Genomic DNA, 122,885 nt, shown 5'->3' on the forward strand with positions numbered 1-122,885 from the left:
CCCATTCTGTCGGTTGTCTTTTGGTTTTGTGGACTGTTTCTTTTGCTGTGCAAAAGCTTTTTATCTTGATGAAATCCCAATAGTTCATTTTGTCCTTGCTTCCCTTGCCTTTGCTGATGTTTCTAGGAAGAGGTTGCTGTGGCTGAGGTCGAAGAGGTTGCTGCCTGTGTTCTCCGTTAGGATTTGGATGGACTCCTGTCTCACATTTAGGTCTTTCAACAATTTGGAGTCTATTTTTCTGTGTGGTGTAAGGAAATGGTCCAGTTTCATTCTTCTGCATGTGGCTGTCCAATTTTCCCAACACCATTTGTTGAAGAGACTGTCTTTTTTTCCATTGGACATTCTTTCCTGCTTTGTCAAAGATGAGTTGACCATAGAGTTGAGGGTCCATTTCTGGGCTCTCGATTCTGTTCCATTGATCTATGTGTCTGTTTTTGTGCCAGTACCATACTGTCTTGATGATGACAGCTTTGTAATAGAGCTGGAAGTCTGGAATTGTGATGCCTCCAGCTTTCCTTTTCTTTTTCAACATTCCTCTGGCTATTTGGGGTCTCTTCTGGTTCCATACAAATTTTACGATTATTTGTTCCATTTCTTTGAAAAAAGTGGATGGTATTTTGGTGGGGACTGCATTGAATGTGTAGATTGCTCTAGGTAGCATTGACATCTTCACAATGTTTGTTCTTCCAATCCATGAGCATGGAACGTTTTTACATTTCTTGGTGTCTTCCTCAATTTCTTTCATGAGTATTCTATAGTTTTCTGAGTACAGATCCTTTGCCTCTTTGGTTAGATTTATTCCTAGGTATCTTATGGTTTGGGGTGCAATTGTAAATGGGAACGACTCCTTGATTTGTCTCTCTTCTGTCTTGTTGTTGGTGTATAGGAATGCCACTGATTTCTGTGCATTGATTTTATATCCTGCCACTTGACTGAATTCCTGTATGAGTTCTAGCAGTTTTGGGGTGGAGTCTTTTGGGTTTTCCACATACAGTATCATATCATTTGCAAAGAGTGAGAGTTTGATTTCCTCTTTGCCAATTTGGATGCCTTTGATTTCTTTTTGTTGTCTGATTGCTGTGGCTAGGACTTCTAATATTATTATTAGTATTACTATTGAATTAGTATTAATGTTGAATAGCAGTGGTGATAGTGGATATCCCTGCCGTGTTCCTGATCTTAGGGGCAAAGCTCTCGGCTTTTCCCCATTGAGAATGATATTTGTGGTAGGTTTTTCATAGATGGCTTTTATGATATTGAGGGATGTACCCTCTATCCCTATACTCTGAAGAGTTTTGATCAAGAAAGGGTGCTGTACTTTGTCAAATGCTTTTTCTGCAGCTATTGAGAGGATCATATGATTCTTGTTCTTTCTTTTGTTAATATATTGTATCACATTGATTGATTTGCAGATGTTGAACCAACCTTGCAGCCCAGGGATAAATCCCACTTGGCCATGGTGAATAATCCTTTTAATGTCCTGTTGGATCCTATTGGCTAGTATTTTGGTGAGAATTTTTGCATCCATGTTCATCAAGGATATTGGTCTGTAGTTCTCCTTTTTGATGGGGTCTTTGTCTGGTTTTGGGATCAAGGTAATGGTGGCCTCATAAAATGAGTTTGGAAGTTTTCCTTCCATTTCTATTTTTTGGAACAGTTTCAGGAGAATAGGTATCAATTCATCTTTAAATGTTTGGTAGAATTCCCCTGGGAAGCCATCTGGCCCTGGGCTTTTCTTTGTTGGGAGATTTTTGATGACTGCTTCAATTTCCTTAGTGGTTATTGGTCTGTTCAGGTTTTCTATTTCTTCCTGGTTCAATTTTGGTAGTTGATACATCTCTAGGAATGCACCCATTTCTTCCAGGTTATCTAATTTGCTGGCATAGAGTTGCTCATAATATGTTCTTATAATTGTTTGTGTGTCTTTGATGTTGGTTGTGATCTCTCCTCTTTCATTCGTGATTTTGTTGATCTGGGTCCTTTCTCTTTTCTTTTTGATAAGTCTGGCCTGGGGTTTATCAATCTTGTTAATTCTTTCAAAGAACCAGATCCTAGTTTCATTGATCTGTTCTACTGTTCTTCTGGTTTCTATTTCATTGATTTCTGCTCTGATCTTTATTATTTCTCTTCTCCTGCTGGGTTTAGGCTTTATTTGCTGTTTTTTCTCTAGCTCCTTTAGGTGTAGGGTCACGTTTTGTATTTGAGACCTTTCTTGTTTCTTGAGAAAGGCTTGTATTGCTATATGCTTTCCTCTCAGGACTGCTTTTGCTGTATCCCAAAGATTTTGAACAGTTGTGTTTTCATTTTCATTGGTTTCCATGAATTTTTTTAATTCTTCTTTAATTTCCTGGTTGACCCATTCATTCTTTAGTAGGATGCTCTTTAGTCTCCATGTATTTGAGTTCTTTCCGACTTTCCTCTTGTGATTGAGTTGTAGTTTCAAAGCATTGTGGTCTGAAAATATGCAGGGAATAATCTCAATCTTTTGGTATCAGTTGAGACCTGATTTGTGACCTCGGATGTGATCAATTCTGGAGGATTTTCCATGGGCACTAGAGAGGAATGTGTATTCCATTGCTTTGGGATGGAATGTCTGAGTATGTCTGTGAAGTCCATTTGGTCCAGTGTGTCGTTTAAAGTCTTTATTTCCTTGTTGATCTTTTGCTTAGATGATCTGTGCATTTCAGTCATGGGGGTGTTAAAGTCCCTTACTATTATTGTATTGTTGTCAATGTGTTTCTTTGCTTTTGTTATTAATTGCCTTATATAATTGGCTGCTCCCATGTTAGGGGCATAGATATTTACAATTGTTAGATCTTCTTGTTGGATAGACCCTTTAAGTAGGATATAGTGTCCTTCCTCATCTCTTATTACAGATTTTGTTTTAAAATCTAATTTGTTGAAGGATTGCCACCCCAGCTTTCTTTTGGTGTCCATTAGCATGGTAAATGGTTTTCCACCCCCTCACTTTCAATCTGGAGGTGTCTTTGCATCTAAAATGAGCCTCTTGCAGACAGCATATTGATGGGTCTTGTTTTTTAATCCAATCTGATATCCTGTGTCTTTTGACTGGGGCATTGAGCCCATTTACATTCAGGGTAACTATTGAAAGATATGAATTTAGTGCCATTGTATTGCCTGTAAGGTTACTGTTACTGTATATTGTCTGTTTTCCTTTCTGGTCTATGCTGCTTTTAGGCTCTCTCTTTGCTTAGAGGACCCCTTTCAATATTTCTTATAGGGCTGGTTTCGTGTTTGCAAATTCCTTTAATTTTTGTTTATCCTGGATGCTTTTTATCTCTCCTTCAATTTTCAATGACAGCCTAGCTGGATATAGTATTCTTGGCTGCATATTTTTCTCATTTAGTGCTCTGAAGATATCATGCCAGTCCTTTCTGGCCTGCCAGGTCTCTGTGGATAGGTCTGTTGCCAATCTAATGTTTCTACCATTATAGGTTACATATCTCAGAAGTGAAGGAGTTTTAAATGAGATATATCATTTAAAATTATAGGAAGAAATAAAGTCAAGAAAGAAAGTCAGAATTCTTAGCTCTGCTCTCAAAGAGGACTATATACCTGGAAGGAATTGAGAGTAGTCGAGACATTTTGAGAAGCTCTCTTTCATGGATTTCTTCACCAGTGTCTGGGGCCAGACATCAGAATGATTCACCTCAATGATCCAAAATCTCATCACAAATCTAGTAAAAAGAACTTTGTATTGCTTATTATCCTAATTTATTTCCAGTGGAGAAACAGATCTTTCAAGATAAACTGGAATGTGTGAAAGTACAACCAAGTAAGTAGATTGGGTCAGAATTATTATTGCCATCAGATGGGAGCTTGATGTATCAGAGCTTTTCATGAAATTCAGACATTGCATCCTGGGTGTCATTGTGTGAAGCATCAGTCCTTAAGTGTATGTGTTGTTTACTCACACTTCATATAATCTTTAAAGCGATGCCCCACCTTTGCATCTTACTTGTCATATTTAAGCACAGAGACCTTGTCTTCCTAAATATAATATAAACAAAGTAGTACTTTTCCCCTCAACCCTATAACTTAAATCACTTGGAACACTGAAAATTCTCATGGAATAGAATTTTTGTCTTAAATCCTACTAGACAGAATTACTTGAAGTTCTTGTGGCACATTAACTGAATTTGGCTGAAGATTCTACAGTACCCAGGTGAGAGGCTATGTGGCCTGGGCCAGTGTGCCAACAGTGGAGGAACTGAGAGTTAATTAAGTTCAGGGTATCATTGTGAAGATTGAGATGACTTCACTGCTCATGGTTTGGTCATGGTTCTGTTGTGAAACAGAAAGTATCATTGATGGAGACTGAGGGACACTCAGGTTTGTGGGGTGGGGGGAAGGTTTGGATAACGAATTTTGATAAAGAAATCTATTACACATTCAAGTACAAAAGTCAAGCAAGCATTTATAGTTACTGAAATCTATAGCATTTATAGTTAATGAACACAATGAGTGCTTGAGATATGAAGTGGGGAATTACAGGTATATAAAATGGTATTTGAAGTTTTGAGATTAAATCAGATCCAGGATGTGAGTCTAAATTGAAAAAAAAAAGAAAGTTGCACAGATGCACAGATAAGCACCAGGTGCTCCAAGATTTAATGATTCAACAGAGAAGAACGTGCCGGTAGTATGCTACATGATGGGCAAGTCTTTCCTAACACCACAAGGGTCTCTGGCCTGATGAGTGGAGTTGGACAGTAATTCTTGCTACAAGTAAAAGGAAAAAAAAATTTTTTTAAATAGGAGAAGAAACCAGAGAATGAGTCTGAAAAGGAACCACCAGTGAAGTAAGAGGAAAAGTGTGCAGGGTTCTGAAGAGTGTTGTAGCCCAGAAGTCAAGTAAAGAAAGTATTTCAAAAAGGTGAGATAAATCAATGGTGTTAAACGTTGAGATGCAGTAAGAGTATTCTGTGGATTATCCAGTGGGTTTTGGAGATAGAGATCACAAAGCCCTTATACAAGAGTAATTTCAGTGAAGTGATAGAAATGAAACTGATTAGAGTGGGTTGAAGAGAGAATAGGAAATGAGTAAACAGAGAGAATGAGTATTAAAAAAAAGTATTAGATCTAATATCTGTAGATATTGGTTTTGATCCTCACTATAGCATAAAGTTCTAAATTATAGTGAAAAATAAGTACATATTGTGCCTACTACAAAAACCTCATTCAGAACTTTCCTAAAGGTTCTGAGTTACAAACAGGCATGAATAAAGATATTTACTATCCTCTCAGCACTGAAGTCTATTATAGTATTCTATATAAATCACCCGAAATGTAATTGAATGTCTACTCCCAAATTGTGTGGTACTATACAGTTTAGAGTTGAGAGATAGAAATAGAGATAGAATAGTTATATGTCCAAAAATGTGAAGAATGGAAAGAAAAGAGCTGAAGGAACTCCATGTGCGGCAGAAGCACAGTTTGAGTGTGCCCCATGGTTGCTCATGTCACAGCATTATTCTTAAAGTGTCTTTCTTATTTTTCACTTACCTAGATCATTCAGACTCATGACATTTTACTTAATTTATCTGAGAAAAAGAGAATGAATATTCATGTGAATATTTTAGCATTACTAGGAAAAACAAAGTGACAATCTACTCTTTCAAGTGCCTATTTATTGGCATTTATTTATACAAGTAGGAAAATAAAAATAAAAATAAAAGCAGGCCATGTGTAATAAGTACCATGTTTGTTGAATATCTCCTGATTTATATTCTTCTCTTCATAAACAACTTTCTCCTCCCAATCCCTACCTACCGCCTCAAAAAAGGAAATAGGGTAAATATCATTATAGAAAGGGAACACTGATTTAAGGGAAATCCTGGCAGAGGGCATTTCAACAAAGAGCTAGGGATGACAAAAAAAAAAATGAAATGTTGAATCATCCCAAAGAGAATACATTACCAAGTTACCCAAATTAAAATTGTTTGAATTGTTGAATTTGAAAGAGTTTACTATATTATAAATTAATATAGTGAGGTGGGAGTGGGAGGAGATGAGAACCATTGGTTCTAATGGTCGAGGCATTGTAAGAAAAATCAGATAAATTATAGGAAGTAAAGAAATTCTTTCATTTGAATACACAAATATCAAAAAATATTCAACCCTCATACATGATTTCACATAGTGGATTTCTTATTCCTTGAAAATTTATTTTATGAAGAAAGGATGCTAATCCAATGCTTACCCTCACAATTCTTCACCCTTTCTACATATTAAGGTAGGGGGGAAAATGCAACTTTTCACCTTTAAAACAAAGGTTGACACAAGGCTTTGATTCCAATAGGAAGAGAAAAAGTGAACAAATAATGCAGTCCTGCAGAATAAGACAAAAATAACCAAATAGCTGGAATTTGCTTCACTTTCGCATAAGACTAGCTTCTCTACTCGCAAATTTCAAACAGTAAGATGCAAATTTGGGAATACCAGGAGTGAGCAAAAGGATCAATTTAAGCACGTGAGTTTAATTAAAGCTAGGTAATATGTGATGCTGAGAGAAAAAATTTGATTTGGTGGAAGCAGCTTCTCCACCCCCAGTAGGCTTGTCCCTGCTTTATGACACTCACACATTGCCCACTGCACTAAGAAGGCCCTTTGCCCTAGTTTTTAGATCAAGTGCAACTTGTCCATTCTCCTGATGGCTCTCCCATGTCATCTTGGTACTGTGGCGAGGTTATAGAAGAAAACACAGAACTGATCCATATCATTTTTTTAAAGATTTTATTTATTTATTTGAGAAAGAGAGAATGAGAGATACAGAGCATGAGAAGGAAGAGGGTCAGAGGGAGAAGCAGACTCCCTCCTGAGCGTGGAGCCTGATGCGGGACTCGATCCCGGGACTCCAGGATCATGACCTGAGCCGAAGGCAGTCGCTTAACCAACTGAGCCACCCAGGCGCCCTGATCCATATCATTTTGAAGGCAATCTTTTTCTAACTATTCACTGGTGGGCCAGTTTCTAAAATATTATAACTAAGGATGGAAATTAAGCTCCATTTTCCCAGATGACTCTCATAAAATATCAATGACAGAGACAAACAGCAAGAATCTGGAAGTATGGCAGTACTTTACAACTAGAAATTTGTTTTTTCAGTTAATTCTAAAGCTTTCCTATTACAAAGCTCCTTTAGAGGCTGATCAATGAGATCAAGGACTTTCCAGAAACCCCATGTTTTGTTATTTTGTGATCGTAAGAAAACTTTTGCAAAGACGCTTGCTATTTATTTACTTATTTGTTTTGCTACACAAAGAGAAGTCTCATCCCTGAAAGCAGAGTTGCTGACTTGATTTCTCTAAGCTTAGAGATTTAGAGTATTGTGAAAAATGGGAAGAAAGGATCCCTGGATCCCCAAAGTTATAGGTATTAAAAGTGTATGAAACGATGGGGACAAATAGTCAAAACAAAGAATGAATACCATATTATTATTATTATTATGGTAATTATTATTACAAAGAAAGAGTATCATTATTGTGATAATAAATACCATATTTAATTACATAAATCCATATTTTTCTCCTAATTTCACTCTAATTTAGAAAGACAAGTGGTATGCAAGCATCCATTCTGATCTACAGATGCCCTTTTTTTAAAGATTTTATTTATTTATTTGAGAGAGAGACAAAGATAGCGAGAGAGAACATGAACAGGGAGGAGAGGGAGAAGCAGGCTCTCCTCTGAGCAGGGAGCCTGTTGAGGGGCTCGATCCCAGGACCCTGGGATCATGACCTAAGCCGAAGGTGACACTTAACCGACTGAGCCACCCAGGAGCCCCAAGATCTATGGATACTCTTAACAAATCCTTCAAATCTCACCCTTAAATAAAGAATAATAACTGCATTTAAGAGCTCCTTTTATTTATGGATATAGTTAATTAAAAATAAAAGAGTACCCTTAATTGAGAATTCCATTTCCTGATATTTATTCCTTTGAACTACCTAATTCCACAGAGCAAAATGTGTCTAATCATGAGGAAAAAAAGACAAATCAGCAGATCTTTCTTTTTCAGTTTGAATTTGTACATTTTCAAGCAACTTTGTTCATAGGCATAAGGAAACACAGGTGAGAATATTTGTATTTTCTATAGTTTACTCTTTTCCAATTTCAAGGCTTTAACCAGATCTTTAGTATTTCCTTGCTGAAAGAGTTTAGCAGGGTAGGAAAACAAAATGTTCTTAAAGCCAAGTCTTTGTCCTGTCCTTTGAAAAATGTTAGTCTAATGAAAAGATCATTTTAAGTGTGATGGGGGCTGGGGAGGGGAGAGGAAGAGCCAAATCTTCCAGAGGGTTAAGACCTTCCATATTGGGAAGTAAACCAATGGGAAAAAAAAGTCAAAATAATGTGATTTTCTTCCCTCTGAGAGGACAGCAATTCTGAAGAGTATTTTCAGCATTTTTTTCAACATTTCCCACCTCTTCATATTTGCCAGCAGTGATAAAAGCCAAGAGAATGGATTGAAAGAGTGGTAAAAAGGTCAATTGGAGATTAGAGGAAGATGAAGAGGCATCTAGGGGGAAAAGTAGCATTTCTATTTCCATTCTAAATTCCTGACAGTGGCAATGCTGGCTTAGTAATCTTTGATGTGATATAACTTCATTTCTGATTTATTTTGTGAAGAGAAGTAAAAGTTATAAAAGGTAAATAGTATTACAATTGATTTATTTATACTGTTTCTTTCATTTTATATATCAGGGGAAAAAAAGTCAAATGTCAATCTAGATGATTTCCTATGGTCCTCTACTTACCCAGGGTTTCTGTTAGTATTCAGAAAATTTTATGATGCATGCTATTGTTTCTAAGTATTGAAACTCACTTTCTGGACTATGTTTACTTATAGGCTGTTCAGAACAATTATTTAATCCAAAGCTGCCTCATAAACATACTTTAAATATGTGCTGTGTGCAGGAAAGAGAGTGAGGTTTCATGTTACTGTGCCTAAAGTGTATCCTTTCATCGTTTTATAGTGGTTAATTTGAATAAGAGACATTTAATCTTCTCATCTATGAAACCACCTGAAAATGTTGTGTGGCCTCAAGAGTTTAAATATGGGAAGACATTTGGACTGTCTTAGGAACTTAGAAGGTTCTGAATATACCTGAAGTGTATTGATTTCATTAAGTGCCAACTAGGAGATAAGTGATTTGAATGCAGGCAGGGACATATATGTGGCCTGTCTTGTGCTCTAAATTTCTGAGGTACATTCATGCTTAGGTCAGTAGTAGACCAATAAAGCACAAACAATAAACTTTTTGCATATCAGCATTCTGTCCCTGACAATGATTTAGGAGAGGTCCCTTATGTTTTTCCTGTCTGGGCCACTGGGAGCCTTTCTACCAGGAGCCCAGAATTCTTTCAGCATTGACTGCCCACTGGGCTGTAAGTCTCGGTAGGCACCAGTGGATCAACTTCCCCCTCCTCTCCTCTCCCCACTTATGGTGCCCCATCATCATTTAGTCGTGATCTTGTTTTATTGCTTAGGGAAAAATTAGCAACATGTCATAGATAAGCCACATAGAAAAAAGCAAGCTCAGAATAAATATACCATGTGACAAAATGACTGGCAGATAATGCCCTGGTATGGGAACTAGGTGGATAGGGGACACATTCACTAGATTTGTGTGACAAGGAATGTAATTTTTACGATTTGTTTAAGGCACAGATTTCCACATCTTCTTTAAAAGAATAGGCAATATGATAAAAGAAATGTATGTTTTATGCTAGCACTATGAGGACACTTTGACATTTCTTTCCATTTTCTGACAGCTGTTTTTGCAAGTTTCTCTGTAATATTTCCATAAATCAGTAGCTGAGTATATAAAATTATGCAGTCTCCATAAAATCACTGCAAACCTTTAGGTGACTAACTTCAATATTTTCAAAGTCTTCGTTTTATATATTACAAATATTAGTTTAAAATGTTGGTTTAAATTATAAGCAGTCAACTTCCTGGCACTTTCAGCTAGCTTGATACATGGGTCAAACTTGCTCCCATGACCAGAGGATTCCCTCAGGATGCCAGCAAGTGGGGCAAAGATCTGTGAATCAGCTCCTTAGAATGTGCTGAGGGGATGTGGCTGGGCATTGAAGTATCTTGGTATAGTAAGAAATGCTAGAGTCCAAAGATTTAAGATGATTTGAATCTGTGTGATTTAGAGGCAAGGAATAAAATAAGTATAGTCGACAAGAAAAGCAATGTGTAGACTCTAGATCCAGTTTTGCTAGCACTGAGTATGTGATTCTAACAGGAGAATCAGAAATGTATAGCTGGGACTTGAGAACTGATTCAGGCAACTTGTATACAATATAAACAAGAAGACAGGTTGGGAACAGGAGAAAAAGTGACATCTGGGAGGCAAGAAGAAAAGCCAAAAAAAAAAAAAAAGAATAAGCTTAAAGTTTGAAGAAGAATCAGATGTTTAATAAAATGTTGTATTTATTGGCATTAGACTACAGCATTGGGATGCCTGGGTGGCTCAGTCAGTTAAGCGTGTGCCTTCGGCTCAGGTTATGATCCCAGGGTCCTGGGACCGAGTCCTGTATCGGGCTCCCTGCTCAGTGAAGGGTCTGCTTCTCCCTCCCCTCTGCCTCTGCCCCCTGCTTGTGCTCTCTCTCTCTCTCAAATAAATAAATAAAAATCTTTTTAAAAAATAAACTAAAAATTTTTTAAAACTACAGAATTATGCTAGTTTTACAATATTACAATTTTTTATCCAAAACAATTTTCCAAAAGTTTATGGAATATTTGGTTTTCCAATATTAAGTTTCATCCATCACTGATTTAGGGATGGCTATATAAGGAGATGCACAAACTAATATTTGCAAAACTAAATATATTTCCCCAAGACCTTGGTTTTCAAATATTGCTGAATAAACTCTTGTTTGACTTTCAGGAACAACACCATCAGGAAAGCCTGAGAACAAATGTCAAAAAACTCAAATCAAAACTAAGTTTTATTTTCGTTAATTCGTAGTGATTGAAAACAAGAGATTTCATTGAAAAATAGCATGTAACCTTAGTTATTTGTATCCACTATCATATACCCCACTCTACTCATTGGGTTCCAAATGACCTTCCTTTGCCTTTGTTTAATAGAAATGCTGTTTCAATATTCACTAATTCAGAAATATCCTGAAATCACACTGCCACTTTAAAGTTAGCCATTGTTGGGATTGAAAGTGTTGCAAAGACTGTAAGGTCCTTTTTGGGAGATTCTTTAGGCTTGTTATCTCTTATGGTTGTATCTTAGCAACATAATGAACTGTTTTTCTTTTATTAGTTTAATGTTAAGGCTTCTGATATCTAGATATTAAATGAATTTAGTAGATGGTTGTTCATTTTCTCAGTCTTAAAGCTTAAGACTTGATAAAGTGGAGGAGAGTTTCAACTTTTAATGTTTGTGGGCCCTGTGTATGGGGTCTCAGAGAAACCATACTTTTACATTTACCAGAGTCAGCAAAACCTCAAAGCATGGGCTCAGTTTCTGCTCAGAGTACACATTGCACATTTGTTTCATTAATAAATAACCTAAAAAGAAACATTCCAAACACAAAGATAAGAGTAAAACTTCCTTAGTTCCCCTAAGATTGGAATTGAGCAGTCTTGCAATACTACAAGCTTAAGATAAAGTCTGTAACTTTCTGCAAGGTCTTCGGTCATGTTGATTTGTAACTCTTCTGTAACCCTGCACTAAAAGGTCATTCCCCACAGCACTCTTCTTTGTGAAGACTGTGTATCCTGGGCAGCAATCCTAACTTGGGCTTTAATAAAACTCTTTTCCTTCTTCTTTAAAATTTTTTAGAAAGGTGTGCTCATTTACATTGAGACTGTTTATCAGTAATGGAGAAAGAAAGATTACTTTGATTTTCAGAGTGCCTTACTGTTACTTACACACATTTTTTAATTCAAAAAGCTGTGGGGAGCACATAATTCTTAAAGCATACATTGACCTAAGACTCATTCCATGTGAACAAATTACAGAGTCTGACTTTCTGACCAACTCCTGATAGTCTTCATGCCATAAGCTGGCAGTATTCAGTTTTCAACCAAAATATTTCTATTACTGTGGTTTCTTAAAATTCAAGATTTGATTTCTTCTATGAGAAAAAAAGAATATGCATGTGTGTGCAGACACACAAAAACTTGGAGTTATAATTAACCATTCCATAGCAAATGTATCTAAAACACTTTTTTTTATAAATGCTAGAAAGCACTGAGTTTTTATCTATATGACATTGAAAAACTTGGCAATGAATCAAAATATTTTTTGCATTGCCTTGACTGACTGCATTCTTCACTTTTTAGCTAATTATTCTGGCATCTTGTGCAGACATGGAGTCAGTATATATTCCATATTTATGGACAAATCCCAAATCTCAGATATCAGGACTTTGAACAAAGTCTTCAAAGAATGTGCTTCCCCTTGAGATATATTATATATAGAGAGAGAGAGGGAGAGAGAGAGATTGATATATATATATAAATTCCTGTGCATCTTTTTCATAAGTACATGGGTGGAGTAGAGTAAAACAGGATATGCTATCAAAGGTGTATCAAAACTTAAGAAATTGTAACTGAAGGAATATTTTAGGCATTCCACTAAAACAATCACAAAACTCTTTGTAAGTCAATGATTTTTCCCCTGAAAATAAAAAGTTTCCCTGCATAAGTCAAGAGGTTTTAACTTTAACTCAATCTTTATATTAGTAATAAATACATAAAGTTTGAAATGTCAAATAGTTCTGAGAGCTTAATACAAACATAAGTTTCTGCTAACACAGACCTCTTCCCTGTACTCCCTGGACACGTACACCAGTCTACTGACCAGAGAAAACTATCTTCAAGTCTGTTTTCTGCTCCTTATTATTTCTTTGTTACTAAATAATTATTTGTTGTTAATTTTTTGTCAATTTTAGATGGTATCCATTAACTTCTTATTTACACAGGTGAAAATATCATTATTTTTTTATTGAAGTAACATTGAAACACAAGGTTACATTAGTTTCAGGCTTAACACATAGTGATTCAACAAGTTCGTATGTTATGCCATGCTCCCCACAAGTGTGGCTACCATCTGTCACCATATATAACTATTCCAACACCATTGGCTATATTCTCCATGCTATGCCTTTCATCCTCATGACTTAATTCATTCCATAATTTCCGTAAGTGGAACCTCCCACTCCCCTTCACCCATTTTGCCAATCCCCCACCCCAAAATATATTTCTTAAAATGTATCTTGCCCTCCACTCATTACGCACTAATAATTTTTTCAGCCTCTATTCAGTCATTAATTATTTGTATTATCACATGCTTCTAAATCAAGTATTATAATTATGTTTCTATTTCTGCCAATATTTGTGGTGGTGGTGCTTTTCTAGCAGTTCTTTTCTCTCCTTTCCTTTCCCTTTCTTTTTATTTGTATGTTGCTTATTTTTTAATCTTGGGGTCTTTTATCCATCACTGTGTCCATCAGGGTCTAACACACATTATTAGATTCTATTTTCCAGGCTCATGTTTTCAGTTCCAGTCTCACAAGTAACTACGCTGAATTTTGTATGCCTGTTTCCTTATTTTCAGCTCAGCTCCTCATCTCTGCCCTCCTCTTTGGTCACTTAGGATCTTCTCTGGAGAATATACTGCTTTATTCTGATTATTTTTGAAGTATCTATTAAATACTATTAGAACCTACTGTAACAGAATTTTGAAACAAGTCAAGAAATGTAAACAATCCAATTAACCAATTTACATGAGTCAATTTCTCAAAAACCTGCTTGATATTCTGCGGGAGAGAATGGGAGGAATTTGTTGGACATGCTCAGCTGTATAAAATAATAACAACAATGATAGTATCTTTCTCTTTAGTTCTAAAATGTACTACCATTCTGCGGGAGAGAATGTGAGGAATTTGTTGGACATGCTCAGCTGTATAAAATAATAACAACAATGATAGTATCTTTCTCTTTAGTTCTAAAATGTACTACCAGATACCATGATAAGCACTTTTCATGGAGAAGAATTGGGTAAAAAAAAAAAAAAAGCTATTAGTTCTGAATAAACATTAGGATCCTTATTTAAATTAACATGTCGAGGAGTAAGCCGCAGACACAGCATTTTATAAATCATCAGCAAAATCTAATGTGTGAGCCAGGTATGGGATTTGAGACCACAAGAACCTGGATTTGGATATCAGTTCTACTACTTAATTGCTGCATGACATGCTTAAACTGTTTTAGTTCTTTCATCAATAAGAAAATATTATATGACTTAATCTTTGAGTTATTTAAGAATCATATATGAAATCTAGAATAATGATTCCTATTAACTGAGGATAAACATGTGCCAGGCATTGAACTAAGTAGTTTTACATATAGCCTTTAATACACATCCCCAAAGTACCTGACAATCTGTACTCAGAAAACTACAGAACACTCATGAAGGAAATTGAGGAAGACACAAAGAAATGGAAAAATATCCCATGTTCATGGATTGGAAGAACAGATATTGTTAAAATGTCTATGCTACCTAGAGCAATCTACACATTCAATGCAATCCCTATCAAAATACCATCAACTTTTTTCACAGATTTGTATAAATAATCCTAAAATTAGTATGGAACCAGAAAAGACCCCAAATAGTCAAAGGAATGTCAATTGGGATGCCTTTTATTTCTTTTTGTTGTCTGATTGCTGAGGTTAGTACTTCCAGTACGATGCTAAATTAACAATGCTGAGTGGACATCCCTGTCTTGTTCCTCATCTTAGAGGAACAGCTCTCAGTTTTTCCCCATTGAGGATGATATTAGTTGTGAGTCTTTCATATATGGTCTTTACGATGTTGAGGTATGTTCCCTCTATCCTTAGTTTGTTGAGTGTTTTTATCAAGAATGGATGCTGTACTTTGTCAAATGCTTTTTCTGTACCTGTTGGGAGAATCATATGATTCTCATCCTCTCTTTTATTAATGTGGTGCATTTTGTTGACACAGGGTGAAGGCAGGGATCTGATAGATACCTGGGACACAGTAGGAGAGATTGTTCGCTCTTCTGTGAGGGATTTCCAGACAGCGGCAGGTGCGAACTCCCCTCTTCTGGGATGAGGGAGAAGGCTGGCACCATTTTTCTCTGCCCCAACTCCCATCAGCACAGACTGACTTCAGTGAGCAGAACAGCACCAACAGTGGAGGCCTCAGAGGCTTACACCAAGCCACATCCAACTGCGCTCTGCAGGTGTTTCTTTACTAGGGCAAGTGTGCCTGAGATACAGTGGGGTCTTTGGTTCTGGAATCAAGATAATGCTGGCCTCATAGAATGAGTTTGGAAGTTTTCCTTCCATTTCTATTTTTTGAAACAGTTTGAGAAGACTAGGTATTAACTCTTTAAATGTTTGGTAGAATCACCCCGGGAAGCCATCTGGCCCTGGACTTTTGTTTGTTGGGAGATTTTTGATTACTGATTCAATTTCTTTATTGCTTATGCGTCTGTTCAAATTTTCTATTTCTTCCCATTTCCGTTTTGGTAGTTTGTATGTTTCAGGAATTTATCCATTCCTTCCAGATCGCCCAATTTTTTGGCATATAATTTTTTGTAATATTCTCTTATTATTGTTTATATTTCTGTGGTGTTTGTTGTGATCTCTCCTCTCTCATTCATGACTTTACTTATCTGGGTCCTTTCTCTTATCTTTTTGATAAGTCTGCCTAGGGTTTTATCAATTTTATTAAAGTGCTCCTAGTTTTATTGATCTCTTCTGGTTTCTTTTCCAACAATATAAACATAATCTTGCCCTCTTCATGTTCTGCTCAAAATGTGTTACTCCTTTGAAAGTTTTCTAAGATACCAATCTCAGATCTATGAAGTTAAATGACATGGTTTCAAAATATTAACAAAGAAAACTGTTTATCTATTCTTTCAATTTCCTTCTAAAACCACTTTATGTCCTAAAGTATCAAATCTATCAGAAAGACCATATTATATACTACCATGTAAGATTGTTTAGTCTTTAGGTAACTGATAGACTCATCAAATTCATCTCCTATCTGATCAGAACTGCATTCAAACCTAATTAAAGGTATTGGTCTGCCATAATATTTTTTTAAATATGGAAATGAAGAGTAAAATAATCATCATAGTCATGCACTGGAAATCTATAAGGTTGCTTAAACACTGGGTTAGATATACCTAGGGAGACATTGACTATTCCCATGACATAATAAAAGTAGTATTAAATTCTGTGTAACACAAATGCGTTTTCTAGTTTTATAAAATTAAATAAACAAAGATTGAGAAAGGACTAGAGGGATGGTAGGATTATTTGACTTGTTTCAATAGTCATATAACAATGTTATAATTTTAAGTAATATGGAAAAATATCAATAAAGTATAATCTCCTGAAAGGAGAGTTCCAGAACCTTACTTGAACATAATTTCTTATGTCTTACAACTTTTAATACCTTAATTATGAGGGGTTTTTTCCTCATAATTTAACCATATTTCTTCTTTAGCAATCTTTAAAAAAAAAAACCTCTTTTATAAGGTTATGGAAAGTAGAATGAGATACTGAAATTCAGGTGCTGAATTTGACTCTCTGGCAAACCACATATTCTAAGTTCATTAAAGTAATGAGAAAAAAATAGGTATCATACTCACCCTAGGTACTAACCTTGTCATTTTGCTGGCACACCACATAATCCCTGTTAGATTGTTCTTCATCTCTAAAATCAATTTTTAAAAATGAGTGTGATACCTGCCTTCTACCTTTTAGGAGGTTGTGGTAATGTTATGGAATATGAATCATTTCTTCAACATATAAGAAAGTGAAAATGTCTAGATGTGTAAATCTATAATGATCATAATTTGTAATGTTTGAATAGGTCAAAACTTGGAGGAAACTTGTGTCTAGGATCATATTCTGAAACAAAAGCCAAAGCCTCAGGAAATATAATTAAAAACAGAATCTCCTCCCAACAGGAGGAGACAGAAAGAAAACTACAATTAGAAGTTTTTTAAAGTAACTGCTCTAAGAAAACAGAGAGAGAAGAAATCTTTTTCTTATTTTCCACAAGGAGAAGTAAGCCTCTTTTCTTCAATTTGTATTTGCCTTCATACATCCCAGTAGGCCATAACAAATTCACAAAGGTCCTGGGGAATATTTAACAGGCTTTTTTTTAGGTTTATTTATTTTTTAGTAATCTCTACAACATGGAGCATGAACTTGTGACCCCAAGATCAAGAATCAAACACAGCAATACTCAATATCCATTGTAGTCCATACAAATTGCTAACTTGAGGATATCAAAATCTTAACATTTGATTGCACTATATTCCTTGAGATGATGTCATATATTTGCAAAAGTATGTTTTCAGCAATCACTATGATGAAAAGTTAGTACCTATGAAAATCAATGTAGGATAGGAAAAAGGGAAGACAGTGTCCAATCTGATTCAAATATTTGAGAAGTTGCGCAGTGTTCAAAAGGTATACACATTAATAATTGTGATTAACAATGAAATAAAAATGTTTTCTTTCAACGTATGTGTCATTTCTTTCAAATAACTATTAAACTTTTAAGAAATAAATATTTATTAAATTCTTGGACATATTTAGTTAACAAACATTGTTAACCACATCTTTGGATCTAGATGTGCCATGAAAAAATTACTGAGACACTAAGTTCATTGTGAACTAAGAAAGTATGGGAACCCCTGGACCAATACTGAATTCCTCAAAACTACTGTTCAATATAGGAATGCAGTAAACTCACCTCAGGCTGTACCTTATATTTTCATAACTTTAATGATAGAAAGATATTTGCTCCCTCCCACCCACTGAAGGTTAAGTGCATACTCATTAAAATGAGAATGATTCTAAGACAAACTTTTTATTTAGGACAGATCTGAGATGGCACTAAATTTAGGTTTTGTTTCTCCTCCCTATCCCCAGAATCCAGTGATGTCTTGTCATAGGAATAATAGGAATTATTATTATAATGGGAATAAGCATTTTTTTAAGTTATGTGAACACGGGAATGAATTAAAGAAAAAATTGCTTTCCACCAAAATGGAAGCATCCACTCAACAAAGGGCCAGACTTTCTGGGCCTAGCAATTCACTGAAAACTGGGAAAAGGCTGACAATACATCCTTCATCAGTTAAATAATTATTAATGTGTAAGTCCAGCAGGTGTGTGACTGGAGAAGAAGATATGACATTGGAAAAGTCTTGTCTTCAACTAGATAAGCATAGCCTATTGCATCTCTATTCTTTAAGGTTTCGTGTGTATAGATTGTTGTATTTGCAGTGTAGCTCATTATCTAGGCATTAAAGAGAAAAGAAGAAAAAGGCAAAAAGAAGTTAACCTGTATGCCATTGTATGCGTCTGTGTTCTCTTACAAATACTGGATTCATGAACCATTGCCAAGGAAGGTCATTCACTTTAACTGGAATGAAACACAATAGCAATGTAATTTTCTTAATCTCCTGTATGACTTTCCTTCCATGCATTACATTTCCATCCCTCATTTCTTTTGTCTCATTTCATGTCTTCTATTATAGTGGTTTTAATATGCTTATTCCCCAGTCTCTTATTGGCCCACATTCAAACCATTTACTGTAGGTAATTAGCTTTACTGTGTCTGAGCCTCTGTTATCTCTGCCTGCTCTGTTCACAGCAGCCTTTTATGAGTATTCTGCTTATATCAGAATTTAAAAGAGTCAAAATAGGATCAATGTCTGTTGAGGACACTGTGGCTTACTTTTTCAGTTTCTAACAACTACTAATTGTTCTGTTATACTCTTTTGAGTAAGAACACAAATCATTGACAGACGTACTGTTTAGTTAAAAAATATAATAGGTTAAGTCAGACCAAATTTAAGAAGGGCTACTTTATTACAGAGTCTCTAAATCCAAAATCAAATACCAAGCAACCACAAGGATATGCTATATAAAAATGTGCTCAGAAAGACTCCAGGGCAAATTGAAATGAAATCAAAGAATTTGCATCCCCTTGACCACGACAGCCTTAACATTTTTCCTCAGCTTAACTAAACATTAGAAAATCTTCCTGACTCTAGGCTCAAGCTCTTACTTTCCTGAGAACATTAGAATACTGAAGGGGGGAAATCGGAGGGGGAGATGAACCATGAGAGACTATGGACTCTGAGAAACAAACTGAGGGTTCTGGAGGGGAGGTATGTGGGGGGATGGGTTAGCCTGGTGATGGGTATTAAAGAGGGCACGTACTAAATGGAGCACTGGGTGTTATATGCAAACAATGAATCATGGAACACTACATCAAAAACTAATGATGTAATGTATGGTGAATAACATAACATAATAAAAAAAAAAATAGAACCTGAAAAAAAAAAAAGAATACTGGTCACTAAATTTTCTCTTGGCCCCTTTGAAATGTAAATATTTTTAAAAACTTGCCTATTTTACAACCTAGGAATATCTTTCTCAAGACTTGGGAGCCATCCCTTTGAAATGTAGTTATCAAGAAAGATAGGACCCCAATCCCCATCTCCCCCACCCCCATTTTTGCGGAAGGGTAGAAGTCTAACCAGTGGGCTCCTTGATCTGAATTGTAAAACTTCTTCCTGTCATGAAGATATGATTTCACTTACATGTGGAATCTAAAAAAGAAAACAAATGAACAAAAACAAAAACCCAGAAACAGAAGCATAAATACAGAGAATAAACTGGTCGTTGCTGGCGGGGGGGGGGGGGGGGGCAGTGGCGGGAAGGGCATGGCAAAATGAGTGAAGGGGATTAAGAGGTACAAACTTCCAGTTATAAAATAAATAAATCATAGGGATGAGAAGTAGAGCATGGAGAATATAGTCAATACTGTAATAACATTACATGGTGACAGAGGATGACTACACTTATCCCAGTGAGCATAACTTAATAGAATTGTCCAATCACTATGGTGAAAATAAGAAACTAGTCTGACATTGTAAGTCAACTATACTTCAATTTAAGAAAAAAGAGAGAGAGAAAGTTTACTTTTCCTTTGGTGAAAGCCAGTTGGCAAACACAGATGGCCTATTATCTTTCTCTCACCCCATCTTTTAAAAACCATACTGCCTTTTGTTTCTGCAGAGCTGAGTTCAGACTGAGTTCTGGTCTCTCAACTGGAATAAAGTCTTCCTTTCCTGTTTAATGTTGCCCAGTGCAATTTTTACTTTGTCACACTAATGCTTAATAAAATTATTTTTAAAAATATTCAAAACCATCAATCTTATCTCATAGGTTTTCCCCGGCACTCGCTCTGGTCAGTGAGCTGGTGGTGTAAAACTGGAAAAGAAGAATTCAAGAAAATAAGCATTTCCATTTCCAGTTTATATCAGCAAGTTATTCATTTCAGATTATTAAATTACCATAGACTCATGAAAGAAATAATGTTTGAAAATAAAAATAAAGCCAGGAAATAAAATTTAAATATTTTATCATTCTTGATTCTTCCTCAATTGTTTCTTGACAATATACACAAAGGTAATGGAGAAATAAAAATGTCATCTAGATCTAGACATGGCATTATGTTTATTCTGGTCTCACATAGTACAACCCAATACATATTTATTGAAGAAATTTAAAACTGTTTATATGTTATCTTTTCTTTGAAATTATAACCATTGTATGTAATATTTGTTGCTAGTTTATAGTCAGTTGTCAACATGGGGATTGCTTATGGGTTTGGGGTAGGATAGCTGATGGGTTGAGAACACAAGGACAGGGGAGGCTGGGAGTCAGCTGGGTGCAGCCATTCATCAAAATGGAGAAAAGAAGAGTGGGAAGAAAGGAGGTGGGGGAGGGGTGGGGCAGCAGGGTAAGTAGTGAGTTCAGTTACTGACAAACTGAGTTTTGACGCCTGTGATTTAGCCCCAGAAAGACGTCCACTATAAACCTGAATATGGAGGCAGATCAGTGCTGGTGTTGGGCACTTTGAAGGCAAGAGGGGAGAAAAAGAATTTTCTACAGAAGGGAGAAACTTGAACTCTTTAGATGTGCAAGGGATGAAAGAGAGCAGAGATTAATATATTCTACAGAACAGAGGGAAATTGATTGAGCAAGGTGCTGAGAAAGAAGATCAGGGGGATTCGGAATGGATGAAGAAACCAGGTTGGTAGTTTACCTTGAAAAATGAAAATGTCTTTTCCACTGAGTTGAGATGAAAGATACATGTTAATTTGTAAGCAGGATATAAAGAGATGTGAATAGAACCTGAGAATAGTCCTATTTAATAGTCTCTCTCTTCTCTGTAAAGAAAAAAAGCAGTATTACCTGTGGAAAATGAGGTTAGATGCATAATCAGGGCTCCTAAATGTCTTTTCCATTATAGAGATAGCTCTAACTAAACCACTTTGAGCATAGAGCTGTGCAAGTCATTTGTGATCAGGCATTGCTTTGTAACATCATGTCAATTCATCACTTTCTAAACCACTAACACAGCTGTCACCCTCCTGAATTAAAATCCCAGATAGAGGTGTTGAGTCACTTCCATTGTGTGTTCTGGAAAACTCTGAACCCTCCATATTACATTTCTTTGTAGATTTACTGACTGTAAATCAAGCAATGGCTTGAGAAGCGGACAGGAGGGGAGGGACTATATTTCTGTACTAATTATCAGTGCTATGCTTGACACTAACTCCTCTACAAAAAAAAAAAAAATGCCTGGGGATAAAACCAAACTGTATTTTAATAGAATTGATTAAATAGTTCTATTTACAAAAGCCCCTGAGCACCTGAAGAATATAGACAGAGTACCTCTCTGTTTCTATCTCTCTATCTCTTTCTCCCCTCTTTGTTCCCCAATTTTTGGAGCTCAAAACAGCCTGACATTAAGGATCAATAAATGTTTCTGGAGGCTGAATGTTTTGACTTTTTGTTTAAATCTTGAATTGCTTTGCTTGTTAACGTTTCATATACTTGTGCTTTACTTGGCCAATTAGATGCTAAGTTTTTGAGGAGAGTAATCACAACACTGCATATTAAAGCCCCAGTTGGCTTAAAAAGAAAACTCTACGAGAGGCAGTTTTGTAAGAAAACTACATATTTCTTGGCTAACCAAAAGGGTTTGGGAATTATAAATACAGTTGAAGCCCCTTTTAATAGAAGCATATAAGAACATATTACTTATATTTTCAGATTCATTTTTAAAAATTCTATTTTGAGGACGTCTTAGAGAGACCGCTAGGAGGAAAATCCAGTATAATAGTGAACAATGTTAATAATTTTAATATGTAAAAAATTCATGCTTAATAATAGACAAACCTGGTCAAAATTTTGAGATTTTTTTTTTGTTTGGCATTTCTTTTCTAAGTTTTTAAAGGATCAAATCTTTTTATGGAAGGTAATTTAAATGGCTGCTTGCTACTTAAAAATAAAATATATATTAATATCAAAAATTCACTCTTGGTCAATATCTAGAGAGAAAACCCATGAAATCAGAAATATGTATCATCTATTTCTAAATGAGAAAAGTCAAAGTAGCAAAAGCTGAATCCACCAAATGATTCTCATTAGTTATCAGTTTGTCTTCTAACAGCAAATCTTTCCAGTGATCTGCAATGAGAAAATAATTCTGGAAAAATTGCAAAAAGGATATGAACAACCATAATGAAAAAAACGCAAATGAAATTTTTACGAAAGAGCCAGAAATCCTCCTCCAAGAAAAAGGCTCCTAAAGCAACACTTTTACTGTGGCAGTAAGTACAATGCTGCCACCTGCTGGTAAAAATATAAATTGTAATCCTGGAAAGAAAGGATTTTTTTTTTAATTTTATTATGTTAATCACCATATACTACATCATTAGTTTTTGATGTAGTGTTCCATGGTTCATTGTTTGCATATAACACCCAGTGCTCCGTTCAGTACATGCCCTCTTTAATACCCATCACCAGGCTAACCCATCCCCCCACCCCCCTCCTCTCTAGAACCCTCAGTTTGTTTCCCAGAGTCCATAGTCTCTCATGGTTCGTCTCCCCCTCCAATACCCCCGCCTTCATTTTCCCCTTCCTACTATCCTTTTTTTTTTTTAACATATAATGTATTATTTGTTTCAGAGGTACAAGAAAGGATTTAATTGTATGTACCACTTTTATTTTATTTAACAGAGAAGAGCACATTTTTGTCAAGTGTCTCAAATTTGCTTACTTATTAGCTATAACTTCAGAAAATATAATTTTTTAGAGTTGAAAGATATTGGATAACCCCCATAAATAAAAGTTGTGTTTTGGGTTTAAAAAATATATCTATGTAGTTAACTTCAGCAAATTCCAGTGGGGGGAAAAAAAAAGCATGAGTTTTGGAGCCAGAGACACCCAGATTCAAGTTCTAGTTCCGATACTTACTAGCCTTTTGGCCTTGAAAATTTATCTCCCTGGGCTTCAGTTGTCTCACATAAGAAACAACTGATAGGATTGTAATGAGCATAAACATGTAATACATCGAGTACATTTCCTCATACCCAACAGATTAGCAATAAGCAATATTTTCACTAGAATTACCTGTTCTTTGCTTTTTTTTTTTATTTTGAACTGTTTTTCAAGCAGTATTTCCTAGCTGGTTTTGCTTATAATTTTCAGACTTTTAAATTGCCTGTCAAAGACATATGATAGTATCATTACACCATTTACTCATATAAAAAGGAAAGCCAATAACAGATTGATTTAATCTAACCAATGCAAAAACAGCATGAATATAAGACAAAGAAAAGAGAGAGAAGGGGAAAAAAGGGCAGACATAGTTGATACAGTGATTTATTTTTTCCTTTCCTTGGGCAAGCTTCTGCCTTGCTGACAATTAGCAGAGAGACAAGTTAGGGTATTCTGTAACTGGGAAGACCAGATGGGTCAGCTGTTTCCACATTCTTTGGAAGATCTCAAGAACAGAGCTGAGGAGCTTGTAACAGGATGTCTTTGTTTTATGTCTGTGTCTTTAGAATCTCCACAAAGCTATGTCAATTCTGCTCTATTTTCCTTATCAGAATTTCTCACATTACCGTATCACATGATGCCATGCATTCAACCCAACTACTCTTGGATCTCTCCATGAAATAATTCTGTAGTAGGTATTATGTCCACATCATTACCAAAGTAACACAATAATGCAGGAAAAGAAGGAATCTAGTGGTGTTCTCTGATATTTTATTTCTGAAATCGAGAGCCTTAAGAAAAATTTAAAAACAAGTCAGTTTCTCCATTACTTTCTGTACCTTTTTCTCTCTCAACTCAATGTTGTCCCATCCCAGAGACATGCTTCTAGAAGAAGCCCCAGTAGTATCTCAACCCTCAAAATTACCCCATTACTTGTCTCACCTTTACTTCCAAGCCAAAATTTCCCTTAGAGACCAAAATTGGAAATCAGGAAACATAATTAAATCACTGACAACAAAATGTGATTCATGCCCTTCACCCCACCTTCTTCAGTGTGTTAGTTTTTTTTTTTTTAAGATTTTATTTATTTATTTTGACAGAGAGAGACACAGCGAGAGAGGGAACACAAGCAGGGGGAGTGGGAGAGGGAGAAGCAGGCTTCCCGCTGAGCAGAGAGCCCGATGCGGGGCTCGATCCCAGGACCCTGAGATCATGACCTGAGCCGAAGGCAGACGCTTAACGACTGAGCCACCCAGGCGCTCCTTCAGTGTGTTAGTTTTTAACAAAGCATATTTATTGGTCCTGGGGGGCTTGAACACTGTTGATTTTTAGAGCTCCACAGGCAACTTCCATTTTAGTCATTGCCTACCACTCAACCCAAACTCTAGTTAATGGATTTCAAAAAATTAAGGAATAGTTTCATGGGTTAGAGAGGGAGAAATATAATAAAATCATAATGTTTATTTCCTCTGAAAAGTAAAAAGATACAAAAATAATAAGGTAACTCAAAAGAGGTGGAACTTGTAAAAAAAAAAAAAAACAAACAAACCTGTTAAGTGTCTTATTCTTATCCCATTGTTATCTTCAAATATATTCTGTAGGAACTACTAACTCTACCCCTTTGACAACATTCTTAGATAAATTCCATAGCTCTGTGGCCATTATTACAAAGGTCTCATTTCTCTCATGCCCCCATGTAAGAACTGACTTGTAGAAAAGTGTCCTACTAAGAGGAGAGAGGAAAAATCCCTAAGTCCTTTCCATCTTCTGTATTCTTCTGCACATGGAGTGAAGGAGTAGACGAAGAGAGGCATAACCCCTGTACTACCATGACCTATATAATTTTTTCTTGACTGATACTGACTTCCACACCATCCATTATGGCAGGACTCCAAAAGCCAGCTTAATTACGGGGTGCAATTGTGGGTTCATACTGACTTCTGAACTCATCAATTCCCAGAAAGCGTGATGCTCCCTACTGACTTTAGTTCCATTTAGTAGGACCTTCTAGTAGGACCTCACAGCAGGCAGCTGCCATGGACAGAGTCCCATCAACACTGCTCTAGAATATCACGTTTCATGGAATGGGAAATTCTCATTTTCAGATGTTATAATTGAAGCTAAGCTATTCCTCCAAGGCTTCCTCTCTGGGAATTTGGTCCCTAGTCTTAAGCCAAGAATCTAATTCTGTGTTCCTTTCCTCCCTCACCATTTCGGGGTACATGCTCCATTCTGATGGGACTGAACTAAGAAAACATCCAATTAGGAAGGAGACACCAGCACACTTTCTTAGAAACATCCTCAACACTAGCAAGATCCTCTTAGGCCATTCTCATCAGACTTGCAAAGACCCAGCAATAGTTGTTTTTAAACACTGTTTCTTCCAATCATGGATTGCAAGAACAAATATTGTTAAAATGTCTATGATACGTAGAGCAATCTACACATTCAATGCAATGCCTATCAAAATACCATCAACTTTTTTCACAGAGCTGGAACAAATAATCCTAAATTTGTATGGTACCAGAAAAGACCCCGAATAGCCAAAGGAATGTTGAAAAAGAAAACCAAAGCTGGTGGCATCACAATTCCAGACTTCAAGCTCTATGACAAAGCTGTAATCAATACAGTATGGTACTGACACAAAAACAGACACATAGATCAAGGGAACAGAATAGAGAGCCCAGAAATGCACCCTCAACTCTATGGTCAACTCATCTTCGATAAAGCAGAAATGGATATCCAATGGAAAAAAGACAGTCTCTTCAACAAATGGTGTTGGGAAAATTGGACAGCCACATGCAGAAGAATGAAACTGGACCATTTCCTTACACCATACACAATAATGGACTCAAAGGGGATGAAAGACCTACATGTGAGACAGGAATCCATCAAAATCCTTGAGGAGAACACAGGCAACAACCTCTTCGACCTCAGCCACAGCAACTTCTTCAAGATAAAAAGCTTTTGCACAGCAAAGGAAAGTCAACAAAACCAAAAGACAACCGACAGGATGGGAGAAGATACTTGCAAATGACATATCAGATAAAGGTCTAGTATCCAAACCCTATAAAGAACTTATCAAACTCAACACCCAAAGAATAAATAATCCAGTCAAGAAATGGGCAGAAGACATGAACAGACATTTCTGCAAAGAAGACATCCAAATGGCCAACAGACACATGAAAAAGTGCTCAACACGATTCAGCATCAGGGAAATCCAAATCAAAACCTCAGTGAGATACCACCTCACACCAGTCAGAATGGCGAAAATTAACAAGTCAGGAAACGACAGATGTTGGCGAGGATGCAGAGAAAGGGGAGCCCTCTTACCCTGTTGGTGGGAATGCAAGCTGGTGTAGCCACTCTGGCAAACAGTATGGAGGTTCCTCAAAAAGTTGAAAACAGAGCTACCCTACAACCCAGCAATTGCACTACTGGGTATTTACCCAAAGGATACAAATGTAGTGGTCCAAAGGGGCACCTGCCCCCAATGTTCATAGCAGCAATGTCCACAATAGCTAAACTATGGAAAGAGCTGAGATGCCCACTGACAGATGAATGGATAAAGAAGAGGTGGTATATATATATATATATATACACACACAACGGAATATTATGCAACCATCAAAAAATGAAATCTTGCCATTTGCAATGACATGGATGGAACTAGAGGGTATTAGGCTAAGAAAAATAAGTCAATCAGAGAAAGACAATTATCATATGATCTCACTGATATACAGAATTTAAAAAATAAGGCAGAGGATCATAGGGGAAGAGAGGAAAAAATGGAACAAGACAAAACCAGAGAGGGAGACAAACCATAGAGACTCTTAATCTTAGAAAACAAATTGAGGGTTGCTGGAGTGGAGCGGGGTGGTAGGGATGGGGTGGCTGGGTGATGGAAGGGTATGTGTTGTGGTGAGCGCTGTGTATTGTGTAAGACTGATGAATCACAGACCTGTACCTCTGAAGCCAATAATACATTATATGTTAATAATAAAAATAAATAAATAAATAAAAATAAACATTGTTTCTTATATCAGCTCTTTTTGCAAATCAACTATACTGGGGCCTAAGTTATATATAGTAGAATGTACCATTTTAATTTGTACAATTCAACAATTAAAAAAAGATATACTGACATCACAGAAAATAGTTCTGCCACGCCCTTTTGCAAATGTGGTATTAACTATATTTTAATGCTAATTTGCTGATTTAGATAATTCTTCTATGGGTATTTGATATATTAACATTTGGGAAGCTGGGTAAAGCTTACAGGAGAATTGTGTGTACTATTTTTACAAGTTTTTCTAAGTCTAAAATTATTACAAAATAGAGCTTAAAAAAGAAAGTCAAACTAAATCCAGGAAGAAAAAAATCAAAATGTCAATGGAGGATGATTTTTATAAGCTGTTAATTTTAGTAAAAAAAAAACACTAGAATGTTTTAATCCAATTTACCCGTGCAGTTTTTAAAAACAGACTGTCTTTTATTTATTTTGGATCACTCATATATAATGTGTAAGTTAATGTTTACTGCTTGGGGCACAAAAGAGCCTGAAGAAGCCTGAAATGTGTTGTAGTGGGGGGAAGGGACATTACCTCCAAAACCAATGTCCAACCTGATTTCTTCAAAAACTTTGGACGGAGTGTTTTGATAACCCAAGATGATTTAAATATAACCCTTCCAAAGACACATTACTTTCGCGGTATCAGATATCTGACCACCAACCGTCTGCAACTGCATCCTGTTCCTATAGATCTAGCCATCTCCCTGTCATACGTGAAAACTACTCTATAGAACAATTTTAGTATATATTTCATAGCGAATGTGGTTTCTATTGAATTAAATACATCTGCTGAGATACCAGAAATCACTGAACTAAATTACATTCACCAAGTTCAAAAGTACACTGATTTTCCCTTTTCCAACCACCAAACGTGTGTGTATTCATAAACAGATACAAACCCCATTTCAAAATCTGTGCCTTTTAATAAGGTTAAACAGTTAACAATTTGGTACAAATATTCTCATTTTTAAAAAGATACATATATGCATTTTACATAATTGTTTAAACTAAAGAAAATACTACAAGGAAACAGAGCTAAAATTCTCTTTATATTTTTCCCCAATTTACATAGCTAAACCAGTTGTATATAGTTCTTTCATATATAAGAGTTTTAGATTTTTATGCGCTATTAGGGAAATCTAAATGTTAAAAGTAAGTTTTAAGACATATATCCAATTATGTACAAAAACCACCACAGGTCGATTTATAGATTCAAGCTTAATATAAAATTAATCATATAAATTGTGAAAAAATATACTATGAAAAATTTTGTTCTTAAAGTAGCACACCAACGACACATATAATCTAGCTGATTCAAAAGTATAAATAATGTTTATAAATTATAGTAGTGTCTACACTGCCCTGTCATGAAATGAGGTACTCTTTGTAAATATGTATAAGAGTCTGACTTCTTTCAAGGGTCAAAATTATTTTCGCTTTACCCATTTTCATTAAAAAGTTTGTAAAAATGTATCATCTTATAAAATTGAGTACACTGAATAAGACAAAACCCTTCATAACTAAAAACCATTGGGAATGCCAATTATTTAAATGACTTGTTCAAACTATTTGTATAGATAGGGTGATTTTTTTCTTCTCTCTAAATTAAGGATGAACTTCAACACTTTTCTGAATCAGTAAAATTCTTGACCAGGTAGAAGTAATTTGTTGTTGTTCACTGATCTATTTCCTCTACATTCTAAGTAGACAAAGTTGGCTTAAATCTGAACTGAAGACATAGAGTGTTATAATGTTATCAGATATGTGAAATACTTTATCTTTCAAATAAATGGATCAGTTAAAGAGTCAAGCAACACTAATACATGCCTACTATGAGCAAAGCACTATTTTAGGTGCTATAAATAATATACTAAGTAACAAGTTTTTAAAATGAGAAAAATTAAATTACTGACTTATGTAAACACTGATCAACAGTTTATTAAGAAATCTTTTCAAAGAAAACCAATAAAAGGCACCTAAGCCATTAAAAAAAAATCTTTTCATATGTAATTGGCACTTTTCTTTACTGAATCTGGTACTTTTTCCTGGAGGACATATAATTGAATACTGTCTTGGAACCATTAAAGTGTTAAAAATAGGCAAGATTAGCAAATTACCTCCTGGAATTCTTGAGAATATATGTATATGTAATGCTATTTCTAAATTCACTATATACTGGGACACAAAAAAGATAATCAACCTATATTTTAATAGTTCAGTAACCTTTTATGATAAAGGACAGACTAGTGTATATAAATTTAAAAACAAAATAGCTAGTTTTAAATTCATGAGTATTCAGTAATAGTTCTTAAAAATCATCACATAAATTTGATTAGTTTACATTTTTATACCACAAATTTTCCTAAATAAGCCCAAACCACTGGCAATGATAATTAAAACAAGTTGCAAGAAGAACAGAAATGTCACCTTGTCTTTAAAATGTAAACTTTTAACTAATAATTGGCTATTTTTTCTAATTTAGTTTATTATCTTGTTATTTCACACCTGGACAATGGGAAGTGTCTGTGTGTGTGCGCCTGCATACGTGTGTGTGTGTGTGTGTGTGTGTGTGTGTGTGTGTGTGTGTATGTGCGTGTTCTGAGGCTTTTGGTGGGCTCTGAAGGCACAGGTCTGTTTCTTACATTAAAACAAAAATAAGTCCATAAATGTACAGAAAACACATTTAATTATAAAATACCAACTTTTAAAATGTGATTGTCCATATTGGGTAGATATTGCTGCAATGACAATGTGCACTCTTACAAATGACGGCCAATTTTCCAGCTGTAAAGTAGTCTCCTTTTTCTATTTCACCCTTCATTTCCTGTATTGCTGAGATCACATTCTACTGTAACAGTACTCACAACTGTTTCCTGATTTTCAAATAATACATTTGTGCCTAATGGTGGCGGCTTATACAAAAAGACTGCACACCCATTGAAGAAAACGGTGATAGTTTTACAAGTAACACCTAAATATAAAAACAAAAATTAATCATGCATTTGGGCCTTTAAGTATTACAAAATGAATTCTCACTGAGAAATTCTTCACAAATAGAAACCTACTTTAAAGAGGAGGAGTATATGCATTATAGTTCCATGTTTTAAATTTTTAAAATTTTAGAGAGAAAGGTGATATTCTTCAGCAAAATATCTTTATACAATTCAATGAACTAGACCTTAATTTTCTTTCTAAACATTAAAACTGTACAATAACTATTCTTTTCTTCGTTATGATTTACATTCTTATAAAGTATTACATACAATTAAATAAATCCATGTTCTACTTCTAGCTTTATTAACACCACATCATATATATAAAAAATTGCAAGAAATGAAGTCAATGACAAAATAAAATAGCTTACAATATCCTTGAACCTAAATAAGTTGTAGAATTTTCATGTCCATGATGGAAAATAATTCTAAAAAATAAAAAAGCTTTGGGGTTCTTAGGAGAAAGCCTCCACAAAATATACCATATTGATTACTCAACCAAATTTAAGTATCAACTAAAAATGTGAAAATGAGATTCACTTCACAAGCTTTGTTTTCAAAGGACTCTGATTTTGAGCTTGGCTATATAAAGAGAAACTATTTCTGGCCAGAGTATAAGCATTTAAGTGACAGTTGAAAAAACTAAATGGCCTCACACTATAGTTTCTGCAGTACATAATTTGTGTTAGCCATTAGTACTTTACTCAAAATGTGTGTTTAAAAAACATGAATTCTCATTGAACTAAGCATTTACAGATTTACAGGAAGACTAATTAGGTAGGTACTACCACGATTAATGTTTTTAGAACATTTAAAGGTATATATGGTTTGGGGAAAAAAATTCTCATATTCACCACAGAGTAGAAAGAAGAACAATTCATTATTGGTATCTTCCGGTCAAAAAGTACATGCATCACCAAGTAAATAATCTTTTAAACATAAAAACACAGTGAATAAAAAAGGTTCAACAAGTAAGAGTTGTGGAAAGATTAATTTTGTCTATCTAGCCAATATTTACCCTCCTATTACATTTTTGGATCTATGTAATTTATTTCTTCAGTGGGTATTTTATTATTTTGTCATTACAAATTAAGACATCATTCTCCGGGTTTAAATGCATTAAGATTAATAAGCTCTCTTGATACATGTGCCAAAATACACACAATGAAAATCACACATTATGTAATAATACATACATATATGTGTGTATGTTCATCTAGGATTTCTCTTTTTATTGAATTATAATTGATGTACAACTTATATTAGTTTCAGATGTACAAGAGTAATTTGATATTTTTAAACATTATGAAATGATCACAATAGGTCGTTACCATCTGTCTCCATACAAAGTTATTACAATACTATTTTTTTAATTTACTTTTTTTTTTTTTAGAAAGATCAGGGGCTGAGGGAGAGGGAGAGAAAGAATCTTAAGCAGGCTTCAGGATCAGGGCAGAGCCCAACTCAGGGCTCGATCTCACGACACTGAGATCACGACCTGAGCCAGTTCAAGAGTCGGATGCTTACCCAACCAAGCCACCCAGGCGCCCTTATGATATTATTGACTATATATCTTATGGTGTAAATTACATCTCTGTGGCCTATTTTATAACTGGAAATTTGTACCTTTTGCTCTCCTTCACCTATTTTGCCTGTCTGCTCACATACTCCCCTCTGTCAACAGCCAGTTTGTTCTCTGTATCCATCAGTCTGTTTTGTTTTGTTTCATTTCTTTTGGCTTTTTTAGATACTTTTTATAAGTGAAATCATATATAATTTGTCTTTATCTGACCTATGTCATTTGGCATAATACCATCTAGGTCCATTTATGCTGTCACAAATAGTAAGATTTCATTCTTTTTATTGCACTGTATATATAAACCACATTTTCTTTATCCATTCACCTACCAATTGACCCTTGCGTTACTTTCATCTCTTATTATAAATAATGCTGCAATAAACATAGGGGTACATACATCTTTTTCAATTAGCATTTTTGTTTTCTTCAGATAAATACCCAGAAATACCCAGAGGTAGAATTACTAGATCATATGGTAGTCCTATTTTAGTTTTTTGAGGAAACACCATACTGTTTTCCATAGTGGCTGCACCAGTTTGTATTCCGACCAATAGTGCATGAGAGTGTCCTTTTCTCCAAATCCTCACCAATAATTGTTACTTCTTCTTTTTGATAATAGCCATTCTGACAGGTGAGGTGGTATCTCATTATGGTTTTGATTTGCATTTCCCTGATGATGAGTGATGGTAAGCATCTTTTCATTTGTCTGTTGGCCATCTGGATGTCTTCTTTGGAAAAAAATGCCTATGAGATCCTCTATCTTTTAATCAGGTTGTTGGCTTTTGTTGTTGTTGTTATCGAGCTGTATAAGTTCTTTATATAGTTTGGATACTGACCCCTTATTGGCCATCTCATTTCCAAGTATCTTCTCCCATTCAGTAGTTTTCCTTTCCATTTGTTGACGGTTTCCTTCACTGTACAAAAAAGCTTTTTAGTTTGACGTAGTCCTTTTGTCTATTTTTGCTTTTGTTTCCCTGGCCTGAAGAGACAGATTCAAAAAAATATTGTTAAGGCTGCTGTCAAAGAGCTTACTGTCCATGCTTTTCTTCTAGGAGTTTTATGGTTTCTGGTCTTGCATTTAATTCTTTAACACATTTTGATTTTATTGTTGTGGTGGTCCAATTTCATTCTTTTGCATGTAGCTGTCCAGTTTTCCCAGCACCATTTATTGAAGAGACTGTCTTTTCTCAATTGAATGTTCTTGCCTCCTTTATTGTAGATTAATTGAGCATATAAATGTGGGTTTACTTCTGAGCTCTCTTTGGTGCAACTGTAAAAGGATTGTCTTAATTTCCCTTTCTCATAGTTTGCTGTTAGTACAGAGAAATGCAAAAGATTTCTGTATATTAATTTTGTATCCTGCAACTTCTGAATTTGTTTTAGTTCCAATAGTTTTTTGGTGGAGTTCCAATATTATGTTGAATAAAAGTGGTGAGAATGAACATCCGTACTATGTGCCTGATCTTAGAAGAAAAGTTTTAGATTTTTATTGTTGAATATTATGTTAGCTGTGGCTTTGTCATATATGGCCTTTATTATGTTGAGGTATATTCCCTTTATACCTACTTTGGTTAGAGCTTTTTTCATAAATGGACGTTGAATTTTATCAGATGTTTTCCTTCTATTTTTGAGATGATGATATATTTTTTATCCTTCATTTTGTTAAAGTCATGTGTCACGCTGATTGGTTTGTGGGTGTTGAACAAACACTGCATCCCTGGAATGAATCCCACTTAGGGTGTATGATCCTTTTAATATATTGCTGAATTAAGTTTGATATTTTGTCGAGGACTTTTGTATCTATGTTCATTATGGATATTGGCTTGTAATTTTCTTCTTTGTAGTGTCTTTGTCTGGTTTTAATATAAGGATAATGCTGGGCTCAAAAAATGAGTTTGGAAGTGTTCTTTTCTCTTCAATTTTTTTGAGTAATTTGAGAAGGATAAGTACTAACTCTAAATATTCGGTAAAATTCACCTATGAAGCCATCTGGACCTGGACCTGGACCTTTGCTGGGAGTTTTTTGATTACTGATTTAATCTCATTACTAGCAATTGGTCTATTTTCTATTCAGATTTTCTATTTCTTCAAGAATTAGTCTTGAAGATTATAGGTTTCTAGGAATTTATCCATTCCTTCTAGGTTGTCTAATTTGCTGGTGTATAATTGTTCATAATATCCTCTTAGGATCCTTTGTATTTCTGTGGTGTCCATGTAATTTCTCTTCTATCATTTCTGATTTTATTTGTTGGGCTCTCTTTTTTCTTGATGAATCTAGTTAAAGGCCTGTTGATTTTGCTGATCTTTTCAAAGAACCAGCTGTCAGTTTCACTGATCATTTCTATTGCTTTTTTAGTCTCTATTCCACTTATTTTTGTCCTGCTCTTTATTATTTTCTTCCTTCTAAGAACTTTGGGCTTTGTTTTCTCTTCTTTTTCTAGTTCCCTTAAATATAAAGTTAGATTGTTTGAGATTTTGATTTTTTTTTAAAGATTTTATTTATTTGACAGAGAGAGACAGCAAGAGAGGGAACACAAGCAGGCGGAGAGGGAGAGGAAGAAGCAGGCTTCCCGCGGAGCAGGGAGCCCAATGAGGGGTTCAATCCCAGGACCTGGGGACCATGACCTGACCCGGAGGCAAATGCTTAATGACTGAGCCACCCAGGCGCCCCATGAGATTTTGATTGTTTCTTAAGGTAGGCTTGTATCTGTATAACTACGAACTTCCTTTTTACAACTGTTTTTGCAGCATTCCAAAAAATTTTGGAACATTGTGTTTCCATTTTTATTTATCTCGAGGTATTTTTTTTAATTTCTCTTTTGGATTTCTTCTTTGATCCATTGGTTGTTCAGTAGCATGTTTTTAAATCTTCACGTATTTGTGAATTTTCCACTTTTCTTCTTGTAACTGATTTCTAGTTTCATATTTTGTTTTTGTCAGAAAAGATGCCTGATATAATTTCAATCTTCTCAAATTTATTAAGATTTGTTTTGTGACCTTGCATGTCATCTATTCTGGAGAATGTCCCATGTGCATTTAAAAAGAATGTGTATCGTGCTGTTTTAGGGTGGAATATATATCTGTATATATCTATTAGGTCCATTTGATCTATTTAAGGCCATAGTTACCTTATTGATTTTCTATCTGGATGATCTATCCATTGATCTAAGCGAGGTATTAAAGTCCCCTACTATTATTATATTACTATTTCTTCCTTTACTACCGTTAATATTTGCTTTATATATTTAGGTGCTGCTATGATGGGTTTACAGTGCTGTTTTTGTTGATCCCATTACCATTATGTAATGCCCTTTTTTGTCTTTTGTTACTGTCTTTGTTTTAAAGTCTATTTTGTCTGAGATAAGTATTACTATTCCAGCTTTCTTTTCATTTTCATTTTCATGGAATGTCTTTCTCTATCCCTTCACTTTTAGCCTGTGAGCATCTGTAGATTTTAAGTGAGTCTCTTATAGGTAGCATATACAAGGGTCTTGTTTTTTTATCCAGCCACTATATGTCTTTTGATTATAGAATTTAATTCACTTACATTTAAAGCAATTATTGATAGGTATGTACTTATTGCCATTTTGTTAACTGTTTTCTGGCTGTTTTTGTAGTTTCACTCTGATCTTTTTTTATTCTCTTTCTCTCTTCCCCTGTGGTTTATTTTCTTTAGTGTTATGTTTAGATTCCTTTTTCTTTTCCTTTCTGTATTTACCATAATTTTTTTATGTGGGTGACTACCATGAAGTTCACATATAACATGTATATAACAGTCTCTTTTAAGTTGATGGTAACTTAATTTTGAACATATTTCAAAACTTGATACTTTTACTCACACCCTCCATGTTTTAGATGTTTGATGACACATATCTTTTTTATTTTATGTTCCCTTAACTAATTATTGTATTTTAAATTAACTTTACTAATTTTGTCTTTCACCCTTAACACTTCCATTATAAGATGCTTATCTACTATCTCTATTACTTATTTACCTTTACTGCTGAGATTTTTATTTTCACGTTTTGTTAATTAATGCCTTTCCTTTTTAGGTTAGAAAAGTCCCTTTAGCATTTCTTGTAAGGCCAGTTTAGTGGTAATGAACTTCCTTAGCTTTTGCTTACTTGGAAAACTCTTCATCTCTCTTTCACTTCTGTGTTGGGGAGAGTATTCTTGGTGGCAGTTTTTTTCCTTTCAGTGTTTTGAGTGTTATTCCACTTCTTTCTGCCCTTTGCAATTTCTGCCGAAAAATCTGCTGATAGCCTTATTGGGTTTCCCTTATATGTATTTTTTTTTCTTTTGCTGCTTTTAAGATTCTCTATTTATCTTTACCTTTATCATATTTTAATTATAATTGGTCTTGGTGTATTTACTTTTGGGTTCATCTTATTTGGAACTCTGGACCTGCATGTCTGTTTCCTTCTCTAGGTTAGGGAAGTTTTCAGCCATTATTTCTTCAACTAATTTTTCTAGCCCTTTTCTTCCTCTTCTCCTTCTGAGGCCCCTAGAATGCAAATGGTATTCCATTTGATGCTGTCCCAGAGGTCCCTTAAGGTATCTCGTCTTTTAATTCTATTTTCATTTTGTGGCTCTGAGTGTTTTCCATTGCTGTCTTACAGCTTGCTAATTCATGCCTCTAATTCATCCATTCTGCTACTGAAACCCCTAGAGTATTTTTTAGTTCAGTTATAACTTATGTTTGGTACTTTCTTATATTTTCTACCTCTTTGTTAAAGTTCTTGCTGTGTTCATCCATTCTTTTCTCAAAATTGGTGAGCATCTTTATGGCCATAGCCTTGAACTCTTTATCAGGTAGACTGCTTATCTCCATTTCCTTAAGGTCTTTTTTTCTGGGACTTGCTTTGTTCTTTGGTTTGGAATCTGTCTTCTCATTTTCCCTGTCTCTCTGTGTTTATCTATATGCATTAGGTACAATGGCCACCTCTTTCAGTCTTGAGGTAGTGGGCTTGTATAAGAGCTGCTTCATGTGGCCCAAAAACACAGTCTTCCTTGGTTACAGACCCAGTCCCTCTATGGACATCCCTCATGTGGGCTGCAGTCCTAGCTGTCTATAAAAGGGATGCACCTGCTGTATGGGATAAGTGAGACTCAGGGTACTCAGCCAGCCCAGTTTTGGCTTGGTAGCTGTGTAAATAGGACAGGGGTGGAACGTTCACCTGATCCAGCTGCAGCTTGTCTGCTACATTAGGAGGGTGGAGCTCAGGGAACCTGACCACATGTTTGCATCCTGGCTGCTAAATGGGAAGGATGGGGCTCAGGAAGCTTGCCCATCCTAACTGTGGCTAGATCTCTGCACAGGGTAGGTGGGGTGCAGAGTATTTGTCCAGCCTGGTTACAGGACAGGATGGACAGAGCATGCCCTCTGGTGCTAGCAGGCTGGAGGAAGGGCATGGAAAATGGCACTCCCCGATTCTGTCACCAGCAAGTTAGGATAAGACTACAAAAATGGTGCCCGCCAGAGCTTTTGTCCCTGGATAAAGCCCCTGCAGGTTCCTGCCTCTCTAGCAGCCACTTTAAAATTACTAAGTGGGTCTTCTGTGCTTATGGTCTGAGTGCTTTTCATTCTGTTGCTTTTGTGCTAGATCTCAGGATGAATGGGTTTGCACATGAACCCTTTAAGAGTGGAATCTCTGTTCCCTGTAGTTCTGTGTTTCTCTTGGTCTTAATCCCTATCAATTTTCAAAACCAGATGTTTGGAGATCTTGTCTTTCCAGTGCCAGTCCTCTGAGTCAACCCCTTCGCTCATTGAAGAAGTGCTCTTTGTTTTTGGGATCCCTCCCAATTGTGGAGTTATCATGTCTGGGGTAAGATCATGGGCAAGGCCATGTTTCTGCCTTTTCTACCCTACTCCATGTATCTCTTTTGTCCCTTGTTATGGGGTGCTGTGTTCAGTGCTAAGGTCCTTTTCTTTAGAAATTATTCTACATGTAGCTATAAATTTGTTGTGTTTATGGGAGGAGATGTGTTTAGGGTCCTCCTGTGCCACCATATTGAAACCTCTACCTCTATTTTTAATTTAAATATATAATTTTAGGTTGATTTTAAATGTTTAAATATTAACTCTTACAAAATAGATATATTGGTCTATTTCCTCAATTTTCATTGTTATTTATTGCTTAACCAAGACTATCTAAGACAGACTACCAAAAGCAAAAAAGGGTTAAACATCATAGCTAACCTTTTAAACTATAAAAACATTTCTTACAACATGCTTTAGAGCCAAAGGATACTTCCTACCTCAGCTCTAGTTGCTTTCCAAAGCCCAGGTACCTAGATGACAATCATTCCAGAGAGTTTCTCAAAATTGTCTTTTAGTTTTTTGTTAGACGTTCAAAAAAATTTTTGAGGGAAGTTTTAAAAAAAGCATATGTGATTTTATGAAAGCTAAAATGTTATTCTCTTCTATTTTAGACTGAGCCTTACAACTCATTAAAGTCTTTCATAACTCGCTGTGATAAATGATCTCTGCTTCAGAACTACAGAATAGCCCAACAGCACGGGCTGAACATTACAAAACTTAAGTAAGTAACAGTAAGATCTTTTTCTCTTGACATCATCAATTTAATCTAAAGTTATCAAGAAATCACCACTTACTTATGGCTACTAGCATATGGGCCATCTTGATGTTATTATAAATCCAGCAAGCTCCTTTAGCTCCACATTCATTAATATCCCACAAAATACATGTGCTGTCTATTGTGACACCAAATATAATTGGTCCAGGTATTGTGCCTAGAAGAATTATATGTGAAATACACAATCAGTAAAGATTACAATCTATAGTTAACAGGTTTTTATATACATGGTTATAAATATATTTTATGTAAATAAGACTAGGAACTAATCTGTCCATATACAGATCAGGTCATGTGCAAGTAAAAGTGATAGAAAGAAATATAGATAAAATATTCTAAAATAATTAAATAATTACTATATATTTCTAATCAACTCAGAAAGTTATTTTAATAAAAAATCTGGCATATATTGGGTTAACACTTAGCTAAGTAAATATTTTAATCCACTGCTTTTCTAATTTTTCTAATTTAATGAATATGCCTTTGAAATTAGCTATTCTACTTTTTTTTTAAAGATTTTATTTATTTATTTGAGAGAGAGAGAATGAGAGCCAGAGAGCACGAGAGGGAAGAGGTTCAGAGGGAGAAGCAGACTCCCTGCTCAGCAGGGAGCCCGATGTGGGACTCGATCCTGGGACTCCAGGATCATGACCTGAGCCGAAGGCAGTTGTTTAGCCAACTGAGCCACCCAGGCGCCTGCTATTCTACTTTTTTAAAGATTTATTTATTTGAGAGAGAGAGAGAGTGAACACAGGGAAGCAGAGAGGGAGAGAAAAACTTCAGCAGACTCCTCACTAAGCTCAGAGCCCGATACGGGGCTTGATCTCATGACCCTGAAATCATGACCTGAGCTGATATCAAGAATCGGATATTTAACCAACTGCACCACCCAGGGGCCCTAGCTATTCTACTTTTTAAAAATCGAAATTATTAATATGTGTTATGTGTATGTGCATGTGCATGCATGAGAGTGCACATGTGTATGCACACACACAGGCACACACATTCATACCAACATGCCTGGGAATACTATCTCAAACATACCCCCTCCCTTGCATGAAGTCATGAGGTAATAAACTTTCACATATTTAAGGAGTTTTCAACTGTTACAAATCAAATACATTTCTTAGACAAAGATTTCAACGACATCCAGCCTGTTCTTTCATGACCTGCAGCATGATAAAGAGTCAAAGGAGCACTGGACTGAGAGTAAGGATATCATTTTCCTAGTCTCATTTTCACCACGAATTGTTTAACTATGGGCAAATCCCTAAATCTCTCAGAGCCTTAATTTATTCATCTGAAAATTGGAAAGCTGGTCCAAGTGACCTCTAATGTCCCTGCTTTTGGTTTTTGTTTTTATAAATGATCTCAGTATTATCTGTATAATATTGTGGGTATAATCATATACACGTATAATTAAATATATAATACAGTATTTCTGTCCTTCTACTTCTTTCTACATCTGGAATCTTATAAAAATTTCCATAAAATCTTCCAACAATTCTCAACTAGCCACAATATCTATGCCAGAGTTTCATTTAAATACTTTAACTCATTATTTTTCATGCTAATACAATATAATTATGTCCCAAATGGAGATAAATGCTGGGAGAAAAGGAATTACCATAGCTATAAATAAGATTTCATCATAATTTATATTGGTAATGGGCTTTACATGAATAGAAAAAAAATTATGTATTTTACTATGCTCTATTAAACATGTGTTCATGATCCAATGTTGTACTTTAAATAAATATGTTATACTCTTTAAAGTTATATTTGTAACAGAATTGGAAACAACAGTTAACCAGTTAGGTAAGTGAAAAGTACAGTCATTATTTTCCTATGTGATATATAAGTAATACTATATCTTGAATATTAGAAAACAGCTTTCTTCAGTGACAATTAGGTAGTTTTCCATGGTATTTAAATTAATTATTTTCTTGACACATAATGTAAGTGAGTAAACCAATAACACTAACGAACAAAAATAACCAACAGTCACCGATGAATTAAGAAAAAGAGCATACCTAATAATCGAAGCAGCATAAACTGTATTCCCAATGCTAGGGACCGCTGCCTGTGATGAACACACCTGGAGATATCAAATACATATTAAACCAAAAGTGGTTGTATCATATATTTGCTCTTTGAGCAAATTTATTTTTATACCAGCTTAGCATTTCTGGATTAAAGTAAATGTTATGTGCGTGAAATAAACTATTTGTGACAGCTTATATACAGTTCAACTTTTCTGTAATTATAAAGAAGAAAAATGATATGTGAACTAAAAACACTACAAATATAAGTAACACCAAAAAGGGTCAAATGAAGTTTAACAAATGTATTGAATATGTACGAACTGTAACAAATGTAAAAAAGAAAGGACATTTATTAATAAGACTTATTTTTAACCATCCCTTAAGTCACAAGCAAATAATTCCTACTCTAATTTACTAACTTTGAGATAGAAGTCATATCTATGGGATAAGGTACAAATCTGGGTCAATGTAAAATAGTTGCTGAGGCTCAATCTGATTTTAAGTAATGGTTATCAAAGATGAATAAAACATGACACTGGCACCCAAGAATTTGGAGATAAAAAAGATCAACATGTAGTTGAAAGGTAATGCAGATAATTTTTCAAAAATGAAGTTTTAAAAAAGCATTTTCTTAATTCTCTAAACAACTCCAATGTCCACGTAGGATAATGTTAACAGACTATTTAGTGCTTCTAGACAGAGTCTCTAAAATTTCCAATTGACAAAAACATGTGTGAAAGGGTAGTATCAGGGAACAAAAACTGAAGAGTAAAAAAGCTACAGTTTGTTAGGAAAGTCATAGAAAGGCTGATGAACTTATGAAAGCGCAGACAGAAAATAGTTTTATCAAGTGATGTAGAAGGAGAGAGAGCAACTTGAAGCTCAAAACACTGTTAAGACCCAGGTGACAGCTAGCTTCTCATCCAACAGAGCACTGTTTACAGGAAAGCTGAATATCACAGCACCTACTACATAAGGTAGAATTCTGTCATTCTGCTTCTGACATATGTGGAATGCACTGCATTTCCATCATACTCAAACACAGTCCAACAGCTTCAACTGAAGGGTTATGAAAGAGGCAGAGAAACTAAAGTCAGGTATATTCCAGGTAGGCAATATCAAGATATTTTCACATACATAATCAAACTTAAACCTCATTCATCTGGGGATCAATGAAATAGGTTTTCCATCCCATGGAACTAATGATCTTAAAAGAACTGAATTAGTATTGGAACTAGTGGTCAATAGAAACCCCAAATGAACCCTTGAGTCCATTTTCTTTTCACCCAACATGTCTTAGGGATGGCAAATTTCACAATATAATATATACCTTAGGATGGACACAGTTATAGGAGTACCAGCCATAAATGTAAAGATAATTGTAGCAAACAAAATGCCAAGAAAAACGGGCAACTTTGCACATCGATTTTCACATTTTCCAGCTTTAGCTTCAAAATCAAAATTTGCCAAAGTAGGTGTCATTTCTATATTCCTTTCAATACAGGAACAGTTGTAATATACCTAGAAATATTAGACAAGAAAATATTGAAAGTATTTATCTTGAAAACATATTTTTAAAGATTTATTTATTTATTTATTTGAGAGAGAGAGAGAGAGAGAGAGAGAGAAAGAGAGAGTGCAAATGGGGGGAGGGACAGAAAGAGAAGGAGAAAGAGAATCCTCAAACAGACTCCCTGCTGAGCACCGCCCAACATAGGGCTCCATCCCAGAACCCTGGAATCATGACCTGGGCCGAAATCCAGAGTCAGCCACTTAACCGACTGCACCACCCAGGTGCCCCTCTTGAAAACATTAAGTTATGTGATCTCTAGACACGGCAAACATTTTACACAATCTTAATCTATACACAAAAAATAATGCTGAGAAAGAGTAATTAACTCTTAAGAAATTAAGTGAAAATAAGGGGCCATATTTATGACCTGTATTTGAGTTTCATGTTCATTGTTTCAAATTGTAATCTACTATTGACTCATGACTTATAAATTGACAAGAATATAGCAATTACCAGATCTCACATTCTACACTACTTTTAATGGATCATAATTGTTCAAATAGTTTTCCATTAAAGAAGGCAAAGAAGCATAGAGAGTGACAATCTCACTCTCCACATTAGTTCGAAAGGACGAACACTGTAATTTTAACAAGCGCCACAGTCAAATCAACTAATACATCACAAGTCTCTAGGAAAAAAAAAAATGCTACTTTCAACTAAATTACTATAACTTTCTGAACTTTTTGTAATTGCTTTACTAAAAGCAAAACATATTTATAACAATAAAATGCCTTCTACCATAACATATTTATAACAATAAATATGCCTTCTAACATAACATATTTATAACATAAATGCCTTCTAACATAACATTTATAACAATAAAAAATAGAAATTATTACTTCATTATCCTGAAAGCTATTTTATATGTAAATATAAAATATTAACTATTTAATATATATATACATGTAAATTAATAATATAAAGTGTTGAAAGGTAACATGTTAAAAGATCACAAGTATCACGTTTATAGGAAAAGAGGGTTTAGGAAGTTCGTAAGGCATAATTATTTTTTAAAGGTCTTTTACACCTCAATTCTATCCTTACTATAAATCTTTTTACAAGTTTAAGGCCTCAATAAAGTTAGAGTAAAGCCAAAGAAGTCAAAGGGAAATGGTTCTTTTATTATTCTGAAGGCCAGAAACCTTTTTTCAGTGCTAAAGCTAATCTAAGGCTGCTGGTATTGATTCAGGACATCCAAATACGCAGATGACACTCCCACAATGGAATATTACATGCTCAGCAATGGGATGTATCAAATAATGAAGAAATGTAGCCTTTTAAATTTTTAAAATAAAAGTATTTTCTATCTCGATGTAATTTTACACCTCTCTTACATAAAAATGTATATAATTTTCCTTGCCCTATAACTATACCTTGCTGTCAGTCAATATCTGTTTTGTTGTTTGGGTCATTAGTGTGAAATATAAGACTAATATTTCTGTGAACAAATGTACATAGGTATTTACTATACTATTATCAATGCATTTTGCCTATTTGAAATATGCCATTAAGAAAAAAAAATCCTGTGAAAAAAATGAGTTGTTACATGGACTAAATGGACATGAAAAAGCCAGGACAAATAGAAAATATGGAAGTCAAAATAATTTGTTTTTCCTAAACAATCCCTAGAAGACAATTTGCTAGTTAAGATGGCAATTACAGTATTTGGAGAAAAATATAAATATCAAATTAATCATATCAAAATAACCAATACCATTTAAAATGTGCTCTGGCTATTAGATTTTTTTTCTTTTTTTTGGGAGGGGGTTTCCATATGCAGGATACTATTTGTGTCTAACATTTCTAGTTATGTGACTAAAACCCTACAAATATCTCCTTGTGATCCTTTTCTAAGTAGAGTCAGTCAATAACAATTATTAATCATATTTTATACACAAGAAAATAATACCTACATACCTGCCTCTCAAAGGAACAGTTAGCTACCTTACCGGTAGTTCTGATTCTATAATGTGCATCATGTTCATTTGTGGAATTCGATTCCTTCTGACACAAACACCTAATTTTCTCAATCTGTTTTGAAACTAAAGCAATCCCAGATGTCTACTGGTTTGAAGGCATGATAAACTTCAGACTTGAGAGCTCAAAAATCTTCTTGATGTCTTTTATTTTTCATAGGCACCTAACGGTAATGATCTAATTAGTTTTATCCCAAGGATTAAAACTGCACAAATGGCATCCAAGTCTATTAGGTCTACTATGATTCACCATTTTTCTGTCATATTTTTTAAAGTTCTTAGATGATCATTTAAAAAATCTATAACCTAGGTAATATGAAAAAATATACATTGTTTCTCATATTCTCACACTTCTTGCAGGAAGATCAAATCCTAGTATGTGCAAACTTCTACTGTATTTATTGCACATAAAATCATTAAAGATATGCATATATATGTACATGCACATACATAGATTTATGTATGTAATTATGAACATACAAATGTGTATAACCACACACACACAAACACATCCATGTTAGTTTTAGAAGAAATCTGAAGTAATTTTATGGATTGTTTCAATTATCTATTTCTACTTATTTACATAGAAATCTTTTCTTACAATCTTAAACTTCTCTTTATATGGGAAAATGAATGCCATTTCATTATTCTACATTTCAAATATTCAAGATTTTGCTGTTTTGTCATGTAATTCTTATATATCTTATTCATTGTGATCTCTTATATCATAGTATAGATTTCCCTCAGGTCTTCTTAAAGTTATCACATTATCTATTAATGCATAACATATGTACTACAAATAATCTGAATGTTATTTTTTCCCCAAACTCTTAAATTTAGCCAAGATGAAATCCAATAAAATTCTATGGGATTCTCTTAAATCATTTAACTGTTAAAAACATCATATCTAGGTAAACTAATATGCATTCTAATCTAGAATTAAAAGTAAATTTGTATCTGAGAATTAATGATTTGAGTATTTTAAAACGAATCCATGGTACATCATATCAAAGCAATAAATATTTATTATGCTTCCATTATATACACAGTATTTAGTAAGAATAGAAGTTCTCGGACTTCTAGGGGCATAAAGTATGGCTGAGAAAAAAATTAAAAATATAAAAATGTAAATAATATTTCACTACTATAACAGAAGTAATGTACAAAGATGGATGTGAATAACTGCAAAATTGATTTTTCCACATTCAATGCATCTGAGATATAAAGGAAGAAGAGTCTTTTTCAGCTTGAGTGCTCAGGGGCTTAAAAAAAAAAAAAAAAATATATATATATATATATATACATAATTAAAGTAAGAACGCTTTGCATAAGCTCTACCCTCTTAACAAATTTAAAGCTTACATTATTGTTGATAATAGTTACAATGTTGTACAGCAGATCTCTAGAGTTTATTCATCTAACTTGACTGAAAATTTACCTCTGGCTTCTGAATGGAGGAGGTAGGAGAGCAAGGGAAGAAGAAGCACTACATAATTCCACTGGAGGAATAAAGATGGCCATCCATACATATACAAACACACTGCCTCATTAAAGTAAAGTAGAAGACACAAGTTACCTTCAGATGTCTTTTTGAAATATAATTTCTACAACCTGCAAAGCAGGGAGAAAAATACTGGATTCCATCTCCTCCACAGACAGGATAATAATATGATCGCAAGCAGTTACAATTGGCATTACAAGGAGCGGTCAAGTTTCCCAGTTTTCCTGTCCTGTGAACAAGAAATGAAATAAGGGCAAATTATCTATGTTATAACTTCTAATGAACAGTTCAGTAGCATTGCTATATCTTGCCATTCAGTCAATTTACTTGCTCAACACGTATTTAATTACTGAAAAAATAAAACAAATAAAATGTCTGCCTTTTCACATAGAATTTAATTTCTTATGGGAGAGAGAGGTGGTATAAACAATACTTATATAATGTATGTCAGTGATAAGAAAAATAGGCAGAGTAAGCAAATAAAACAAGGTTTCTCATTTGGCACTAGATTATTCTTTCAAGGGGTGGCAGGGAGGGGCTTGATGATCTTGTGGATTGTAGGATGCTTACCAGCATCCCTGGTCTCTACAAACTAGATGTCTATAGCAACCCTCAGTGATGACAACCAAAAGGTCTGCAGACATCAACAAATTTCCCTGGGGCGTGGGCAAAATTTTAAACCTAGAAGGATGAATAAAATAATGGTATTCAACATACTCATTTTATCAGTGGGAAAACTAGGGCCCAGAGAGATTAAGTTATTTTTCTGTCTTTGCCAAATATTCCTGGTTCCCAGGCTCAGTTCTGTTCCATGCTGCTGCTTAATAGGACGCAATATCTTGGATAAAATAAAGGATTACCTTAAGCAAAGACACTTCTCCAATCCCTATTTATTCATTCATTCAACCAATAAACATTGAGCAAATGCTGGGCCCTAGGCTAGGTATCAGGAATACCTGCCACAGGTTGCTGCTAGATTTCTTTATCAAGCACTGTTTTTCTCACAAAAGAAAGCACTTTGGTCTACTTACAACTAGGTTACAATATAAATAGAGAAGTACAGCGACTAGAAAAATACTACCCCTTCAATTCTAGAAACAACCTCTACACAAACATTTTTAAATTTAAATTTTCCAATGTATACTTCTCACGTTATGAATAAGTGACTACTGAGAACATGAAAATAAAAGACAGTATGATGCAAACTTCAGTAGAAACAGAGAAATATGGCATATATTCCTTATTTTCAAACCTATATAAGCCACTTAAGCCTATATATTTTATAAGGATTTACTGCATGAGGTAAAGGGGAACCTGTTATTAGGAAAATAGCCAATGCTTGCAAACTTTATTAAATGGTCTTAATATATACATAGTATTTTAAAAATATACAAGATATTTTAAATTTTAAAATTTTTGAATATTTAAAAATATATATATGTGTATAAATGCACACTTTCATATATATGAGTAACACATTTATCACAAGTAGAATTTAAATGCTAATTTCTTTTTTTTAAAGATTTTTTTATTATTTATTTTGAGAGAGTGAGAATGAGAGAGAGAGAGAGTACATGAGAGGGGGGAGGGTCAGAGGGAGAAGCAGACTCCCTGCTGAGCAGGGAGCCCGATGCGGGACTCGATCCCGGGACTCCAGGATCATGACCTGAGCCAAAGGCAGTCGCTTAACCAACTGAGCCACCCAGGCACCCCTAAATGCTAATTTCTTATTTGAGTCCAAACTATCCTCTAATTATTCCTCTACCATAAGCAAAGATTTCCCTAAACCTATTACAACATCCTAATAGGTATGTTTCTTTAAGGTGCTGTTTCAGATAAGCAAAGAAATTCTAGCTAGAGACCAGATAGAGAAAAAATACTGTGTGTACTTACTACAGTATTTCATATTTTATGAAGTTCTAAGTATAAAGTAAAACACAAATCACCACCACCAACAGATTACCAAAACAGAGCCAAACTGCCTAAAGATTGTCAAGGCAATAAAAGAACCATGGGAAGTTTTAATAACCAACAGATTCTAGAAATGACAGTCTCTTTTCAATTGCTGTGTCCATATTTAGCATTTAAGAATGAATTCATATAAAATGTTATAAATACTAATAATATCCCCTGAAAGAATCAGTATTGTTGATCTTAAGTTTTTTATATATACTGTTTAACAGGGTTTTAAATGAACTTATCAATAAGTCTAACTTATTAGTACATAGTCGAAAAAGCTGTTTTTAACCACCTGTGATTACATGGCAAGGGCAAAGACTCTTTGCATCACTCTACTAGAAACTACATTTTCATAACTTCTTCTTTCTTCCACTAAGCTTCTTAATCTAGTCTTCTTTCCATATACTAGTTTTTCTTATACATGTTTCCTGGATGAGGCTATACTGACTAAGCTGCCCATGCTATGTACATTTTAATATGCAGCATGCAGAGATAAATTGAGAATTTGGGGCCACAGAGAAAAAACAATGTGACAATGTCTCACCTCCTTTGAGACATTAAACTCTCTATCTCTATATCTGAACACACACACCCCTCAAACTGGCACCTTGTCACTTGTCTTCCTTCCTGTCCATAGGCTAAAGACAACTTATTTGGTAGTAACTCATGTTTAAGGTTAAAAAATAGAAAACTGATTCATATCTACATCATTCATTTTTCAAGGTGATTAACTAGTGTTATACTATCCAGAACTTCCTGTTCTTCTAAAAGGAACATACAAAAAAACAAGTGGTTTCTCGGGATATGTTTGGTTAAAGTTTGTAGGTGTGCAAGTCAGATCTGCAGAGCTTACCTCCACCCACATTCAACATTTCCAGATACTTTTTTATTTACAGGCACATGACCTAAGTCCCATTTAAACCGGTTCCTGAAGACCTAGCCTTTACTTTCTAGCATTTATGGCTAACATATTCCTTTTGCCTTTCTCTCTACTCAAAGCTCTTTTTATCCTTAAAGGATATGTAAGCCCATACCCTTCCTGAATCTTATTAAAGGAAACTGAAAAGCTCTCCTTTTGAATTTCATAGCCCTTTGTATGTCTCTCATTACCTAATGCATTGTTCATTTACCACTTTGTTTCCCAATCTCTCCTGCTACATTGTAAACTCCTTTAGAGTAGAGATTTTGTCCTAACGGTCAAGGATGTGGTCAACAAATGTTGAATAAATGTAATGGAACTGACCTTAACATTGCTTCAGCATGCTTAGCGTCTCATTAACATAACAGAATGACAGAAATGCATAGCACCTGCAAATCCTAATTGTTACCGACAAACTCATTCAAAGTACATTCTATTTATGTTCTCTGAATGCCATATTCTACAAAACTGTGGAGGCCTTGACCTGGATGGAGTACCAGCTCCCTCATCAGTCTCAAACACATGCAATGAAACAATTAAAGCAGCATTGCAGGCTATAAATGCACCACTGTGCAACGCCCTCCTGCCTGATCCCCTAACTCATGGTTTAGGATTTCAAAACCAAACAAACACGGCAAAGAAATAAAATGATCACATCACTTATAGGTAAAAACATGTTTACTGGTCAGAACAAAAAGTCATTTATTTCTCTATAATAAACATGAACTCCTACAGTAGAAACAAAAATAATTAATTAATTAATTAATTAATTAATTAAAGTAGAAACAATAATCATTAGTATAACCTAGGACTAGCTTCATTTTAATTTCTCTCCTGGACTCTTTTCAACCCACCTAATACATGAATTTCATCATAAGGAGTCACCTCCATTTTTAAAGACTTAAATCAAAGGCAATATAAAATGTAAAATTCTCCCTAGGATGTGAATCCCTTCAGAGCTAAGACTCTGTCATATTCATATCTGTATCCCTGAATGTAGTACCCAGGATACAACAGGTGCTCCTTAATTGCTCTCCAAATAAATACCCAACATTTAATAAGATGTAAATTAGTTAAGTGAAGAAACAAAACAAAACAAACCTACATAATTTTTATAGGAAAAAGTCTTCCAATTGGGATGGGTTAGCCCGGTGATGGGTATTAAGGAAGGCACGTATTGCATGGAGCACTGTGTGTTATATGAAAACAATGAATCCTGGAACACTACATCAAAAATTAATGATGTACTGTATGGTGACTAAGATAACAAAACAAAACAAAAAATAAAAAATAATAAAATAAAATATAGCCAATCTTTCATTATTTGATTCAAGAAAGCATATACTTCGAAATATGCACATCACTTATTACCCTGATATTAATACCAAAAAGCACTGAAATATATTTACCCATTATACAATTCAGACACACCGGCAAGTGGCTCATTTTCACAGTTGGCATAAACAAATACAAAACTCAGTGCAAACGCAACTAAAGATGTGAGCAAAGCAAACTTCATAGAGTTTTTACATGTCATTTTGAGTTTTGAAACAAGGACACCACCTAAAATCTGACCAAGAGCAGCTCCAGGAATTAAAACAGCCCCTGATGAGAAAGAAGACACAGAGTGAGAAAACATACAAGTGTACTCAGTTACTCATATGACAATTGGAAAACATCAAAAACAAGCACAGTATTGTTTTAACGAATACTATCGCGCAATTTAGAAACCTATAAATAAAATAGTGGTTATGTCAAGAGATTAATAAAATTAATGTGTTGGATATTAAGATCAGCAAATATTCTCTTTAGCTACACATCCTGTGTACCTAAAGAGAATCTGTATTTCTCATTCATACAACAGACTAAAGTCAGAAAATAAGAAACTTGTATGAAAATCAGTATAGTTTAAATTTTAAAAAGTGGGCTATCCAAAATGATACACTATTCGAATAAACATTTAATGTGGTAAAGTAAAATTATTAGATTAAACTCAAACAAAAAGAAAAATGGTTTACCTGCAAGCGTGGCTGCAAAGCTGGAAGACAATCCAAATTGATTTTCTATAAATTTAGGTAAAAATGTAGCAAACCCAGTAGTAATTAAGGCTTCTGAAGCAGTTGAAAGAACTAAACACATAAAGACAGTATTCCGCATCAAATTCTAAGGAAAAAACATAGTTCATCAAATGAATAACTATGATTATACTGCAAAATGTAGCATTTGAATAGCAGCATGATGAAATGACTAATTTTTAATAAATACAATATAATTATCTACAAAATTTCAGCATTTTCTCCAATACAAAAGCATAACTATGGAATATTAATAGCTTTATATATACTATGTTGAACAATTTATACGTGCAACACCTAGAGAACTGACAGGTGATTCATCAGGAGGGTGATTGTGCCTTATCATATGCAGGGACTGGGTAAAGGATTTTAAAAGCCAGCTTGGAAAGATTCCCTTCCGCAGTCTACTATAAATCTCCAAACATTAAATCTACCCCTTGTCTGATTTATTTTACTGTGTTTTGAATTTCCATGTCTAGTAAATGAAGAACTCAACTACAAGCACAGATGAGAATGGTCTGTAAGTTATCAAATTTATATTGTTCCATAAGTAAAGGACTCAATAGTTAAGAACCTTAGGTAGTTATAATTTTAAATATGGATTGCTGGACTTCTCAATCTTTTTCATCTATCAGGGAGACTATAGAGATTAATAAAGCCAGTTTATCTAACCATAAAGTAAAACCAAATTATAGTTCTGGAATATTAAAGGCAAAAAAATTTCAATCAAACAAAATACACACATGCATGTACACACCCACACACAGGAGTGATGAAGGGGCAAGATAGTTAGAAGTCAGATCCAGGTGATCTAACAGAAGAATAACAATAGTGACAAAAGGAGAAAAAGTACCTGAATGAAAACATTCACTATTTTTTAAAAATAATAATAGCAGAAAATACTTAAGTCTTCAGATTAAAAAAGATAATGGATTTCTGTCAAGGATTAATGAAAAAACACATATAGTGAGGTATAACCTATCAAACTGCCTGAAATTAAAGATAAATGAAAAAATGCATGAATTTGTAAATGGAGATAAAAAAGAATCACACTAACATGAAACTTCTCAACTACAACACATTTAAGTAGAAAAGAGCAATATAACACCCACAGACTTCTGGGACTAAAAGAATATAACCCGGAAGTGTCCATCTAGTCAAAATATCATTTCGTATTCAAGGATACTTAGATGGTATCCTGCCTGAGGAAAACTTGCAATAAAATACCGTACCCAGAGAGATCCGACTGAGAATTGAGACTTCGAAGCATGAAACCGTAGGAATAAAAAAAGCAGCAGGGAGTAATAACCCTTGATGGCAATATACATAAGAATTTATAAAATAAATAAAATTATTATAAAAGAAAACAGTAGTTGGAACAATCTCAGCAAAACACAAGAATTTGCCTGCATGGGAGAGAACAGAGGGTTGAAAGGTGTGATAAATGGAGTAAGAACATTTTAAGTTTTCATTTAAGGGGGAAAATAAAAATAATTGAAAAGTAAATAATTTCAAATCTTGAAAAGGTAAAATTATAAACTCCTGTATGTATAAAACTTTTATGATCTAAATGGAAAGAATGTTTTTCTGAGGAGTACAACAGAACAGACCAGAACATTTGTTTCTTCAACCTCAAATTCAAACCAAGTAACCACTAACTGCCACTTCTTTCACAACAGAAAAATATTGGTTTGACATTCTCAAATATATATTTACAATTCAGTGATAACTGATCGATCCATTACATGAGGGAAATGGCAAGGAACAATGATTGGCTATAACACTAATGAGGAACCACTGAATAATGATATTAGATATCAATAAGTTAATTCATGTTCTTTTAACCGTTCTACCCCGGAATAGTTCTCATTTACTCAAAGCATAATAAAATTAAATCTGAAGTTATTTATTTATAAGAGCTAGAACTATAGTAAATAGGCAAACAAAAATGCATCATGAAAATATTTGTGTGTATATATGTATATATTTATTCATGTATATATGTAATATATACATATATCTACCTATCTATATGTGGAGCAGGGTGTGTGTGGGGGGGGGTGTGGGTGGGTGTGTGTACAGTGTTATTTTACCTTTAGAGCAGCTGGAAAATCTTTCAAACTTGTTCCAAAATTCTCCTCTGTGTGTTTTAAGGAGCTATGCTTTTCCTGATGAGTCTGGCAAGTTCTTTCACTATGGATTTTTGCTGTACCTAAAAAAATAGTAAATGTACTTGCTCTATCACTTCATTCTTCATTTTTTTTAAAGATTTTATTTATTTATTTGAGAGAGAGAGAATGAGAGATAGAGAGTACAACAGGGAAGAGGGTCAGAGGAAGAAGCAGACTCCCTGCTGAGCAGGGAGCCAGATGCGGGACTCGATCCCGGGACTCCAGGATCATGACCTGAGCCAAAAGCAGTCGCTTAACCAACTGAGCCACCCAGGTGCCCTCATTCTTCATTTTTTTAAATGCTTGCTTTTTAACTGACACACACTTCTACAAATATATAAATTCTGTAACATAAGAAGCCAGTTCCTCTCTTCGTCAACCAAATTGCACAAATTATCTATGTATGTAATTTGTCTGTCCTGAGAGCTAGTATTATTCCTATTAGCTAAAGAAGTTCCAATCAGTCTAGAAATTAAAATGAGACAATTTTGTTCCAATGACATATTTATTCCATTTACAAATATCTCTTAAATTCTTTTCTTCCTTTAAAATGGATCTCTTTTTCATCCATCATCCATTACATATTAAACGAAGTATGTTTGAGGCTCTTTTCCTTTACATTCTTTTATTCTAACATGCTTTGCAAATGAAATATTTACCATGTATTACCATGACCCTTTGATTTTTAATAATGGCACTGTCAATAAATCTGAGAAAACAGCCAATGTATGGAATTATAAGTTGGATGGCCCAGGGTAGAAAGAAATCAATGAGTCCACCTATTTCTACTCTGTCAACTTTTCTTCTGCCCATTCCGAAAAGTTAATCATCTATCCTGTTATACATAACAACAGGAACAACTATTTAACTAATTTCTGCCTACAGAAAATACTTCAACAGATAATGTATTTGAACTACATGGTTATATAGAAGCAAATTTTTACAGAGAAAGGAATGGATATTCTTTTCTCTTAATCTTTTCTTTTTTAGGCAAACTAATATTGAAATATGGTGAAAATGAGTGCTGTGAATTGTGTTAGACTGTTGAATCACAGACCTGTATCTCTGAAACATATAATACATTATATGTTAAAAAAAAAAAGAAGATAGTAGGAAGGGAAGAATGAAGGGGGGGAAATTGGAGGGGGAGATGAACCATAAGAGACTGTGGACTCTGAGAAAGAAACTGAGGGTTCTAGAGGGGAGGGGGGTGGGGGGATGGGTTAGCCTGGTGATGGGTATTAAAGAGGGCACGTTCTGCATGGAGCACTGGGTGTTATATGCAAACAATGAATCATGGAACAGTACATCAAAAACTAATGATGTAATGTATGGTGATTAACATAATAATAAAAAAAAGAAAATGAGTATACTGCAGTATTACTCTGGTGACAATTGAAAATAAAGTACTTGTACTCTCATCAACAAATAACATCAATGATTTAAGGCAGATTGATTGTTGGTTAGTGAGGAACTGAATGCAAACTAATGGTTTGAATTGAATGCAAACTAACAGTTTGAAAGATCCTATATCTTGCATATACATAAAGCAAGATTCCAGATAACACATAATACACAGGAAACAAATTTATTATTAAGTGTGTATATATACATATAAAATAAAATATTATTAACATGTTATATATTATAGTATTATATAGTATATATAATAATATATTAAGTTATTAATAAGTTATTAATTTATTATATTATTAAGTATATCTATACTAAAAAAGTGAATGTAGACAAGTTTATTGCTTTTATTAATTGGAAATAAAGGAAAACCATGAGTATTAAGATAGCTACACAAAATTTCCTAAAGACAAATACTCAAAAGTTAATATAGGAAGACAACTGAAATTCTATAAAACAATGAATTTTCTAGGATTCTTAGAAATTATAAGCAACCCTTGGCCCAGAATTGGAATAAAATTCCCTGGTTTTGAAGAAAATATGTTTACCTGGTAAATGTTTTGGAAAGCATAAGAAAGGTATTATCAAAGACCAAGCAAAGAGCCAACACAGAAGAAATCCAATCCACCACGCCCCCAGCCATCGTGGATCATCTTCAGTGATAGCTATGCTATAGGACAGAAAAACAAAATGTAAAAGTCAACTCTACCTTGCTCATTAAAATGCAGTTATGATAAGTACAGACTTTGTAATTCAAGTGCATATATAGGGGAATAGTATTATAGTACCCAACATTTTAAGTTAAGTTGAGCCATTGTGATGAATCAGATAACAGGGAGCAGGGATAAATGAGAGCTGTAAGAACAATGGTTTACAAAGTATTTCATATGGCAATATAACAGAGAAGTGCAAAATATTTAATAGTAAATACAGGTATGCTGAATATCTGAAAGCATACATAGAATTTCTGAACATTGTTTACCTAACTTTGGCTAAGTTTTTCTTCTCCACTATAGTGAGTACATCTTACAGCAAATCACTGATCGATGTTAAAAGCCCATACACTGTGCTTCGATTAAGGCATTCATTTAAATGTAAAATTCATTTATTTTATTTACTTACCTATTTATTGAGGTATAATTGACATACAATATTATATTAGTTTCAGGTATACAATATAATGATGCAATATTTCAATATATTACAAAACGATCACCACATTAAGCCTACTTAACATCTGTCACCATATAGTACAGAATTGTTTTTCTTGTTTTGAGAACTTATAAGATTTACTCTCTTAGCAACTTTCAAATATGCAGTCCAATATTACCAACTATATTTGCCATGTTGTATATTACATCCCATGACTTAATTATTTTACAACAAGAACTTTGTATTCCTTTTACCCATATCACCATCCCCCACCTGTGGTAACCACGAATTTGTTCTCTGTATCTACGAGCTTGGTTTTTTGTCTGTTTTTGTAGATTCTGCATACACATGAAATCATATAGTATTTTGTCTTTCTCTGTCTGACTGTAAAGTTCTTCTTAAAGTAATTTAGTAACAGTATTTTATAATGATTCTCATAGTTTTATATCAATAGGTTTCTCCCCCAAACACATGATTCCTACAACTCATGTAATTCTCCACTGAATTTAAAAACCTTTCTTAAAAACTCAGCTGTCTGCTTCAAGGACTTTCTCTGTACATTTTTTATATAGTCTCTAAAATATTAACCTGGAACTAACAGCTCAAAGAACAAATCACATATCTAAAATCACATTTTCTTATTCATTACTCAGAGTCACACATAGGATTGTGCAGTTTTGATTCCTAGTGGTAAAATGAGAAAATATGGCCTCACCAAAGGTTACTAACTTCTCTATATTCAGGAAAAAGAGAAGGTAACTTAGTGGTTAAAAGGAATTGGGAGTCAAAAAGATCACTTTGAATTCATGCCTTAGCCACTTACCAACCTCTGTGTATCAATTACCTAATAAGATTATTAAAAGGATTAAATTAAGTGGTATGTAAAATAAAGTAACACACAAAACCTATGATATATATAAAATAGGATGGGATAAATAAACATTACCTAGTATTATCCTCTATGGCCACAGTTAAAACCACACAATTGTGATTCCTCTGACCATATCAGAACTACTACAGAACTTAGTCTGAGAATCATAGACACTTGAGGCTTTTCAGGCTATCTACATCCAGCTAAATCTACTAAAAGAACAACCAATTTTGATTAAATTCTTCTTTCTGAACAATGCATGGGGTCCTAGATATGTATGTTGAAAAATTTCACAGGTGACTTTTATGCATCCTTATTTATGAATAAATGCATTATACTAGGGGGTGGTATGGCATTAATTCATGAAGCAGTGCAGCTAAAACATTATAGAAAAACTGTGTGTATTCAGTTTTGTTTCAAATACTTTGAAAATGTTTTATGATGTTAAAATCATTAAAATAAAATAAATTTAAATAAGAGAAGAATAGATATTGCCTTGCCTTTGTCCCAAATCCACATCAATGTACAAGGTTAGCAGCTGTCCTCCCAATACATAGCCAACAGCAGGGCCTAATATTGACATAGAATAGCCAATTCCTAGAAGAACAAAGACATTGAAAATGGTCAACTGTACAACTTTGCTATGAATGTCTTATAGTAGTGAAGAAATATTTTACTGTAAAAATTTGAAATGATTAGAATTACGACAAAATTATGCATTTTCCATAAAAAAGTACAATTTGGTACCACTTGTTAATAAGTCAAGGAACTTAGGAATATTTTTAAAAATAAATATAACTATAAAATATGCTTTAAATATATATGTAATTCTATGTAAAAGTTGTTAGACTATAATAATAATTGCAATAAATCCAGCAACAATAAATTCAGAGAAAATTGCATTATTTTCTGTTGCATTAAATGGCAACAGAGGTAATATATCTACGATTACCCTTTATGGATGATGATAATTACTGTTTACAGTTCTTATGGAAGAAAATAATGTGAAATGAGAAGGCTTTTCCACTCTGTACACACTCTAAAAGCAATTTGTATTTTGCTCTACAGCAGCTGATTTTAAAGCCTGGATTTGGTGATTAGCCTGGTTCATAAAAGTAAGCCATTAGTTTAAACTCCTGCACTTAGTGAATCTTCCATTTCTACTTGCAGCAGAATTAAACTGACCTTATTTCTCTCAGATATTTAAAATTTTGCCATATGTAACATTTAAATTTTTGCAAAAAATTATGCATACATTAGTATCTTCACATATTACCACCTTCTGAATTTTTTATTAACTGATAAGATTCTCATTTGCATACACAAAAGAACAGAATCTATCATACCCAAAGCTAAGCATGTGTCAATGGTAAAAATGACTTATGTACTTGACCAAGTTTCCAAAGTAAGGGTCATGAAAGGTGATCTTTTGAAGGACCACTGAGTCAAGATTCTGAAGAGAAAGACCTAAAAAATTAGAACTGATTTTTTTTTTCCTGGGCATATTTGCTGATTCTACAAAAGACCCTGGGAAGGTTAACAATCCTTGCTCTTCTCCAGGAAGTAGGGAAACCAAAGTTGCAGTTCAGAGCCCCTAACTTGGGAGTTATACTTTATAAACTTCCCCCACCCTACATTTTATGTAGGCACCTAGGAGGCTATACTCTAAAAGTAAGGGTGAGTTAGAAGTAGACTTGCCCACAGAATAAGTACAGCTTTGCTTCAAATAAACTCAATCTGTGACATTACAAAGAGGGGATCCCAAATTGTAGAATACAGAATTCATATCTATCCTCACAAACTCTTTATAAGATGGCCCAGAAAGCCCTCTCTTCCCATCTGTCATGTGAGGACACAGGAAAAAGATGAATGTCTATGAGGTAGGAAGTGGGTCTCACCAGACACTGATTCTGTGAGTACCCTGATCTTAGACTTCTCAGCCTCCGGGGCTGTGAAAAATAAATTTCTGTGGTTTACAAGCCAACCAGTCTATGGTATTCTGTTATAGCAGACTGAAAGAACTTAAGACAGTCCCAGAACAGAAAACAGAGCAGGATGTCCACAAAACTCCTAACTGCCTTCAGCTGAAGTACATGTGTCAGTAAATGATGAAACAAAAACAGTAATATTGCTGTATCTGCCATCTACTGGGAATCTAATGGAAATACCCATGAAATTACAACTAACTTTTTAATAAACATCTATTATATTTTTACTTATAAATTAAGCAATAAAATGAAATGATACTGAAACATTTATATTACAGAGAAAACTTACCAATGTACAGAGAAGATTTGTGTGTGGGAACAGAATCATCAATAAAGGCTGTTCCCAGGGTATAGAGAGGAGTTCCTCCTGTTCCCAGCAATAGTTGTCCCAAGATGAAGACATACAAGTAGTTAGAAAGTGAAGAACTTGAAGAGGCACAATTGGTTCTATTCCTTGTTGTTATGCAAGTATCTTTGGGGGTAAAAAATTAAATTGTGAATTTACAGAAATTTAGCTAATAATTGAAATATCTATTTTTATCAATTATACTTGCCTAACAACCTTCTTTATTTCTTTCAATCACTTCACTTTGATTAAACTGTTCTTAAAATACATACATTACTAAAGAAAATTAAAGAAATATTATCATGTTAAAATTTAGACAATGTAGAACAAAACTGAGGAACATTAAACGATCAAAATTAACAAATTTGGAGTAAGTTAATATAAACACAATTGAAGCAAGTGGTGCCAGGGAAGTTTTCAGATTAAGGAAAAAAAAAAAACTAGCCTTTATTTTTCTTTCCAAGTCATAAATACAGTATGACCAGCATACTGAATTTGTCAATCGACACCCTGAACACATGTGAAAAGCATACTTAGGTTATATGATATTTTGGTCAAAACAGTAATTTCTTAATATTCACTACAAAGCCATAATACTTAAAGTTATGTCTAGTTCTTTCTTGTAGCTCAAACTATTTTATCAAATTTATTTTTAAGCAACTTTTAGCCCTATAGAATATTCTTCTGAGTATCATCAAAAGAAAAATGGTTATTTTTAAGATTTGATTAAAATCTTCTTAAAAATCACATTCAAAGCCTGGATAATATAGTAAATCCATATTTCCTAAACTCACCTGATAATATTAATGAATAAAGATGTTTGTTAAAAATATATGCCCAGGGGCGCCTGGGTGGCTCAGTCGGTTAAGCGGCTGCCTTCGGCTCAGGTCATGATCCCAGGGTCCTGGGATCGAGCCCCATGTCCGGCTCCCTGCTCAGCAGAGAGCCTGCTTCTCCCTCTCCCTCTGCCTGCCACTCTGCCTACTTGTGCTCTCTATCTCTCTGTCAAATAAATAAATAAAATCTTTAAAAAAAAAAAAAATATATATATATATATGCCCAGCACTTTCTTTCCCTTTGAAGCTGGTATTATCCAGAAACTGCATTTTAACAATAGCCTTAGATGATTCTATTTTCATTTCCTTAATAGCAGATAAAGATGTATTACTTCCTGAATGATGAGATGAGTAAGACCCCCAAAGCACCAATCCTGAAGACTCTTTAACTGGTCCATGACCATCAGATTTTCAGATGCAAATTTTATGCATAAAATATTTATTATTTTTATTTTAAAATTTAAAACATACCCTATAATTTTGTACATATTCATATTATAAGAGGTAAATGAATATTTTGGCAGATCATTTGTATTTGTAATTGGGCTAAGTCTGAATTATTTGTCTTACCTCCCTGGCCACATCAGACATTTGACCTATGACTTCTGGTTTCAATATTCACTTTTCTGGAGGTAGCAGATTAGACTAAAACTAGTCTCTTATTATTTGATACATTGCACAATTAAACATACTTACATGTATTTCTTGGTTTATTTTTTTCCTATTTTTCTATAATAGAGAAATATCTTTCTGTAGTAATCTAGTAGATATCTTGACCATGTGAGTATTCTGTGGGGTTTTGGTGTTTGTTTTTTCCCATAGGAAGTAATCTATGAGGTTTCAAGATGTTTGTTTAAGTAAATTTTTAAATAGCACAGAAGAAGATCAAGAGAAATACAAAACTCTCCCTTCCCCCTGCCTGCCTCCACTTTATGCTCTTCCATATAACTCATATGGAGGTAATGACCACTGTTAACAGTTCCTTTTATTTTTTTTTTCAGACATTTTCTCACACATTCACACATTTTATATCCATTTACTTTTTTGACACAAGTATGGTCATACTAAACATACTGTTCTTATACTCAACAACTTCCAGATTTCACTTATGTCCTGGACATCTTTGATGTTGGAATTTGATCGTATTTAAATTTCTCTGTTGGCACTGCCATAACATCCCACAGCATAAATGCCATATAACTTACTTAATCCACAACTTACACTTAATAACTAATAACATAACATTTATTATTATTATATTGTACATATATTTAGGTCATTACAAACATGTTGTGATATGCATTTTTGAAATTTCCTTGGCATATTTATGCAAGCCTATCTGTAGTACAGTTTCTAAAAAGTGGAACTGCTAGGTCAAAGTGTATAAATATTTATATTTTGATATTGCCAAACTGCCTTATCAAAAAGTTAAACAAATATGCAATCACACCAGCAATGCAATAACACTTTGCATAATAAAATTAAATTACTATCAGTCTCTCTGGTTAAAAAAATGTGCGCACATGTGCGTGTATATACACACACATATTTTTTAATTCAAATTTTTAGGCTCATCGGTACAATTAAGCATTTCTTATATGTTTATTGGCCACTTGTATATATTTTCTATGAATTTTTCAAATTTACTTCATGGGTTCTGATTTTGATATTTGATTTATGAAAGTCTCCCCTTCTCCAAGATTACATATAAATTAACATGATTTTATCACAGAATTTTTCCTACTTTACAGTTGACCCTAGAGCAGTGCAGGATTTGGGGTGCCAGTCCCTGCATAGTCAGAAATCCATGTATAACTTTTGACTCCCCCAAAACTGAACTACTAATAGCCTGCTGTTGAAAATCCTTATTGATAAAAGGTTGATTAGCACATATTTTATGTTTCATGTATTATATAGTATATTCTTATAATAAAGTAACCTAGAGTAAAGAAAATGTTAAGAAAATCATAAGGAAAATACATTTATAGTAAGTACTGTACTATATTTATCAAAAAAAAACCTCTGTATAAGTGGACCCACACAATTCAAACTTGGGTTTTTGTGTTCCTCAACTGTATTTTTAATTCATATGTAATATAGTTTAGTGGGGAAAGACTGGGATGCAGTAGTCTGTTGGATTAACCAAAGATTATCTTTTACTCAATTTCTTGGGTGTGGGTTTATTTTTAGATACTTAGTTTTATGTTACTGATCTTTGCAGTCTTTCTCTGGACCAAATCTCTTGTAATTACTCCAGCTGTCTAAGCTTTGAGATATCAACATCTCATCCCAGCTATGACCCATTTCACAGTACTACATGAAAGGCATGGTAACAATTAACATCTTCTTCTATCATTTTTCCCAAGTAAACAAGGCCTAAGAGCTATTTATGAAAACTACTCTATCCAATATATTACTCTCTGTATTATTTCTGAATAATTTCTTTCTATTGCTTTTCTTAAAATTAGTAAAAAGAAATGCCATATCAAGTCACAGAAAGGCTTGAATGAATCTTAAATATATACTGCTAAGTGAAAAATCCAGCCTGGAGAGGTGGGGTTAAGATCACATGGTAGTAGGAGGACCCCACGCTTGCCTCCTCCCTCCAACACAGCTAGATAAAAATCAAATCATTCTGAACACCCAAGAAATCAATCTGAGAACTGAGAGAATGAACTGCACAACTAAAGGGAGAGAAGAGGCCACAACATGGAAGGTAGGAGGTGTGGAGATGAGACGTGACTTGGGGGTAAAAGGATCACAGGTGCTGCAGAGGGGAGGGAGCCCTGATGATGGAGAGTGGAGAAAGAGAGAGCAAGGGAGAGACAGAAAGAGAAAGGGAGCAAGCACACACAGCATGCAGGGGATCACACAAGAAAAACACTTCCCCAAAACCAATACCTGGGAAAAGGAGAGGGGCTGATTATTGCTGAGTTTTTACAACCAGTGGAACTCAAAAACTGGAGTTTTAGAAATCCTTGCCATGGTCAGTGTGGAGCCCAGCAGGCACAGTGGTGCTCCTGGGGGAGAGGGCGCAGACATCATGATATGAGGATCCCCTGGGACACACTGGGGGAGACAGTTATTCCTACTTGTAGTGCATTTGGGAGAGGTGGCATTACCTCTCAGGGGACAAACGAGACAGCGGGCATCATTGTGCTGCCCAGTCCCTTAGCATAGGGGCAGAGACACACCTGCTGAAAGCAGCTAACCTGGACACTGTGTTTTACTCTGAACTCCAAGTTCCTGTGAATTAGTCTGGGACAAACGCCACCAGCCACAGCATAGGGAGGCCCTCTTTCAGAAGACCAGCATAGTCTGTGCTGAGCCAGGTCCCTAAAGTTTAGAGTTTTGAAACTCAGCTGACATGCCTGAGATAAAACACAGGTGTACTGCACCACCAGGAGGGTACACAGTCTGGACACAGAGAGGATGAAGGCAGGGATCTGAGGAATGCCTGGGACACATGAGGAGAGAGTGATCATTCTTTCACGAGGGCTTCCCAAACAGCATTAGGCACAAACTCTGAAGACCAGAGAGGGGGCTGGAGCTATTTTTCTCCAGCACAGACTAACTTCAGTGAGCAGAACAGGGCCCACAGTGAAGGCCTCAGCCGCTTACACAAAGTCCCACTCCCCCCAACCTCCCACCCTCATGCTCTGCAGGTGATTCTTTACTAAGGCAAGCATGCCCCAGAGCAGCACAAACCCAGCACCCTTCCCCCAGAAGACCAGCATGAACCTCCCACAGGCACCAAGTCTACTGACCATAGAGTGCTGCAAAGCTTCAGCTCTAGGGGAAATAGGATCTGGCCCCTTTTAACAAGCAGACCACAGCACACCTAGTTAAAACTCTCCACACTCTGCATAAGATCCAAACACTCCCCACTGCAGGCAAAGAGAAACTCTGCAGAAGATTGACCTGAGGGAAAGAGCAGCCAAAATACAACAGCAGAGTGCACACACCATACCCCAGAAACACTGCCTAAAGTGCCAGGCTGTGGAGGTTATAGGACCTCTTCTTCATAAAGCTATTACTCTCAGAAGCAGGAAACATAGCAGGCTTTCCTAACACAGAGAAGACAGAGACCTAAACAAAATGCGAAGGCAGAGGAATTCATCCCCAAAGAAATAACAATAAAAGGTCATGGCCAGGGATCCTATCAGAACAGATGTAAGTAATATGCCTGAACCAGGATTTAAAACAACAATCATAAGGACACGAGCTGGGCTTCAGAAAAGCAAAGAAGACACCAGGGAGTCCCTTACCACAGAAATAAAAGACCCCCAAACTAGTCAGGCTGAAATAAAAAATGCTATTACAGAGAAGCAAAACCAACTGGATGTAATGACCACAAGGATGGAAGAAGCAGAGAAACAAATAAGTGATACAGAAGATCAAATTATGGAAAATAATTAAGCTGGAAAAAAGAAGGAAAGAAAAATGTTGCATCACAAATATAGACTCAGGGAACTCAGCAACTCCATAAAACATAATAACATTCATATCACAGGAGTCCCAGAAGAAGAAAAGAGGGAAAAGGGGGCAGAAAGCTTATTTGAGGAAATGATAGCTGAAAACTTCACTAATTTGGGGAAGGAAACAGACCTCCAAATCCAGAAGGCACAGAGTACTCCCACCAAAATCAACAAAAGTCAGCCAATACCAAGATATATTGTAGTAAAATTTGCAAAACACAGAGAGAAGGAAAAAATCCTAAAAGCAGCAAGGCAAAAGAAATCCCTAACTTACAAGCAAAGACAAATAAGGTTAGCAGCAGACCTATCAACAGAAACTTAACAGGCCAGAAGAAAGTGGCATGATATATCCAACATATGGGATGGGGAAAAAATAGACAGCCAAGAATACTTTATCCAGCAAGGTTGTCATTCAGAATAGGAGAGATAGAGAGTTTTCCAGACAAACAAAAACTAAAGGAATTCATGACCACTAAACCACCCTGCAAGAAACAGTAAAGGGGACTCTGAGTTGGAAAGAAAGACCAAAAGCAACAAACACTAGAAAGGAACAGAGAAAATCTCCAGAAACAATGACCTGTTAGGTAATACAATGGCATTAAATTTAAATCTATCAATAATCACTCTCAATGTAAATGGACTAAATGCTCCAAACAAAAGACAGTGAGTATCAGAATGGATAAAAAAACAAGACCCATTCTATATGAGACTAATTTTAGACCTAAAGACACTTGCAGATTGAAAGTGAGGAGACAGAGAACCATCTATCATGCTAATGGACATCAAAAGAAAGTTAGAGTAGCCACACTTATATCAGACAAACTAGATTTTAAACCAAAGACTGTAACAAGACATGAAGAAGGGCACCATATCATAATAAAGGGGTCTATCCAACAAGATCTAGTAATTATAAATATTTATGCCCCCAACTTGGGAGCATCCAAATATATAAAACAATTAATAACAAACCTAAAGTCATTGATAATAACACAATAATAGTAGGACACTTTAACACCCCACTTAGAACAATGAACAGATCATCTCAGCAGAAAATCAACCAGGAAACAATGGCTTTGAATGACACACTGGACCAGATGGACTTAACAGATATTTTCAAAACATTTCATCCTAAAGCAGCAGAATACACATTCTTTTCGAGTGCACATGGGACATTCTCCAGAATGGACCACATACTGCATCACAAATAGGCTTCAACCAGTACAACAAGACTGAGATTATACCCTGTACATTTTCCGACCACAGCTCTATGAAACTTGAAGTCAACCATGAGAAAAAAGTTGGGAAGATCACAAATACATGGAGGTCAAAAACATCTTACTAAAGAAGGAATGGGTCAACCAGGAAATTAAAAAAGAAATGAAAAAAATACATGAAAACATCATGGTCCAAAACCTTTGGGATGCAGCAAAAGCAGTCATAAGATGGGAGTATACAGCAATACAGGTCTACCTCAAGAAGTCAGAAAAATCTCAAATACATAACGTAACCTTACACCTAAAGTAGCTGCAAAAGGAAAAGCAAATGTAGCCTAAAGCCAGCAGAAGAAGGGAAATAATAAAGATTATAGCAGAAATAAATGATACAGGAAAAAAAAAAAACAGTAGAAAAGATCAATGAAACTAGGAGCTGGTTCTTTGAAGGAATTAACAGAATTGATAAACCCCTAGCCAGACTTACCAAAAAGAAAAGAGAAAGGACCCAAATAAATAAAATCACCAATGAGAGAGGAGAGATCACAACCAACACCACAGAAATACAAACAATGATAAGATTATCATTGAATCATCAAGAATATCATGAAAAATTATATGCCAACAAATGGGGCAATCTGGAAGAAGTGGATAAAAAATCAGAAAAGTCTGAAGTCAAGGAGGGATTCTATGGAATGTTGCTGGCTTTAAAGATGGAGAGGACCATATGCCAAGGAATATGAGGAGCTTCTAGAAGCTTACAGCAACACCTAATGATGATCATCAAGGAAATGGAGATCTCAGTTAAACAATCCCCAAAAACCATTACTTCCAACAGTTTAATAAGCCTGGAAAAGGATTCTCCTCTAGAGCTGCAAATTAGAATGCAGCCAGCTGACACCCTGAGTTTTGAGACTCTGAACAGAGAACCCAAGCTGAGCTGTGCCAGACTCTGGACCCATGGAGTCAGTAAGATAATATAACTGTGCTGTTTCGAATTAAGTTTGCATAATATATTATGCAGCAATAGAAAACTAATACAAACATCTTACCAAAAGTTAACCAAAGAACAATTTGCCTCATTCTAGGTTGAATAATAACCAAAAAGGAAAAGCTAAACACATGGCAGAATAGTCTCCAGAAAAATGTCACTATGACGCAGATTTAAAAAATTACCATATTACCACGCTTTAAAAGTGATGACAACAATTGTTTCTTAAAATCAAAATTGGAAACAGGGATTTAATAAGCTCATAAATGTGATGAATAAGAGAAGAAAAAAATGGGCTGAAAAAATCAGGAAAGACATGAAATAAAAATGAAAACTACCATAGAAATAAAAGTCACATCAAAAATGGGGAAAAGAAAACAGGACTCAAAATCACAAGGAGACAGAATACATATCTGTGACTTGAGAAATATGAACAAAATTAAATAAACCAAAACTAAGACTTAAAAGATTAGAGAGAAAATTATGGAAATGAGATCCAGACAAAGAAAATCAAACATGGGCATAATCAATCAGAATAGGAAAAAGTATATACTCTGAGGTAGAACTTACGAAACTTTCCTGAAATAAATGAAAACTGATCTATAATTAAAAGAGCATAAAGCATCCCAGGAAAATTTGATGCAGGACTTTCAAGACTATACCTTTATAAAGTTATTGGATTTTAAAGATGAAGAAAGACTTATTTGTGCAGTCAAGAAAAAAGATAGTCACTTACGTAGAGGGAAATAAAAAACACTTAGCTGGCATCAGACTTCTCTAGAGCAACATTAATCTCATAAAGCAAAGGAAATGGCTTTTAAAAAAAAGTAGTCAGTGAAAGATAATGTGACTCATAAATCTTACACTCAAACTATCATTCAAGTATAAAGGCAAAAGACAAATATTTAAACATATTATAAATCTCAGGGAATTAACCTTTCCTGAAAAAAAAAACAAAAACAAGCACAAGAACTACTAGAGGATACTTTTCAGCCTACCAAGAAATACTTCATTCTGAGATGCCATGGGGACCTGAAGACTATTCATCCTAAGTAATATTAAATAATTTATTAAATTGCACCTGTTATAACACAGATTTTTAAAATAGCTACGTTTACTTATTATGTGAATTCTGTAGTATTATTAGTTGAGGAAAGTACCCGAACCTGGAATTTCAACATCTAATGAGAAATAAAAATTCCTGACAAAATAACTTTCAACACTAATTTAAAAGCATGTGATTTGACAATATACCACAAGAGGGAGCGCCTATGCTGTTCATGAACCGAGGGAGTGTTGCCAATAAAACTAAGGCTTACAACTTCACTTAATGGACAAACCAGTGTTCAGTCCTACCCACTAACCTGTGCAGGAACGAAAGGGAAAAGGGAAAATGAAAATCTACACACCTGGACATTTATAAATTAAATAGAAAACTCAGCCCAACCCTCATCCCCATTCAGAGGCCCATAGCCTGCTTCTCCCGAGGCATTTACCTTCAAAACATGGAAGTTAAGAGACCATGTTTTCCTCTGGGCCCATCAGCTGCTGCAGGCTGAGATGAGATTTCACTCCCCGAGGCACACTTTTTTTTCTTTTTCAATTTCCAGGAGGTACCCATATCTCCTGAGAAGAAACAGTTTTCTAGGGAACCTGGTCCGCCTAATTACCTACACCAGCTACTTTGAGGTGGCTAACTTGAAACAAAAACAGCCTCTCTTTCTCCATTCCCAGGGAATGACTGTAATCACCCCTGCCCCTCATCTCCCATCTCCTAGCGAATGCCCTGAAGGAGAAAGGGCTCCTGCTTTTGTTTAAACTTGACCAGTCCCAAGTCTAAGCCACATCCTCTGGCCTAGAGAGTACAGCTCATCCCCGCATCCTTCTTCTATAACTTCTCTTCATTAATCCTGTTACCAATCTTTCTATAACCTTTCCTTAAAAAAAGTTTCTTTAAAGAGAAAACAAGTTATCTTTGAGTTTCAGTGTCTGTGATGTGGGTCCCTCTCTGCACATGGCTCAAGGCAGGGGTCTTCTTGCCCAGGGCAGAGGGCAGCTGGTGGCAGTAGATCTGAGAAAGCAGCAAGAAAAATACTCTTCCTGAACGTGAGGAGCTACCCTCTCAAGTCCACATTTCCCTTGCCTACAACAACTCATGTAGGAACAGGAGATGAGCCAGGTGGCACAGGGATTTCTTGGGCTGCTACTATTCATAAAAATAGAGAGGGTGGGTGGGTGGCAAGAGGTTGTACAAGGAATCTCAAGACAATTCAGGACTCTATCTTTCTGGGAAATGAAAAGATGAGAGAGCCTTTGCCTGTGCAGTCAAGCTGCCTAGGATGCTAGCCTGCTCACTCACCTCCTATGGGGAACCTGAGTCAAGAAAGTGATTTTATAAAGGAGCTCTAACAGCATCTACGTAAAAATGCTGTAAATAAAAAGAGCAACATACTTTTATTAAATTAAGATTTAATCTGACCACAAAAGTACTTTCATGGTGCAGGTGAAAAGTATGAACACATACTGCATCATGCAACAGAGCAATTATTTATCTGAAGGAAGACAGCAAGGCAGAAATGACATAAGAAATGTGAGAGAAAGAAAGCAGAGAAGAGACATGAGCTGGCAGAACTCAGGAAAGAAAGGAAAAATTAAAACCCCATAGAAGTGAAGGTAAAATTAAAAGGGGCATAAAGGTGATGAGACTGAAAAAACACAGCAACAGGCATATAGTACAAAAATGAGAAAAGTGAGAGAAATAAATGGTAAAAAACACAGGAAGTGTTAACTACAGAAGGTAGTCCGAGGAGATCATATATACACATAATTTAAGTATCTGAGGAAAAAACTCTAACATCCTGGAATAAAATACTCAAAGATAAAATTTAAGAGAATGTCCCTAACATCTAAAAATATGTATGTAAATCTATATACTTCAATCTCCGTAACTGGGTGCCAGAGACACATGACATCAATAGTCATCACCAACACCTAACTTGGACTGGACTTTAAAGAGACACTCTGCAAACAACGAATCATGGAACACTACATCAAAAACTAATGATGTAATGTATGGTGATTAACATAACATAATAAAAATATATAAAAAATAAATAAATAAAAATTTTAAAAAAGGAGACACTCCAAATTGCATAGACCTATGGACTACTGAGAATATTCTTTGTAGAGAATACCAGCAGTATAATATATATCAAGTGTTACAAGCACTTCAAAATGACTTCAGAATACACAGGAGGCCAGAGGCTACTGAGTGAGTACTAATAAGAATGGATAAGAAATTCCAAAAATGTTAATGAGCAAATTATGAATACACAAAAGAGAAACACTGAAGTTACAAATATGAATAAAACCTTCTGAAAACTAACACATTAACCTTTCACTAAAGTGAAATAGAGCCTCATTTACCCAGGTTGGATGGTTCAGGAGGGGAATAAACTATATAAACAAATACTGTTATACTTTATGGCGCGTCTCAATAGTCAAAGCCTTCGCAGACATTTCCTAACCTAACCTTTCCAACAACTTTAATCATTTTTTTAAATGAGGAAACTGAATCTCAAAGTCACATGCTATGCATAGTCAGATTTTTCTAACATAACCCAATAATCCGATTCCTAGTTCTAATCCCCCAGTGTATTCTCCATAATCTTTGAGCTACAACTTAATGAGCTGAACCATCATCTAGAGAGTTATAAAGCAAGATTTCCCCAGGTATATTTTATGGAACCCTGGGCTTCTGAGAATATCCATGAACCATAGGCTTCTATGGTCAGATTAGTGAAGGAAATACTGTATTATTACACCCTCCTCTTAGAAAGTAATAAGCATGCATTTATACGTCATATGATAAAGTTTTTCACAACATATCATATATTCAATTTACTTTTTTCCTCCATTAATGTGTAATATCTCACAGAACGTGCTTATAAAACACTTTTTGAAGTATACTGGTTTCAAGTATGACAAAGGGGTCAAGTAAAACAAAAGAACTTGGAGTAATTAAAATGTTTTCAATTTAACCCTTGTATGGATAGACTTAAAACTTACAGAGTTAGTTTTATCAGTGATCACTTAATGATTCCTATTGCCAAGATTTACCTTCTTTCTTACTACCTCTCTCCTTTGGAATAAACATCCACTATCACAAATGTAGAAACTGAGAAGATGACTACAAATGTCAATTTTAAACTTCCAATTTCTTTTATGCTCTAGAACATATTTCTAATGCCAAATTTCTACCTTAAATGTCTAAACCAGAACTCATCATCATTCTCAAAAAACCATCTTCTCTGTCTGCCTGATTTCCCAATATCTGTTTATAACAACTGTTTTCTAGCCATCAAGCTTAAAACATAAGAATCATTCAACATTATATTCCTTGCCTAAAATGACCACACCATATGCTTTTCCTAGTGTAATCACATCCACTGTTCAAGTCCAGTTCAATTTCCACTTCCTCTGAGTTGCCTTTCGCTTTCTTCATTTACTATCATCTTTCTCCATTCAGTGACAATGAACCCTGGAGTTTTAACTGCCTGTATGACTCAATGGGTTCTTGCTTATCAAGCCTTACTTATATTCGATCCTCATTTATGTTAATAGCCATAACAGTAATATTTACTGAGCGATCATCTTATGCAAGATCCTTCCCTATCATGTATTATCTAATCCCCAGAAACAACTTATGAAGGAGGTACCATTACTTTCCACGTTTTACAGATGAGCAAAATCAGGATTAGATTAACTACTTCCAAAATCTCTTTAGAGCCTAAGTTTTTAACAGATTCATCACATGGTTAATGGTGACATAAAGTAAAATTAATTGGTTACTTAAATAGTTTGGGATGTAAATTCAAAACATTTCTATGAGGATTTAGATCAAGATAAAATAAGGAGACAAAAACTTTTAATATAATTTCTAACAGTCAATCTACTTATCTAAAATACAAACCCCTGACCTAAGTGCCCATAACTCACTACAAGAAAAGTAGAATCCAACACACCATGACTCTCATAAGAATGACCACAAATGCATAAAACCTTTTTAAAACATTAGAAAACTCTATGTATAATCTTATACTAAGAAATTTGAAAATGTCTTAAAATAAAAATATTGACTTTATATAAAATTTACGTTATATAAAATTATATAGCTATATAAAATTGACTTTAAAATATATAAATTATATAAAATTATATAAAATTTAAATTATATAAAATATTGATTTTAAATTATGTAAGATTATATAAATTATGTCAAATTATATAAAATATATAAAATTATATAAAATATGTATCTCTGATTCTGGAATAAATTGAAATGGGAATCAAAAATCTACTCTAAATGTTTTTTTCTGGAGAATTTATATCAAAGCTCAATCAAAAACAATCAACGCTGTGTGTTATTTAAACTATTCCAATATAGAGAAGAATATATAAAGTTTCCAATTTGTTATAAAGTATTAGGACTACTGCATTTTAGGGGCGCCTGGGTGGCTCAGTCGTTAAGCGTCTGCCTTCGGCTCAGGTCATGATCCCAGGGTCCTGGGATCGAGCCCTGCATCGGGCTCTCTGCTCCGCAGGAAGCCTGCTTCTCCCTCTCCCCCTCCCCCTGCTTGTGTTTCCTCTCTCGCTGTGTCTCTCTCTGTCAAATAAATAAATAAAATCTTAAAAAAAAAAAAAAGGACTACTTCATTTCAAAACAGCAGTCATTTGGGGGCACCTGGGTAGCTCAGTCGGTTGGGCTTCCAACTCTTGGTTTCGGCTTGGGTTTTGGTCTCGGGGTCATGCGATTGAGCCCCACATTGGGCTCGTGCTCAGCTCAGGGGTCTGCCTGGGACTCTCTCCCGCTGCCCCTACCCCTACTCCCTTTCTCTCTCTCAATAATGAAATCTTAAAAAAAAAAAAAAAAAAAGGCAGCCATTTGTAAGGAGGAACTTTAAATTGAAATATTTTTTAAGGGACACCTGGGTGGCTCAGTCAGTTAAACGTCTGCCTTCAGCTCAGGTCATGGTCCCAGTGTACTGGGATCAAGCCCTGCATCAGGCTCCCTGTTCAGCGGGAAGCCTGCTTCTCCCTCTCCCACTCCCCCTGCTTGTGTTCCCTCTCTCGCTGTGTCTCTCTCTGTCAAATCAATAAATAAAATCCTTAAAAAAAAGAAATATTTTTTAAAAGATTAAAGCTAGAAAATATGTATGGATTATTTTTTATGTATCAGATAAGACTGCAGTAGAATACAGACAAAAGGGATTACTGAGGGAATTTAACATTTTTTATGGATATGGATTTTTTACAAAGACAGAGTTAAAGGCAACAAACCTTACGTACCAGTACCACTAGGCAGTTACCAAAACACTGCAAAAACTCTAGCATAGGTAAAGGCACACAGCAACTTCTGCACCAACTCTGGTGGGGAACATACCAGGAAAATAGGCACTACAACCTCCTTCTTTCCCATATGCAATCTCCCATTGGCTAAACCCAACTAGAAACCTGGTGGCAAAAGTGCCAAGGCAACATAGTCCATGGGGCTTATTCTATTAAACAGGGTGATAAAACAGGGTGATAAAATGAATGACAGATCTGGAAGGACTAAGAGAGGATATCCAGCACTGTCCATTTTTGGTGGGTTTTTTTGGTATCTTAGCATCCATTTTTATCTTTGTCCAGGTGAAAAACATTATCTTCAACAAAAGAAATCCATCAGAATCTATCACCAAAACATCATCCTAGGGTGATGTCAATCCAGTTATTATCCCACCTGAAACCAACACTGAAAGGTTGGTCATCACCAGTGGTGTTCATATAATGGGTAGAGGAAAACAACAGTAGGACAATTGACAAGTTCTATAGTTCTTCCTTCTATAGCTGGTCAGAAAGCCTGAGTTGACAAACATCACTTCCTTTCCTATCATCCAGGTTGTGTTCTCTTTACTTCCTGCCTATATCTCAACTGGTCTGGGATTTTACATAGCATTTTCAAGTCTTCAGCTCTTTTATCTGTTTGGTTGCCACAGTTATCCTTTTAACAATACTATTGGTTGTGGGAGTATTAAGAGGCTTGCAAGTAAATTCCCTCAGTCCAAAATATATTCTGGGGGGACACTGTATAGAAGCAACCCAATTTCCCCTGAGTAACTAAGACCTATCATTTCTGCCAGTTCAGTGACCACCCTCTCTTCCTGTTGATTATTTAATATAAATAGATAAAATAATTATATATATTATATATATGTATGTGTGTATTATATATATATATATATAATATATATTTAGGGTAATATATATTATATATTAATATATATAATATAACTAATATATAATTAGGGTACAGTCTCAGCTTTGACTTTAAGGGAATAATGACTGTGTTATCTGATGAAAGTTTTTATCCCTTGGGGACTAGGATTCAACAAAACCAAGGCAGAAAGCAAAAATTCCATAAATGGATTTTTAGATACAGTAGGAAGAGGCACAAATCCTTTGCCACTCCTAGCTCCTTACCCTAAGCATTATGGCTATAAAGGATCCAGCAAAACAGAGTGGTTTCTGCCTTATTTAACACATATACCATGTTCTAAGAAAATTTTATCCTGCAAATTACAACGCAATGGACACCAATCCTGCAAGTCAGTGGTTTCTGGGTTTAGGGTACAGAGTAAGACATATAGGTGAATTTCGTGAGCAGGACTTCGTTACTATACTTCTCTTGATGCAAAATAAGTTTCTTGGTCAGAAGTGATGTATAGAATATAATAATAATGAATAAGACATTCTGGGAGTCAAATAATGCTGAGTGTTGGTAAAGACATGGAGGGCATGAAAAGAAATTCATATCTAGAATATATGGTTAAGTCAGGAGGATACTTTGCCACTAGTTGAGATATATTTTAACTGCCTTTGGGTATATTGGTTGCCCTGGGGAAAGGTGGCATATCAGAAGCTCTTAGAACTGGCCCCTATAGTTAGTAAGTCAAGCAGTCCATCTGCAGTGAGGGTAGCTAGACCAGTCTTGATGAAGGAAAGGCATGTTTCCGAATCCATGCTTATGTCATTATGGCCACTCTTTACATGGTACAATTATACAAGACACTGAATGACATTCCCTGTACAGACCATCTTTTCTTTCTGATTGAGAACCTCTTCCACAAAGGATATCCTCAAGTGAACAAGTTACAAAAATATCTTTCAGTTCATAGACAAGGCAATAAAAACAAGCAGTGTACAAATGTGAGATGCCTGCCTATAGATTTACTTGTGCTTTCCAAACCTACTTGTATCTACCATTTCATTTAATAAAAAATATTGCTTTACATGTCTAATTTTATGATTTGTTACAGTATATAACACATACTTCATCATGGGGAGTTCAGATCATAATCATGTTTATGTCTAATATACCAACATCTAGTACCAAACCAAGAGTTGCTTTTCAAATGGAGAATACTGTAAGCAGAAGAAAGCATGGTCTTACTACAAAAACCTAGGGGTCCTCACAGTGATTTCCCTGTGAAGACTTGTCAGAGGCTTCCTACATCCTGCCTGTCCGCCAAAAATATTGCCTATACCTGCTGCAAGAACTTTACCTTGTTTCAGTTCCTACCCAATTCTGGCAATATTAGGCATTAACCAATAAATATGTTAGATTAATGTATATAAATGAGGTAGGTGAGGTCTCCCAAATCCCAAAAGATACACCAAGGGCTATTCAAGTACAGAATGTGGAACATGCAAAGTGGATACTATAACATGGCCTTGGCCACACTGTTATGGTAGGCTCCTGATATTTTTGTGGTTTTTCTCTAGCGTGCATATACTTTACTAAGGCTTCTAAAATACCTTAATAAATAAATAAATAAATAAATAAATAAATACTCAACTAAGCAAGTCCAATTAGCTTAATACCATCAAGATAAAATCCAGCATGACATTCTGTGGGATAGTAAGATAATCATGGTACCTCTAGACTGGAGTTTCACAAATGTCAATCTGGGGCTAGATAATCCTTGTTGTGGCAGGGCCCCTCCTGTAGGTCTTGTAGGATGTCTCCCAGTGTCCCTGACCTCTACCCACCAGGTGCCAGTAGCACCCTCCAATCCAGTCATAACAATCAAAAAATGTCTCCAGAAAGAGAAAATGGGCCACAGTTGAGAACCACTGCTCGAGACCATATTATACCAAAGAGCAAGACGATGTATGCTGTACTGATATAAGACAATGGTGGTATACGCTTGTTCCTCCACAGAAAAGCAAGTCATCTTGATTACTTTGCAGTTGAAAAGTGAAACAAAACATGTGCCAGATCAATAGATATATATTAGATATCAGGGTCTATGTTGATTTGCTCCAGAAAAGGTACCAAATCTGGAAACATGGCTATAATTAGTATTATGTATACTTTATAAAGTAATAAAAAAGTAGTTATAATTTTGATTATATTTATAATGATCTAAAGTCATTTTTCCATGACTTTATCATTCATTTATACCAAATTCATAAAAAAAGTGAAAATGTAGTAGGACTCACCATCCCAATATCTTTCAAATCTTGATGGCATCACAAAATTCCATAATCCTCTTAAGAATACAGTATTACTTCTAGTTTACTAGTTCATTCACAGGTTTTTAATCATTTCTTCCTACAATAATATGTCTCAATCCACAGGCCAGGTAACCAGTGTGGAGATTCTACCAGCTAATATATCTATACCCTTTCTATATCCTAAGACTAGGGGAAATTACAGGATGGATATCTCACTGTGATATAGAGCAGTTTGGGGCCAAGTCCATTATTGGACCTCTGTAAGTCCCTTTCTTACCAGCGGACCATGGCACTATTCTAGAACTCCAGAGATCAGGTGAGTTCAGAGCCATTATCTAATCACCTCTAATGAGTATGAATACTACCCTTCCCCCTCAACACTGGATAAAAGGTTTTAGGATAGGTTTAGGAAAAGAGAAGCATCACATACTCCTGGCTTTGTTGTAAAGCTCTTCAAAGATATCTAGCCTCCCTATCAATAATGAATTCTGTATCTGTGAACTAGCTTAGATCTGGGAATTGGTTAAAGGGTTGTGAAACCCTACAATACTGATTCAGATTGGGTTTCTGCCCATAAGACTTAGAACTTTCCCACTTAAACATGTCAATTCAGGGGCGCCTGGGTGGCTCAGTCGTTAAGCGTCTGTCTTCGGCTCCGGTCATGATTCCAGGGCTCTGGGATCGAGCCCCACATCAGGCTCCCTGCTCTACAGGAAGCCTGCTTCTCCCTCTCCCACTCCCCCTGCTTGTGTTCCCTCTCTCGCTGTGTTTCTCTCTGTCAAATAAATAAGTAAAATCTTAAAAAAAAAAGTCAATTCAGTTTCTGAAACTTATTTGTGTAATGGAGCCAACCTTGCCTCTGAAGGTTAGCATAGCCATGTAGTTTCTACCTCCCCAGGATCTGGATGGACAAATGAAGAATATCCAGTACAACTTATATCCTACAGGTCTTTTTGAATTTACAAAAAACAAGGGTTACAATAAGAATATAAGATTTGGGGTGCCCGGGTGGCTCAGTTGGTTAAGCGTCTGCCTTTGGCTCAGGTCATGAACCCGGCGTCCTGGGATCAAGCCCTGCAGGGGGCTCCCTGCTCAGCAGGAAGCCTGCTTCTCCCTCTCCCATTCCCCCCTGCTTATGTTCCCTCTCTCACTGTGTCTCTGTCAAATAAATAAATAAAGGGCACCTAAGTGGCTCAGTTGGTTAAGCGACTGCCTTCGGCTCAGGTCATGATCCTGGAGTCCCGGGATCGAGTCCCGCATCGGGCTCCCTGCTCGGCAGGGAGTCTGCTTCTCCCTCTGACCCTCTTCTGTCTCATGCTCTCTGTCTCTCATTCTCTCTCTCTCAAATAAATAAAATCTTTTAAATAAATAAATATATTAAAAAATAAATAAAATAAAATATTAAAAAAGAATATAAGATCAATTAAATTTCATAGCAAAAAGCCCTGGTTAACTCAATTTATTAAAATTCGACAGAGTAGCTACTATTTTAGCTACTGAAAATGATGAATAAATTATAACCCTTACATTCCCCAAAAATTCAGTCTGATGTAGTAACAGTACTAACTGACATTATAAAAATTAAAACCTGACAAATACAAAATTTATATGCTCTAAGTATTATAGCAATAAAAATAAACAAAAGAAATTAAGAATAAATGCTAAAAAAACGAAATGGAAATGTCAGAGTGTAACAGATTAATCTGAAAAAGAATGGATAGAAATCATAAATTAAGGGCACTAATAAATGAAATTTAAATGCTACATTAGGACTAGAGAATATTTCAGTTTGAAGTAACCAGAATTCTGTCACAAAAATTGTATCCTAGAAAATGTCTTATTTAGTAAAAACAGAAGGACCAATATTTTCTATTTTATATAGTTATTATGACCTCTTCTTAATACCAGAGTCTATCTTAAAAACTCAGACAAAAGGTAAAATACTTTTTATTATAGCAATTAATTGCTCTTATAAAACTGAAATTGGAAACACGACCAGATTGGTAACAAAATGGAGATAATAGGAAATACAATCTACAAAAAGAAAATAGCATGGCTACAGATAATTTTTCAAGAAAGAAATGTTTTTCACATTATTCCCAGGGATCCCATGAACAATTTAGTACTACTCAGGAAGTTCAGAATTATTTCAATAAAGAAATCCTGTAAGTTTGTTTATTCATTAACTTTCTGAAACAGTTCCTTCCTCCCTTCTGTCCTCTTTCATGTGGTGGGCTCGTCTGTGCATTATAGAGTGTCCCTCTCCTTATTCAACAAATATCTACTATCTACCCTATGCCAGATAATAGGCTAAACAATGGTGCAAGTTTGTGCTGAAACTCTTTCTTAAGTAACATATTTTAACATCCTACAGAGCCTTATGGGTCGTTGCCTTTCTGATCTTCTCCAATAACCCAAATAACTGACAGTAATGACATTATGGGTGGTCAGTGGATCTGTGCCAAGTATTCTGGATGGAATGAAAGGGCACAGGATGATTAGAGTTTACAGTTGGAAGAGACAACTGCTTCTCATCCAAATCCTATAAAAGATAAAACTCAGAAGTCCTTTGTGAGCAACAAAGGTCAATTAAAACAGATTGTGTCATGGATTAAAAACAAGGCTCTGGTCACACTCATTGTTAATACCATTAAATGGATTAAGATGGTACCAAGCAAATACTTTTAATTGGAAAATACGGCTTAGAGAAAAGTACCTAAGGGTATGACTCTCCCATTAGTCTGATATGCTTAATTAAGTCCAGAGAGAGGCATGAGGTTAAGAAAGATAAGACATACAACAAAACTATGAGTATGGTTATTGGCACATACACCTGAATCAATTAGATTAACAAACTGGCTTTTTGAAACAGTTGCACCACCAAATGACCCACCAGCCTCTTCTCAGAGGGATTATGACTGAATGAGGATGAAAATAACCCTTAGTTCCCAAATTTCTACAGGTAAGAAAGAGGCTGATACAGATTCTAACCATCCAAGGAGTATATTTTCTTTTTGCCCTCTTCAAATATAGCCACAGACAATAAAAAGGACCAACAGAGAACACTGAGCCCCTCCCAAGAAGCAGGTTTACTCAAGGAACAAGCATAACATCTTCCCAGTGGGATTTCAGGATTTCTCTGAACTAGTGACTGCTACGTATTTTCTCCTTTCCCAACCAGTATGATAATTGTGACAAATATATCTCTTATGTGTTTGGAGTATTAAAGGAAAATCATAGAGAATGCTAGTGCTAATGGGAATACAAAGAGAGTCAAGATTCAAAATGTATCACACACAAAAATGGAAAACAATAACATTTTTTTTAGGATCTAGGACAAGTAAAGAATTCTTAGACTTGACAACAAAAATATAATCCATAAAAGGAAAAATTGATAAACTGAATTTCATCAAAATTAAAAAACCTTTGCTCTTATAAAAAAAAACCCTGTTAAAAGTATGAAAAGATAAGCTATACATCAGGTGAAAATAATTGCAAATCACCTATCTGACAAAGATCTAGGACTTAGAATACATAAGCAACTTCCAAAATTCAACAGTAAAAATTAAACAATCCAGTTAGAAAATGGGCAAAAAACATGAACAGACATTACACCAAGGACAAATAGATGGCAAATGAGCACAAGCAAAGATGCTCAACATCATCAGCCATTAGGAAAATGCAAGTTAAAGCCACAGTGAGATTTCATCGCAACCTATCAGAATGGCTAAAATAAAAAATAATGACAGCACCCAATGATGGCAAGGGTGGAATCACTCATACGTTGCTGGTGGGCCATAAAATAGTACAGTCCCTCTGGAAAATAGTTAAACAGTTCTCAAAAAAAATAAACATAAAACTACCACATGACCCAGCTGTTTTGCTCCTGGGCATCTATCCTAGAGAAATGGAATTATGTTCACACAAAAATCTGTACAAATGTTCATAACTTTATTTGTAACAGCCAAATAAGGGATCATCTCAGATGTCCTTTAGTAGGTAAATGGTTAAACAAACCATGCATGATATATTCACACCATGAACTACTTAGTAATTAGCAATAAAAAGGAATGAATAATTGATAACTACCACTCTGATGAGTTTTTAGAGAATTAGCCTGAGTGAAAAAATCCAATTCCGAAATGTTAAATACTGTATAATTACCAAAATATAGTAAAATCTTTAAACATAACAATGTTAGCATGAGGTAATTTACAATAGAAAACTTTTTAAATATAAATATTCAACTTTATGAGAATGGTGAAAATTTAAAATGGAATGTTATGCAAGCATAAGAATGCTCAAGGTTTGCAAACTATACAAAATATTAACTTGATAAGAAAGAGACATACTAAAAACATTAACACTGTCCCAAAGTTGTTTTCCTTGAGAAAAAACAACAAAAATTTTTTTCTTTTCCTATTTCTTTCTATTGTCCAAATTGTCTGCAATGACCCACAGAACTTCTCTAACCAGAAAAATGTATTAATAAAAAACATAACAAAAGAGAGCTGATTAAAAAGGTTATCTATAAAATGAATATAAGTATAAATAATTCACAACTGTTTTAACATATAACAATATCCAATGTATATTCCTAAAGAAAAAGTGGATATCTAGAAATTCAAAATGTGTTTCCTTAAAATTTACATTTGAATACATATGTGTAAATGTGATGTAAGATGTATGAATATGTATAAATGTTAGTAAGAGTGTGTGGATTGTGCATGAGCGTGTATTAATGACTATAATGAAAATGTGTGTATTATGTGTGACTATTTGTGAATACATGTATAAATGTAGATGTTCACTAAGAAGGCTAAACAATATTAGCAGTGGGTAATCTATGTTGTGTTACAAAAATTTCTTATTAGGGGAACCCTCCTACACTGTTGGTGGGAATGCAAGCTGGTGCAACCACTCTGGAAAACAGTATGGAGGTTCCTCAAAAAGTTGAAAATAGAGCTACCATACAATCCAGCAATTGCACTATTGGGTATTTACCACAAAGATACAATGTAGGGACCCGAAGGGGTACGTGCACCCCAATGTTTAGAGCAGCAATGTCCACAATAGCCAAACTGTGGAAAGAGCCAAGATGTCCATCGACAGATGAATGGATAAAGAAGAGGTGGTATATATACACAATGGAATATTATGCAGCCATCAAAAGGAATGTGATCTTGCCATTTGCAACGACGTAGATGGAACTGGAGGGTGTTATGCTGAGTGAAATAAGTCAATCAGAGAAAGACATGTATCATATGACCTCACTGATATGAGGAATTCTTAATCTCAGGAAACAAACTGAGGGATGCTGGAGTAGGGGTAGGGTGGGAGGGATGGAGTGGCTGGGTGATAGACACTGGGGAAGGTATGTGCTATGGTGAGCGCTGTGAATTGTGCAAGACTATTGAATCACAGATCTGCACCTCTGAAACAAATAATGCAATATATGTTAAGAAAAAAAAAGCAGAATGAGAAGATAGCAGGAGGGGAAGAATGAAGGGGGTAAATAGGAGGGGGAGACGAACCATGAGAGATGATGGACTCTGAAAAACAAACTGAGGGTTCTAGAGGGGAGGGGGTGGGGGGATGGGTTGTCCTGGTGATGGGTATTCAAGAGGGCACGTTCTGCATGGAGCACTGGGTGTTATGCACAAACAATGAATCATGGAACACTATATCAAAAACTAATGATGTAATGTATGGTGATTAACATAACAAAAAATAGAAAAAAATTTCTTATTTCCTTCCTTTTTTGTTCCATTTATTCACCATTTTTCCTTTTATTCCATTTCTTTTTGGTTTTGGTTTTGGTTTTATCTTCTGAATGGCTTGCAAAGGATGTATCATGTTTAAAAGCAGATAAAAAATTAAAGATATTTAAATAGGCACTTTGACTATTTAAAAGATAATATTTTAGTATACTATTTTGAGTGGATCATTTTAAGCTGAGCTACACCAAACAAACTTACCTTCTCATCTCCTAAGAATATAATCCTGGAAACATAGCTAATTATAACCCTCTCTAATATCGTATTTTGGAGGTGTTTAGCCAGACTTGAGATACATCAGTATCAAGTGACACCTACCAAAGGAAAAAAATATATATGTACCATTTTGAAAGATTTTTAGTTGTTTATATGATTTTGTAATTACCATTGCCCATAACTAACCAAACCAAGAAAGGTAGTTTTTTATTTGTTTTGTTTCCTTCTTTTGAGACAGAGAAAAAGAGAACTAGCAGGGGAAGCTGTGGAGAGAGAGGGAGAAGCAGGCTCCCCACTGAGCAGAGAGCCCGAGGCTCAAGGCTGGATCCCAGGACCCTGGGGATCATGACCTGAACTGAAGGCATACGCTTAACCAACTGAGCCACCCAGGTGCCCCAAGAAAGGTAGTTTTTTACATTAGTATAGCTGTTACTTAATTATCATGAGCATCATTATTCATTGCTACTATTTAATGAGCACTTACCATACACCAGGCACTGCCTTATCACTGTACATGTACAGTCTCCTATGAGGTAGGAGTTATTATCATCATCATAATTTATAGTAAAGCTAGTCCAGGGCCACACAGCTCTATCACACAATGTTTGAGCAAAATTTAGATTCAGTTTTGTCTGACCCTAATATCCCTGCTATACTCCTGCATACTTTCCTTGAATGTAATGTGTTAATATTATTAAAATAAAGGGAAAACATACATTAAAACACACAGTGGCTCTTTGTGCATTTTTTAAGACCAGTGACTTAGAAAACAGAATTTCCTCATTTCTTTCTTGCCACAAACCACATTTTTACCAACCTTTCTGAGGAAGCGACAAAAGCATTGCTTAATTATTACCTCCCATACATTATACCAGTAAGAGACAACTATGCCTATGGTCAACTTGAATGCCTTATCAGAGCATTTCCTTTTATTTTATACATGAAAACAAATAAGGGTAATCCCTACTAATAGTCTATCAAGAAAAATTCCTGCCATTTTAGCATCACCTTAGAAGCATGGTAGCTACACAGGGAAATCCAGTTTTGCAAGTAATTAAGACAAAAACCGAAAGGAGAATATCAAAACATTGTGTTACTATTTCTGAATATGCTTCTTGTTTTAGCTTCCTTTTTCGCACTGCAAATTTTTCAGATCCCAAATCTTACATGTAAAGATCGTCTTTACTTTGCCTCTGATAACACAGTTCCGCCCAATTCAGTGGCAAAAAGAAAGAAAGAAGAAAGAAAGAAAGAAAGAAGAAAGAAAGAAAGAAAAAGAAAGAAAGAAAGAAAGAAAGAAAGAAAGAAAGAAAGAAAGAAAGAGAAAGAAAGAAAGAAAGAAAGAAAGAAAGAAAGGAAGAAAAGAAACCGCCCCATTACTCTTTAGGCCAGGTTTATGGAAAATGTGAACAGAGCATCCCAAACTGCCTCTATCTGACATTAACTGCTCTTACTGCCTTCTGTGGAAAGGAAGTCATTAGACTCCTAATATGCCTCTAATTTGAAAGGATCCATTCATTCATTAATGTATCTGACAACTCAACAAACCTTTCTTGAACACATACTATCCATGACATGCTGTTCTAAAGCTGGCCATAATGAAGATGCTAAATTCAACAAGGGCTTTCAAAATGGCATAAGATAGCATAGAACAGGTATTCCCAAAGCCTGTTCACCAAAACACTTATCTGGGGGAGAAAACATGACGTAAGCCCTAGAAGCCAAGTAAAGGGGCAAGCAGTGGAGTCCTTTGGTACATATCACATCCTCTAACTAAAGATTCAAAACTGCATTAACTTTTATAGGGATGCAACAGAGACACCCCTTAACTTTGATTTTCCCAAACTCATTGAACCATGGAACTTATTTTTAAGATATTCTTAATATCTTCAGAAACTGTGCTCTGCAGATCATACTTTGGGAAATGCTGGGACATTATATTCTTTTGCACAAGGGCATGCATTTTTAAGTCTCTATTTACAAATCATAGCTGTGAGCAGAAATGAGTTTGTGCTAACAACTCATTGACACATGCCTTCCTACTTAATTTTCTCTGTTAGTTTCCTCTATTTCAGAAGCTTGGTCATTTGAATTTCAAAAAAACTGGCTGCATTAAAGTATCTAGTATTTCATGACAGTTGTGAAACTTCTATTTATGAAAAGAACCTCTGTGCCCACAGCTGAAACAGTACAAAATAATCAAGCACCAAACTGGACATATGTTTCCCCAAATGGACTGATAAGATAACCTGGGTAGTTTTAAAAAATATAAATTCCTGAGTCCTACTCCAGACTTACTGAATCAGGATCCCCAAGGGACATTAAGTGACAGTAGCAAGCATCCAGGGTAACTCATACAATCTAGGAAGTTTGGGGAAGTCCGAAGTGCCTTGGATATTAAAAACTGTGCTAGTTTCATCTGGAGCACTGACCATCCCTAAAATTTAGTTCTAGATCTTTTATTGTATATATTGAATTTAAAAATCTTTTGAATTATTTGTTTTATTACACCATTACATCTTCTAAGATATCATCTTTCCTTTTTATTCATTTGTTATAATTAAATTGAAATATAAGAAAAATAAAACTGATTCTTTATAAGGAAGAAGGAATATCAAGAAAGAACACTCAGAGGCCCAGCAAAATTAAAGTATACTGTATTAAATTAGTGATCGTAAAACTGTAAGATCCTTGGCCCTATGTCTTCTCCAATCTAGACAAGTATTCCATATTAAAAAGGTCCTTATGAATACAAGATAAAAGACAAAACAGTAATTAAAGCTCAATCACACATTGAGTCCCACGCTAATCATTTTCCTAGTTCAAAATTTTAAATAGTCACTGCATAACTAACATCCTTTGGTACAGAATTCTTCCTGAAATACCAATCTAAAACATTAGAAATTTAATGCTGAAGTAAATGTAAAGTGTTGAGAGCTACCTTTTCCTGAGAAAGGAATGGAAAAGAGAAACATGAAAATAATACAACTTAAGAAAAGGTATCCAACTATTGGTCAATAAAGAAAAAGAGCTTCACTGGATTTAATAATTACCCATAATTTCTAAGTTTTTACTAATCATCCCCCTCCCAAGGTCTCAAAAAGACAAAAAGATTATTTTCCTTAACACCATTAAATTAACGCTCATCCACAAGGAATTAAAAAGTGCTTGGAGGAAAACAAAATGTTATGTGGTAAAGATTTACTTAATATATTTTTATAATATTTCAAAGTTATATTAAAATATATTATAACAAGTTAAAATATATCAAAAGTAAATATCAAATATTATTTACTTGAAAATATTTTATGACACTATTCTATTTTCAGGCTAACATATATAAAAATTAGTCCTGAGAAGCATTTCTCTCAATTTTAATTCTACCCTTTTTTTGTATCCAGTAACAATCAAAACTTCCCTTTGATAAATATTATCTCCAAAGTTAGATAATCACACCTAACCCTTAGGTCTTCATAAGCATTTCCCTTAAAAAAATACTTTTCCAAACCTACTTTAATTTTTACAGAATAGAAAATTCAAGCTGTTTTCAAACACTTTTCTACCTTTTGCTAACTCTTGACATCCTTTTGTGTTTTTCTAACACCTGTGGAAATTATACATGCTTATCATATTTCACATTTTGTTTTCCTTTAATTACCAACTATATTATATTACTTTAATCTCCCTTTATAGAGATGATTTCATCCAAACTGAGCCCTGACTTTTCTCAAGTTCAAAAAACAACAACAACAACAAAAAAAAAACACACGAAGGAAAAATGCTCTCAATGTCATTTTCAAATTAAATTACATGTATAATTTCAATTAATAAAATGATTTCTTAGTGTTAGGTTCTTTAGGTTATTTATGTTATATTACCTAACAAGATTGTACATGCCTTTGTTTCCAGTTTATTTACAGGGAGTTTTCAACTCTTTTGTTTCTTTGCCCACTGATCTCCAGTTTTCTTGTATACTCCCCTTAGACTTGGACAAATCATTAAGCTTTTTGGTTATAGAGTCCAAACTGTGCAAAAGTGGATTGACTTCCTTGTTTTTAAGAAAGTATAGATCATTATAACTGGCTATCTGAAATTGCAGGAAGTGGTTTAAATTCATAAAAATAATTATGTAATAAGTAAACACTTAAAAAATAAATTCGTAAAAATATTGAAACTATTCAATATAGTTAATAAACCTATGAGAAATAAACAAAAAAATTAAAAACTAGTACTAGTTTTAGCTGTTACTGACCTCTCTATGAAATCACTATTTCACCTCTTACCCTAAGGTTCTGCACTATGAAAGAAGGAATTTATGATTTCTAGCATTCCTTCTGTTTCTAAATGCCTGGGTCCCTTTCCTTTAGATATGTAATGTGGTTTTAGTCCTGAATTTTGTATTGGTTATACCGTTAACACGACACATACATACCACAAAGGCACATTCCTATTAAAGAAAACTTTCAGGAGAAAAAAATGCAAAAATTCAAAATAGCAACTAGGCATTTTCATATACTAAGTGTGAGAGAGTAACTGGTACATCCCTTCCTAAAAGTCAGTGTGGCATTATCTATCAAAAATTAGAATGAGGAAGGCCTTCAAACCTAATATGAGCACTTCTAGGGATGAAAGCTAAAGAGTAACTGGCACACTTATATAATAAACATGTATGTTCAAAGATACATATTACAACACTGGATAGATATATAATATTCAGTTCACACTAATTCCAAACCTGATTTCTTGATTTCCACTCCTAATGCTAGTGAATGGCCCCAGTTGGTCAAGCCAAGTATCAAGGAGTCATTACTCATTCCTCTTTCATATTCAATCTACCAAATAGTCCTATCTCTTTTTCCTTGAAAAAACATTGAGAATCAATCAATCATTCCTTTAGATCTTTACTGATACCAGCCCAGTCCAACCAACTTTATCTCTCACCTGGACTCTAGTAAAAAAAACTCCTAGGTGATTTTTTTCCCATTTACTCTCGTCCTTCAGAACAACAGAAGCCAAAATGATATCAGAACATAAGCTCATGCACATCTCTTTGGAAAACTTTCTCGGGGCACTTGGGTGGCTCAGTAAGTTAAGCGTCTGCCTTCTGCTCAGGTCATGATCTTGGAGTCCTAGGATGGAGCCCTGTGTAGTCGGGCTCCCTGCTCAGTGGGGCATCTGCTTCTCCCTCTACCTCTAACCACCCCCACCCCCTGCTCATGTGCATCCTCCTCTCTCTCTTTCAAATAAATAAAATCTTAAAAAAAAAAAAGGGGGGGAAAAACTTCCTAATGATTTCCCACTGCACTTAAAGGAAAATCTAAATGCCTCATGTTGGTGTCTACCTGTCTCTCCAATTCATCTCATGCCATGTTCTCCCTTGCTTTGATCATGCTGGCCAAAGCGACAATTCCTAAAACCTACCAACCTCTTTCCCCCTAAGGCCATTTACCATGTATTTCTCCAACCTGGAAAGCATCTTTCAAAGCTGGTTCCTCATTACCCAGTTATTGTCACAACGGCCTTCGTTTGCCCATATATTTTCTCTTTTATACACTATTACTTCATACTATTTGTTCCTTTCATACACTCACTTTAATCCTCAATTATTTTGTTTGTTTATCAACTTTCTTTTTCTTCCACTACATAAAATCCTGATGGCATGAAACTGTTTCACTGTTATTATCTCAGCACCATGTACAATCCATATCAATATTCATTTTATGAATGACAGAACATAAGGGCAACCTGAGTTTTTGTTTCCATTTGCCAATGATAAGCTATTATTTAAACTATGAGTCTAATTTAGACTAAAAACCTCATAATCAGCCAATTCCTCTATCTAATCTACTTCAACTAAAATAATAAAAAATATCAGTAAGATTTATCAAAAAGAACTTAGTGAAAATTTACATAGTACACCATAATGTGACCTGGTTTTAGCAATCTTCTTGGCTTCATCCCTGCCCCCGACCCCCACACACACCTTAATTTGTGGCCATTTCCCCTTGAGAATTATAAATCATTCAGATTAGCTGCAATTCAAAGTGTGTATGGCAAGAGATGAACCTAAGAAAATTGCTGAAGAGAGATCAGACTTTGGTACTGGAACAGGTGTTATGTTTTAGTTTAGAGAGTCAGAGATTTTATCAAAGCTCATATACTTTAAGAACAAGTAGGGCATCTGATCAGCTGGAAGAGTGAGGAATCTGATTTAGCACAAAGATTACCACGTAAATGCAATAAACACAATATTTTTGCTCTCACAGAATCAGTATCATGTTTCATGTGTGACAGACTCAAGTTTAGACTTTACCTTACTGTTAAGATTTCAAAAGTGTCATACTAAAGCCTAGTGTGCCTTGTTCCTAAAACTACCTCCAGTGAAATTACGTGACATTGGCCTTACAGAATCTTGTCCAATATTAGATAATGTACTAGAATCTATATAAGTGATCTTTGCACTGATAACATATTTTCCTTATCTCATTTATTCCAAACTCTACCATACTTTATTTTTTTTACTTTACATTTTTTGTTATGTTAATCACCATACATTACATCATTAGTTTTGATGCAGTGTTCCATGATTCATTGTTTGTGCATAACACCCAGTGCTCCACGCAGAACGTGCCCTCTTTAATACCCATCACCAGGCTAACCCACCCCCCCACCCCCCTTACCATACTTTAAAAACACCCTCTATTGGGGGCGCCTGGGTGGCTCAGTTGGTTAAGCATCTGCCTTCGGCTCAGGTCATGATTCCAGGGTCCTGGGATCAAGCCCAACATCTGGCTCCTTGCTCAGTAGAGAGCCTCAGTAGGGAGCCTTCTCCCTCTCCCACTCCGCCTGCTTGTGTTCCTTCTCTAGCTGTCTCTCTCTCTGTCAAATAAATAAATAAAATCTTTGAAAAAAAAAACCCTCTATTGGTTCTATATGCTTGTATATTCTATTTTTATTTCCAAAATGAAGGGTGCTTACCTAATAAGTATACTCCTAAAACCACAATGCATAATTGTTAAAAATATTATTGTTAAATTGTTAAAAATACTTTCCAATTTGTCGTCATTCTATAATTTGGAAGTTGGTCTTAGGAATGTTAACACTTTAGTATTAATTTTCAATATTAAAACTCACAAATGTAACGGCCTTAACTTTTTAAAAATAATGCCTATATTGCAGCAGGCCCCAGTTCTTTCTTCTTACCCTAAGCCTTTTCTTCACTTACCTAACTCCTGAAAGTTAATTTTATAGCCCTCTTTTTCTCAACATTTGCTATTAAAAATCCCAGGAAAGACAATAAAAATGTTAAGGTCCTCATTAGCACATCCCTCTGGCTCTACCATAATTGTTTTTCCACTGAAAATGATTCCTTGGGAGGAAAAAAAAAGTAGAAATACAGTCAAATTTCCTTTTGAGCCTTTGGACAATGTGCTTTTTTCAACTAACCAGAGCAACATGTTAGGTAACTCATGAAGTTCTGAATCTCTAAACTACAGTCATAAATACAGCCAGCTTCAGTTCTATAAATTTCATCTCTCTTTATCTCAGGAATCGGGAATCAACATGTCCAGGGTGCAGAGCTGTAAGCACAGCAAATAAAACCAGAAGGCAGGGGTGGCTTGGGGGGGTGCTGGGTGGCTCAGTTGGTTAAGTGTCTGCCTTTGGCTCAGGTCATGATCCCAGAGTCCCAGGGATCCTGGCATTGTACTCCCTGCTCAGCAAGGAGTCTGCTCCTCCCTCTGACCCTCTCTCCTCTTGTGCTCTCTCTCTCTCACTCTCTTTCTGTCAAATAAATAAATAGTATCTTTAAAACACACACACACACACACACACACACACACACACAAAGGGGAAAACTATAGATCTTAGAACCCCAATGAGGTTACAAGTGCAAAGGAAAATTGATCATTGCTTTTTGAGGACTGTGTGTAATTTGGAGAATGAGTATCAGAAGATTAATAATGTGAATAATGACTGAAGCAATGAATAATGCAATCTCTGTAATCTACTTCACACAATTCACATCAAAACAAACAGTAAACAGTGGAGGAGACTAAGTCATTACCTTACCTGCACAAGTGAGTTGCAATATAGAATTAAGGGCCTTGTTTTAGAGTACTTCTTAAATTAAAACAAACAAAAACACAACAGAAACTTACCTTCAAAAAAGGACCCCAACTGGTATTTTCCACCAAAAAATTTTGGCATTGAAAATACAAGTGCTCCCAGTCCTATCATAAAGGATGCAAATGCAAGCCATCTTGGTTTGTGGCCTCTTTCACCAAAGAATGACACAAATAAAGATAACAAACAGAAGGAGATATCATAGCTTGATGATATCAGGCCCGTCAGAGAACTCTTCATTTCATAGCGCTTCTCAATAGTGGAAATGCTAATATTTACGAGGCCATTTACTATAATACCTAAAAGAGAGAAAAGAAAATGTATGTGCATGATTTTTATTAACTTCACCATATGGATTATGATTTTTAACACAATGTACTAAAGTTTGGTTGTGACTAAAGTTTGACTGTCATTTATTTTGACATTTTTTTAATGCACCAATTTTAAAAGTCCCAAAGTTTCAAAGCTAGCAACTCAAACATACTTCCTTAAAAATCAGTTTGCTTTTAAATGGTACACTTGTGACTTTTCAGCTGTTAAATAAAATCGATGCTTACCACATACTAAATTGTAGCTAACTTCATTTTTCTCTATATGACAAACAAAATCAGACTGGTAAATTCTCATGAAGCCAGTTCACTAGAGAGACTCCAAGAGTAGCATACTCATGGACCTCACTCAGAAGAGTACAAAAATACAAGTGACTCCACTGGTCATTAAAGTAATGCCCAGGGTGCCTGGGTGGCTCAGATGGTTAAGCGTCTGCCTTCAGCTCAGGTCATGATCCCAGGGTCCTGGGATCAAGTCCCGCATCGGGCTCCCTGCTCTTTAGGAGTCTGCTTTTCTCTCTCTCTCTCTCTCCCTCTGTCTCTCATGAATAAATAAATAAAATCTTAAAAAAATAATAAACATGTTTAAAAAAAAAGTAATGCCCAATTGCTGCCCAGGTTGTTCAATTATTAAACATACTTATATATAACTAGAGATCCTTGACTTAGTCTTATGAAACGTGAAATTGATCTCTCAAACCTCTTTTCCTCTAACACTTTTATAGACATTAAAGTTATAATTTAAAAGGTGCTAGAGCAAAAATAAACAAACACTAAGAGTCATTTCAACTACGGGCATTCTAAATCAAATGCAAAGTAAACAAAAAATACACACTTCATCTGTTTATTGCAACTATGATGGAAGAATATAAGGTAAACAAGGAAAAGTTGAAAATTTAATTGTGACTGACTTAACAAAAACGTTTTGTCCAGATACAGATTAAATTTACAGGAGTCTAAACATTAGTATAAGTTGAAAATAAAAAGCATCTGATCAAATTACAGTTTGTAACTAGTTACCCCCTTTACTTAAGAGGATGCCATGAATTGTTTTCATTCATTAATTAACAGAGTATACACAAGACATGATTTCTACAACCACTTTAAATTTTGCTTTATCAAGACTGTTAACTGGAAATACATTTCAAGAAAATCGATATAACAAGTTTTAAAAGTCCTAACATGATTTTACTTTTATGCCAGTTTAATAAGTCAAAAGACAATTTACAATTCTTAAAATTTAAAGGTAAAGTGTCTAATGTACCTAGGAATGACATGCTTATGAGATAAATCTACCTGAGAATATAAAACTTTCCCCATCCAAAAATCAACTCCACCTCCCAGAAAAAAATCAACTTCCCAAAACAAACACTTGCCATACTGATTAAAAGTCAATCATGAAAACTCACTGTCTTTTTGGTACTTCTCTGAGAAAGAAATTTATAAACTCTTGTGGAGGTTTAGTACATTAAGCCTATGAATACCACTCTGAATTCTATGCTGCAAAAGTTCTAAGAACTCTGCTTTAAAAAAGGAAATTTCATGAAAAATTGCATACTATATGTCTCTATTATACATACATGAAAATAGGAGGCACATTAGGAGGTTAAGTGCTAAGAGAAACTCTGGGCTAAGTAAACTAACCTGACAAGCTTTGGGTTTTTGTTTTTGTTTTTCCCAAACACTTCTTAATATACCATGGAAAAGGACCTCCCAGGGATCATGTCTGAGAAACATGGTAATAATTCAAACTTAAATGGTAATAATTCAGATTTAAACTGAGCAAGAATTTATTGGGTCACCTTCATCTAGGATTATGCTTCTTAAATTGGGGACCTCTGGGTAGATGTGGCTCTAGGCTAAAACTGACACATCTTTTTAGGAGTGTCAATAATATTTGCTAATAATTTTAAACAATATTTTACATTAGATGTATGTGTTCTGGAATACAGAAATTTCAGAATATGTTTTAAGATAAAACAAGAAATTTTAATTGTGTCCACCTTCTTTGAACTTCGCATTCCTTTGGCACTGAAATGTTTGATCACGGATTTTGGACAACTAAGACCAAGACACTGAGAGAAGGCGAACTTGGGTGGGGACAAGAAACGTGGAAATGGAAATAAATTTTTAGCACAAAACAACCTTTGGCAGAAGAGCTGCAGTTGACCTTCAATCAGTGCTTACTTCCTGAACACCTAATATGTGCAAAAGCAAGGGGCGCTGAGTTCCTTTCAGACAGGGGAGCGGGAGTAAGAACAGAAAGAATATATTTAGATTTACTCTTCTGTTAATCTTAAAAAAGATCCCCCTCCTCAAACATATTTCTTGGATTACACTTCTTTCCATCAGCCCTGGATGTTCTCTTTACAAAATACTTTGAAAATAAGACTCAAGTGACCAAAAAATATCACATACCATCAAATTCTAACTAACCTTCAGCATTTCCTTCAGGATGCTCCATCTTAATGCTCACCTCTCCTCAATGTGTCTGTTACCTTAGTGTGACTTCCCGTTTCTTTCACCCCCTGCATTAGGCAACACAGCAACAGCTTTTACCTTCTCCACGCTTTCTTTCCTGGGAGCCATTCTTCCTCTACTCTATACCACTCACTCCTGCAAACCAGGTTTAGACTGCAAACTCCTAAGGGTATAAACGTGGACTTTATCAGTAACTCCCAAGAGACCCTAAAAGAGATCCTGGAACAAAACAGATACTGCACAACTCCTCTGCGTTTCAAAAGCCTCACCCTTCAACAACGCCTCGAGCCTTTGCTAACATTTACTGGGCTCCACCTCTACCTGCACACAGCGCAAACTAAATATACTCACAAAACATGAATGCTTCTACCTAACCACAAGTTTCTCCTTTGAGAATTACCTTACCTAACTCACCTGCAAATTAATCCTTCCCTTCCAGAACAATGTAAAAAAAAAAAAAAAACAACCTTTAGTAAGGAGCTTAGCAAAATATATGCTTCCGTAGCACAGAACTGGATACCCCCAGTGTAAACGGTTCCCAAAGGAAGGCCCCAGGAATCTCCACCTTCCTTTAAGGAATCGAAACGAGTAAACTGAGGTAGAACACAAAAGGAAAAAAAAGGCGGTGGGGGGAGAAAAGCTCGTACGGCAAGTTTTAAAAGTTGCTACAACAAAGGAAAAGCTAAAATGCGATGCCTGACCCAGCTGACGTGTGTGCGAGCGCTTGCAAGTCCCCAGGCCAGGGCTGCCTCGCCCCGCGCGTCTACCATGCGGGCTCGGCGCGCACCTGCCCTCTCCGCCCCACCAGCTCCGCGCGCCCCTCCTCGCCCTCGCTGGGCCACCGTCCTCTCTCGAGCGGGCGCTGGCCATTACCTTGCGTGAGGGCCAAAAGGCAGTAGTAAAGCAGAAAGCCCTGGGGCGTGTTGCAGCGCTGGAGACTCCGCGGTTGTAAGTTCCCACACCCACAGGGTCCCTCCTCAAACTCGTTCAGCGGCTCTGGAACGGACAGCTCTTGGGAGACAGCGGGATCCGCCGAAGGCCGGGGTGGCTCCGGTGACTTCTGGGGCTTCTGAGGTTCCTGTGGCTGCGAATTCTGTCTCTGGGTATTGGCGGACAAGTCACAGACCTCGACCTGAGAGGGCGATGCAAACAAACGGTGCGGGGTGTCTGGGCTGGAGGCGACGAAAGCCGGGTTCTCGATGCCTTTGCCGCCCTTCATGGTCAGGATGGGTTCTCCCAACTCCAGCGCGTTCTAGTGGCAGAAAAACCCGGTTCCCCTCTGGCTCCTCCCCCGCGCAGGTGGCAGCGCCCCCGTGCGGGAAGACTTCCCGCCTCGGTGCCTTCGCTCCTGCACCGCTAAAGCGCCGTGCCGCCGCCGCTGCCGCCGCCGCCGCCGCCGGTGCCGCCGGGGACCCTCCTCTTCGAGCTTGCCGCCGCCTAGAGCGCGGAGCGCGCACGCCGGGCCCGCTGGCGGGGTGATTGGCGCTCGGCCGCGCCTCACCTGTTGCCGCGAGGGTCTACTGGACTGCGGGGCGCGGGCGTGCGGCCCGGCCCGGACGCCGCCGGCTCACCCCGCGAAGCCCCTCAGCCCGCCGCGCTGCTTCCCAGAGCCCAGGGCCTGGGAACTAACCAGAGGCTGCGAGTCTGGTGGCCATAAAGCTCCCTCTGGGTGCTGACAGGAAAGCTGTAAACACAGTTACATCAGGAGATCATTCCAGAAAATATCCTGCCGGTTTTCTTCCTTTGCTGACTACCAAACCGGATTAGGTCTGGACTGCCAAGAGTCAAGCAGCCACAAATACAATACTTTGGATTTTGAACATCATGGTGCGACTTTAACCTGTCATGCTCCCTAGAAACAGAAATCCCCACCGGCCTCCTCCCCATTACCACGGCCATTAACGTGGCAACATAACCATCTGTTTGGTTTGGCTACCCCAAAACTGAAGATACAGAAATTAGAAATCCTTAAAACCTATATATGATATTCTTTCTGCTGTATACTGCATAGCTAAGATCAGCAATGCTGATATTCATGTAATAATTTCTACCTGTGAAATCAATTTAAAAACACACTATTGGGACGCCTGGGTGGCTCAGTCGTTAAGCATCTGCCTTCAGCTCAGGTCATGATCCCATAATGCTGGGATCGAGCCCCACATCTGGCTCCCTGCTCAGCGGGAAGCCTGCTTCTTCCTCTCCTTCTACCCCTGCTTGTGTTCCCTCTCTCTCTGTGTCTCTCTCTCTGTCAAATAAATAAATAAAAATTAAATCTTTAAAAAACACACACACTATTATGCAATAGTTACAATTCATTCTTCCATTCATTCATCAAAAAATGGTGGACAGGAAAGGCCTCACTGAGTTTGAGCAAAGACCTGAAGGAGATAAGGGAGGGAGTCTCATGTGCAGAATAGAATGGCTAGGGTGAATGAAATGGTTGGAGAACAGTAGGAGTTGAAGGCAGGTGAAGCGGTGCAGATGGGGTGGGGAAGAAGTGATTGGGGCTAAACCTTGGAAGCCATCATAAGGACTCTGGCTTTCATTGTGACTGAAACAGGAAGGTTTGGAACCAAGGAGTGACATGTCATGACACGATTAGGTTTTCAAAGGATCCATTCTCTTTGCCTTCTGAACATACACTAATGCATACTAAAATAATATATTTTAAACGAAGACATTTTTAAAACTGTATCAACATTTCAAGATGTTAATCTTTCCCTAAATTAAATGTGTCTTGTGATAAGGAACATAATATAAATCACACATATTTCCTTTTTTGCTGTGTAAATAGGGCTATATACACAAAGCTGTTACGTTTCATAAGACTTCAGACTATTAAGGAAACTACTTCCTCAAATCTAATTATTGATTATAAAAAACTTCAAAACAATGTGTCTGGACTACCTTTAGCAAAGTTAATTAAGGTCTCAGATGTCTAGATACTATCTACACCTGTCTTATTATAATTGTTTTCAATACATTAGTACTATTATTCATTTATAAGGGTCCTTTGGTTAAAAGATTACTTCACTAAAAATTGGAAAAGAGTTTCCAAGTTTTGCTGTCTTCATTTAACACCTGGCTGATTGCCTGTCCAAGAAGCTACTTCTAGATTCAGTGCTAATACCTCCTGAATAGCAATGATTTGGTAGTATATGATGACCATATCCAAGCATAGCCTTAATCCTAGAGAAGAGAATATGGTGATGGAAAAGTTATCCCTCATCATAAAACAAGATGTGTTTATTTCTTCTAACGATAGTCACTAACCTCACTTAAAATGGTTTAGAGGAATGTTTTCAAATACTATTACTTCTTAATGAGATGAACTAGAATTCAGAAGAAAATACACAGTGCAGGACACATGATAGCTACCATTTTGTGCAAATTTTATTTCAGTTATATCTGCTTTATTTACTGAGCTGAGGGATTGAGATCAAAAATACATATATTTTACTTTGAACAGACGTACATCCTGTTCCTTGTTCCCTGACAATCTAAACTGGCCAAGAACATAGTGAAAGAGTAGAAGTAGGAACTATCTTTTTTTAAATTTCTTCTATATATTCCATTTTTAACCCTTACTAGAGCAGTAGCTATTATTATCTACATTAGTAACTCTCCTAAAGCCATAGAGCTAATAAGTGGCCTGACAGACTTGAACTCGAAGTTCTCTCTGAATTGCTACAGCCTATCACTATTGGTTAGAATTTTTGCTAGCCATTCTAGGAGATCAATGGTCATATGATTTGATGTTGATAAGGTTTGGAAGACTAATTCCGCTCTGAAGTGCAGATATTCAGATTTTGCAGATATCCAAATTAGGCCTGATATGGAATCCCCCAGGCCTTCTATTGTAAAAAGTTTCCACAGAAATGGACTTAGAGTGTACATATGTACATATGAGCACAATTTTGTCTATGAAATATGAAGTAATTTAAACAACCAGCAAATTTTGCTTTGATGAAATATGATTAAACACAGTCATGGATTAAGACTCTTTTGCACAAGCTTTGAAATAATAAATTCAAACTATACTATCAGAATCCAAGTAGCATAATCATCATGCACTTAAATCGGTACTGTGTAAGGAGAAAACTCCACTCTCACAGTGCTAAAGAGTAGTACTTTTTGGGGGCGCCTGGGTGGCTCAGTCGGTTGAGCGACTGCCTTCAGCTCAGGTCATGATCCTGGAGTCCCGGGATCGAGTCCCGCATCGGGCTCCCTGCTCAGCGGGGAGTCTGCTTCTCCCTCTGACCCTCTCCCCTCTCGTGCTCTCTATCTCTATCTCATTCTCTCTCTCAAATAAATAAATAAAATCTTTAAAAAAAAAAAGAGTAGTACTTTTTTTAAAGATTAGTGAAAGCACTGTTGCTTCATCTTAAACACATCTTGCTCTTACTGAAAGTGTTACCAACACCACTTTCCTGTTCCCTTACATCCTTTGTGCTGCAATGATGGAAGGAAGGGGGTTCAGGTTTGCAACAAAGACAACAAAACAAAGCAAAACAAAAAAATTTTGATAGATTTTTTCTCTTATAATTCTGTGGAAAGTTGTCATTTTTTTATTATTATTATGTTATTTTTTAATTCTTTGGTCCATGTAGGGTAAATCTAGTGAGCATAGTCAAGATACACCATGTTAAATTTCAGAAGGTAATTAATAAATTGCTATCCTTTTAATGGATTTCAGTTGATATATTTTTAAAGGGTAGGGAATGGGATAAAGAATAGTATCCAAATTTTACAGTAAAGCTCCAACATTGTACACAGGAGCAGATGTCCCGGCCTATGGATTTTTCTCTGAAATGTGCAGTAGGTCTTTCCCTTCAGGAATTGGATGAACCAAGACAAAGTGGCTGAATGACAGAAGCTATCAAGATTATCCCACTAACTCCTGTTGGTCTGATTCCATGCTTAAAAGAAATCTTATCATTATATGTTGCCCTTCCATGTAGATATACCTATAGGATGGAAATATATGCCTATCTTGAGTACTTTACCATTTTTCTTTCTGTGTACTTTTAATAATTTATTAGTTCCCTTCCAGGTGTATAATGGATATAAATCCTTTAGTAATATAACACTATGATGCTCACAGAATTTTAAAACTGCAGGATCTTGAGAGAGCCTGAATACAAAGAGGGTCAAATGCAGATATTGTTGTGGTAATTAAAAACATCACTATTAATGACTTATTAGTACCACTGGATCTTATATTTATTAAATAAAAGCAATGGCACAATCTAAGTGATCTTAGTATTGTTCATTTATCTTTTCTATTTTAAATGCTCTACAAATGTGTAATTAAAAATAAATTATATCTGGGCGCCTGGGTGGCTCAGTTGGTTAAGCAACTGCCTTCGGCTCAGGTCATGATCCTGGAGTCCCAGGATCGAGTCCCACATCAGGCTCCCTGCTGATCAGGGAGTCAGCTTCTCCCTCTGAACCTCTTCCCTCTCATGCTCTCTATCTCTCATTCTCTCTCTCTCAAATAAATAAATAAAATCTTTAAAAATAAATAAATAAATTATATCTAAGAAAAATGTAATGCTGAACCAGATTATTTTTAATACTTTTTGATTGCAGTTCCACAGAAAGATACATTTATATTTAGAAGAAATTGCAGTTATATTTTCTTCAGTAATATAATCATAAATCATTAAGAAATTCATATCTATGAACATGGATGATTATAATTTTTTAAAAAGAAAACATGTAAACATTTAATACTATAATCCCATAAGAAAGCTAACTCAGTAGGCAGTGAAAAATGTATACTAGCATAAAGCTCACTGTACCGTATCAAGTTAAGCGTTTCACTGATAAGTGATTAATATTATAATTTACTCAAAATACTGTGAACTCTAAAGAAGAGTATTTATTATACAAATATCACAACATTAGGTATAGTGAAAATAGCATATTTGGATTTATATATATATCAAGAAATGCTTTAAGCTAGAAGAAATTATTCTACAGCAAATGAATAGTTAGGATAATATTTCTCAAAACATACTTCTTTTCTGCTCAAGATCTGATTTTGATGCCAGGAAACAGTTCAATGTTATCATTTTGTAGAATATATGTAATCACAAGGTCATCATCATGACAAAACACCAGCTTTACTGAACAGAGAAACAGCCATGCTGCCACTCTTGATAGTCCCGTCATTCCTACAATTTAATCACTACCATTTCTTAACAAAGTGGATGATGACGGTTATTAAAATTTAGATTTATAGAACTACAAGGGACATCAAGATGTCATTTGTTCCAACAACCTGTTTCTAGGCAGATTAATGTCAAATTCACCCAAAAGCTCAATGTAATTAGAAGCAGGAAATAGGCCAGTAACAAGGGGTATGATAGCGGTGAGTGAGGAATTGTCATATATTCTTTCATAGTGATCTTTTTATAGTTTACTGGAAGTTGGTAGAAGTCTAGTGTAAGGTTGAGGGAGCTAGCAGGCTACTATTAATTAGTAAAATAACTTACTTGTATGTACAAATAAGAGCTTTAATGAATAGAACTCAAGTCAGTAGACATAAATAAAACAAAGCAAAACCTTAAAAAAACTTTACGTTTCTATTTTATAACTCGTGAAAGTTCTCAGGGCATATTCCTAAAGGACAAGGATGAAGATTTTATACTCTGTGAAAGAGATAAGAAAAGAGAGAATTTCTTGATTATCAGATAAAATTCACAGAATCAATGTGTCTTCTTTGAAGAGAAGATACGAAGTTCTACATACTTCAGCTTATCTGAGGAGAGGAAAATTTGCTAGACTAGAAAGAGAAAAGAATACCAAAAAACTCTAAGAAGGTGAAACTCTACTTCTACTTCTACTTCCCAACATTCAGACTATCTTAAAATAATGTACTCAACCCTAATTGGTTTACCAAAAGAACAAATGACTAATGAGTGCAGGTCCAAGGATAATATAACTAAGATAGAAAGAAAAATTGAGATTTGTCACATGAACATTAGTTGAAATAACTATGAAAGTTGATCCTGAAGGAGAGATACAGGTTAACAACAGAGTTGTCATAAAATATTTGAGCAGAGATACCATTTGAAACAGAGATCAGACTTATTCTTTATGGTTCTTGAGATTAGTACAAGGATCTTGAAAGTAGAAGAAGAAAAATATGAGCTCAAAATAAAGGAAAATCTTTATAAATAATTAGAGCAGTGGTTTTCAAAATGTCATCCAGGATCCCCAGGGGAAATCTGAAACCTTTTGAAAGGTCTTCAAATTCACAATTATATTCAAAATGATTCTAGGGTGTTATTTGCCTTTTAGATTCTCATTTTCTCATGAGCCTACAGTGATGTTTTCCAGAGGCTACTGGACATGTCATATCACAAAAAGAAGACATAAGAACCTCTTATTAAGCCAGACATAAAAGAGATTTGAACAAGGTAAAACCATTCCATTCTTTTCACCATAATTTTTGAAAATATATTTTTCCAGCTTTATTGAGGTATGATTGACAAACAAAAATTGTATGTATTTATGGTATACAATATGATATTTTGATATATGTATATGTGGTGAAATAATTACCACAGTCAAGTAATTAACATATCTATCACCGTTCACATAGTTATCTGTGTGTGTGGGTGTGTGTGTGTGTATGTGTATGAGGAAAACACTTGAGATCTACTCTCTTAGCAAATTTCTCAGTGTACATTAACTATAGTCATTGTGCTATATATAATAGATTTCCAAAACTTTCTCATCTTACAAGTGAAAGTGTGTACTTTTTGACTAACATCTCCCTTCCCTCCCCACCTCCCAGGTCCTGGTAATGTCCAGTCTATTCTCTGTTACATGAATCCAACTGTTCGTTTGTTTGTTTTGTTTTTGGATTCCACATACAAATGAGGTCATGAGATAGTTGTCTTTCTGTGTCTGGCTTATAATTATTGAATCTTAAAAATATTTATGTTAATATATACTGGGTTTATTATAGCTATTTAAAATGAATCATTAAAATGGTTCATTTTAATTTCTAATATGATAAACATCAATAGATATATCCCACATAAACAAAAGCTCTTTGCAATTTTAATAAGTGCTAAATATATAAATGGGTCTTGAGATAAAATAGTTTAAGACCTGTAGAATTAGAGCTTTACAAAATGGGATAAACTAAAGTAGACTGAAGCCACTGAAACCCATTCCAAATCTGAAATACAATGATGCTAAAAATCTGTAATCATCCGTTAATTTAATAAAATACTGACATGAACATAAACTTGTTAAAATTTGTCTCATCAGACATTTATTTAGTGTCAGAACTAAGAATTCCGTTGTCATCTCAGTAGACCACTTTTATTCCTTCCCCTGATCCTATTCCCATAGTTTAGCAATTCTGTTTACCTCCAGGCTTTGGCCAAGCAAATAAATGGACCGTATTGTATTTTAACTGGAACCTTTCATGAGTTCACTGCCTAAGATGTTTCTTGGTTGTAACTACCTTCCTTTCTTAATACTCCTTGACTGAATAGACAAATATTTCTCAGGCTTCTGATATACTGTTTACCTAGACTCTTGTTTTCTTTATGTGTCTAAGGCATTCAAAGTACACGTTAGCAAAGGAAGACTCAGTTCTGGGATGTGGGTGGAAAGTAAGAAAACAAGAATGAAGCCACACGAGGATACTACCTGCTTTTGAGGTTATTCATGAAGTGGAATGAGTCATAAAACAGTAAGTCATACACAACTGTACACTAACAAATGCTTTCCCAAATAATGTACCTGAATATAAAAGGTATATTGAACAAATGCCACATGAGACTTACCGAAGTATAATAAATCAGTAGGTATGATATGCTATAAACATGAAAATACTGTAAGCATAAACATTAATTGGTTACTATAATGTATGTGTCATAATATTCAAGCATGATAGATGGTATCAAAGCTTTGGAATCATTTACACATTCTTTTATAATGTCCATGGTTCAGAAACTTACACCTACACAATCATACCAATAAAAAATAAGCAAAGAAAAAAAAACTTACACCTATATTTCCTTATCAAAAAAGAAAAAACAAGTCAAGAGTAAAGGCAAACATCCTAAGGTAAAATTCAACCAGTAAAATAAAATTACTCATGGGATACTTGGAATGATACAAGACAATAGAGGATGATCTGGAAAATAGTTTCCCAACTGCCAATAGGTGCCAATCTGTGGCTCTCCTAAACATAAACACTACAGATAATCTTAATAGTCCCTCCAACATTTTTGTAGTTATTATCTAAATATTTAAAGATAAAGGAACCTAATTATTATGATTTCTGGTTCTTATATAATAGGTATAGAAATGTTGTCTTTCTTTGAATCCTAGAAAAGTAAACGGCAGTATACCATTTTAGATGTTTGGAATAGATTTGATCAGAATAATATAAAGCGGGCATTGTCATATAATTTTCACCTCACATGAAGGGTATATAGAACTTACTTGCACTATTCATGTAAGTTTTCTATATAATTTTGCAATGAGACTAGAATTTATAAAAATAAGATCTTGTTATTACCTTTCATAAAACTCTCCAATGCTTTCCATCATACTTAGAGTAAAATACTGTTGTTCCCATGGCCTACAAGGCCCTATATATTTTAGCCCCTGCCTACCTCCAACATTAGTTCATAACACTTTACCCCTTGCTAAATATGATTTAGTCATAAGGTTCTCCTATTTCTTTCACATAACAAACTCTTCTCCGTCTTGTGGCCCTTGAACTTGCTAGTCACTCTGCTTAGGATGTTACTTTCCAGGATCTTGTAAAGCTGATGGTTTCACAACATTCAAGCTCAGCATAAATGTCATCTCAGGAAGGCTTTTTCTGTTTGATTGAAATAATCATTATACACACACACAAATACACATTCTGTAACACCTTGTCCTGATTACTTTCCTTATATCATGTATCACAGTCCACAAATATTTCTCTTAACCTGTTTATTATTTTCCTCCTAAACCAGAGGAATTTTGTATTTCCAGTTCTGGCATACTAAGGGGTCCACAAACATTTGTTGAATGAATCAATTTGAAAGAAAGCCACAAAATAGTTATCATTGTAATAATCATCATAATAGCTACCTTTCATCTTGACAGCAACATATTAAGTCATTTATGTGCAGTATTGTATCCTTACCTTACGTACTACATCTTTACCTTACCTACCACTGTATCCCTACATTTCCTCTCATAGTATGAATGTGCAGCTTCTGCCATGGCACTCAATGAATTCTATCGTCTGGAATTTATGCCATTATGTCATCTCTTTCCCTTGTGTGTACTGGATAGAACTAATGAATTGTCTCCAACAAACAAGATATGCCAAAAGTGGTGGGGGGTGAGATGATAAAAAAGGAACTTTGCTGGAGTGAAACCTGCTGTATACAAACTTAACCAAATTATCAAGGTTAACAATACTGGCAATACATGACATCATGTATCCATGATATGATGCAATGGAAAGGGCAAATCACTTCTGTGTTATCTTTCCCATAAGGCAAAACTTCAGTGTAATCATGAAAAAATATCACGCAAACCCAAATTTAGGGGCATTCTACAAAAAACCATCAGTTCTTCTAAAAAATGTCAAGATCATGAAATGTAAGGAAAGAATGATCACAGATCAGGGAGACTAAGGAGACATGACTAAGCACAATGTGACATCCCGGATTGGGTCCTAAAACAGAACATGGGTGGAAAAACTTGTGACATCTGAATAAAGTTATAGTTTAACTTTTTAAAAAAGGGATGAGATGTGGAGTTCCTGGCTGGCTCAGTTAGTTAAGCATCAGACTCTTGGTTTCAGCTCAGGTCATGATCTCAGGGTCATGAGAGCGTGGGCTCCACACTCAGCAGGGAGTCTGCTTGAGATTCTCTCCCTCGCCCTCTACCCCTCATCCTGCAAGTGCTTTCTCTTGCTCTCTCTCCAAAATAAATAAATAAATAAAATCTTTAAAATAAAAAAAATTGATAAGATGTCACCTTTCAGCCAGAACTGCCATCCTCCTGTAATTCTCCAAAATGACCAACACAAAGCGAAAGAGAAGAGGTACCCATTGTATGTTCTCTAGGCCTTTTAGAAAACATTTAGTTGTTCCTTTGGCCACACACATACAAATCTACAAGAAAGGTGATATTGTGGACCTCAAGGGAATGGGCACTGTTCAAAAAGGAACAACCCACAAATGCTACCATGGCAAAACTCTACAACGTTACCCAGCATGCTGTTGGCATTGCTGTAAACAAGTTAAAGGCAAGAATCTTGCCAAGAGAATTAATATGCATATTGAGCATATTAAGCACTTAAAGAGACAAGATAGCTTCCAGAAGCACGTGAAGGAAAGTGACCAGAAAAAGAAGGAAATCAAAGAGAAAGGTATTTGGGTTCAACGAAAGTGCCAATCTGCTCCACCAGAGTCACACACTTGGTGAGAACCAATGGAAAGGAGCCTGAGCTGCTAGAACCCATTTCCTATGAATTCATGGCATAATAAGTCTAAGAAAATAAAGGATCTCAAGACTATAAAAAAAAAATGATGTGATGTCAATTCTGAGACCAGGCTATAGAAGGCTATTTTGTTTGCACTTACTCTGTGGCTCTTCTGGCTTGCAGCTCTGATGAAGCAAGGTCTATGATGTGAGCCCACATGGACAGGCCCACAGGACAAGGAACTGAGAGTTGCCTCTGGTCAAAAGCTAGTGAGTCACTGAGTCCATTGGTCCAATATACCTTGAAAAACTGAATCCTACCAACAACTGTAATGATGGGTAGGTGATGCCACTCAACAGCTGAGCAGGGAGTCTGGGTCACAGAGCTCCAAATGGCAGCAGCAGCTCAGGATGTTTTATAGCTACAGGGTTTATTTTATCTATGGCTAGCAGAGGCTGGGCACTGTTTTCCATGATACACAAAGCAAGCCAGCTCAAAATGGATAAAAATCTGTTTATTTGGGCTATGCTAAAAATATTGGATGTGTAAAAATTTTAATTTGGCACCATTGATCTTTGGGCTAATAAGCCCCAGAACTCTGTGAAGAAATAAACAACCTAGGGCCCATCTTTGGTTAATTTAATAACAGATTCACACTAAAGTTCTTCTATAATTGACTGGATTAAATGGCAACTACTTGCCGTTAAAAACTTCTAGGCTAACACTACATCAAAAACTAATGATGCAATGTATGGTGATTAACATAACATAATAAAAAAACTTTCTAGGCTAAGATAAAATCATAACTTTTAGTTCTTATAGAACTCTCAACTGCTAAAAAAAATATTTGTTCAGGCATATTAGAGGCTCAAAGCTCTTTGAGAAATGTTGACTCCCTGCCAGGCATTACTATAGACTCTGCCCCAGCCACTTTCATGAAAAGGTGGAATTACCTCTAAGTAAAAAAAAAAAAAAAAAAAAAAAAAAATTAATGTGAATAACTGCATCTTATTCTGCTACTGACCATTGTTCATAAAGAAGGTATAGCTTTTTTAAATAAGATACACAGTCTTCCTTTTAGTCACTAGCCAGAGAACACAATTTGGAATTGGAAATCTTTTTTTTTTAATATTTTATTTATTTATTTGACAGAGAGAGAGAGAGACAGTGAGAGATGGAACACAAGCAGAGGGGGTGGGAGAGGGAGAAGCAGGTTTCCCGCCAAGCAGGGAGCCCGATGCAGGGCTCGATCCCAGGACCTTGAGATCATGACCTGAGCCGAAGGCAGATGCTTAACAACTGAGCCACCCAGGTGCCCCTGGAATTGGAAATCTTTTGTGCTAAACGTGTAGGTAGGATATAACAGTCTAAGGGAATGTTAGCCATGAAGTCTTCTAAATTTTCTAAACTCTATCTTTGAGCCAGAATTCTAGAAATCAGAGAAACTTAGTCCCTGATCTTTACTAAGCTATAACTTGATATTTGTATTTTTTTAAGATAAACTCTGTCATATTGCAGTAACAAATTACCACTCTAATTGTGGTGGCTCAACATAATAAAGCATTTTTGTCTAGCTTCACTACATGTTCAACAAGTATTTGAGAGTGTCTGCTCTGCTATACATACACAGTCTGTGGCCCAGGTGATTGAGGACTTACCACCTTGTAGTTGTACCATCCGAACCATACAAACAGAAGAAAAGAACCTGATTTGAAAGAGACCCATTTCACTTCTGCTCATATTTCACTGGCCAAAATGAGTAACATCTAACTTCAAGGAGACTGGAAAATGTGAGTGTAGGAAATAGAATATTTGATATCATCCCTATGACAGTGCCATTCCTGTAAGCTTTTAAGGGCTAATATGATGGGTGTTATTTATTTCCTATAGCTGCTTTAACAAATTACCACAAACTAGTGACTTCAAAACAACAAAAATTTATTATAATATGAAAGTCAGAAATCCAAAAGGGGCCTTGATGGATTATAATCAAAGTATAATCAAAATAATTTCTTGTCTCATAGACCCCCTTCCTTCTCTCTTCAAAGCAAGAAATGGGCATTTGAGTCTTTTTCACATCACATCATTCTGACACTGACTCTCCTGCTTCCCTCTTCCATATTTCAGGATCCCTGTGGTAAGATTTAACCTAGAAAAATCCAGGATAATCTCTCTATTTTAAGGTCACCTGATTAGAACCTTAATTCCATCTCCAACCTCCAGAGATCGGGAGATAGATGTTTTTGAGGAGCCATCATTTGCCTACCACAATAGAATATGAAAAACATTTGTGCAGCTTTGACATGTACCTGCTATAAAGATAATGCTTTCTATGTCATGCCATGACTTTTATATAAAATTCACATTTAAAAACATTAAGAACTAATAAGCCTCCTTTTATTAGTTCATGGGAGTGAAGTAACACAATATGTTTTCCTTTTGGTCTTAGAGACAAGGAAGAAGAAAAGTGAATTCAGTAATACATGTCCATACACATATCAGTTTCCAGAACAAGTAAATCCTGTTTTCCTAAGTAGTCCTATAAATTATTTGTCCTTAATAAAAATTCTACCTGCTGCCTTCAATGCTTTTAGAACCAAAAAATATTAAAAATTCTATTAATCAAAAAAAATAATAATGTCAGCATTGTTGAGTTGAAAATTATAGAATATAGAATACAAATTGAAAGAAAAATAAATATTAAACATTATTCTGCACAATAAACATTTTCTTATTTACAAACATATAGAGAGCAAGGCATATATATACTTAGAAGAAAGAAAATTTAGAGGAATAAAACAAAATCCCTTCCCTTAAGGAGCACAATATTTATTTAGAATGGCAAAATCATACACATGAAGGCATAACTAGCTACACCTAACATGATATAAGCAGAATTGTGTCTTATAAATAATATGAGTTATAGTAGGAAGAGAAGGGGAAAATGAGTAATTATATGGGAAAAATCATCTGATTAAGTCAGGAGTAAATTTTTTATAATAAATTTTATTTTTTAGGGCTCTGTTTAGGTTTATAGCAAAAATGAGAGGAGACACAGAGATTTTCCATATAAACCCTAGCCCCTGTCCTACACATGCATAGCCTCCTCCATTATCAACATCGTTCAACAGAGGAATAATGGATGAAACTACACTAACAAATTATTATCACTCAAAGACCGTAATTTACTTTAGGTTTACTCTTGATGTACAGTTCATGGGTTTGGACAATTTTTTGTTTTTTTTTAATTTTTTATTGTTATGTTAATCACCATACATCATTAGTTTTTGATGTAGTGTTCCATGTTCCATGATTCATTGTTTGTGCATAACACCCAGTGCTCCATGCAGAACGTGCCCTCTTTAATACCCATCACCAGGCTAATCCATCCCCCCACGCCCCTCCCCTCTAGAACCCTCAGTTTGTTTTTCAGAGTCCGTCGTCTCTCATGGTTCATCTCCCCATCCGATTTCCCCCCTTCAATCTTCCCCTCCTGCTATCTTCTTCTTTTTTTCTTTTCTTAACATATATTGCATTATTTGTTTCAGAGGTACAGTTCTGTGATTCAACAGTCTTGCACAATTCACAGTGCTCACCAAAGCACATACCCTCCCTAATGTCTATCACCCAGCCACCCCATCCCTCCCACGCCTGCCACTCCAGCAACCCTCAGTTTGTTTCCTGAGATTAAGAATTCCTCATATCAGTGAGGTCATATGATACATGCCTTTCTCTGATTGACTTATTTCACTCAGCATAACACCCTCCAGTTCTATACACGTTGTTGCAAATGGCAAGATCTCATTCCTTTTGGTGGCTGCATAATATTCCATTGTGTATATATACCACCTCTTCTTTATCCATTCATCTGTCGATGGATATCTTGGCTCTTTCCACAGTTTGGCTATTGTGGACAACACTGCTATAAACATTGGGGTGCACATACCCCTTTGGGTCCCTACATTTGTATCTTTGGGGTAAATACCCAGTAGTGCAATTGCTGGATTGTATGGTAGCTCTATTTTCAACTTTTTGAGGAACCTCCATACTGTTTTCCAGAGTGGTTGCACTAGCTTGCATTCCCAACAGTGTAGGAGGGTTCCCCTTTCTCTGCATTCCCGCCAACATCTGTCGTTTCCTGACTTGTTAATTCTAGCCATTCTGACTGGTGTGAGGTGGTATCTCATTGAAGTTTTGATTTGGATTTCCCTGATGCCGAGCGATGTTGAGAACTTTTTCATGTGTCTGTTGGCCATTTGGATGTCCTCTTTGGAAAAATGTCTGTTCATGTCTCCTGTCCATTTCTTGATTGGATTATTTGTTCTTTGGGTGTTGAGTTTGAGAAGTTCTTTATAGATTTTGGATACTAGCCCTTTATCTGATATGTCATTTGCAAATATCTTCTCCCATTCTGTCGTTGTCTTTTGGTTTTGTGGACTGTTTCTTTTGCTGTGCAAAAGCTTTTTATCTTGATGAAGTCCCAATAGTTCATTTTTGCCCTTGCTTCCCTTGCCTTTGGCGATGTTTCTAGGAAGAAGTTGCTGTGGCTGAGGTCAAAGAGGTTGCTGCCTGTGTTCTCCTTTAGGATTTTGATGGACTCCTGTCTCACATTTAGGTCTTTCAACGATTTTGAGTCTATTTTTCTGTGTGGTGTAAGGAAATGGTCCGGTTTCATTCTTCTGGATGTGGCTGTCCAATTTTCCTAACCAAAGAGGCAAAGGATCTGTACTCAGAAAACTATAAAATACTCATGAAAGAAATTGAAGAAGACACAAAGAAATGGAAAAACATTCCATGCTCATGGATTGGAAGAACAAATATTGTGAAGATGTCAATGTTACCTAGAGCAATCTATGCATTCAATGCAATCCCCATCAAAATACCATCCACTTTTTTCAAAGAAATGGAAAAAACAATCCTAAAATTTGTATGGAACAAGAAAGGACCCCGAATAGCAAGAGGAATGTTGAAAAAGAAAAGCAAAGCTGGCGGCATCACAATTCCGGACTTCCAGCTCTATTACAAAGCTGTCATCATCAAGACAGTATGATACTGGCACAAAAACAGACACATAGATCAATGGAACAGAATAGAGAGCCCAGAAATGGACCCTCAACTCTATGGTCAACTAATCTTTGACAAAGCAAAAAAGAATGTCCAATGGAAAAAAGACAGTCCCTTCAACAAATGGACAAATTTCTAATGATATGTATCCACCATTATAATATCATACAGAGTAGTTTCACTGCCCTAAGAATTATCTGTGCTCTGCCTATGCACACCTCCCTCCCCCTTAACCTCTGGCAACTATTCACCTTTTTACTGTTTCCACAGCTTTGCCTTTTCTGAAATGTCATATAGTTGGAATCATATGGTTGGTAGCCTTTTCAGATTGGCTTCTTTCACTTAACTAATATACATTTAATTTCCTCCATATGTTTTCATGGTATGATAGCTCACTTTTTTTAGCCTTGAATGTACCAATTTATTTATCCATTACCTACTGCTTAGATGTACCAGTTTATTTATCCATTACCTACTGAAGGACAGCATGTTTGCTTCCAAGTTTTAGTAACTATGAATAATCTGCTGTAAACATCCATGTATAGGTTTTTGTGTGGATATAAAATTTCAGCTCCTTTGAGTAAATGTCAATAAGTGTAATTGCTGAATCTCATGATAAAAGTATGATTACTCTTCTAAGAAACTCCCAAACTATCTTCCAACGTGGCTGTACAATTTGGAATTCCCACCAGTAATGAAGAAGAATTCCTCTTGCTCCACATTTTCACCAGGATTTGGTGTTGTCAGTACTCCAAATGTTGGCCATTCTAATAGATGTGTAATGGTATCTCATTTTAATTTGCATTTTCCTGATGACAAATGATGTGGAACCTCTTTTTGTATGCTTATTTGCCATCTGTATATCTTCTTTGGTAAGATATTCTGTGAAGGTCTTTGGCTTATTTTTTAAATCAAGCTTGTTTTTTCCCCTATTGTTGAGTTTTAAGAGTTCTTTTTTTTATTTATTTATGTTATATTAATCGCTATGGTGAGCACTGTGAATTGTACAAGACTGTTGAATCACAGGAAGAATTAAGAGTTCTTTTATGTTTTGCATAGTCCTTTAGGAGTCCTTTTGCAAATATTTTCTTCCAGTCTGTGGTTCATCTCATTGTCTTTTGTAGAGCAGAAGTTTTTAATTTTAAATAAATCCAGTTTATCAATTATTTTTTTCATGGATTGTACCTTTGATATTTAACCTATAAAGTCATCAATATACCCAAGATTATGTAGTTTTCACCTATGTTATCCTCAGTGAGTTTTATAGTTTTGCATTTTACATTTAGGTCTGTGATTCATTTAAAGTTAATTTTTGTGAAAGGTATAAAGTCTGTGTCTAGATTCATTTCTTTGCCTGAGGATGTCCAGTTGTTCCAGTACCATTAATTGAAGAGCTTATCTTTGCTCCATTATATTACATTTGTGTCTTTGTCAAAAACAAATTGAATATATTTACATAGATCTATTTCTAGGCTATCACGTTCCATTGATTTACTTGTCTTTTCTTTTACCAGTACCACACTATCTTGATTACTATAGCTTTATATTGTCTTGAAATCAGATAGCTTCAGTCCTCCAACATTTTCTCCTTCAATATTTTGTTGCCTAGTCTAAGCCTTTTTGCTCTCCATATAAACTTTAGGGTCAGTCTGTCATATATATAAAATAATTTGTTGGAATTATATTGAATCTAAGGATTAATTTGGGAAGAACTGACATCTTGATAATATTGAGGCTCCCTATCAATAAACATGGAATATCTCTCAATTTATTTAGTTCTTCTTTAATTTCTTTCATCATAGTTTTGCAGTTTTCCTCATTTTATATATCTTGTTAGCTTTATACCATAGAATTTCTTTTTTTTCTCTTGGTAATGTTAATGGTATTGTGTTTTTAATTTCAAATTCCACTTGCTCATTGTTGGTATATAGAAAAGTGATAGATTTTGCATATTAATTATGTATTCTGTAACCTTGCTATAATTGCTTATTAGTTTCAGGAGTTTGTCAGTTCTTTTGGATTGTCTACATAAATGAGTACATCATCTGTGAATAAAGACCATTCTATTTCTTCCTTCTCAATCTGTATACCTTTTATTTCCTTTTCTTATTATATTAGCTAGAACTTCCAGTATAATGTTGAAAAGCAGTGGTGAGGCTTTCCAATTTGTGAGAAGAATATATCCCTAATTGGCATTGTTGTGTTATAGCCACCATTCTCTGACTGTTTCATTTCATGATCATATACATCCTATGTTCTCTGTAGTGAAATTCCCCTCATAAAAAATGAGCTCCAGGGTTTACTTCCAGCTAGACCAGAAGTTTTCAGTTAGTTCATAGAATAGCCTATATATATTTAGTAGTTGTCCTAAATCAGGTTCCAAATTCACTGTTCCCAAATTCTTGTTTGAGATTGATAATCCCAAGAACATCCATTAAAAGACTACAAAAGGTTTTAGGAACTGTTTAATAAACTATGGTCCTTTTTCTCTCACCTATGCTTTGCCAGTTCAAACTCTCATCTAACTTTCTTGATTCAAATCCCTGTGATAAAATTAGTCATTAATTGTCTTAAATATAAAACCTGAAACCATTAAATTCTTAGAAGAAAACATAAGGGAAAAGCTCTTTGACATTGATCTTAGCAATGGTCTTATGGATATGACACCAAAAGCGTAAGCAACAAGAGTAAAATAAACAAATGCAACTACATCAAACTAAAAAGCTCTGCACAGCAAAAGAAGTAATCAACAAAATGAAAAGGCCACTTACAAATGAACAAAAATATTTGCAAACAATACATCTGATAAGAGAATATACAAAATATCTAAGAAACTCACACAACTTAATAGCAAAAAAAAAAAATCTGATTTTAAAATGGGCAAGAGAACTAGGCATTTTTCCAAAGATATTTAAATGACCAACAGGTACATGAAAAGATGCTCAACATTACTAACCACCAGGAAATGCATATCAAAACCACAGTGAGTTTTCTCAAACCTGTTAGAATAGCTATTGTAAAAGAGACAAGAATAAGAGGATGTAGAGAACACTTATGCACTGTTGGTAGGAATGTAAATTGGTTCAGCTACTATGGAAAATAGTATGGAGGTTCCTCAAAAAATTAAAAATAGAACTACTTTATGATCTAGCAATCCCACTTCTGGGTGTATATCCAAAGGAAATTAAAGCACTACAGATCTTCCTCGATTTACAATGAGATTAACTCCAAATAAACCCATTATAAGTTGAAAATATAGTAAGTCAAAAATACATTTACTACACCTAGCTTACCAAACATCATAGCTTAGTCTAGCCTACTTTAAATGTCCTTAAAACACTTACAGTAGTTACATTAGAACTACATTTGGGCAAAATTATCTAACATAAAGTCTATTTTATAATAATGTGCTGAAAGCTCATGAAACTTATTGAATAATGTACTGAAAGTAAAAAACAGAATGGCTGTCAGTGTATGTGTTATTTAACCTCATGACTGCGTGGCTTACTGGGACCTGCAGCTCACTGCCACAGCCCAGCAACACAGGAGAGTATCATACCACATATCCCTAGCCAGAAAAGATCAAAATTTGAAGTGTATTTTTTTCTTTTTATTTTTTTACAGTGCCGTTTTTATTTAAATTCCAGTTAGTTAACATACAGTGTAATATTAGTATAGGAGTATTAGGAGAATTTAGTGATTCTGCACAGTGAAGGAAACAATCAACATAACTAAAAGGCAACCTTCAGAATGGAAGAAGATATTTGTAAATGACATTTCTGATAAAGGGTTAGTACCCAAAATCTTTGAAGTATGTTTTTTTATTGAATGTGTATTACTTTTGCATCATTGTAAAGTAGAAAAATTGTAAGTCAAACTATTGTAAGTCAGAAACTGTATATCTGCATTTCCATGCTTATTGCATCATTATTTACAATAGCCAAGATATGAAAACAACTAAGTATTTACCAATGGAAGAAAAAACAAAGAAAATGTGATATATATGTAATATTATTTTATATATTTATATGCATATATATTAACTCACATATTTTTATATGTAAGGGAATTTTTTTTTAAGATTTTATTTATTTGACAGAGAGAGACACAGCAAGAGAGGGAACACAAGCAGAGGGAGTGGGAGAGGGAGAAGCAGGCCTCCCGCTGAGCAGGGATCCCGATGCAGGGCTCAATCCCAGCACCCTGAGATCATGACCTGAACTGAAGGCAGAGGCTTAATGACAGAACCACCCTGGTGCCCCTATAAAGGAATTTTAATTTACCCACAAAAATGAAGGAAATTCTGTCATTTGTGAAAACATGGATGAGACTCGATGGGAATATGCTAAGTGAAAAAATTCAGAGAAAGACCAATACTGTATGATATCACATGTGGAATCTAAAATAGTAAAACTCAGAAAAGCAGAGATTTTTTACCTACTTTAAGATGATAAAATACGTTTAAATATGTTTAAAGGATGGATTAAGGAGGGCACGTGTTGTGATGAGCACTGGGTGTTATATGCAACTAATGAATCATTGAACACTACCTCAAAAACTAATGATGTACTATATGTTGGCTAATTGAACATAATAGAAAAAAAGAATGTTAATTCTCTATTCACACCTCTTTATCTTCCTCCTTCTCCCTGAGCTAAAAAAGAACTATTTTTCCTAAATAATACTGGCAATCCCTGGGTCTAGACTTGCCTACACAAAGCAAATTTACATATTAAAAATAGTATATGACAATAATCACTTTAAATAACTCATCACCATATATCTATCTCTGATAAAAAGATGAATCAACTTATAATACTTTATAGTAAGTGAAAACAAGAAACTGTATCTCTTATTATTATCCTTAATTGCCTTGGTTCATATTACATGACTAAATTAAACACTAGTTTCATTTGTCAGCTCATGACACAAAAGTTCAATTTATACACAGTCTTTAGAAATATTTTGCATAAATTGAGATAAATATGCCCATTATAACCTAGTTAAAAGATTATGTGTTTGTTCTAATACAATCCTAAATGTTTACTGCTGAAAAATGATTACATTTTTTACGTACTTTAAGTTGATAAAATATGTTTAAGGAAATGCAAACTTGCCCTTTTGTTGTCTCTAGGCTCAATAAGAGTAAGACCAATGTACCTTTGTATTTTGGAAACAAACTCTCATGTAAGGTTTTTTTTTTCTTTTTTGTCAATAGTGAAGTAGTTTTAGGGTCAGAGGCTTTACAATTTTTATTATTTTTGTGATTCTCCTGAAACCATTTAACATGGAGCTTTTCTTTTGTAAAATTTCTTTGTGAAGTCCATGACTGGTGACAAATCTTTCCCACCACATACGTGGTTTCCTAAGTGTCATGCATAGCCATTTAAACAAATTTAAAATCTTTCTTCCTAGTCAAACAACATTAAAATAAAAAAAAAAGTCATAAAGGAAATTAAAAAAAAAAACAAAGCCTGGGATTAGTGCATTTTTGTTCTAAAGAGAATAAAGTTAATGCAGTGTTGTTGTTTGAATTTTATGTGGTAATGGGAAAGAATAGCTCCCTGGATGGATGAGAGTGAAAAACTTTCATTCAAGAAGTGAGAAGACTTATCTAGTTGGAAGTTTCATAAGATTCTTTAAATAAATCTAATCAAGAAAAATATATACATATATAAGGTGTATTAGATTCCTAAAGCTGTCATAACAAAGTACCACAAACTGGGTAGTTAAAACAACATAATTTGATTCTCTCACAGTTCTAGAGGCTAGAAGTTCAAAATCAAGGTATCAGCAAGGCCATGCTCCCTCTGGAGGCTCTAGGGAAGAAGTCTTCCTATCTTCTCCCTCCTTACACTTCTTGGTGTTCCTTGGCTTTTGGATGTTACCACTCCAATCTCTGCCTTATTCTTCATATAGTGTTCTCCTCTGTGTGTTCTGTGTCCAAATCTCTCTCTTCTTAAATGGATGCCAGTCACTGAATTAGGGCCCACCCTAATCTACTACAACTTCATCTTAACTGGATTCCATCTTCAAAGATCCTATCTCCCAGGGTGCTTAGCTGGTTCAGTCAGAAGAGCATGTGACTCTTGATCTCAGGGTCATGAGTTTGAGCCCCACGTTGGTTGTAGAGATTACTTAAAATAAATGAAACTTCAAAAAAAAAAAGAATTAAGAAAAAGATCCTCTTTCCCAAGAAGGTCCAGTTTACAGGTACTCAAGATTAGGACGCAAAAATATCCTTTGTGGGGACACAATTCAACCTTCAATTGAACAAACTTTGCTGAAATAGGCTTTTAAATAGCAAGTGAGGGAGGCTTGAGCAATTTGGGAAGTGACTTTGAAAAGACATCTTTAAGATCTTAATTGTGAATTCTCAAAGTCCCACAGAAGATTTTATACTTGTATTCAGCAATCGATCTTCTGATAATCTCAATAAAAAACAAATACTTTGGTGCCAATGGCATTAAAGATAAAGTCACAAGCCATTTATTCATCCAACTAAAATTTTTTGAACATTCATTACATAAAAAAGAGAACAGAGTAATGAACAACACAATACTTCCTTTCATAGTCTCCTTATCTAGAAAAGAGCCAGACAGGTAAACAATTACAACTCATTGCATAACATGATCAGCTTGACATTTTAAAAAGATTCCTTTCACAACATGGAAAGGAGTGGTTTGGAAGAAGAAAAAAGCCAAGAGTCCAGTTATAGAGGTATCATGCTGTTTATGTAACAGAACATAGGTTGCAAAGGTTAGATCATGAGGAAATGACTGTCAGGAGAGGAGACACATTCAGAAGATTGGGTGGGCTCAAATTCCAGCCACCAAACCTACAAAAGTACCTGCAGTTGCACCCATCCCTTCCTTTGTGATCTCTGTTGCAAAGGAAGAGGTCCTTTCTCTTTGCTAAAGCGAATACTTCTTCCTGTGCTTTGGAACCCATCCTATCCCCTTCTTAGTAATCTTGCACTATTAATTATATTCTTGTTCTTAGACCCCAATCTCTTCCTACTTGCTTATCAGCTTTGAACATGCTCAAACCAGCCATCACAACACATAGCAACCATTACTTCATCTGCCACCCTCAACAAACCTCAGCACTGCAGCCAACTACAGACTTATATCTTCTGTTCACAGCTATACTTTTTTTCACAGTTATAGAAGATCTTGTTTACATGTGATGTGTCCAATTGCTCGTCTGCAACACATTTCTTGATCTATTGCCACTTGGCTTCTGTTATTACAATTCTCTGAAATTTCTCTCATTCTAGTTTCCAACAAACTCTTTGTTACTAAATCCAGTAAACATTATCATTACTTCCCTTGAACTCTCAGCGACATGTGGCAATTCTGACCGCTCCCATCATCCTCCTCTTACCTTACCTTTATTGTACTGATTTCAGCTCTGGTTTTCTCCTTGCTTTTCCTTCTTAGTCTCTTCCTCTAAGCATTTCTTACATGTTATATTCTTCAGAATTCCTCAGTTTGTAGTAGACTCTTTCCCTTTCTTGAGAAAATTGATCTTTTTCTCCATGGATCAAATAATTAATTGTTGTACTGATGATCCCAATTATGACTCCAATTAAAATCTCTCTCCTCAGCTTTAGATCTTTATTTTTAACTGCCAAACGGCACTTGGCTGCCTCATTGGTACCTCAAACTCAGTATGTTCAAAATTGAACTCATCTCCTCTTCTAAATTCTCTATTCCTCCTATGATTCACCATATTAATAAATGGCAACCCTCTATATAAAAGCCTACAAGCCAACTACAAGTGTACCAAGTTTAATTACTCTCCCTTTCTCTCTCCATCCATCCCAACTCTCTTTCTTCCCCTTCTCTCACTCCCTCACCTCTCATCCCTCACCATTCACATTCTACCCATAATTCCACTGTTACTACTATAGTCCTAATCACTGTAACACTAACTCCTACAGATTTCTTCTTCCTAAAAAAATTCCATTTTGTTCATGATATATACCTCTCCCAAACTGCTCATGGGACCTAGGGGAAGCTGATCCCACGTTCAATTCCAGGGCTAGGAATGATTAAATCATCTAATTATGGCAATTATATTCCCCTTGGAAAATAATTAATTTAGGAGCTCAAATTTAAGTCAATCTGGTTATTATTACCTTTGCAACTGTTATTGTTCCAGGTGTGGGCATGGAACTAAAATTTGTCCAACCAGACTGAAGCAAAGGAGTGTTGTTGTCGGTGTTGTTGTTGTTGTTGTTGTTTTTTCTTTTCAAATTTGGGGAGAGAGTTTATTTTCCCCCTGGTGGATGGATGTAAGCAATGCAGCATGTTAACTTTGCTGCTACAACTGATGTTTTATCATTCCCTTAAATTCTTTTATAATTCTATTACAAATGTATATGCCCATAAATATTACATATTATAAACATATATATGGCATTTTTGTTAAAATTTTTTAAGATTTATTCATTTTGATAACAACACCTCAATTACATTCACTTTCATAGTAGTACGGTTTCCAGTACAAAAACAGCACAATTTGTTGATGCATTATCTTTTTAATACTAGTATTTTTTCCATCTTTCCTACTATAAACCAATGCTTTTATAAATATTTTTGAATATGTCTCTCTTTTTTTTTAAGATTTTATTTATTTATTTATTTACTTGACAGAGAGAGAGAGCACAAGTGAGGATGGGGGGGCAGCAGAGGCAGAGGGAGAGCAGGCTCCCCATGGAGCAGGAAGCCCAATGTGGGACTCGATGCCAGGACCCTGAGATCATGACCTGAGCCAAAGGCAGATGCTTAACCAACTGAGCCACCCAGGTGCCCCTGAACATATGGTCTTTTTGACCACATGAAGGAATTTTCTAAAATATATATTCCCAGAAATTCCATTTCTGGATTACAGGGTATACATTTTCAAGATAAAAAACTAAATGGCTATCCACAATGCCTGCAACATTTTACACTTCCACCAGCAGTCTAAGAGAGATTCTGTTCATCCAAAGCTGCAGCAAGAGATTTTGTTATGGTTTTTAAATTTTTGCAGTTCTAATGTGTATGAAATGGCATCTTCTTGATGTATTTCAATTTGTGTTTTCATAATTACTAATTAAATCCTTAGTCACATTTTTTCATATGATTATTGGGCAGTTGTTTTTCCTCCTCTATGAAATGCGCTTTTTTTTTTAGAGGTTTGTATTTTGCTTACTGAAATTAGAAGTTTTAGTATTTATTTATATTAATATATTCACTATTGCCCCAGACCTAGGCAAGACAATATAAACAAAGGAAAGATATACCATGCTTATTATTGGAAGAATTAATATAGTTAAAATGTCCATATTATCTTTAGCAATCTACACATTCAATGCAATCCCTATAAAAATTCCAATAGCATTTTTCACAGAGCTAGAACAATCTTTTTTTTTTTTTTAAATTTTATTTATTTATTTGAGAGAGAGAGCACACGAGAGGGGGGAGGGTCAGAGAGAGAAGCGGACTCCCTGCCGAGAAGGGAGCCCGATGTGGGACTCGATCCCAGGACTCCAGGATCATGACCTGAGCCGAAGGCAGTTGTTTAACCAACTGAGCCACCCAGGCACCCCAAGCTAGAACAATCTTAAAATTTTTATGGAACCATAAAAGATCCCAAATAGCCAAAGGAATCTTGAAAACAAGAACAAAGCTGCAAGTATCACAATTCCAGACTTCAAGTTATATTACAAAACTGTAGTAATCAAAATGTATGGTACTGACACATAGCTCTGCTCTATTAGCAGAATAAAAAATGTAGAAATAAACCCATAATTACATGGTCAATTAATCTTCCGTGAGGAAGGCAAGAATACACAATGGTAAAAAGACAGTCTCTCCAACAAATGGTATAGGGAAACTGGACAGCTACATGCAAAAGAAAGAAACTGGACCACTTTCTTATACCATATACAAAAAATAACCTCAAAATGGATTAAGGACCTAAATGTGAGCCTTGAAACCATAAAAATCCAAGAAGAGAGCACGGGCAGTAATTTCTCTGACATGAGGTAGCAACATTTTTCTAGGTATGTCTCCTGAGGCAAGGAAAGCAAAAGCAAAAATAAATTATTGGGACTTCATCAAAAGAAAAATTTCTGTTCTGCAAAGGAAACAGTCAACAAAACTAAAGGACAACCTACTGAATAGGAGAAGATATTTGCAAATGACATCCAATAAAGGGTTAGCATCCAAAATATATAAGGAATTTATACAACTCAACACCAAAAAAAACCCCCCAAATAATCCAATTTAAAAATGGGCAGAAGATATGAATAGACATTTCTCCAAACAAGACATACAAATGGCCAACAGACATGTGAAAAGATGTTCAACATAACCCTTCAACAGGGAGATGCAAATCAAAACCACAATATCACCTCACACCTGTCAGAGTTGCTAAAATCAGAAACTCAAAAAACTAAATTTAATTTAAATTAAGAAAAAAAACAGGTGTTGCTGAGGATGTAGAGAAAAAGGAACTCTCTTGCATGGTTGGTGGGAATACAAACTGGTACAGCCACTATGGAAAGCAGTATGGAGCCTCCTCAAAAAATTAAAAGTAGAAATACCCCATGATCCAGTAATTGTACTACTGGTATTTAACGAAAAAATACAAAAACACTAATTTGAAGAGCTATAAGCACCCCTATGTTTACTGCAGCATTATTTACAATAGCGGAATTATGGAGCAACCCACGTGTCCATCAACAAATGAATGGATAAAGAGAATGTTGTATATATCTATACAATGGAATATTACCATAAAAAGAATGAAATCTTGCCATTCACGACAGCATGGATGGGCCTAGAGGATATAATGCTAAGCAAAATAAGTCAGGTAAAATACAAATATTATATGATTTCATTCATATGTGGATTTAAGAAACAAAACAAATGAGGGGCGCCTGGGTGGCTCAGTCAGTTAAGTGTCTGCCTTTGGCTCAGGTCGTGATCCCCGGGTCCTAGGATGCAGCCCCGCATCAGGCTCCCTGCTCAGCAGAAAGTCTGCTTTTCCCTCTCCCTTTACCCCTCCCCCCCCACCCTGCTTGTGTGCTGTCTCTCAAATAAAATCTTTAAAAAAAAAACAAACAAATGAACAAAGGAAAAGAGAGGGAGAGAAACCAAAAAAACAGACTTTTAAGTATAGAAAAGAAACAGATGGTTACCAGAGGAGAGGTGGGTTGGGGGATGGGTGAAATGAGTGAAGGGGATTGAGAGTACACTTATCTTGATGAGCACTGAGTAATAAATGGAACAGGCAAACAGGTACATGAAAACGTGCTCAATATCATTAACCATCAGGGAAGTGCAAATCAAAACCACACCGAGAGGAGGCGGAGCAAGATGGCAGAGGAGTAGGAGACCTGGATTTCGTTGGGTCTCAGGAATTCAGCTGAATAGGGATCAAACCATTCTGAGCACCTACAAACTCAACAGGAGATCGAAGATAAGAATAGCAACAACTCTCTGAACAGAAAAGTGACCACTTACTGGAAGGTAGGACGTGCGGAGAAGTGAATCCGAGGCGATATTCGGAAGGAAAGACGGTGGGGGAGGGGCCTCCGTCGGCCGCTTCTGGCAAGTGCTAGAGCTGCCGAGCACAAAATCGGAACTTTTAGAAGCCGGCTCCGCTGAGGGACGTCGCTCCAGTGGCTAAGCGGGGGTGGAACCCTCATGGGACAGTGTGGTCTCAGGACCCTCGGGGTCACAGAAAGACCGGGGGTGCCTGAGTGTGGCAGAGCTCCCAGGTATCGGAGCAGGGAAGCTGGCTGCAGAGACGGAGCTGAGGCGCAGGCTCGCAGCTCGGGGTTGCCATAAACTGTGATCAGTGACAGTTGGGCCACTGCTCCTCCAGCAGGGACCCAACAAGCGGCAGATCCGGGGAGACTCCCCTTCCTTCCCCAGGAGGAGTGCACCGCAGGGATCTACTGGGTTTGGGGACTCTACAGGGGGACGGGTGCCAGAGATAGAAACGCTCGGTCACAGGCCGGGTGAGCACGGAGTGCAGCCGGTGACCAGGGAGACGGGAGTGATTGACTGCTTTTCTCTGGGGGCGCACTGAGGAGCAGGGCCGCGAGTTCTCAGCTCCTCCGGGCAGAGAGTGGGAGGCCACCATTTTCACCCTGGTCCTCCAAAGCTGTACCGAGAGCTTGCAGGGAACAAAAGCTCCTGAGAGCGAACCCCAGCAGCTTGCTTAGCCCGAACCACAAAGGGCGGGGCAATTCCACCTCCGGCAAAGACATTTGGGAACCACGGCAACAGGCCCCTCCCCCAGAAGATCAGCACAAACAGCCAGCAAGCCAAGACCAAGTTTACCGATCAAGGAGAATGGGGGAACTCCAGCGCTAGGGGAATACTACACATAGAATTCATGGGTTTTTACCATGATTCATTACTTTTTCAAAGTTAATTTTTTAACTGTTTTTTGTGGGTTTTATTTTGAATTTTTCTTTTTCCCTTTTTCAACCAACATCTTGTCAATCCCTTTTTTAGAAAAACATTTTTTATTTTTCATTTTTAGAGTCATATTTTATCCCTTCATAGTAGTTACCCTTATTTTTGGCATATATATATAAGTTCTTCTCTCTTTAAAATTTTGAGATACAGTTTCTTCTAACAGATCAAAATATACCCTAAATCACTAGTATATGGCTTTGTTCTAGTCTCCTGCCTGGTCACAGTCTCTCCCTTTTTTTTGTCTTTTCTTTTTTTTTTTCAAATCTTCCTTCTTCTTTCAAACAACTTATCAGTTCCGCTTATAAAACCTTTTATAATTTTCATCCTTACAGTCATCTTCCATCCCTTCATTGTATCAACCCTTATTTTGTACATATATAAGTCTTTCTTCCTTTAAAATTTTAGGAGGCACTTTCTTCTAACAGACCAAAATACACCCAAAATCTAGTGTGTGGCACTGATCTATGCACTAGCCTGATCATATCTGATCACATTTTTTTTTGTTTTGTTCTGTTTTTGTTTGTTTTTATCTTTATCTTTTTCTTTTTTTTCTCTTTCTTTTTTCTTTCTTTCTCTTTCTTTTCCCCTGGTTTCAGGTCTTTTCTGATTTGTATAGAGTATATTTGCTGGGGATGTTGTTAACCTGATAGCTTTTTGTTCTCTCATTCATCTATTCTCCTCTGGACAAAATGACAAGATGAAAAAAATCACCTCAGCAAAAAGAACAAGAGGTAGTACCGTCTGCCAGGGACCTACTCAATAAGGACATTAGTACGATGTCAGACCTAAAGTTCAGAATCATGACTTTAAAGATACTAGCTGGGCTTGAAAAAAGCGTGGAAGTTATTAGAGAAACGCTTTCTGGAGAAATAAAAGAACTAAAATCTAACCAAGTCGAAATCAAAAAGGCTATTAATGAGGTGCAATAAAAAATGGGGGCACTAACTGGTAGGATAAATGAGGCAGAAGAGGGAATCAGCGATATAGAAGACCAAATGATGGAAAATAAAGAGGCTGAGAAAAAGAGAGATAAACAACTACAGGATCACAAGGGCAGAATTCGACAGATAAGTGATACGATAAGATGAAACAACATTAGAATAATTGGGATCCCAGAAGAAGAAGAAAGAGAGAGAGGGGCAGAAGGTATATTGGAGCAAATTATAGCAGAGAACTTCCCTAATGTGGGGAAGGAAACAGGCATCAAAATCCAGGAGGCACAGAGAACC

The 122,885-nt window shown here is 35.6% G+C and overlaps 1 protein-coding gene across 5 annotated transcripts; it reads right to left on the reverse strand.

The window, feature by feature from the left end:
* Positions 1-19,777: 19,777 nt before the first annotated feature.
* On the reverse strand, positions 19,778-93,901 carry SLCO4C1 (solute carrier organic anion transporter family member 4C1). 5 transcript variants are annotated; one of them, XM_025866845.2, is made up of 13 exons: positions 93,514-93,901; positions 89,866-90,129; positions 58,583-58,765; positions 56,806-56,902; positions 54,831-54,952; positions 52,792-52,910; positions 50,642-50,786; positions 50,033-50,228; positions 45,821-45,974; positions 42,023-42,213; positions 40,681-40,745; positions 38,667-38,804; positions 19,778-20,326 (listed from the first exon to the last, which is right to left on the reverse strand). In XM_025866845.2, exons 1-13 carry the CDS (start codon positions 93,857-93,859, stop codon positions 20,271-20,273), a joined length of 2,076 nt encoding a protein of 691 aa, XP_025722630.2. In that variant the 5' UTR covers positions 93,860-93,901; the 3' UTR covers positions 19,778-20,270. The 5 variants fall into 5 exon arrangements, 3 of the variants coding, with proteins under 3 accessions (XP_025722630.2, XP_025722629.2, XP_073744700.1); XM_025866844.2 differs by lacking the exon at positions 19,778-20,326 and adding an exon at positions 30,149-30,450 and having other exon boundaries at positions 93,514-93,900; XM_073888599.1 differs by lacking the exon at positions 19,778-20,326 and adding an exon at positions 30,788-33,030.
* Between the last annotated feature and the right edge of the window lie 28,984 nt (positions 93,902-122,885).

This window comes from Callorhinus ursinus, unplaced genomic scaffold (genome assembly GCF_003265705.2).
Source record: "Callorhinus ursinus isolate GAN/ISIS: 27379988/994484 unplaced genomic scaffold, GSC_fseal_2.0 scaffold3, whole genome shotgun sequence".
NCBI lineage: Eukaryota > Metazoa > Chordata > Mammalia > Carnivora > Otariidae > Callorhinus > Callorhinus ursinus.

What these genes read in the sequence shown, in the direction of transcription:
- SLCO4C1 (XM_025866844.2), bottom strand. Translation starts at nt 93,859, where the DNA reads ATGAAGGGCGGCAAAGGCATCGAGAACCCGGCTTTCGTCGCCTCCAGC. An exon ending in TTTCAAAAAGACATCTGAAG is followed by an intron (nt 42,214 to 45,820) that starts GTAACTTGTGTC and finishes TAATATTTCTAG; the next exon opens with GTATATTACAACTGTTCCTG. An exon ending in ATAACTGTGTCCATCCTAAG is followed by an intron (nt 40,746 to 42,022) that starts GTATATATTATA and finishes TGATATCTCCAG; the next exon opens with GTGTGTTCATCACAGGCAGC.